Genomic DNA, 111583 nt, shown 5'->3' with positions numbered 1-111583 from the left:
CTCCGACCTGGGCCCCACAGACAGACCCCGCAACACCTGCCACGTCCCAGGAGATGCCAGACGGGACAGTGGAGGCCAAGGTCCAGGCCCAGGCCAGGTGCATGGGCAGGTACTGCTCCACTGTACACACCTCTGCAGCCGAGGCACCTGGACCTTGGAATGAGCTGTTGGGTTGGCAGCCAGTTAGGCAATTTGCTTCTGTCGGGCCCACTCCCTCCCGCAGGCTGAGACAGGGGTTTGTGTCTAATCTTCATTCTTAGGAAGGTTTAATGCACCAAGAAAGCATCTTACTGCATGCATGCCTTTTAACAAGCAGAGAAAATTGTGACTGGTCACAGGGCTATTCCTGGGGCCTGTCACTCAGGGTTTAGATAAAAATTCCCCTGTGTCAGGACTGAAGCCATGTAGTAGCAGCTTTGGCTCAGGAGAAATATATACTATTAACAAGCTATTCTGCAAGTGTCTGTTAAAAATTTTCTTACATACCCCTTTGGTAGGCAGGCACCATATTTCTAAAGAAATATAATTTTTAAACAGATTCTCATTTAGACCTCTGTGGAACTATGATGAATTACTGTCCTTGATTTCAAGTCTTCTGAAACCAGAATTTTGTACTGTGTGTACCAAGCAGTCTGGGTAACAGCACTGTGAAGGAGACATAGATAAAGATACCTCACAAGCAGCAAAACTCATTTGGATAAATTCTCCATAAATAATTTCTCTACCACAATGCACAAAGCATCCAGCAGAAAAAAAAAATGCCAGAAGCATAACCCACTACCAGGAGAAGAAAAAATTAATTATAGAGAGCACTACAACCATGTAAATTCTACTATTGGAAAACCTGTTACTCATTCTGAATTAGAGCTTGAAGAGCTAATATATTTTCACGCTTCCCTCATACTTGGTTGGTGGCAGCTAAAACAGCCCCAGCATAATTTAGCAGCAGGTTCTTCCAAGTGACAGTCCCCATCTGTGCTGGTTGTACCACCAGCCGTGGCTGAAGATGCTCCACCCTACCCACCTCTCTCCATTTATGTATGCATTTTGGGTTTCTTATAGAGAAATCAACATAAGGTTTCCTTTGCTGCTAAGGAAATCACAATATTATCGACGCAGCAGCTGTGTCAGTACCGGAACTGGCACTTCCTATACTTTCTACTGCAGTATGTCTATTTCTAAACACAGCTATAGAAGCAGCTGATTATAGAAAGCATATTTGAGAAGTGCCTTATGACCAGTAGATAAATTGGAAAGAATTGCAAACTGGTTAAAACAAGTAAATCAAAACAGGTTGCTGATTGCATCAAAAAGATTTGTCACTGTCCTGTTGTGCAGGGCCAAAAGGTTTATCTCAAAATTGATTATTCTAAGACTTCCTTTTTATCAGTAACAGAAATACAAAGGATTATTTAAATTAGTGTAATTAAACAGACTCATATTTGCATTAGTTCTTAGGCCTCTATTTGCATAATGCTGAAAAGTTCAAGGAATTACTGGGTAATTGCTGGGTAATTCCATTAAGAATTATTCTCTGTTGCCAATCTTCTGCAGAATGAAAATCCTGCTCTGAGAGCCAAATTTTTTTCTCAAGGAGTGATGCATTCATACTGCTCTAAAGGGGAAAAAAAAAAGAAAAGAAAAAGTTTCTAAACAGGATGTACCAGAAAAGACCACAAGAGCGAGAAGAGCATGCTAACAGTAACACCAGAGATCGCACTTGAAGGACTACCTCAGATTTTGGGTATATTCTTGTGATGATCTTTGTTCTTAGCAGTTCTGATAAAGCTTAGCCAAATACTAATGGAGCCAAATTCTCTTTCTCGAACTGAAAGAACAATCTGTACACTGTAAACCAAGTATTTCCCAACAGTACTTCATGGTCCTGATTCACTATTGTTTTATTTCCTGCCTTTCTTACACCTGTGTGATGTCACTGTCACATTTAAACCACCACAAGATGCCAGCACACCAGAGCGTGACTGACAGTAGGCAAGACCACGAATAATCAGTTTCTATAATCTTAAGGACTAAGTCTTCCCTGAAGTGGGTTTCTCTTAGAAAATTCAGTGAAGCTCTAGCTAATTACATCAAAGCTAGCATGATTTGTTATCATATATGTTGTTTCCTTATCTCAGAGTTAGAAGAACCCTCTCTGTTTATTGTCATCCAACCCAAATGAAATAAATCTATTTGAAAATGCCAATCATAGGATTCTGTCATTTGGCAGGTAGAAGAGACAAACCCATACCTTGTATCAACATTGTCACCTTTTACCTTTCAACTCTTAGTTGGATTAACTGTTTTAATAGGATTACAAAATTCATCCTGTAACTAAACACCTTTGAATAAAATAACACATAGCAATAGATATTTCTAGAGGAAGTATCTAAGTAGATATGAAGAAATAGTGGAGTGACACCTTTTTTTTCATGGATTTTCCCTAATAAATTCTTTTCCCTTTGGTGAATTCCCATCAGTTCTATTTGTTCATTTTTAACCAAGCACTCACAGCCAGCATATTCTAACTTCCACAGCCTCACAGTCCAATACATCACAGATTAATGGCATGCTTAGATAAATACTGTTTTCAATAGTGCCAGCTCAGGGATCTTGCAGTTGTTCTCATTTCCATGCTCCTGCAAATACTGAAGGGGAATTCTGAGATTACAGCTCTAGGAACACAGACAAAGAGTACTGTGAAGACTCAAAACCACAGTAGCCAAATAAAAACCATACTGTTTGTATGAGAGATCTTGAGATTAAAAAAAAGCCTGACTCTCATCAATCTGCAGATCCCGACTCCTCTATTATTATTTTTTTCCTGAAGCCTGGGTTCATAGAATAGCACTAGAAATATATCCTTATATATCATAGTAAAATAGCTACTGAAATCACAGAATTAAAAGGATTTTTTCTTTTAAGGCACATTGGCTAGAACACCTCATACCTGTACAGTAAACCAGCCAAATGGAAAAGTGGGATCACAACTTCTACAGAAGAGTTGGCAATTTGAATGAATTACAAGTGCTAGGGGCATGGCATGGACTTCAGAGTACAGGAGGTATAATGGCAGCGCTATGCTAAATCAATCAGAACTTGCTTATTTTCTGGGGCTGCACTATTGGTACCACTTGTGTATTGTTCACCTTCCTGAGAAGCTTGGCTCCCATGAAAGGTTAACATTACGCAACAGATTTCACCCAGCAAGAGGTATTACTTGTTCTACAACCCTTTACTAGCCAGCTCATCAACACTCTCTGGGAAACTACGCTACCCGTTCTTATCAGTTAAACTTCATTCTGCAAGACAAAAAGGCAGTTTGGAATTCTTTTTTTCAAGGCAGCATTATTTTGAACTACAGCATTATAAAAGAGACATTTTACATTTACAAATTCCAAGTGAAACGTTACAGTGATTCCCCTTCAGTCTTGCAAACACGCTTTGAAATCTGAGTTTTATATTGCTTTAAAATGGGATACAACTAGCCTTGAGGTCTCAAAATCATTGGTGAAAGAATTCATGTTTCATAGGAACGTGCCTAGTAGTGAACTCTTACCTGGTGATGACCTTTCAATCTACCAGAGGATCCCAGGGAAGGGTCAGTACATAGCTGAAAGCTACAAACCTGGATTATATTGACATCTCTGCACTGAATTGTATGTATCTAAAGAACAAGGGTTACCACAGAATAAAGGAGAAGCAGTCATATGTCAATATTTAGTATGATTAGATAAGCAGAGTAGTGTCAGCAGGATGTCTGACACACAGCATACAGCCTGGATTCTGCAGGAATCACAAACTCTTGTGAGACTGCAATGCTAAACCAACTGCAGGAGTCATTAGGTTTGTCCTTATTATCCAACAGTGTGAAAAAAATAAGTAGCATTTCTGTGGAGGGACCAGGACAGCTTTACCAGCTCCCATTACAGAATCTGGAAGAAAACAATCGTTCTGGACACTTTTCTAGATCGGTGGCCCTCAATACATCAGTCTGTTCCTTTGCTTATTGGAAATACAACTGCTAAATGTGCTTAAAGAAGCAAATTCTTTCTGAAAACATGAAAGCTCAGCACTGAGCTTGCAAACCATGTCAGCATGCTTAACACATCTCCAAAACAGGTGCTGTAGAGGCCCCTGGGATTGGCAAACGTGCTTCATTTTTCAACAATCACTACCATGATGTGGTGGGTTTAGGAATCACCCCCCAACATGAATTGGGAGAATTACCCCCAAAATAAATTACCAGACTAGCTCAGAAGGTTTTGGAAGCAAATGAAGCTATGTTTACAAGCAAACTAAAATCTAGAACTATGAAAGGCAACGAATATGTTCTCTCTATATATTTTATATATATATTTACATTTCCATATATTTACAATTCATAAATGCCACAAAACCCGCTCTGGACAAAGCCAGTGGGCTACCCAACAGCCTCCCCACTCTCCATCCCCCCTCTCCCTCCGCCCCAGGCCCTGTACAAGGGAAAAAAGAAGAAGAGGAAAAAGCAGCTTGTATAGTTTGCTTGTACTTAGCCACAACAAGGAACACAGCCAAAAACACCAGGTAGTAGAAGTGCAGAAGCAGGAAAGATGACAGAACAGTTTATGCAACTGCTATTAGCCACCCAATGGAATTATTTAGACCTGATCATTATTTTCCTTTTACATCCAATGGTAAGTTTATTTACATATTACAGTTTTTCTCTGGAATTTTCCTAGGCATCAGCCTAAAACTGACACATGGGAGGGGAGACAAGGTGCTGCAAGATAGAAAACCACAGATAGAAAACCACAGTTGCTGCTGACTGTCCTAGTTTGGGATGCAGTGGGTTATCAGACAGAATCAGGCCCTTCACTCACTTCTCTTCTACACACTTAATTAACACTGACATTTTAAAAGTTCCAATTAGCAGACAGCCAACATGAGTTTTTAAGTACTGTCACCATGCCAAGTTTAAAATCAGGATATGCTTAAAACTGTGGTGCTTTAACCTATTAAAATAATAGCTCCCAAATGACAGGTTTTAAATTTGAGACATGGTTTCCAGTCCAATATTAGTTTAGTCACTTGGAGAATATCACTTGAATGTAAAAGCATCTCGGTTTTAACTCCATCCTGAGTGTACTTTTGCACCTAACTGCAGATATCTGCAAGTAACAAAGAATGCTAACAATTTCAAAGATATTTTCTATCACACTACTGCAGACTAGCAGCATTATCACAATGGAACACCAGAACTGCTCACAGTTCATGACAGCTTTTGAACTCTTTGTGCTTTCATGAACTTGTTCCCAGTATCTGTAGCCTAGATTAATATTCACACTCTGGCTGACGTGAAAACAGGTTTTGTTCTGCTGGAAAGCATCTGAAAATAGGTTTTCTAAAGCTGACAGCTCATAATTATACTACAGAATACAGCCACAGGACGCCTTTGAGGCTAGGTAAGAACTAAACAGGACTGAAACAAGACTGAATACTCATATTGATAATCAAAACACTCAAGTACATCAGACAGGACTTTATAAGAAGATATAGAAAAGGGCATGAACTCTTACACAAAGTATAATGGTTAGGTAAGAGGTTGCCTACAGGCAAGCTCACCAAGTCTGGATTTCATACACACCAAGCTGAAGCTTCTAATATCATACACAGAAGGAGCACACAGAAGATCAGCCAAAGGCAGTTCCTATTTCATCCGAAGTATTAAATGTATGAACCTTTATGGACTTGGTTCACACAACAGTGGAATCCATTTCCATGCTTATTTCACAAAATATGACTGGGCATAAACACAAACAAGCCTGGTTTTTAGAATATTCTACCACTAAATAATATACAGGGAAATCTTTGAACATGCAGAGATTCAAGGACACCCATAGGCTATGCCCAGCGCTTGAAACCTAGTGTCTGAAGCATCTAGTAAAGAAAGAGGAAAATACTGTATTCGGAGTTAATTGTAAATAGAATTTGCAGTATTTCTTAAAGTTCTCTGAGGAATCTATTCCTAAGACAGGAAAACCATTCAAAAGTAACAGCAGATTCTTTTCAAATTCACCTATTTTTCATTTAAAACCTCTGTATCGGGTTTGGCTGAACTGGAGTTAATTTCCACCAGTGATGTGTTCTGCAGTGATGTACCTGGGTCTTGATAACACACCAGTGTTGTGGCCATTACTGAGCCAAGCACCGAGACTGTGCTGTTCCAGCATTTTCCCCTGCAACAGTAGGCTGAGGGGTGGGCAAGATCTTGGAAGGGGAGGCAGCCAGGCCAGCTGACCCAACCTGACCAAAGGAGTATTCCATGTCATATGATGTCACCTCAGGTATATAAACAACTCTCAGTTTAATGCTTAACATAGTTGTTAAGATTTCCATCAGAGTTGCTGCCAGTTATTTATACTTCTTTATGAAACAAAGATTCACCATCCCATCCCTGTGAGAAAACTCAATTCCAGTCCTCACTAAAGGGCAACTGAAGCAATAATTCAATAGTAATAGGCACCTCAAGTGTGACCTTCATCTGAGAATGACAAAAAAAGAGCACTGAGTATAACAAGATCATCTTTCCAAGACCAGTGGGTGAAGGAAATGCTTCATTAGCTTTTACAGACTGAGAAACTTACAAATAGTAAAGTTCAATGATTTAAATGAAAAGGAGTGCATGGAATCCACTTTTTTAACTCCTGCACACCACCCTCTGATGCTCCACAGAGCAAGGCTTGTACACTCTTCAACAAGGGCAAGGCTGTGTAGAGGATTAAATTCCTAAACAAGAGAAGCAGAAGGGGTGAGCTCAAAATTTGAGAGAGATGTTAAGCACTTTTTGATTGGTTCTGTTTGGTTTTGGGAGGAGGTGGTTGGTTGGTTTTGGTTGTTGGGGTGGTTTTTTTTGGTTGGTTGGTTGGCTTTTTGTTGTTGTTTGTGGGGTTGTTTTGGTTTTTTTTTCCCCTATAAATTCCTCTCAGGACATAGAAAAGGCCATTACTTAAGGGCCTGCTGTCATTTTGTTGCTTAGAAGTGAGGAAGCAAAGTTAAACATTAATAATATGGGAGATGCATTAGTTATCTCCTACTTCTAGCAACACATTACTTAACTGTGGTAAGAGATGACCCTCCCTAACTGTTCCAAATTTTCAGCTTATCTCTTTTGTAGGGAAAGCATCCATTACCAACATCTGTGAGACAAACAACAGGCAAAGGACTTGATTTGTGGCAAAGCTGCTATATCAAGTGGCAACCGCCAAGAGGCCTGATGAGTTTTCTTCCAAAGTTCAGCTGAAGCAGAGCATTAACACATAAACATTGAAGGAATAGGAAGGGGAGGATTTGAAAACCATCAAGTAACTATTTGGGGAGCAGGAATTTGTAACTATATTGCCAGATGAATCGAAAATTAAGTAACAGATCTCAAATCTGGTCCTGCATTTAAATTCGTTCATGATTTTGTCATTTCCAAAATACTTATCACAGTAATAAACATAATGATACCAAGTCCTGACTTAACCACTCAGATGGTGGTTGAGAAATGTGCAAGAATCTCTCACAGACTGGTAACACCAGCAGCTGTCAGAAACAGAAATGTTTAAGAAAGAAAAAGCAGGCAGCTCATTCCTGCAATGCCCATTATAGATATCAGCTCAAGGCTGGTAAGCTCAGCAGTATGTACTACCTTACTCTGCTCAGATGTAAAAGGAACACTATTCAGAACAGAACAGATCAATTTATTTGTATTAGTATATATTCCAGCATTCTGATGCTTTCAATTTTTAGAGAATTTGAACCATATTGCTAAAGTATTCCTCATCACATCACTGGAGACCCAACCACACACCCAAGTTTTGTGTTATGAAATTGCCAGTTCTGTGACATCTTAGGAATTTCCAAGGCCTAAATGGTTAAAGTGCCATGCAACATCACACATGCTTCACTCTGTCAGAGTGTTTTACTGGCATTTTAGCATCCTAGGCTTTTTGGCTCTAAGAGATGTTTAACATTTTTGCTGTGATGAAAAACTATAGTTCAGTTATTAAACGTACAACACAAATTCAAAATAGATTTGCTTATCCCTCTCTAGGTGATTGAAAGTAGGGGGGGAAAAGGCAGACAATTTAGTGATGAGTATACATACCTTTGTTCACAGAGAAGAGGTCCTGTCACAGTGTCAGCTAACACATACTGTGTGTATGTACTGAAATACTTGCATCTCAATGCTTCCATCTTCTCAGACACACTATTTTCTGTACTGTTTATAAAGCAAACCTTTCCCTTCTCTGTCCTTCACTTGACTTGCAAGTAAGTAATACGAGAGTATTTGAAATTCAAACAAAACCTCCTTGTCCTGAGAGTACAAGGGGCGGAGGAAGATGCAGCTAGAGCAAGAGTTTGTTCTTACTGCCTTACGCCAACCCCTTTGGCAAAATAGGAAGGGCAGAGCACTAGCAAGGCCACTCAAGGGCAACTATTGCTAGGTCACTTGTCTCCAGCTCCTTCTCCATACTTTGTTATAGAGTTTTCTGGTGAGTGGACTAAAAATGGAAAGTTATTTCAGTGTTGGTGTCTTTTTAAAGTATGATTACACTTCTCTGGGACATTTGGATGGCTATTACATTCTGATGGCTATGTCTGTTCCAACCTCTAATGTCCTGTGATACTGTGAAGGAGGCATTAACCTCATGATGAAAAATGCACCTGCCTTAACACTACTCACCTCACATGCAATGGTTAAAGTTGCTAGGCAAAGGCTGCACATATACACAACTTCCTTCCAGTCTTTTTAATGTAGCAATAGGATTTGACTCCTTGCTTATAAAATTTCTGTCAAGAATATGGTCCTCATATGCAAACTGGAAGCAGATGGGGGTTGATCATAATGCTGAATTGAAGGAGAGAATCTTGATCTCCCACTACAAGATTCAAGGAATGAAGAGCATTAACTGTGAATTTATTTCTGTGTTCCAGTATGTGAACACAGCTGTCAACACTCGTGAAAAATTGTGTTAAACTACTGAAACACTTCCAGATGATTTATCCAAAATAAACTTCCATCAGAAAGCTACCATGAACATGGTTTCATCTTAGCTCTTAAAAATGAGCAATTGCTCTGGTTTTAAAGCCCTTTCACATTCTTGAGTTGAAACTTCAGATTTGACATTATTTCAATTTAATATCACTAACTACTGTTATGTTCAACACTGCACAGATTTAGGTTTTGCCTCACTAAAACCATAGGAAAACTCCTCCCATCTTAAGAAGAGCCAGAATGTTGTAGCTTATTTATAGGGAAGGGACTGGACAAGGATGACAAGCTTGTTTTCTCTCTCCTCTTAAATTTGTAAGCATAAATAAAATTGTTTAGATAACAAAGCAATAGAGCTGTAGTGTGAGACCTAAATACATTTTGTCATTTCTTGTAGATGCAAAGGCAGCAGACGGGTGGATACAGACAGCAGAGAAGTCACAAATGGCTGTTAGAACAAAAAGGGGTGGGTGGGCTATTCATGAACAAAGATCTGATAAACAAGTGTGCTGCCGAGCAGGGAACTGGAATCATCCTGAGAAAGTCAACGTGGTGTTACTTTAGAGAGAGTGCTCACTTGCTCCCTACCAAATTGTACAAAATCAAAAGCATTTCATGCAGCAATGGCTCATGACTATATTGCATTAAGTAAGGCATTATTTTTCAGTCCTTTTACAGCAGCTCCACACTATCAGAGAGTACATGGCACAGCTCCTGTCAAGACAAGGAGATTCACGGCTGCCCTCTTGGCCTGCCCTCACCCTTGAATCCCAGCACTCTGCTGATGAACAGCAAGGGTTGTGTCTGTGCAGTTTGTTTTGCAGATGCTGGCATTTGGCAGCATTCCCAGTAAGCAGACAGTTACAGAGATATGAAGACTTGGCTGCAAGTCAGAAAGCCAAGTTCATGGATAGCATGGGAGGATCCAGAGGATGCAAAGGTGTTAAATCCTTCCAGTCCTGGAACAGCCAAATGCTGCTGTAAACTATGCTGGCTGCCAGCAGTTGCACAGAAGCTGTGCATCGCAAACTAAGCATGGCCAAATGTTTACCAGCAAACCCAGGGGATATTCCTTAGCTCTTCATCATCTTCCAGCTCATACACACTGAATTATTTGGGCTGGCCAAACACCAGCCCTCCACTTTCTTCTGGAATTGCAAGGGCTGTTTTGCTTCCATTGTTTAACAACTGTGACCCTTTAGTGTTACACCAACAGGCAGGACTGCCTTGAAGCTGCTAGCTACACTAAAGACAACCCATCTGCAAGACAGATTTCTTTCAATTCATAATGTTTAAATGCTGAGAATTCTGCATGTAAGCAGCACTCAGAGCAGAAGAGCAAGTTACTTCTCCTTCCCTCTCCATGCTTAGACATTTCCGGAACATTAGCACAAGAGCAGTTCTCAGTCAGTGAGTTTGGGCTAAACTTAAGGGAGGGACCTAGAAATATATCCAGTCCAACCCCCCTGCCAGAGGACGATCACCAATACCAGATCACACAAGAATACATCCAGATGGGTCATGAATATCTCCAGAGAGGGAGACTCCACCACCCCCCTGGGCAGCCTGCTCCAGTGTTCTGCCACCCTCACAGTGAAAAATTCTTTCTCATGTTCACATGGAACTTCTTATCCTTCATAAGAAAGGATAGTTAACAGCTTAACCTCCTTTGTATCTCAGGTAATGCTCTTGATTACACATAGGCAGTGACTCTCAAAGTGTGGTTACCACAATCAGGGAAAGGGGCTGTGAGAAGTTACTTCATGTCTTCTCAGCCAACCCTCTTTTTTTTTTTTTGGCTGCATTTAGCACATCACCTTCCCCTGGTTCATGCTATTTATGGGCTCATTCATAAAATGTAAAATTTCTCCTGGAAGTAAATGAAGAAAGTCTGTCATTACAGTGAAAAGATAAAAGTACAACCTGGCAAAGATGTTCTTTTTTACAGTACAGACACCAAATGCTAGTTCATCTGCTTGGGTTGTTTAATACACTTAAAACAGTTCTTTTAACAGTTGCTGGGCACAGAGCTAACATACCTTATTTACATTGGAGTTAGACACAGCACAGTTTCTAGTCTAGCCTTAATTTAGAGACTTAAAGTAAAGTTAGATCAGAATTCAGGATCTGAAGGCCTCCAAATGTGACCAGAGCATTGGTTTATTTTTACTGTAGCTTATGAGGCTGACTTTAAGAAGTTAATCCCAGCCTAGGCTCTAAAAGCACACCTACAGCACACAACTAACTAGTCATAAAAGTGTGTTAGTGAGAAAATCTGAACTTGTAAAAAAAATTCAGAGGGACAGATAGGGTAGACAAGGCTTTTGCATTACTATTTTGTCCCCATATTAGACATGGTTAAGAATGCACCCAAGTACTGCCATTACAGCAGAGGCACAGAGGCAACCACATCTGCTAAGGAACTAAGGACCTAATGAATTCAGTTAGGAACCCAGATCTGAGTTTCTGCCACACCAACAAAGTAGCTTTCAGTCACTCTCTGGGAACACCCAGTACAGCAGCCTTTCACCAGCTAATTATTAAGGAGCCATTAATTGCCATGTATCCGAGCACTAGAGCATTTCAGTTCCCTCTGCTCCGACACAAGTATTGTTGTTCTTGATAAACCAGAACTGTAGCTAATCTTCTGGCTTCATGCCCGACTGTATATTTGGTTTTAGTGATGCAATCTGACCGTGCTGGATGTTTTGTAAGTAACATGCTGTTAAAAGGACAATTTGAAACTTTCTGATTTGTTTGGACAACTGAAAACTTGGCTGTCTCAGTTGTGGCCTTCTCTACCCAAACACAGCAACTCTGAGAGAGGAAAAAAAATGTACTTTGACACTATGAATTTGGCACTTTGGTTTTGTTGTGAAGATTTACCTCACAAATTAGACAGTGTGCTGTGCTTCCTCTGGTCCAGCCGTTTTCTTCAGCCCCACCTCCTTTCCCTTTTGAACTCCTCTTTCATATCCTTTCCCAACCCAAACAGGGCTTTCTACCTCACACCATCACTATCTCCTCTCGTCACTGCTGTTTCAGTCCTCCAGCTCCAACTTGGTCACTGAAACAAAACTGACAACCCAAGCTAACTCAGTCTATAGCTCCTTAAGCTATGCTCCTAGTTCCAGAAGCCAGTAAAGGCATGCCAGGACTTGTGCATGTGGACTCCAAGCCTGTCCTGTGCCACAGTTATGTCTCAGCCATTGGGACACACTTTACAGCTTGCATAAGCATAACTTTCAGACACATTTTATAGATGCCTACATTCAGAAAGCATTCCTCCCAGGATAAGCTTAAATGAACCTGACATTTTGCTTCTGGATTTTCAAGCAGAGATACAGTGGTACACAGCTTCCTTAGCTTAATTAATACTGCAGGAATTCATACTGATGCTCCCATCAGCCATTCTGTCAGTAAAACTGCACTCAGACTAAGCCTTGGTGAAAATTTCACTTCAGAATGGTACCATCCTGAGGTATTTTCAAGGTTTTATGTAAGTGATGATGATAATGCTAGATTTATATGCTAGATACACTGCCTCCAGGAAACAGAACTTTTCTGTATGTTATATTGCTGGCAAAGCAGACAACTACAAAACACATGGGAAAATAAGCAGCAGGGACTAAATGAGCTAGTTGGATTTTAGAGCTTTCTTTTTCTCTGACAGCAGGAGAGAGAACTGCAAACACTTCATAATTCAGCACTGTCTTCCTACACTGAAAGGTCAAGCTGTGCTCCTGATTTTATACTACAGGGTCACAATGGACTTGTTTGCAAACACAATCAAACTCATTGTTCCCCCCTTTCCCTATATAAATATTGCAAACAATACTGTCCTTAACTAAAGAATGGCTATTTGAAAATGAAAGTTATCAGATCAGCTGGTAGATAGCAGTAAAGAACTTAAAGAGACAGACAGAATGAACCAGTTCATTTGTGCAGTCAACAGAACAGCTGCAATTTCTGGGAAGGGACTTTCCAAACTATTTCAATGCTTTACTTCAAGTCTCCATTACCAGACAGCTTTCCAGTTTCATACTGCCTTCACCCTGGGGAAGGAGAGAGATGTACTTACTGAAACCTCAAAGGCAGCATCACTGAAGTAGCAACAGAAGGGAGACATGTCTTTATTGTTCTCTTACTCTGCTACCATCAATACTCTCCTTCAAGCCTTTTACTTCTTCATATTTCAGATACATCTAAGCTGATCTGGGTTTGGAAATGAACAGAAAATATGACTAAGCCACCCAATGCCCTGCAAGGCGTAGAGATGGTTTGTCTAGTGTAACAGCCTGAATAGTGAACAGCAAAGTATTTTCTCAAGGAAATGGGATTAACCCTTTGTATGTTCTGAGTGGGAAATACAGTCAGATAGCAATTAGGTGGGGAAGTTCAGACTGAGAATCCCGAAGCATTCAGCATTTGTTAATTGACAGACAAACATTAAGAACAGGTTTAGGACACAACCCTTAAGAACAGTGAGCCCTCACTACTCAATCACTTGGCAAAGACAAGAACACATGAAGTCATGGGGAAAGATTTTGTGTTACAGCATCATACTGTTTTCACCTAGACATAGATCTGAGTGCCCCAGTGCCTCTGCATTCCCTTTTTCTTCTGGAATGCCTCCAAAGGGTCAAGTAGCACTAATTTATACTGCTTGGGAGAGAAGGTTTGTCAAGAAAGATGTCAGAGAAACAACTTCCTCCACTATAACTCTTCAGCCTGTTCAAATGTTGAGTCTGTTCAAGGACTGTAGTAGTTGCCAGCCTTCAACAGGACATACAATAAAAAGTTTTCTGATATGCAGAGTGGGGAGACAGTTCTTGGCAAGCAAAGGTCTCTGTTGTCCATTGAGTTGCGAGACTTCCTTGATTACCTTGAACCTAAGAAAGGACTGTGAGTGGATGCTCAACATCAGTAATTAACAAATGCAATTGGTTAATTCATAAGATTATTTGGATGTGTTTGTCATTTCAGCATAATAAAACATGCATTTGATAAGAGCCACTGAAAACTGGAGTGTAGTAGCTTTGCTCTGAAGAGGCACCAGCACACTTCTGTTTAGCAATCTGTGAAGTTTTGTCAATGTTTACAAACAATTTGGAGCAAATCCAAGTCCCTGCAATATACTCTGAAAATATCTTTGCTATCAGCAATGCTATTTCTGATACTGCTTATGGGAACTTTGGAAGCACAGTATAAGGAAATCTAACCAACCATGGGTATTTAATTTATTCTTCTTTCTGAAAGTGGAATAGTTCAGGTCCTCCTCACAAAACCATTTTCAATAAATTATTACATCTAAAAGCATGGAAGGTAATTCACTTCAGTAAGTCACACTCTCACTGCAGTGATATTAAATGTGCAGTGTAGAATCTAGAGAAGGAGCACTAACCAGCATCACAACAGGTCAGCTAGTCACTTCACCCCTGAAACTACTCTCTTTTCAACATCTCTGATGATACATACTCTGTTTTTCACTTTGTGACTGAATTTATCTTACTTCAGAATATTGCTGTACTAGACTGTCCTCTAATAGAAACATATAAGGCCCAACCTAGGATCCCATTGTATTAAGAGATGGACAGAGCAAGGCCAGTTCCTACCCCAAAACCTCCTATTTGAGTCATGGATGGTAGCTGCACTCGCAATATCAAAAAGGGGAGAAGACCACAGAGAAACTCACTACCACCAGCACACACTTCCCTGAGCCATCCCATACACACTCCAGAGTCTGGTCTTCTTAGTGTTTAGAAGGATCACTAGTAGTTCTGAGCAGGCACAGAGGGCTCCAACTGATAGGAAGGTATGATGAGATAAGTGCAGCAGTACTCTGCTGCAGCTCTTTATCTTGCCCCACAACAGCCTACTGCTATGCAGAGTGCTGAGCTGCTCATCCTGGCCTGCATCAGGAACAGTGTGGCCAGCAGGAGCAGGGAGGTCATTCTGCCCCTGTACACTGCACTGGTTAGGCCGCACCTTGAGTACTGTGTCTAGTTCTGGGCCCCTCAGTTTAGGAAGGATGTTGACTTGCTGGAGCGTGTCCAGAAAAGGGCAACAAGGTTGGTGAGGGGCTTGGAGCACAAGCCCTATGAGGAGAGATTGAGGGAGCTGGGGTTGCTTAGTCTGGAGGAGACTCAGGGGTGACCTTATTGCTCTCTACAACTACCTGAAGGGGGGTTGTAGTGAGGCGGAGGTTGGTCTCTTCTCCCAGGCAACCAGTACCAGAACAAGAGGACACAGTCTCAGGCTGCGTCAGGGGAGGTTTAGGCTGGAGGTTAGGAGGAAGTTTTACACAGAGAGAGTGATTGCCCACTGGAATGGGCTGCCTGAGGAGGTGGTGGGGTCGCCGTCGCTGGGGGTGTTCAGGGCGAGGCTTGACAGGATGCTTGGTTATATGGTTTAGTTGATTGGGTAGTGTTGGATGATAGGTTGGACATGATGATCTCGAAGGTCTCTTCCAACCTGGTTAATTCTATTCTATTCTATTCTATTCTATTCTATTCTATTCTATTCTATTCATCAAGCAGCAACTTGAAAGAGAACTACTGCAGTTTAGAGACAGCCTGGGAAAAGAAGTCAGCCTCAGTTTCAGTTTATTTTGTGTCAAACTCCAGAATACAGAATACAACAAGCTCCCAACAAGTCCTATATCAGTCTACAATATCACAGGAACTCTCACAGTAGGTCTTTTTTGTATGTTAGAGACACAATCATAACACCTAGGAGCCCTTGCAGCCATTCAGCTAATAAAGACTCAGATGACATACTAAGGCTTGGAGTGAGCTCAGCTGAGTAGTTTCAGGCAATGTAATGCACAGCAAGTCTGCTCCAGGCTGAGGATCACTCCCTTCTTGCATGTGCACTGGGAAGTGCAGAGATTCAGCCAGTGCTGCTGCATTTCTTATCACCCAGAGGAGGTTGTCCTTCCCCCTTGCTTTTGCCTCCTCACAGCTAAACAGAAGCTTTTGCATTCCCTTTGTCTCCTGCTTCTGTTATTCCTTACACTGACACAGGTGCAGCCACAGTCTGAGCTCATGTGGTGCTGCTGTAGTGAAACATTCAGGTCCCAATAAGCAGCACTTTTGCTTTACCCTAGGAACACAGCTTGGGTAATGTTGTGGTGTGAGCCTGACCCGAACGGGGTCTGGTCAGTGCTGTGACTTCTCAGCTGAGTATCTGCTCAGGGCTCAGGGCTGCAATTTCTGCAGTTCAGGGCATCTTCTCACAGACAGCGGTGGCTTCTAGCAGGGAGAGTGTTCATGGGGAGAATTAGTACCAAGGGCTGGGGTGCAGAACAAGGGCACTGCTCCATCATCTGTGCCACCTTGGCATCCAGAAAGTAATAGGCTGCAGCTGTGGGGAGCAGGGGACAGGACAGGTGACCCAGAGGACAAGGGAAGGCCAACAGATGTCATCTGCCTGGACTTCTGTAAAGCCTTTGCAACAGATCCCCAGAATATCCTTCTCCTTAAGTTGCAGAGAGATGGATTTGATGGGTGCCCTGTCCAGTGAGTAAGGAATTGGCTGGGTGATCATATACAAAGAGTAGCGGCCAACAGCTCCATGTCCAGATGGAGATGGCTGGTGAGTGGTGTCCCTCAAGGGTCTGTACTGGCACCAGTGCTGTTCAAGATCTTCATCAGTGATAGAGACAGCAAGACTGAGGCACCCTCAGCAAGTCTGCAGACGATACCAAGCCGAGTGATGCGCTTGCTAAGACTGAAGGATGGGACAGGTGCCATTCAGAGGGACAGGCTGCAGAGGTAAGCTGAGGAGAATCTCGTGAGCTTCCATAAGGCAAAGAGCAAGGTCCTGCACCTAGGTCGGGGCAACCCTCCATATCAATAGAGACTGGGGGATGATGACATTGAGATCAGCCCTGCAGAAAGGGACTTGAGGGTACTGGTGGACAAGAAGCTGGCCAGGAGCCAACAATGCACACTTGCAGCCCAGAAGGTCAATGGCATCCTGGGCTGCATCGTAAGAAGTGTGGCCAGCAGGTTGAGAGAGGTGATTCTGCCACTTTACTCCACCCTGCTGAGACTAGAATTGAAGAAGGATAGACATCTGTCCTACTGTGCCAGATCCTTACACATCACTAGCTTCCTGCCCTCAAACAGATCCACACCCCAGCCCATGGCCTCCAAAGCTGTCCCACAGCCCTTTCCAAGTATCTATCCCCCATGTAAGGCTGGCATAGACTCGGAGGCAGTTGATTGCCATGGGAAAAGGCTGTGCCCACCGTCCCTGCCCGTATCCAGGGGAGGTGCAGAGCATAGGTACTGTTGCCATGGTGCTCGTAGCAACCAGTGGGGCTGAAGACAACACTGGGCTCAGACCCTTGGTCAGTGGGACGTGGTGAGGTGAGGGCAAGGGAGGGGGACAAGCTGGCACTGGGCTGTCAAGGGATGAGTGGACATCACAGCTTGGGGCACTGGGCATCTGCTGCAGGCCCACCTGTGTTCTGCTTCTCCCTCAGAGTCAGTGGAGAAGTGCACGACAGAGAATCCTCAGCACAACCTGCAGCACCCATTGGTGGTGTGCAGCACGGGAGAGAGATAGAACAATCCTGAAGCCATGGAGCAGGGTGAGAGCAAAGCTCCCCTCCTGAAGCCTGGCAGAGGGGTTGTTGGGGTGGTAAGAGTGGGGCTGAGAGTGGTGGTAGGGGCAGGTAGCATCTCCCCAGTCGCACCAGGCAGGGCCCCTCCTTTCCTCAGCAAGTGGGGCCCAGGTGGTATAGTGGGTACCTGCTGGGCCACCCCTGCCTGCCATGCCCCCTTCCCCTCCCAGGCCCCCAGTCCTGCCCACCACACAGCCAGGAAAGGGCCCATCAAGCTCTCTGGGGGCAACCCCTCAGGCAGGCTTCCCCCAGCCCCATAGAGGTGCTCATTCCTGCTGCCATTCGCTCACTCTCCTCCAGCATGCCAGCTGTGCCGCCGGGCAAGTGCAGACCAGGACATCTATGGGCCTTGGCAGCAGCACCGAGATGTCTGCTTCCACGCTTGCTGCGTGGTGAGTTCCTCAGGGGCTCCCTCCTGCTCCCCCTCAGGCTGTCCCTGCCACACTCTCCTCATCAGTTCCTTCTCTGCCCGCTCTGCAGCGCTTTGCCAGCGGCCTGACTCCAGCGGTATTCAGAGGGGACACCCCAGGCTTTCGCCTCTCTGCTATCAGACATGCCATCCAGCTGTCAGCAGAGAAGGTGAGGACCTGACAAGAACAGAGAGATTTGTGCCAGGAGAGGTTTTCAGGAGCTTAGCTGACACCCTGAGAAAGAAATCCCTGCCCTTCCAACCAGCTCTGGGAGAAAGGTCGTGATCCCAGCAGCTCCACACAGGCTCCTGCACAGGAGTCTCATCTGCCAGGCTGATCTGTGGGGTGTCAGCCAGCAGTGGGCACATCCTGCACCCTGCCTGGGGCCGTGGGGCTAGCTGTGGAGGTGCTGAAGCTGCCGCTGATGGAGGCTGCTGTGCTCTTTCCAGTTCTGCGTTGTCTGTGGTGAGAGCGGGGCCTCCATCACCTGCGAGGAGATGGGCTGTGAACGCTGCTTCCATCTGCCCTGTGCCACCAGGGGCAGATGTGTCACGCAGTACTTTGAGCAGTACAGGTAAGGGCAGGCGACCCTCACGGGGGGAGGCTCCTCTCCTTCAGTCCCCTTCCTGCCAGCCTCAGGCACACCAGAAATGAAGCCGCTGGGACACTTCCCAGCGGCCAGGCACAGGCAGAGCCAGAGCTGAGTCAGCCCAAGGGCTCCTTCAGGCCTCCTCTCCCATCCACCTGAGCACCAGCGACAGACCCGGCCCTTCCCACCGCACCCATCACTGTCCTCCTCACACAGGGCCTTCTGCTCCGACCACTGCCCACAGCAGGCAGTGCAGAGGGACCCGGAGCCCGACACCGACTGCCTGCTCTGTCTGGAGAATGTGGGGGTCAGAAAGTCCTTCACAACCATGGTGTGCCCCGTGTGCCAGCACGCCTGGTTCCACAGGGACTGCATCCAGGTAGCAGCTGTTCCCTCAGCCCAGGGGCATGGCAGCTACTCAGCAGCACTACAGCCTCACTCCTCCTGCTTCTCCTGCAGGGCCATGCTCTCCAGGCTGGCACCTCTGCATTTCAGTGCCTGCTCTGCAGGGACAAAGACCGGTTCCAGCAGGAAATGCTGAGGATGGGGATCCGAATCCCCAGGAGGTTGGTTTCTTTTCTTCCCAGCACACAAGACAGGAAGGTGCAAATGCTGTGTGCCAGGCCAGGGGTTGTCCCTTCAGTCCTGGTCCTCCACTCCCCCCTGAGGCTGGACTTCAGCCACACAGGGGAGTGGGAAAGAGGGCAGGGGAGAATGCACGGACAGCCTGCATGTGCCTCAGCCTAGGGCACCTAGGACTCACAAATGTCCCTTTCTCCATCAGGCCACCAGAATGGGAGACGGCCCAGGAATTTGCAGACCTGATGGAGAGGCACAGCCAGTGCGATGCCCAGCACTGCCTGTGCCCAGGGGGCAGAAGGCAGGCAGAGGAAGAGGGGTGAGTTCCCAAAGCTGCCCCCTGGGGCACTTGAAGGGAGACCCGTCTAGCCAAGAGCTTGAAGAGCAAAGACAGAATGAGAGCTCTGCTGGACAACAGCCTGCTGCCCTCACTCTGTCCTCACAGCCATGAACCCATTTGCTTCCCCAGGCCCTGGCAGCTGCTGCTGTGCAGCTCCTGTGCTGCTGAGGGCACCCACCAGTACTGCTCCCACCTGGATGACAGCACGGCCCAGTGGGAGTGCCGTGGATGTGCTGGCCCCAGCAATGGTAAGAGGCAAAGGGTGCCCCTGGTGCCAGGCAAGTGTACCCCTGGTGCCAGACAAGACCTGGCAGTGAGTGCCCAGGCTGGGCTCATCAAAAGCCCCCTGCTCAGGAAGGCTGGGGCCCTGCTCTGGGCTGTGTTGCTGCAGGCACTGAGCTTGTGCCCTTGACCTTCCTGCTTGCCCTTGCAGCCTCCAGTGCCACCTTGGAGGAAGCTAGTCCCAGCACCCCCAGGCAGCCCACACAGCCATCCTCCAGTGCCTCTGAGGCTGGTGAGGGCTGCTCCAGCCCTTCTGGTCCCATGCGGCTGCGGGATCGCAGCCGCTTACAGCGCCGTGCCCAGAACCCCTACAGCCGCCCAGGCAGACGCTGTGAGTAGCACCAAGTGTGCCAGCGCCGAGTGCTGGGAGCAGCACCGCCAGCCAGGCAGAGCTGGGGATGGCCCTCAGCTCACTGCTGCCTTCCCCTTCCCGCTTCCCCCGACAGCCTCCAGCGCCAGCTCGGAGCTCGCTGGTCCCAGCACAGCCAGCGAGCTGCTCTCAGGGCCTTCCTCCACCGCCCCAAGCCTGGAGCGCAGCAGCCGCCAAAGCCGCCCCGGGCCCCAGCGGCTGCGGGAAAGGTCCTGCCCGCGCCGCGGGGCACAAGCACCTTACAGGCGGCCCAGCCACCGCCGCAGGAGGTGACATCGCCACCAGAGTGGTGGAGACCTGTGGCACCAGAGGTAAGTGGCCCCTGCATATCCCCCTGCTCCCCGCCAGAGTGAGTGCCCCCGACGGCTGCCCAGCTCACAGTCCCGGAGCGCTTCCTCTCCTCACCCAACTGCTGCGCAGGGCTGTGACACTCTCCTGTCCCTGCCCTCTCTCCGGCCCGTTTGGAGGTGCATCTCTCCAGCACAGGCTGCAGACTTCCTGAGGGCCATCCTGGGCAGCTCGCTGCATGGCAGAGCCACCTAAGCAAGGCCCTGTGGTACTGGGTGTTCATCTTTAGCTGGCACTCTGCAGAGGACTGCTAAATCCTCTCTTTTCCTTTTCATTCTCTGCAACCAGGTGAGGCCACCTCTGGGCAGGAAGATCACAGGCTGCTGGCCATGTGCTGCCAGAACACGTTGTCCTCTCCTTCTAAGGAGCAGGTGACAAGGGGCAGGAAGACAGCCAAGGCAGCCAAGAACATGCAGGTAGCAAGCAGACAGTGCCTGCCCAGCCCTGGCTCAGGATGCCAGCTGAGGCTGTCCTGGCAGTCCCCATAATGCTGGGGCTGTCCCTGCATTATTCCTTTCTCCATCAGGCCACCAGAATGGGAGATGGCCCAGGAATTTGCAGACCTGATGGAGAGGCACAGCCAGTGTGATGCCCAGCACTGCCTGTGCCCAGGGGGCAGGAGGCAGGCAGAGGAAGAGAGGTGAGTTCCCAAAGCTGCCCCCTGGGGCACTTGAAGGGAGCCCTGTCTAGCCAAGGGCTTGAAGAGCAAAGACTGAGAATGAGAGCTCTGCTGGACAATAGCCTGCTGCCCACACTCTGTCCTCACAGCCATGAACCCATTTGCTTCCCCAGGCCCTGTCAGCTGCTGCTGTGCAGCTCTTGTGCTGCTCCCACCTGGATGACAGCACGGCCCAGTGGGAGTGCCGTGGATGTGCTGGCCCCAGCAATGGTAAGAGGCAAAGGGTGCCCCAGGTGCCAGGTCAGGCCTGGCAGTGAGTGCCCAGGCTGGGCTCATCAAAAGCCCCCTGCTCAGGAAGGCTGGGGCCCTGCTCTGGGCTGTGTTGCTGCAGGCACTGAGCTTGTGCCCTTGACCTTCCTGCTTACCCTTGCAGCCTCCAGTGCTACCTTGGAGGAGGCTAGTCTCAGCACAGCCAGTAAGCTGCCCTCAGGGCCTTCTTCCACCTCCCCAAGCCTGCAGAGCAGCACCTAGGACCCAGGGGCTGCAGGGAAGATCCTGCCCAGGCTGTGGGGCACAAGCACCTTACAGGTGACCCATCCACCGCCGCAGGAAGAGGTGACATCTCCACCAGACTGCTGGAGACCTGTGGCACCAGAGCAGAGGTAAGTGGCCCCTGCATATCCCCCTGCTCCCCGCCAGAGTGAGTGCCCCCCACAGCTGCCCAGCTCACAGTCCCGGAGCGCTTCCTCTCTTCACCCAACTGATCCTGATACTTGTTGTAGCCATGGCCACAGAGGAGGTGCCTCAGGCTGATGCGATCTGCCAGCTGTGCAAGTTGCTCAACACCCCAGACCCTGGGGCCCTGGTGGAGGGAGACCCACCATCTCACAGGCAAGTGGCTCCAAAACATTGGGGTGGGGGCCCAGCTCCTGGACTCCTGCACATCCCCCTGCTCCCCTCCAGAGTCTCTGTCTGTCTCCGGAGCAAACAGTCCAGGATAGCTCTTGTTAGCAAGTGAGAGAAGAGAGAAGACTGCCCTCCAGGCACACTGCAGGAGACCCTGGTGGGGGGTGGGGGGTGGGGGGTGAGTGCTTTGGTCAGAACACACCTTTGGTGCCTAAGCAAACACTCTGAGGGAGACACTTCCACAGGGGTTTGGCCGTGTCAGATGCAAACAGCTATGTCTGGATATGAGGCAGGCTCAGGCAGGGTGGGAGGGGTGAGGTTTGGAGATGGATCTGGCCTTGGACCCAAGGGAGCAGTCACTGCTCCTGCGCTGAGTGCCGCTGCCTGGGCCCTGACAGAGGAGGCAAGGGTGCACATAGCGTTTCTTTCTCCTCTTCTTCCCTTCAGGTACCACAAATCATGAGCACCTTTCACAGCTGCTTGCAGCAGAGCACCCTCAGGCCCTTCCTGCTCCATGCTGTGTTTCTCCTTGCTCTCTTTCAACGGGAGTCCTGCTCAGCAGTTTCCTCCAGAAAGGGCTGCCTGTGGACAGCTCCATGCACTGTCTGCTTCCCACCGGAGTCACAGAGTCTGCAGCTTGCTTGCCCTGGGGGGTGCCATGGAGAAGCAGAGCTTTTCTTTCTGCCTGAAGGCTCCTGTGTAGCCAGACTGCCTGCTTGTGCCTGTGCCCTGAGCAGGCTGTTGAAAGTCCCTCTGCAGATGAGGAGAAGGTCTGAGGGCACTGCAGGACTACAAGGGACTGAAAGAGGGGTAATGGTTTTCAAACTGGAAGAGGCAAGTTGGAGATTAAGATGGAAGGAAGCAATTCTTCACTGTGAGAGTGTTGAGACACTGGCACCAGGTACCCTGAGATGTTTAGGAAGTCTCATGCCTGGAAGTGTTCAAGGCCTACTTGAGTGGGGCTTGGAGTACCTGGGCAGGTGGAAGGTGTCCCTGCTCATGGGAAGGTGGGTGGAAGGAGATGATCATTAAGGTCCTTTTGAACCCAAAGCACTCTCTGGTTCTATGATATGAGCTCAGCAGTGCACATCTCTTCCCTTGCAGTGATGGTGGAGCTGTGGTAGAGCCTGGGGAGAAGCATCCTTGGTGTTCCTATCCTGAGGTGTTTGGCAGAGAAACTCAGCTGAGCGGGAAACAGCCACCTGAGGCCTGGCTACTCCACATGTGAACAGCACAAGTGTCAGCCTGCCCTGGAGACTCTGCTGTGGGTACCTTCAGTGGCAGATATATTTCTGCAGCTCTGCATCTGCTTCTTACAACTTCTGTGGTGCCAGGGGGTCAAGTGCCCTCTGTGGGAGCCCATGGAGACTGCCAGGGTACAGGACTGGGCTGGCTTTAAGGGGTGTGGGAAGCTGGGGCAGTTCTGTGCTGCTGAGCCACGAGGCCATGGCTGAAGTGGCAGAAACTGCAGATGGTGACTCTGCCCCAGGCAGGCCCCTGGGGAAACCAGGCTGGAAGGAAAAGACTTTGTTTGAACAGGGGGTTCTTGGTCATGTTTCCCTGCAGAGCAGGTATGTCATCTCCCAGGTGTTTGTCCTGAGGAGCATGGAGGAGCTCAGGCTTCTGCTTCCCCTCCACCTTCCCAGCCTCCTGAAGTGGGTCTGTGAAATGCTGGGCATGGAGGAGGTGCTTCCCCTGTGAGCAACTGCAGACAACTCTTCCTTGAAGGCCAGCTCCTTGAAGAGAAGCCATGCAGGCAAGTGCCATGAAGCTGATCAGGGGCTGGAGCCACCTCTCCTAGGAGAACCACTCTCTTGAGCTGGGATTGTTCATCCTGGAGAAGTCTCCTAGGAGACCTTAAAGCAGCTCTTCAATAATGAAATTGGGCTTACATGGCAGAAGAGGGCAAGACAGGACAAGCAGTGATGGTTTTCAACTAAAGGAGGGAGATTTAGATGAGAGGTAACAGAGAAATTCTTCCCTGTGAGAGTGCTGAGCCACTGGACCAGGTGGCCCAGAGAAGTGGGGAGTGTCTCCTCCCTGGAAGTGTTTGAGACTAGGTTGGACAGGGCTTGGAGGCATCAGTTCAGGGGTGTTTAGCTCTGCTAAAGAGAAGTATTTCCCTGCCCTGCTGTGGCTGGAGATTTCTTTGGGTTGGGATCTTGGTGAGTTCTGTCTGACCGCGTTTGGATTTGTTTGTCTGTGTGTCTTTTGCCAGGGTTGCCCTCTCAGCTCTAGACCTGGAGCTGGACAAGTGCATAGAGTAGAAATGGATGTGGCTGCTCATGAAGTGGGCAGCCTGGGCTGACCTGGAAAACTCCCTGGTTCGTTCTGAGGGGATGCATCTCCTGTGCAGGTAAGAGCCCCAAGGGACACTTCCAGCCAGCTCCTGTTGGGGTTGTGGCCAGGGTAATGGCTGACAGGACCTTTCTGGCTGCCTGGGAGGCCTTGTGAGCTGCAGAAGAGGGTCTGCATCAGCACAAGTGAAGTTTGGATAGCAGACTTCTGAGGTAACTGTGTCTCCCCTTCTTGTGTCTGCTGCACAGTGTCCTGCTCCAGGCTGGGCTCCTCTCCTGTCTCCCAATGCCAGCTGAAATCAGCCTTGCCAGGGCAGCTGAGAATCTGGAGGCCAAGAGCAGACCAAGCAGGCAGCCATGTTCTGAGCAGCTCTCCATGCCAGCCAACTACACCCATCACAGAGCCTCTGCATCATGCAGCTCATCCTGACTGTAACCAGCAGACCATTAAGACATGATCCAAGGTCAGCAGCCTGGTAGGAAGGACCTTGTTACACAGTCTGGGACTCAAAACCAGGCTTTGGCACATCAGCCTCATTGACCTGGGTGCCAAAAGCTCTCGAGAGGCCATTAGCAAAGCTCAAACGTGAGCACACCTCCTTCTGCCAGCAAATCCAATGGGCCACCAACCAAACCAGCTTTTTAGAAGACTTCAGTGGTAGACCATCTGGCTCTATCCCAGCTAGGTATGGAGCTACAGAGCCCAGGCAAGGGCTGAGAAGCCCCACCAGCCCATTCCCTCCAGTGCCTGCACTCAGCAGGACATTCTGTGGTGGAGAGTGTCCCTTTGGGTAGATCAGCTCAGCTCTCCTGGCTGTGCTCACTCCCAGCTTCCTGTGCTCCTGCACACCAGCAAAATGTGGGCAGTTAAAAAGTCCTGGATTCCTTAGCAGCATCTAAACCCATCAGCATCTTCTCAGCACTCATCTCAACCTGAACCCAAACATGGCACCATTCCAGCCCTGTGAGCTACAGAGGGGTCAGGAAAATAAGCTGTGTCCCTGCCCGTGCCAGGGCAAGGGGAACAAGCAGCTGTAGACAGCATCCTGCTCATGAGGACTTTGTTTTGCAGTGCTGCTCTTTCTCACACTACTGGTAGATTTTGATAGCCCAGTTTAAAGCTGTTCCTTCAAAAGGGCTTCCTGATCCCTTGTCTTGGTCTGTACTGCCAAGAGCGCTCCTAAAGCAGTTGGCCCATGCCAGTGAACCGGAGCAAGACATGAGCTAGGACTGTGGGGGCAACTGGTCTGTCTAAGCCAAGAGAAACAGACTGCCCTGGGCAGCAGTGAGAGGGAAGGACTTTTACTGCTCCCCTAGGCTAGAGCCACTGTCACTTAGAGTGACGTGTACATGGATGGAGCTGCCCATGGGCCAGAAAAACAGGGTGGAGAATGAAACTTCTTGCTTGGCAGTGTGAACCTGCTGAGCTCCTCACATGGAGAACAGTGAGAGTGTGGGGGGAAAAATGGTCAGAGGGGCAAAACTGGGAAGGCTTCAGCTCAGCTGGAGCTGACTGAGGGCTGGCAAGAGGAACCAGGAAGGGTCCTGCAGAAGTGTATGCTTGTGCCACAAGGAACTCCTTGGCCTTCCTGGGTCCACTGGTGGCTGGGGAGAGAGCTTCACGATGGACACTGTGGAATAAGGTGAAGAACCTGAGGACAGTGAAGTTTGTGGTGTGGGGCCTGCCTGGTCCTGCCCACCCACACCTGGGCACCTAGCACCCTGGGTTTTGGGAAGCCCCCCCCAGGGAAGGGAGCTATGCAGAGCAGGGAGCTGGCACCCAGATGGGGAGAGGCTTCGGTCTTTTTTTGCCTCAGTCTTTACTGGTAAGCACTCGAGCCACACCTCGCAAGACACAGAGGGCAATGGCTGCATCTGGGAGAGTGAAGAACCACCCACAGTAGGATCTGCTCAAGTCTGGGAACACCAAGGGAATCTGAAGGTGCAGAGGTCCGTGGGACCTGATGAGATACAGCCACGGGTCCTGAAGGAGCTGGTGGCTGAGGCTGCTAGGCCACTAGCCATCATACTGGAGAAGCCAGGCAGTCTGGAGAAGTTCCCACAGACTGGAAAAGGGGAAACATAACCTGCATTGTTAAAAAGGGGAGCAAAGAAAGACCAAGGAACTACAGCCCAGTCAGTCTCACCTCTGTGCCAGGCACTGTCATGGGGCAGATCCTCCTGGTAACTGCTGAGACCCACAGAAAATAATGACAGCCAGGACGGCTTCACAAAGGGCAAATTGTACCTGACAAATCTGGTAGCTTCCTACGACAGAGCTACAGCTCTGGGATAGATAGGGAAAGAGCAACTGACGTCATCTGCCTGGGCCTATGCAAGGCATCTGACACTGTCCCACATGGCAGCCTTGGAGAGACATGAACTTGATGGATGGAGCACCCCGTGGATAAGATGGCTGCACTCAAAGAGTTGTGACCAATGGCTCAAGGTGCAGGTAGCAACCAGTAACAAGGAGTTCCTCAGGGATCTCTTCTGGTTCCAGAGGAGGGCCACAAGCATGATCCAAGGAATGGAGAACCTCCACTATGAGGACAGGCTGAGGGAGCAGGGGTTGTTCAGTCTGGAGAAGACTTTGGGAAGACCTAATATCTGCCTTCCAGTGTTCCAGGGGATCCCACTGGAAAGCTGGAGAGGGACTTTTCATCAGGGTGTCTAGCAGCAGAACAAGGGGGAAATGGTTTGAAGCTGAGGGAGGGCAGCTTTAGACTGGATCTTTAGACTGGAACTCAGTACAAGGGTGCTGAGACTCTGGAACAGGTTGCCCAGAGTGGTTGTGGATGCCTCGTCCCTGGAGATGTTCAAGGCCAGGTTGGATGAGGCCTTGAGCAACCTGGTACAGTTGAGAGGCATCCCTGCCCATGGCAGGGAGGTTGAAGGAGGTGACCTCTGAGGTCTCTTCAAATCTAAGCCATTCTGTGATTCAGACAGGGGTCTCCTCCAGCCCTCCATCATGTTCCAGATGACACCATGGGTTGGCTTAAGTTTGCTTCCTGGGAGTTGCACAGAGCTGCTGCCTTCAGGGGGCTCAAGCACTCCCAGAACACTTAGGTTCTCCAGCCTACCTCATGCCTCAGTTTCCCCTGCAAGGTCACATCTCCATGACCCTCAGTGTTTCTGAACTGGGGTCTATGGGGCCTGTCCAGGCTCAACCCCACCAGCTGTACTGGGGCTGTTTGCCCCCCAGCCCCTAAATGCTCAGTGGGATTTGGAGCTGGATACCCCACAGGCCCAGTTCACGTCCCAGCTCCTCCCTGGGGGACCAAAAGAGGACCTTAGAACCCTGCCCCCACTCCTTCTCTGGGTCTCTGGCAGCAGGCAGCTGCCACCACCCATCCCTGCTCCTCTGCTGCCCTCCCAGATTTTCCCTGCTGGGGAGAAAAATGTTGCTAGATAGAAATCAAATGCATTTCACTCTGCAGGGGAAAATCACTTGCTAGGAATGTGCAGTGACCTCTGAAGATGATCTTAGCCCCAAAACACAGCTTCCTATGGGTGGGAGAATTCAGCTGCTCTTGGCTGGGCTCTTTCCCATTTTAGGTAGCTGTAGAGAGCAATGAGGTCTCCCCTCAGCCTCCTCTTTTTCAAATTAACCAGCCCCAGCTCCTTCAGTCACTCTTCATAAGATTTCTTCTCCAGGCCCTTCCCAGCTTCCTTGCCCTCCTCTGCACTTGCTCCAGCACCTCCACAACTCTCTTGTATTGAGGTGCCCAAAACTGGACACAATACTCAAGGTGTGGCCTCACCAGAGCTGAGTACAAGGGGACATCACCTCCCTACTCCTGCTCGACACAGCACTTCTAATATAAGCCAGGATGCCATTGGCTTTCTTGGCCACCTGGGCACACTGATGGCTCATATTCAGTTGCTTGTCAATTAGAACCCCCAGGTCCCTTTCTGCCAGACAGCTTTCCAGCCACATTTCCCCAAGCCTGTAGTGCTGCTTGGGGTTGTTGTGAACCAAGTGCAGGACCTGCCAGCTGGGGAGGGGATGAATGTAGGGGATCCTCTCTTCTGCAAGATGTTACTAGCTTGTAGCCTGTTACAATAAATTAAAATTAGACACCATGCACTGGGTCTCATTCACTGGTTTACAGCAAGGCTAAGTTCTGACTCCAAGCAAAACCAGACAGTTGATTTCCTTAATTAGCTTTGAATAGCCTTTAGATAAATCAGCTAAGATCACAGTGCCACATACCAGGATGCTTGTCCCTTTAAACCACATAATCTGTGCAGACCAAACAGTGGAATGACTCAGTGAATTCTACTCAGTTGCTGCATGCTTTTTTCATAGACATCTGAGGAGAAATAACCTCCACAAGCCAGTTCAGTAGGCTGCTGCTGTCTCACACGTACTAATTGGTGGTCATTGAATAAAGATTTCATTTGAATCAGAGTCTCTGAAGTCTTTGTTTTTAAAAAGAAAACACTTCCTGGAGGGAAGTGCAGAAACAACCAAATTGCTACAGAATAATTCTGTGAGAAGCCAGATGAATAATTAATAATTATTTTCTCCAATCAGAGTATTTTTTTTTAAACAATACCTTCATAATCACAGACTCACAGAACATTAGAGGTTGGAAGGGACCTCAGGGGATTATTGGGTCCAACCCCCTTGCCAAAGCAGGATCACCTAGGGTAGTGTGCACAAGAATGCATCCAGGCAGGTTTTGAATGTGTCCAGAGAAGGAGACTCCACAACCTCTCTGGGCTGCCTGTTCCAGGGCTCTGTCACCCTCACTGTAAAGAAGTTTCTCCTCATGTCGAGGTGAAACCTATATCCCTGTTTGTACCTGCTGTTCCTTGTCTTATTATCGCACACTATCAAAAAGAGCTTGGCCCCCTCCACTTGACACTCACCCCTCAGCTATTGATAGACATTGATCAGATCCCCTCTCAGTTTCCTCAACACTAAACAGCCCCAGGTGTCTCAGTCTCTCTTTGTAAGGGAGATGCTCAAGTCCCCTAATCATCCTCATGGCTCTCCCTTGGACTCTCTCCAGCAGGTCTCTGTCTCTCTTGAACTGGGAAGCCCAAAACTGGACACAGTATTCCAGGTGTGGTCTCACCAGGGCAGAATAGAGGGGGAGAAGAACCTCCCTAGACCTGCTGGACACACTTTTCTTTAATTCAGAATTTAGACACTTAAGAGACCATGAAAAGCTACCACAGGTTTGTAGCAGGAACGCCTTGCTTTCCAAGAAAAGCATGGCAGTCTAGTTTCCTCTGCACTCCTTGTCAGTGGAATAAATATGTTTCAAGCACAGAACAGAAAGCTCTTTAGTCTCTGCTGTGGCAGGGTGTGGTTACTATCTTTAGTCCTACAGACTGTTGTGAATTATCTTAGCATCTATTGAGACTAGGATACTACTGGTCTCTCCACATATTGGTGCAAAACAGTCTTTAAGGAAGAGAGCTTATGCAAATAAAAGCATGGGTGAGAGAAATATATTCTTATTTCAGATTACATAATTAAGGGACAAATCTCCAATGAAATTCAGGTGTGCAATACTTATTAAACTCTTAACAGGAGCCTGTCTAAACCCTTTTATTCACCTTGGCCTGCATGCTCCAGGTCACACAGGCTGTCACAGAGTTAGGAGCTGAACCCACACTATCCAAATCCTTCTGCAGAACATTAAAACACACAGAATCATCCTTGTGTTTGCATATCTAATCTCAATCATTTCATTGCCATGAGAGGAGGATATAGGATGTGTCAAGTCCATTCCTGGAACCTTTCAAATTTCAAACCAATGTTACATTTTCTAAGTGTAGAACTTCCTGTTGAATTCAGAGCTGTAAGATCATTTGGTGCCATAGATGCTTCACCTGCAATGAAGAATTGCTTGTGACTTGAATTTCTTCCATCTACAGTTAGTCACAAACCTGCAGCATGTGTTCCTAGATGATGGCAACAACAGCTGGTGCCAGGGGAGTGCACACATTGTCCTGCTGGCATACCTTTGATTTCCAATTTTTATGCCCTGATTATGTGCAAGGCCTTCTTCATTTTGCAGAGAACACAGGTATATGAGTAATTGTCCAAACCCTGTGAAAAATTCAAGCCTAGATGACTAATTAGGACTATGTTAGTTGGATTTGATTGATTACTATTTCTAAGCCACTGAAGATAAGGCTATAGTCTGACAATAAACTTTGAAAACCGTTGAAGCTAGAGCTATGGCTAGTAGCAAAGGAGCCTATACTCCTGTCTGTCGCCATCAAGTGGAGTTAAAGGCACTGTTACTGCAGCCCAGAGCCTGTCAAAAACCCCAGCCTGGTAAATACATGGCTAAAAACCCCTGCAACAAGCTACATTAGCTGTCAGAGTACCAACACAGGTCCAAGTGCCTGTCTTACTTCTAGAACTGAATGATACAAACACCACTGCTGAACACATCTTCACTGCATCGGCTGGTTAAGAGGAGGGTGAGGGGGAAGATCAGGCAGCTGGTCTGAGTGGTTTTCAGCATCTTCCTAAAGGCAAGTGACAGTTCCACAGATTCTCAGATTGAGTTGAGTTGGAAGGGACCCTCAAAGGTCATTTTGTCCAATCCCCCTGCAGTTAGCAAGTGCACCTGCAACTAGATCAGGCTGCCCAGGGCCACATTGAATCTGATCTTGAATGTCTCCAGGGACAGGGCTTCAACCAAATCCCTGGGCAACCTGTTCCAGTATTTTACCACTCTCATTGTAAATAACTTCTTGATTATGTCCAACCTAAATCTGCCCTGCTCCAGTTTCAAACCATTGCCCCTCATCCTATTGCTATAAGCTCTTCTAGACAGACCCTCCCCAGCCTTCCTGTAAGTCTCCTTCAGATATTGAAATGTAGCAACAAGCTCTCCCTGGAGCCCTCTATTTCTCTAGGCTGAAGAGCCCAAATTCTTTCAGCCTGTTTTCATAGGAGAGGTGCTCTCAGTCTTCTGCTCATCTTTGTGGCCCTTCTCTGGACCCACTCCAGCAGGTCCATGTCTTTCTTGTGCTGGGGGTCCCTTTTTGCTTCCCTGGTGTCAGGAAGACTCTAGGCAGCTACCGTAGAGCTGAGCAGGATTCCTTTGCAAGCTTTTGGGTACCCTCCCACTTCTTGGGACACACCTCACCTCTGCTCAGCTGGTCAACAGCATTCATCACTGTGGTAGCAGCAGTAATGCATTTCTCTTACTGCTGCTGCCTTTTAAAGTGGTTCAGTGCATAAGGTGAGGAAGAGAAAAATGAGGAATTTTTAGAGTGTCAATCATTCATATTTGCAAGAAAACCCAACCGTCACATAATGAAGGCTATGCAGCTGGACCTGGTTAAGATCACCTTCAGAAAGGCATTCCAGGATCCTTTGCTGAATCCTAAATGTACTTTAATCATATGCATTCTATCGTAGTGTTCTCTGGATAGACACTCAAGAACTAGCTATTACTACTGCTGTATTTTTCCCAAGGCTGGCGGTTTTTTCAGCCAGACTGTAGGTGGCAGTAGCTCTACATTTTTGTCCTTTCTTGTGTAATAGGTGGTGGGACAGAATCAAGAGGAGGTGGGGAAAAGCGGAACTCCCCCTCTGTCAAAATTCTAGGATGCAAAATGTTCTCATTTCCAACGACTCCCCCCTCCCCAGGAACTAGGTCAGGTTCTGGGCCGAAGGGAGCAGAGTTAACGCTCTTCAGGGCGTGCTGGTGGGAGGGAAGGAAGATGTGTTGTAATTCCTTCAGAAATGACATAGGCTTATGCTGATGGCTAGAAGGAATACTGTACAGTTTTCCTTTAAAAGTGTAACATTCTACTCTGTTGTTTGTTTTAGGGTTGGTTGGGGATTTTCATTTGTCTTGATTTGGGTTTGTGGGTTTTTTAAAATACTGGACACAAGCAGCAAGAGTTAGATTTAAATTTGTTAAAAAGGAAAATCACATAGAATAGAATAGAATAGAATAGAATAGAATAGAATAGAATAGAATAGAATAGAATAGCATAAACCAGGTTGGAAAAGACCTTCAAGATCATCATGTCCAACCTATCATCCAACACCACACAACCAACTAAACCATGCAGCCAAGCACCCTATCAAGTCTCCTGAACACCTCCAGTGATGGTGACTCCACCAGGGTGAAGACTGGGAAACCCAGATTAGTGCTAAAACCTGGATGGTATGCACTGGTGAGGACACTACAGACAGCAGGGTTGATCCTCTGCTGAGTTGCCCAGGTTTAGCCTGGTTGCCACAGGGTTGGAGCTCATAAGACCAGAATAAACTTAAATGACATAATTTCTAAGTTTTTCACTGAGTTTAATACAGATAAAGTGCAAATTTTTTAATACGTATTTATCTGTATATGTATAACATTATGGTTGTGATAACAGAGACCCACAAGAATGTCAGCATCCAGGTAGGCTGTACACCTTTATATCACCTACTAACATTTGTATCACAGTATCACTCAGGTTGGAAGAGACCTCAAGGATCATCGAGTCCAACCTGTCACCACAGACCTCATGACTAGAATATGGCACCAAGTGCCACGTCCAATCCCCCCTTGAACACCTCTAGGGGTGGTGACTCCACCACCTCCCTGGGCAGCCCATTCCAATGACAAACAACTCTCTCAGTGAAGAACTTTCTCCTCACCTCAAGCCTAAACTTCCCCTGGCACAGCTTGAGACTGTGTCCCCTTGTTCTGGTGCTGGTTGCTAGAGAGAAGAGACCAACCCCTTCCTGGCTACAACCACCTTTCAGGTAGTTTAGAGAGCAATGAGGTCACCCCTGAGCCTCCTCTTCTCCAGGCTAAACAATCCCAGCTCCCTCAGCCTCTCCTCATAGGGCTTGTGCTCAAGGCCTCTCCCCAGCCTTGTTGCCCTTCTCTGGACACGTTCAAGTGTCTCAATGTCCTTCCTAAACTGAGGGGCCCAGAACTGGACACAGGACTCAAGGTGCGGCCTAACCAATGCAGAGTACAGAGGCACAATGACCTCCCTGCTCCTGCTGGCCACACTGTTCCTAATGCAGGCCAGGATGCTGTTGGTCTTCTTGGCCACCTGGGCACACTGCTGGCTCATGTTTAGGCAGCTGTCAATCAGAAAGTGTGTAGTCCTTACACACTGTGTACTTACACACTCGGACTACCTCTATCTACAGGACATCATCTTTTATCCCTGCCCCTTCCAAACCACTAGGCAGTGATCTCTTGTTCTATTTTCCTTGCTCTGCATGTGTTCCTGTATCTTGTTCAGCAAGACCTTTTAAAGTTTGGGCTGGAGGCAGTGTTGAGAAGAAAAGGAAAAAAAAGAAATAGAAAAGGGGAAGAAGGGAAAAAAAAAAAAGAGAGTCATGGGCAAATCATCTGTGTTACTCACCCCTCCAGTAAATAAACCCACAAATACTAACATTATTAGCCATAACCTCACAATCACTTTTGGAGCTGCTCCTCCCCTGTCAAGCAGAGGATGAGGTCAAAGCACGGCAACGTTGACAGTTCCAGCCTAGCTATACATAGCTGTAATAATACAGCAGCTATCTCTTCTTTCCTTCCCACACATGCCCTTAACTAAATATCTTATGCTGCTTTGTAAGTACCAGTTAGGCTTGGAATTGGAACTAATCTTGAGAACAAAGCCTTTTGCTGTTAAAACTACTTCTATATTTAAATGTAAGGAAAAACAATGCAGCAAACAAAGTAACCTGCCCTTGCCACAAATGGAACAGTCACCAATGCTGGACACGTGCATCTATACTGCCAAAAGTGAAATAGTTTGTATCAAATTCCAGTGAACCCACTGCTGCATTCACCACTGAAGTGAAATCTCCTACATGTAAAAAAGAAATGGTGCATATGCAGCAGGGAAAGGAATCTCTCAACACCAGTTTTATCTGTATGGGGTATTTCCTACTATGGGAGCTACTCATTATACAATGAATCCAACCAGTGGATAGCAGATCTCATAAACCTATTGCACTTCATGTTCTGTAAATACTAATACTGTGGAGAAATTTAAAGTCTCTTAAGAGTATTATCTTCATTTGATGATAAATATCCATTTCAGATCAATTTAAAAAAGGGGTGAACTTACTCAGAAGAGCTATAAAGGAATAACTCTGTGGCCTTCATCTTCTTAAAGTAAGACATTAGGGGGTCTCTCTGTATAACCTTATGAAAGAAACACACTAGTACAACTGGCTACAGCCCAGTTTGTGGAGAGTGGACAACATCCTACAGTGTCCTGACCCCATGCAAATGAAAGATCAAAATCTTAGCTTCTGGCACATTGGTTTCCATAGCAAGGAAGACTATGTGCAGATCTTCAGATTGTGACCGTTTGATGCTGTGCCTTTAAGGAAGGGGCACACTGGCTAAATCACACAGACGAAACAATTGGAGGACCAGGATCCTTAGGCATGGTGTGATGTGCACTCGATGTAACCTCTCACATTTTTGCATGGCCACTCCCCAAAGACATTCAATCTTTCCTCCTGACATCATTTTCTCAGCTGGATACTGAAGCCCTGTGCAAACCTGACTGGCATTGCATGCAGTATTAAGCACATTTCAGACAATGACGTATGGGGGTTCTGCTTTCTGGGTTTCTAGATCACAAGCTAAATTTGACTGCAGAACCTCCCTGGGTCTCTGTTATCCATTCTATCACGAGAGTCAGTTCCCCTCTAGCATTTCTCAAAAGCCTGTCTATATAGTTGGAAAAGAGTCACACACATAGAGCCACCACCCCCGCCCCTCCCCAGCTTTCCACCCTACACACAACTCATAATAAAGTCTTTTACAGACTCTGAAAGTCAGTTATCTCTTTGCCTCAATAAGCAAACTATCACATCAGTCTGCAGCACATTGCTCCTGCTGTTACCAAATATCCTGGTAGGTTCAATTGCTCAACTCATTTACTAGGCTGAGGCTTTCCCTGGACACAAGCCTTCTGTGCTTGTCAGTTCCTCATTTCTGATGAGTCCTGTTGAGATACATACAGCCTAAAAATATTGACAGGGAAGAGACAATCTCTTCCAGACCCAAGCTCTCTCCACAGAGCCTAGCCCTAAATCCCTCAGGAGCTTAAACACATTCCTTCCAACAGAATCACAAAGTACATGAGTTCTTCAGAAACAGAAAGGCTTTGCAAAAGATTTCTCAACACATTTTTTTTCTCTGCAAAAAAAGTAATTTACAGCTCTTGAGGTTAAAAAAAAACAATAAAAAATAGAAGGCACCGCCCCTAAACCCATGTACCTTTACTCAGAGTCACTCTGATGTTAGGTGTCTCAGAGATTACATATATTAAAAAAAAAAAGAAGTTATTACTGTTTTCCTGATAAACCACCCACTGGAGCAGCTAGAGGAAACTATCTTTTCAGCTCCTGTTGGAACTTTTCAGGTTCTCTGTCATATAACTGAAGTAGCTTCTTATCATGTGATGAAATGGCTGTTGGTGAGGGGTCTGGAGCACAAGACTTATGAGGAGAAGCTAAGGGAGCTAGATTTTTTTCAGCCTGGAGAAGAAGATGCTCAGGGAAGACCTTATTGCTCTCTACAACTGCCTGAAAGGAGATGGTAGCCAGGTGGGGGTCAGCCTGTTCTCCCAGGCACCCAGTGACAGAACAAGAGGACACAGTCTCAAGCTGCAGCAGGGGAGCTTTAGCCTGCCTGTTAGGAAGAAATTCGTCCCAGAAAAAGTGACTGGCCATTGGAATGGGCTGCCTGGGGAGGTGGGGAGTAGTTATCCCTGGAAGTGTTTTTAAAAAGACTGGCTGAGGAACTTGGTGCCACGGCTCAGTTGATTAGATGGTGTTGGGTGAGAGGTTGGACTTGATGATCTTGAAGGTCTTTTCCAACCTGGTTAATTCTGTAATTCTGTGAGATCTTCATCAAGTGGCCTGAGTGCCAGTATGCCTTTACTGGCATCCTTAAGGATGCCATTTCTTCTCTGTGGCAATTCTATTTAATGTTTAGAAAGCTGCTTTGTAAGTAATTTCCCTTGTTCTATGACCTTCTGTTTGTACTACAGTTCTTTGGCATTTAGTTCTGCTGTGGAAAGCCTTCAAGCAGTGGCAAGCAGAGTACTGTACCCATTTGTCTGTGGGGGTTAGCGTCTAATGCCATGGATTAAATGGAAATCCACTAGGGCTTTTTTAGTTTATTCTGCATCAAGTTTGTCTCCTTTCTTGTGTGGCCAAGGCAGACACTGATAAATACTGATTCCACTTACTCAGAATTTCCTCCATACTTCTTCCCTCTGATCTTCGTTAAACCAGTTTAGAATGGTGTAGGAAGTCTGACATGCTGTCTAGGATTTTTAGATCTATTTTAGCAAGTCTGGAGATTCCAGAATGGCTATTCACAGCCTAACAAATGTCTGACATAAGGATACTACTATATCTGGACATTTTGGAGATTGTTCAAACTGTCAAATGCCTTTTAAGTTGGATTTTTAAAACACATTACATCTATTTCTATGGATTTCCATGGAAGGAATCAATTTTGGGTGGTCTCCATTAATTAGATGTCTGTATTCGTCACTCATATTTTATTTCCATCAGGTATGCTCTTTAATGCCTCTTTCAAATGATTCCATGCAAGCCAAAGCAGAAAAGATTTAGAAGTCAAAAATCAATGGGGAGCTTTCCTTTCCAGAAATGGCCAGTGAGAACTTGGCAAAGTATTGTTGACTGTACATTTTCCAAACAGAATCTAGCTCAGGCCCTTGTAGCAGACTTGGCATAGAAGCACATGCAGGAGTTAAAAAGAGTCAGAACTGATTTTTAATTCTTTTTGTCATGATGATATGGCTTTGATATATGCATGGAAAAAGAGGCACTTTGCATAGCTATTAAGAGAACTTAATAACAAACATCATAAATCTCAATAGCTGTTGTTTTTTTCTGTTAAGGGGTAAGGTGACGGAACAGAAACACTTGTGGTTGGTTTTGGCCCCTGGGTAAAGAACTGCCAACAGGTTTGGACATGTACTCTGTGTGATCAGGCTTCTCTGACCTGTTCTGTTAAACACATGAATCACAGTCTGAGAAACACTGCTGGAATTCTCAGAAAACCATGAGGCTCCTGACAGTTTGAGCTGACAGTGTCCTCATTTGAGGTGCTACGTGATCATTTCATGACTTCACAGTATTTTATAACAGGTAAGAAGCAGTTATGCAAATACTTCAGGTTGTGGGGAGAGACCATCAATGACTTCAGAAACCTTTTTCTCCTAAAAAGGGTGAGTATGAGGAGAATTCTCCAGTTTCAGTAACATCAAAGAACAAATGCCTGAGATGCAATGGGGCCTGACAGTTTCAGGTCACATTGGATGAAACTTAGTGGGGGTGGATTTTTATGTAGGCCATTCTGATAAAAGGCATCAAGAGTTTTATAGCGCAGTAGTCCAGTTTTTAGGTATATCTTCCTGCACAGCATTTCTCTTTCCACTTGTGCTGTTCCTAAACAGAGCATCTTCTGGAGAAGGAATCACTAGCACCCTTTGCAGGGAGCCAGTATTTTCCAGTTAGAGATGATGCTGTGACTTTGTCACACAAAACACTGATGAAGAGTGGAGGATGAGTTATACATACTCGGATTCAACCTGGCCCTGTCGCTTCCAATTTCAAGACTATTCCAAGACTCCAATTTCAAGACTCTTTCAAGGGTTTAGTGATGCTCATTTAAAGGCAAATCTTCTAAAAACTACTGGTAGATCAGAAGACTGACTTGTAGCAGCTATTCAGTTTTAATGCTTCACACCACAAGTGTTTCATGCAACCAGAAAAATTACAGTACTGCATGTTAGTGGAGGACTGAAATAAGACTAAACTGGTTTGCTGTCCAAGCCAGCAAAACAAGGATTTGGAGATCAGTTTGCTTGACTGCTCATGTTTGCAAGGTGGAAAACAGTTTAAGAGTTACACACAATAGTAAACAAGAATCAGTCACTTTTCTGTCTTCCCACTCTTACTCCAGCCTTTAACATAAACGGTGTTTCTCTTCCATGAAGTTACACAGGAAGAAAACATAGAACCCAGACTCTGAGACTTTTGCTTTAAGCACAAGTTTGGTTTTATATAATGAATGGGGCTAAGAATATTACTAGCACTAATAATGTATTGATGAGAACTTCTTATTAAGAGCAGGCTGTTTTCCAGTTTATAAACTCCAGCAACATTTCTTTGCTTTGTATGAAAGTTGCCACTTGAGGGAAATTGTCTCAAGCAGAGTTGTTCAGATAGGGCTGCTCTAGAGATGAGCTGCATGTTAAAGAGACTGCTTTCCCATAGGGTCTCAGCACAAGGTGAGAGGATTACAGCAAACAAGCAGGTAACTGTTGGAAGAGACAGGATTACATCTTGAATCCTGACCAAGTGAGCTGTAATGTCTCCTCTGTGCCAGAGCTCCTGGGTGATGCTAGGCCACATCATTTAAACCAAACTTTTCACAGGTAGTCAGTGTTCCTCATTTTTTAGGTGCTCAACTTGGACACTGAAGTCTGATTGCAGAAGCACTAAAAACACATCTACAACTGAAGTCAATGGGAGTAAATGTTTTGAAAATAGCAAGCACTGTACCAGTGTGTCCAACTTTTCATGTCAGGAAGGTCCTGTAGTATTATCCAATGATAGAGTTTCTTCTAATGGCACAACCACTTCCTCCAAGTATTCCTATGGGATGAAGCAAGACACAGTGGGTTCCAGGGCCATTTGAATTGTCCAAGTGTGGCACAAACAGACTGCAAGTGATAGTGTGATCATATTAATCTATCTAGTGGTAAGAACTGTGGGGAAAGTGAAATTGTGTTTTAAATTCATCCTAATGTTCATATTTTCAATCTTCATTTATGGGGGGCTTTTGTTCTCCATATAGTAGGATAAGAATAGCATTCTTGTCACAAGAACATTATTCTGACCTGTCTAGACCATTGTTAGAACTCCTGCAGACTCAGCTCGACCTACCCAGAAGCATTCATAAAGTCACCATGACACCCCTCTTACCTTATGGCAGACCAATGCACAGCTTGCAAAGCTAAGTCTTACTTCAAGAAAATAGTTCAATGGTTTTGCAGATGCTACCCAGCCTTACTACCTACAAACACAGGAGCCCATCGTCAGAACACTTTCCAAGTCTGTAGAGGAGGCAGGAATTCTCCCTCAGCTGCCAGCCCTGCACCCAGGTAGGTCAACAAGAGTTTGCTGTTGATCTGAATACAAGCAACACTGAGTTCTCACTATGTTATCTAAGGGAGTGTCTTTGGGTGCAGCCAATTGTTGGCAGCACAATGCTTGAAGCTGGGAAGAGCTTTTATAAATACACCCAAGGGCTTAACCAGTAGTCTCATATTCTGATTTGGACGTCTAGGTAAACAGCAACATTTGAAAACTTTGCAATTCCATTTCCCTACCCTCAGGTGAGAAGAGTCACATGCACTTTCAAGTCAGGTCTCAGTAGTGCAGAGACCCTGAGCCTGTACAAGTAGCAGCACTGTGTGGAGATCCTTAGCCTTGAAAGCAAGGCAGACCACATAAGCATGAAAGCCCTCAAGACAATGCGCTGAGGAACTGCAACAGAATTGCATGGTCATACCAGTTCTGGCTTCAGTGCTTGGATGCTTAGTTATAGCTTAAAAGCCTCTGCACCATGGGCAGAACAAGAATATAAGATTGTTCTATTATCACCCAGGCTTCATCTTCCAAGCAGCAAAGCAAGAGGGGAACTGAGAAAGAAACTAGAGTAAGGAGAACACGGCTTCCTCCACTATTGTTGCTCACTGCTTTTCTTATGTACAGTAGAATACAGAGCAGGAGCTCTGTCACAGGGCTCTCCTTGTTACAGCATACACTTCTGCTTTTCATCAGCCTGTTATGTCTTATCAAAATCTCAGACAGCACCTCTATTCTTTCTGATGCTGCAGTTTTAAGTACAGTCTACTTTCATAAAAACAGTTGCCAACCCTCACAGATCTGGAGCAAAGGTTGAAAACCCAAGCTTTCCATGAAACCAAATCCTTTCAATTTGCCTTTCACAGTGCCCTCCAAACACATTTTTATAATCTTCTATTTTTAGAAGGCCTGATCCATTACACTGGTGATTTGTCTTGGCTCACCAGTCACTGTTGTTACAAAATGATAAATAAAGTTCCCTAAACCTACAGGATTTGCCTAAAGAGAAACACATCCATTTTGTCCCTGTCCATGGCAGGGAGGCTGGAGCAGATGATCTCAGAGGTCTCTTCCAACCTAAGCCATTCTATGATTCCATGATTTAAAAGGTACCTATTGAAAGCTGATACTTTGGGGGTTTCTTAAATATAAGCTTTAAGCATTCATCCAAACCAGGGAGAAAACTAGCCACATATCCAGAGACTCCAGGACTGGCAGTTTAAGAAGAATATTACAAGTTATAGTAAAGGCTTAAAACTTGAAAGTGAAATAGTTCAGGAAATCAGAACTTTTACCTCCAGTTAGGCAGAATACTTTAAACATGTCACTGCATGAGTTCAAAGAGCAAAAAAAGTACCACTTCATGCTTCCATAATCTATTTTCCATTATGTATTTAGATATTTGAAAGTTCTGTGGCAAATGAGATCTCTTCCGTATACATTTGGACTGTGACTATCTGTCTGGAACTTCTTTCCTCTACTGGGCTCTTAAAGAGCTGCTACAGAATAAAATAGCAGCAATATAAAATCAAGTTAGCAGAATTCTGCTGCCTCTACAATGTTAACATTGGTCCTATTCAGCACCCCTGACTCAAAATCAACTCATGAATTGAACTCAGCAAATATAATGAAAATGACTAGTCATGAAACAGTGACAAAGGCAACAAGAATCAAACAGTTCTGTTGTTTGTATTAGCTTACTGGATGAGGCTCTAAAACTGCAGTCATGAAGTGGGAAGAATTTGTGTCTCTTGGGAAAACACTTGGGCCCCTGCACTGGGGTCTGTGGGGTATAATCAGACACAAGTTGCAAGTGCAGAGCATTCAGATACGCAAAAGACTATGAAGATAAATCAGCCCACTTATGTAGGAAACACTGACCATAGAGCAAGAAACTGCTGTCACTGAACTCAAATGGCAAAAACCTATCCCTTTGCATTCAGTGGCTGGCCAAGGTGTTAGGTAGCTGAGCAACAGAAGAGTGAATGACTCAGAGTCTGTACTAGGTCCAGATTCCTAAGAACTGACTGGCAAATTATTAGATTTATTACCAGAGAGGACAGCTCTCAACTGTGACTCTACTTGTAGCGATTTGCTTTTGGCTTTAAGGTGCATGTCCTTCACACTGTTGCAGTGCTACATATGTGCTGCACATGTTGGTGTTAATGGTCCTACAAATAGTCTCTATCAACATAGCCATTTACATTCTGACAACACTACTGCAAACTATTGTACACTACTACACAGCTCAACCTCCAAACCTGGACTGCTAAGTAGGACCAGCCTAGGTATAGAGAGGTATGAATCTTTTGCATGAAGCAGCTTCAAGACCCAGAGTCAGCTAAAAACTTCACACCGTGCTCTCAGTAGCTCTCCATCGAAAGCAGCTTGCAGCAAGTTCATACAGAATACACAAGCCACCATTTTCAGGGTAACTGAGAGGTTTGCTGTGAAGTGCTCCTTGCTATCTGCCAGTGTGAAAGGAAGGAAGGAAGGAGGCCTGGCATTGCACAGCCAAATGGAAGAGAGGTTAGGCTAACCATTCCAAAAATTACATACACAAAATTGGCTTCTCTGCTACTTTCTTTCCACATCTTAAGTGATACCTTATAGTGCATCACAGCTGTAAATGTAGAACAGTCATACATAAAACCAAAGCAGATGATGTCAGAGCTACAGCAGTTATCATAATGCCTAGTGTGAGTGGTCATGCCTATGTTTATTTTCTAAACTGGCAGGCCTACTTCATGGAAGAGATGAAAGTAGACTTATATCTATCAGCTATTAGTGCAAGAAAACTATAGGCCTCTGGAACAGAAAAATATGGAAAAGACAATCTAAAAACTCCCTCCCATCCATTCACATCTTCTCCCCACTTGAAACACAGGACTGAGCTAATCTGTATGTGTATCTCGTGCACAGAAGTCAGCTATCACATTGAAATACAGGTTTCGCTCACACCATGTTCAGATGAGTGCTCAGCCTTAGTCATGTCCTATTCCAGGCTTCACTTCTGCATTTTCTTTTAATAATTATTTCATTTTCCTTTTCTTGTTTACTTCTGGATTTCTCCAAAGCTTCCCCTTTCTCTCTTAGCTATACATATCAGCCATGTCCACAGCCTCATGGCTCACTTACTTAAGGCTACTAAACCTATTTATTTCCACCCCCAACAGGCATTCACTACTGAAATCTTCTGCTTCAGCTCTGGCACTTTTACCCAATCCAGTAGAAACTTAGACTTTTAGCACAGTTACAGGTCTGGACCACTTTAGGGGCAGATTTGGTATTCTGTAGGAAGCAAGTGAAAGGTACATTTGGGATACAACCTGTGTAACTACAGGAGACACTGCACTGCTCTGGGTTTTGTTGGATGTGGTTATATTCCTTTCACTGCTGATGAAACATAACAAATTGAAGCCAGGTTATGACAATGTGTCAGAAAATGGCAATGATAACAGAACCTTTTTCTCATGGGTGCTGCAACATGGAGATTCAGCATCATCACTTGTCTACCTGGACTTTAGCATTTACCACATCCTGTGATCCTGTGAACAGAGTCCAGTCCAGCTGGTAGCCAGTCACAAGTGGTGTTCCCCAGGACTAAGTGTTGGGAGTAATTCTCTTCAATATCTTTTATCAATGATCCAGACAAGGGGATCAAGGACACTCTCTGTAAGTTTGTGGATGATGTCATGTTGGGCAGGATTGTTGATCTGCTTTAGGGTAGGAAGGCTTTGCAGAGGTATCTAGATAGGCTGGATCAATAGAAGGAGGCCAATTGTATAAGGTTCAACAAGGCCAAGTGCTGGGTCTTGCACCTGGGTCACAACAACTCCATGAATGCTACAGGATTTGGTAAGTGTGGCTGAAAAGCTTCCCAGCAGAAGACGACCTGGGGGTGCTGGTTGACAGTCAGCTAAACATGAACCAGCAGTATGCCCAGGTGGCCAAGAAGGCTAACAGCATCCTGGCGTGTATCAGAAATAGTCACCAGCAGGACTAGGAAAAGGATTGTCCCCCTGTTCTCAGCACTGGTGAGGCCACACATTGAATACTGTGCTCAGTTTTGGGCCCCTCACTACAAGAAGGACATTAAGATGCTGGAGAGCGTCCAGAGAAAGGCAGCGGAGCTGGTGGAGGGTCTAGAGAACAAGTCCTATGAGGAGCAGCTGACCTAACTTGGATCATTCAGCCTAGAGAAAAGGAGGGTGAGGGGAGACCTTGTTCCTTACAACTACCTAGGAGTTTGTAGCAAGGAGAGGATGGTGGTGTCAGTCTCTTGTTCCAAGTAACAAGGGACAGGACAAAAGAAAACAGCCTCAAGTTGCACCAGAGAAGGTGTGGGTTGGGTATTGGGAATATTTCCTCAGAGAAAGGGTTGTCAAGCACTGGAAAAGGCTGTCCAGGGAAGTGGTTAATTTATCATCCCTGGAGGAATTTACAAGATGTGTAGATGTGGCGCTGAAGGACATGGTTTAGTGGTGAGTGGGTAGGGCTAGGTCAACAGCTGGGGACATGATTTACTGGTGACTTGGTAGTGCTAGGTTAACAGCTGGACTTGATAATCTTAAAGGTCTCTTCAAACCAAAACAATACTACAGTTATTGAAATCTAGACCCTGCTCTAGCTGCAGTTCAAACTGGCTGCCTTTGCACATGTACATTGGCAGTTCAGAGATTTTTTTAAACACAGTTTCTATTGTATGCTTCCTTAGTGCTCACTATATATATATAGTCTCTGAATAATGGTACAATCTTAAAAATAATATTATCTTATGTTCCTGATGAATCCAAGTTACAGGAGATAATGGCAATGCCGACAGCAAATGTTGGCTAAACACTGACAACCTCTGTGAGAACTGGAGTGTGTGCAAGACAACCACTGGCTACTGTCCAAGGCAGATCAGTTTGTAAGTTAGAACTTCTGGATTGTAAGGAAATAATGGATTAACTAGAAAGATACCTGGATAGTATGGCCTGGCAGGCCAATGAAGACTGGCAGCTGAAAGCTGTAAAAGGAAGTATCTATTCTCAGTAGCTATTTTAGACTTTCCCTTATCTCTTCCTGTTTTAGTATCAAAGCTACTACGTCAAGGGGACTGAAAAGAGCCTTTCCTGATTCCAATAAATGCCTATGAAACAGGAAAAATACATCAAGTAGGAAACGCCAAGGATTTGTTTTTCCAAGTTGGGCATACCAATTAAAGTGAAGAACATTTCTTTTAAAAATCTCTTCCAGTCTGACATGTTTAGCTGTTTTCAGACATCCCTGGAGGAACAAGCTTAATTCTCAGAAACAGCATTGTGCTCCCGAGGAGAAACTCCATCAGTTAGAGGAGCAAAACATACCGAGGCCAAAGATTTCTGACCTTGGAAAGGGATCTGTGCTCCTAGAGCAAGCCTAGCAGAGAACAAACACAGCTCCTAGACTACATTTGCATATCAGGGAATTTAAAGGTGCACAACCTTACTAAGGAGAAACAGCCTGGGAAAGCTTACACCTAGGAAGCTTTTCCTCCACAGCATCTTTCCAGCTACCAGAGACTGTAGCACAGCTAGAAACATTTCACAATGTCTTCATCAACACCACAATAGCAGCGTTTGTTCCTTTGGGTTCAGCTTCAATCACCTGCTCTTTATTTGTGAGCTGATGTTGTCCAGGTACTGAAATATCTTGATAGTAATAGTGCAAACCTGTGTTATCCAGGAAAAAGGCACCACTTTGTCACTGCAAACCACTCACACCTGAGTCAACATTATCTGCCTGATTTCCCTAGTGATTTAAAACAGGATTAGAGAAATAATTGCTCCATTGGCTCTTCAGAAGCCAGTTCTTTAATTTCTCTGGAGTATTTTTATGAAGATAGTTTTACCAAACCATGGGTTTACAGCCTGGAACTACTGTGGGTTTCAGCAGAAATAACATTTCTGCCAGGGTGTTATGAGAAAGACAAATTTATGCTTTATCTGTAACTGCAAAAACAATTTTATTTTAAAACCTAGGTGTTTGTGGAAGCTGATTAAGATTTCACAAGGAAAGCTAAGCCTGAGTCCTTGATAATGTGTCCTTTTGGAATAAATATACCGGGTAAGTCTCCTTGAATTTTGGAACTTTTCCACTTTGTCTAATTTCCTGGTACTTGTTCATACAGGTTTTGCCCTGTGAGCATGCCTTTGACTAGCTGTGACATGGCATCTTTCCTTTCAAATTAATCTTATTTTGAAACATCTCACATTTTAAATCCATCTAAACTTCCTTCTTAAAGGACTTTGGGGCCTGATTTTCTTCTCACTTCACTTACTTCAGTGCACTTGCTTTACAAAAGAGATTAATACTGGGTCTCGAGTGTTCAGAATGCATCTCCATTTTCATGTGGAAATGCTGAGTCATCCTCAGTTCCCAATTTGGACTGGGAAGAGGGGAATGCATTTTTAACACTGCACCACTGAGCACGAGTGGCACTCCAAATAAAGGAAATGCCTGTCTCCTCATACATATGCATGTGTAACCTGTATGAGATTTCAGTTCTCTTACTGAGACAAAGAAAATCCTCTGCATTTCCAAGCTCTCTTTCCCAGCCTCAGCAGTAATTTTAAATTACTGTGTTCCAAGCCCGAGATGGGGCACAAAGCCTATCTGAATCAACTCTCTTTCCAGGAGTGAATCAGCTACCATCTGGATACACTGGAAGTGTTCAGCAGCAGTCTCTATGACATGACAGGACTAAAAATAAGGCTGCAATAGGTCACTGTTAAAAATACTACTTTCCTCTTGTTCCAGTCAACAGGTGGCTTATGATTTGATCCTAATTCTTTTGAATCAATTTTTGCTGTTCTTTGCTCCAATATAAGAAGCATTCTTGATATCATTTCATTCATAGACTTTCATTTTTAATCCTCCTTCTAAATTATGATTTTTTCTTAGTCTCATTCCACTCAGATAATTAGTACAGTTCCACCTCGTGTGGCTTTAGCGTAACAAACTCTGCCACAGGTACACTGCTCACTTCCCTGGACTAATGCACATCAGGTGAGCCATGCTGGCTGCTCATTTGAGACCTCTTCTCTCTTATCAAACCAGGAGTTTAATAGCAGTTTGAACTTAAATGTTTCACATATTTGTGTAAATTAAATGTGGCACTAGCTGACTTCTTCAGCCCTTTCTATGTCTGAAACTACAGACTTGGCCTTCAGTATTAAGATCAGTGTATGGCTGGCGCTATTTAACGTAAGTTAACGAACCTGTAAGTCTGCTCTGACAGAAGCTGTGTTAAGTCCGCTTGAAATTGGTGCTGTGCTACTTTCTGCTCCCTACTCAGCGCTGTTTTGAGGCCGCAGCTGGTAGTCAGTCGATAAACCTTCTATGAAGCGCCTGTGAAAGGCAGTCAGATGCTGCCTAAGGAGGTGCACTGCCTCCCTTCCCTCCAAAACTTTCTAGGGGGGAACCAACAAGCAGCGCTTGGCTGCCACCACAGGTCGCGCCTGACCCCACAGAAGCGCCGAGAACGTCGCAGTGGGCCAAGCAAAGCGGCCAAGGACGGGACTGTTCTTGTGGCGGTTGTAGTTCCCCCGAGACAAAACGGCTTCCTCCAGGCGGGAGGGCCTGTCCCTGGGAGAGCGATTTCGTCGCCAGCAGGGTGGGTGGCAGGCAGACATTTGCTGGGCTTCGCGCTGCCCCCCGCGCTCCGCCGTAGGCTCTCCTCTCCCACCTGGGGTGGGCTTGTCCTCAGCCGTGCTGCTCGGAGCTGTACCGGGCCGCCTCTTCCCGCTCGCTCTGTGCCCCGTGCAGCCTCTCGAGCTGCCGGAGCGTCAGCGGGAATTTCCAGCCAGGAAGTGCGGCGGGCCGAGGGCAGGGGCGGGCGGGGGCGGAGGCTACGCAGGCGGCGGCCGTGCAGGCCGGTGCCTCTCGGCTGCCCTCGCCAGCGGGCCCGCGGTGGGGCGGGAGGAGGGAGGAAGGGGGAAAGTCCGCGCGGAGCCAGGGCGCGGGCGGCGCCGGCGGCGTCACGCCGGTTACATGGCGCGGCGCTGAGGGACGCGCGGCCGGGACCTGCCAGCGGCAGACGACGACGACAACGACGACAACAACGAGGAGGCGCTGTGAACTGTGCCCTGCCCCAGGTGAGCCCCAGGCAGCCCCTGACCCGCCGCTCGCTGTCTTCTTTCTTCCCTGCCCTCGGCGCCCGTTTGCCGCTGGCTGTGTTTCCTACGTCCCGCACCGCTGCGGCTCCGTGTGGGGCGAGACCGGAGCTTGAGCGGGAAGCTTGGGCTGAGCTGAGCTGGGCCGGGCCGAGGGGAAAGCGCAGTAGTGAGCGCGGACAGGTTTGCTGACGGCAAGCGTGTCCCCCGGACCAGCCCCACGCGTGTGACCTCGGCCCGGGCGTCACCTTCCCGCCGAAACGCCAGAGTCAGTTGCTGCGGGGTTTGCCTGCGGTCGCCGGATCGGCTGCAGCGAGCAAGGGAAGAAGGCGAGCGACCGGTGCCGTGTGGGGGGGCCGTGGGCCTTGGCGGTGCCTGCCTTGCCGGCGGGGGTGACCCGGGGAGGCGGGAACTCCCTCCTCCCCGCTGCGGAGTTTCTGAAAAGGGCGATTGCCGGCTCGATTCTCTTGCTGGTGCGGGGCTGAAAAAGTGCGGTGTGTTAGTGCACGAACCGCCTCGCGCTTCTGCGATTTATCTGGGGTTTAAGCAGGCTTCTTTGCCGTTGTATTCCAAGAGTCTGCCTGGCTAGGGAGGGGTGTCAGTGCCGGACCATCAAGCCAAGTGGAAAAAACCCAAACCAAAACAACAAACCAACTTGGTAGCCCAGCTTCTGCCGACTGCGTAGTAGGTGCTTGTAGGCAAAGGAGGTGCTGCTTTGTACACTTTTGGTTTCAGAGGTGACATGTGTGTTTACGCTGTGCAGTCGCCGGCTGGCCTGGAAAAGACTGGCGGTTACCCTGCAAATAAAGGTTTGCTGGTGGCAGCTTGCGGTGCCCTTGTCTTCAGTGGGGCTTGTTGGGTGTCACAAATGGCATAAATGAAGCCTTCTTTCACAGATAGTAAATAGCAGGTTTTCTAAAAGCAGTTTAGTAGTAAGTGATGGAACCGAAAAGGTCTCACCTTGACAAGAAGTATTACTATAATGACTGATTGTTTGGGTACATTTGATCTTAAAAACAGGAATATTCAGCTTTTCACCATCACTTTTATTAATTTTTTCACCTTTTGACATGTCTCTGGTAGCTTTGATAAAGAAGCAATGTGGACTTCTTTATGTAAAGATAAAACGGGGTTTTGTTTCTGAACTGTAATGTAGGTGGCCGTTATCATAATGCAATGTACTGCTCTGTAATTTCATTCAAATGAGTAAATATGAGTGCCTGTAAGCATTTGCAGGCTAAGGCTTTGTAGGCAAGGGATCATCTATTGCATTTCAACTTCCTGTTTTGAAATGCTCGAAAAATCTTCGTTAAAGAATAACATTTTAAAGGAAATAGAGATTCATATATTTTAAAAATTATTTTGAAGTGCTGGTCACATTTGACATGCTTTGCACTTCAGAAGTCCTCTCTTCATTTATAGTACTAAACTTCTTTGTGAGCACGAAGTGTGTGAATTCTCTGCCATACCACCTTGTGCCTCTGCCGTATCACAGCCTTGTGCTGTGAAGGGCTACACTGTCACTGTGAAGCTGACAAAACCAGGGTTAAAGATCTATCACTCTAGGTTTATTGACATCCAGAGTCTCTGTACTATGTGCTGTGAAGTGTCAACTTTTGAAATAGTATTTTAGTCAAAGCATTTTTCATATTGTAAAAGAGAATATAGGAAATTCCTGTTCTAGGAAAGCATTAGCCAGGACGTCATTCTAAGACGTCATCCTGTCTAGTGTTTTGTAATCTGCAGAAATTACTACAGTTTAATTGAGAAAATGAAAGAGGAAAAAAGCAGTCTGTAATCTCCAGAGGCACATCCTCTGTTTTGTAAACTTCCCTGGCTCAAGAGTTTAACTGACAGTTATGCTGAAATATTATTGTCAGGATCTGCTGCAGAATGTGGAGATTTCAAAGAACCTTAGTGCTGCAATAGCACAAGATCTATTAAATAATCTGAAATATTAAACAGAAGGGGGGAGAAGCCTTTTTTTTCCTGCCCATTGTCTCTTTTTTTAAGGACAGAAATGTCAATCAGTGGTAGACTCTGCTAAAAATCAGGTTATTTTCTCATAGAAGTAATAAATACACTTTGAGTAGAGTTAAGGTTGTAAGGCAGAATGGGTTTGGATCACTTTGTGTCATGTGTGCTTCTTAATAATAATGTTGTAGCAGGTAAATTTCATACCTGTATTCACTTAGTTCACTCAGCACCTTGGTAATGTTTTTGTAGTGTGTATTTTGAAATCAGGAAAGTTTGTTGGAGTAAAAGAGTGTGCTGGGAGAAACACTAAGGAAATCTTGGGAGAGAGTGAGGTGGAAAGCAGAACAATGATTGATTGAAAACCAGCAGTTTTTCCTCTGTTGCTATGTGTTTGACTCTTTAAATTAGTTTTAATAATACTGAAATGTACTTTTTTTGCATTGGGGTGGCACAATGTGAATTCAGTAATGGATACTTGCAAACAAATATCACTCTGGTAAATTTGCTGGATTGATTATTTTTTGTATGTATATATATATTAGTTTTCATGAAAACAATTCTCCTTCCTTTCATCCTCACCTTTTCCCAAAATCTTTCCATGACACTGTCTCATAAATGAACTCCTGAAATAAATGCTGTTAAGAGTTCATGTTACTGTGCTTATCATTGGTGAGTCTGGAAGGACAGGAACCAAGTTAGAAGGCATATGAGTCTTCACTATCAAGGATGTCCAACATTGACTAGAAAGTACAAGTCTCTCTCAGCAGTTAAATGCTTGCAAAGCTATTGTTTTGTAGTTGGAACGATATGATGGAAGACAATATATGTTTGGGTTTTTTTTACCAACTTAGAGGTGACTTTGTGGTGTGGCTAGTGATGAGAAAATTCTGCAGCCTGTGGAGAGTCTGGTCAATTACTCTGTGTTTTTATAGATTGCTTCAAAATGTACTTGTTAAAATTTCAGCTTTTGGTGCTGTAAATATATACCAACTCTAAATTCAGAAGTGTTAGTCTTCAGGAAAATTGCTACTCATTTCCCTAAGCAAGTAATGCAAACTCTTAAGTTTAAAGTGTTTTGGTTTTTTTCCAACATGTTGGTAGCTTTTCTTTGGTTTTTGGACACAAAATAACACAACTTCTATAAAACAGAGGAGAGGATGTTTCAGGCAAGTAATTAAAAAGACATTCCTGGTCTTGGTCACTTTTAGTTCTGACACAGGTATTTTAGAAGTGGAAGTTGTTATTTGATGTCCTTTAATATTTTATGAAGGTCTACACTGATAAGATCATCATTATGGCCATCATTAACTGTGCCCTTAAGTCAGTCAGGCACTAAGTTTGCATCTAATTTTGAGCATAGAAATAATTCAATGAGTCTTCATCAGGGCTTCCATTTAAACAGATGTATTTTATTGAACCTTGTGGACTGTTTCAGAAGTAAAGCCTTAAAAGATTTTTCAAATTATTCTAGCCTTAAGTTAAAATCCTTTGTTTTGGTGGAACTGACAAACTCTGACTGGGAAGGAAGCTGCTATTGCTACTACAAGGCTTTTTCCCCCTCCTGCTTTTCAACTTCTTTGTTATTTTGAAAAGCAGTGCCAGATATTTATTTTGTTGGGTTTTTTTCCCTTCATCTTTGTTCAAAATACAGCATTAGCTAAGCTGGAATATCTCTGTATTTGATTGCATTCTCCAAGCAAACTAGAATGGTATCAATCCAATCAAGAGCAGAGTAGGTCTTGAGTTGTGTGGTGCTGGGGCTTGTGGTGGTTTTGTTTCTCTTAAAGATCATGTTTCTCTCCATTTAAACATGGACAGATTTTACACACAAATGAACTAAACCCAAAGAGATCAGCTGCTGTTTGGGTCTCATTAGTTTAGTCTAGGTGGGTTTTGTTGTGTCATAGCTTATTGTAAAAAAAAAAAGTCTTGATAACCACTTTGCACTTTCAGATTTTAAACCTAGGTGCTGTACTCAGTTCTACCTGCTTGGTTCCATGTACTGGTGTTATTTAACTGACTGTTCTGTCATGTTACATTTTCAGTGGCTGTTGGAAACCAAAAGGACAATGAGAATTCCATAGCTCACTTCTGTGATGGCAGTGGCAAGAGCCCTTGCTGTTTTCTGAGCCCTCTTCTGGCACTGTTGCTCATGAAATGAGGGATAATGTCTTCAGTAAGATGCCAGAACCTAGATGAAAGTATTTGGTGATAGAGCAAAAAATTTACATGAACTGGACTTGTGAAATCTTGGGTTTGCTTGTGATTTGGCCTCTTAGAAATGCTTTCTTTCCCTTGCTTTCCTAAAAGGAAAGAAAGGGTTTGTTGTTTAATACTGGCAATTCATTTCACTTAAGGCTTACCAAATGGATATCCATGGCTTTTTAAGCTTAGAATTTTACTCTGATGAACAGCTTTGTATGAACTAGAAACGTTTCTAAAGAACATTTGGCAATTCTTCCTTATCTTCAGGAAAAAAGTAACAGTGTTTTGAGAGGATACTCAGCCTAGTTCAAGTAAAATATTCTACCCCAGGTGGCTGAATACCGTGTAGTTACTATAGTTGTTTTTGCTGTGTTGAACCTCGGTCATTTTACATATCCTTAGCATTACACACACACCAGAGTATGTTTGCCATGTATTTGAATGCTGTTTGGTACTTTGGTTTAAGTTGCTTTGAGTGTGTTTTAACAAAAACATTCTGACTTTTTTTTTTCTAACACTACCCTGGCGAACCAGTTTGCATGTTTATGGCATCTTAGTGTTTCCTCTTGTCATATTCATTCACTATTTTGACATTTGAGAAAAGAATAAAAGAAAAATTCTGTTTATGAAGACACCAAGGAAAGCAGGTAGTCCAGCTGCTCATCACCAAGTGAGTTTCCTCATGTTATGAATTTTTCTTCAGATGTGGCTGTTAGCTGGTGTAATAAGTTTTGAGTCCAGATTTCCTGCACACAGCAATTCCAATTCAGAGCATCACACTTATGAAATAGCTTTAATATCTGTGAGATTGGTTTAATGTCCTAAGTGCTTTGTAGTTTGTACACTGTTGTGCAACAATACATCTGCTCATGGCTGAAAATATGAGAAAACTTTAGCTTAAAACAGTTGTGTTGGGTTTTTATTTAATTAAAAAAGTACACAGCCAAATCTCCCGGGTCCCATCCAACAGGAAATAATAAGCAGACTTAATTAATAACAAGAGGAGGCAATTTGTGTTGTTACATTAGAAAAACAAACAGTGTCATTTGGGTTTATGTAGAGTTGGTGCAGCTGCAGCAGTCCACGGGTAAGACCTTTTCTCACTTGTACACTGAGAAACTATACTCAGCTCTTTATTCAGAGATTACATGTCTTTGTAGTGGCTGAAGGAAAGTAAAAATACATTTTCCATATGCTGCTTTTCTGGAAATTGAACATGATTGAGTTTTACATGGAGAATGCAGTTTCCTTAAAACAAGCCCAAGGTACTGTAGTCATGAACGGGAGAAGAAATCATAGTAGCCACTTTGAAATTTGCCTTTCAATGTTAAACTTTCGGTTTGTTTCATGACTGAGTTAAAACCCTTTAAAAAAAAAAAAGCCTCTAGTTGATGGGGCTCCTTGTCAATTTGAGCGACTTGGTAATCACGTGGCTTTTAAAATGCTTGTTCTTTTCCTGTTTGTGCTAAAGAGATCTCTGCCAATAATGTGAGTGGAAGAGTGCATGATCTTTCCTTGATGTTTTGGATCTGTTTACTTTGTAGTTGTTTATCACCTCTTATTTTAGCTGTCAGTAGCACTTGCTTTTCTTTTCAAATAGGAAAAGAAAAGTATGTGTGTAAGTGTATATATAGCTTGTGTTTTCCCAGTTTTTCCAAAGTCTCCATTAAGACAGTGTCCATCCAAATGATAAATATTTGGTCCAGTCTTAACCTTTGCCTTTGGACTGCAGAAACAGTACAATTTATTAAAATGGATGCAATCAAAATGAGCAGTTGAGAACAATGTAAATAAAATAACCATTGATAAAAACCTTTTCTGTGTTAAGATTTTGCATGTTTAGTATTTGGCAGGGGTGTGTGTCTCTCTTTCCCCCTTCCCTCTCCAGAAAAGTTTCTTCTGTAGCACCTTCCTTAATGACAGCAGCATTGGAAGTACAAGGTAGCTAACAGCTGTTAAAGAGTTTAATTGTGTAGACCTGCTTCAAGCAGGTTTGGACAATATGCCTTCAAAATGCCAGCAACTGTTTGGAATCCTGCCTGTACAATGTTTCCACTGTTGTTACATTTCTTTTAGCCAAACTGAGGTTTGTTCTTCTTGAGTATCCTTTAATTAATAAGAAATTAAAGTAGTTAGAAGGACATGCACAGCTTAAACTAAGGGTTGCCCATGTAACTGCTACAGGTTCATGACCCAACTTGTGTGTGTCCTGTGAAGCATCAGAAGACCTGAGCTTGTGTACATGTATCACCTGCTGTTTTGTGCAGAGGTAGAAAATGGAAGTTCTCAGACTTCCTCCCTACCCCCTCTCCCCCCTCCCCAGCCTCTCTAAGAATATGTTCTGTAACAAAGATTTATTTTTTTTGCTCTGGGCCTGTGCTCCTGGTGCTTTGGGAAAAATAAATAGGTTACAAGGGAAATGGAGGGCTGGATGAAGTTAAGAGAAGGTGGCCAAATATAAGGTGAAAAGGCCAGGCATTAAAAAGGATGAGCAGCACCTTGACTTTGAAGGCACTCCAGTGATAAAGGCTTGAGAGTAAACATCTTGGACAAGTATCTTATCTTCTGTCAGAGCAGCCCTCTGTCCTCTAGCCAAAATTTCAGCAGCTCTTGTCCTGCTTCCAGCCCTGACCTAGTAACTCAGAGCATCTATTGCACAATACATTTCCCAGCATCTCCATTTGGGAAATGCTGATCTCTAAAACAATTGTCTCTGTATGGATACAATTTATGTTCTGCAAAGGATGGAAGGGTGAGGCTCAAGGATAGATAGTTGCCATGAAAAGTAGTAAACAATACCAAGTAAAACACATTATAGAGTGTAGAGTACAGCAGTTATTGTTCCTCTGTCAGTATTTCATTGCTGCTACCGGATTTAGGAGCGCTTGATGTCATTCCTAAAAGCATAGTTCTGTGTAATCATATAGCAAAAATATACTGAAATAAAACACAAACATCTTTGCTCCTCTTTCATCCTTATGCTTCTCTATTTTAATAAGCAAAATGAACAGACTAAGAGAATAATCACAGTGAATGGCATTACTTTCATTCTGTGTCCAGTTACAGAAGTTTGTTTTTAATAGGTGAATTCCACTGAAAGCCAAGTTAAAAAGTAAAACACACTCCACTAGAAAACTTACATGAAGAACTGTGCTTTCAGTATATCAAGTTAGCTGAACTATAGTAGTGTAGTAGTGGAGTTTCTTATCTTGAAGCTTGCTTTCTGAATCCCAGCCTTGAAAGATGAGAACAGGTTGATATAAAATGTCTCATAAAGACAGAGCTGCATGTTCTTCAGCACAGAATCTAATTTAAACCATCAGACTAATTCCAGTTCACTCTGGGTAATAAAGATATTGTCAGTATACCTTTTACAGGATATGGCTTAATTTCCATCCTGTTAAACTGATCTGAGACCTGGGGGTGCTGGTTGATGGTAGACTGAACATGAGCCTGCAGTGCGCCCAGGCAGCCAGGAGGGCCAGTGGCATCCTGGCCTGCATCAGGAACAGTGTGGCCAGCAGGAGCAGGGAGGTCATTCTGCCCCTGTACACTGCACTGGTTAGGCCGCACCTTGAGTACTGTGTCCAGTTCTGGGCCCCTCAGTTTAGGAAGGATGTTGACTTGCTGGAGCGTGTCCAGAAAAGGGTAACAAGGTTGGTGAGGGGCTTGGAGCACAAGCCCTATGAGGAGAGATTGAGGGAGCTGGGGTTGCTTAGTCTGGAGAAGAGGAGACTCAGGGGTGACCTTATTGCTCTCTACAACTACCTGAAGGGGGGTTGTAGACAGGCAGAGGTTGGTCTCTTCTCCCAGGCAACCAGTACCAGAACAAGAGGACACAGTCTCAGGCTGCGTCAGGGGAGGTTTAGGCTGGAGGTTAGGAGGAAGTTTTACACAGAGAGAGTGATTGCCCATTGGAATGGGCTGCCTGAGGAGGTGGTGGGGTCGCCGACGCTGGGGGTGTTCAGGGCGAGGCTTGACAGGATGCTTGGTTGTATGGTTTAGTTGATTGGGTAGTGTCAGATGATAGGTTGGACACGATGATCTCGAAGGTCTCTTCCAACCTGGTTAATTCTATTCTATTCTATTCTATAAGCAAACTTTCCATCAAATATTAATCTGTGCTTAACTCAGACTTCTTACTGAACTAATTAAAAAAGAGCAGACAAATTTTAGAAAATGAGTAGATTCTCTGTACTTTGAAGCACAATAATCTGCAGATAACCTGATGCTAGTCTTTTGCATTCATTTTCTGAGGCTATTATGTGCATCTTGTCATGTCAATTTTCTGCTTTTATTTTATTCAGTTGGCTCAAGGTACAGAAAGAGACGAGTAACTGATAGGAGTTTCCACCTGGCATCACTCTCGTTTGCTATGAGGTAGAGCTTTGTGGGATAGCAAAGTTAGTGATACTTCTCCTAATTGACTTTTTTTTTTTTTTTAAAGCATTTAAAATCAAAGAATGTAGATTAAAAGTAGAACCCTGCTTACCATGTCTCTCTTTGAAGGTCTGGGAAAGGAAGTCTATGGCATGTTTCTTTTTTTTTCCCTCTCTCTAGTCCTATATGAAATGTTAACTTAATCAGTAAGCACACTGGAGCATTTAAAAGCATAATTAAATAGACTTGAGGTACTGAAGATCAATTTTTTTTGGTGGTGTTGTGGGGAGGGTGGGGATGAAATTGTCCAACTACTCAGGCTAGTATTCACATTGTTTTATTTCCTGCTTGGAGGAGTAAGAAATCTGCCTAGTTTATTAGTATGTATGCTCTTCAGATTCTTTCTTAGGCCAGTGTGAGAATAAATCTAGAAAGAAGGAAATGGAAGTCTCTTTTAAAAAGGCCTGCAGCTGCTGGATGAGAGTGCTGTCAGAAGTGACTGGATTATTAGTGTCAGAATAAAACATTAAAGCTGTGATTCCTCCTAGGTGACAACATTTGTGTTGAGTTATTGCTTGTCTGTAGAAGGATAACAAGAGGTCCCATTGCTGTTTGTAGGTATTGGCTTGGATACTGCTATCAAAAAGGAAAATGGTTTATATTATTTTTAGAATTCCATCTGACAAGTTGAAGAACAACAACAGAAGTAAAGATCTGGACTCAGAAAAAAAAATCAAGGGACTGAAAAAAAAATGCTTGAAGAAACCTTTCTTTGTTTTCAGAAGGTATTTAAGTACAGTGGATAGTAGAGAACAGCAGGACAGAGATCTGAAATCAAAGGATCAAGATAACAAGAAATCAGGATTCTTGTTCCAGGATGAGAGCATTCCTACATTAATTATGTTGTTTTCATTTAAAAACCCTCATTTAGAGGGTTTGAAACAATTCCTTACTCAGAACACAATAAGTGAACTCGGGTTCTCCCAGCTGTGTCTACTTGTACCTGGTATTTGGTTATTAAGGAGTAGTGCAGTAACTGCCATTATGTTTGCTTGGTTGGCTGGTGCAGCCCCATCATCTTCCATATATGTGTGTGTGTCTGTACCTTCCTAGATTATTTTTTTCCCCCTCCTTTTTAAAACCTTTTTCACAGTGGCAACTGACCCTGTGGAGAGAGAAGGGAATGCTACATGTGTACACGTAAGCACACACCAGCACACTTGTAGTCTTTCAGCTGGCATGGCTGTGTGGTTTTGGACAAGTTTAAGTGGATGTGATGTTTTCCTGTTGTGCTATTAACTAAAAGACATTCCTTCACTTTTAAATTTTCACACTAAAAAAACCACTGAAAGCTAAAATACTTGTTTCCTGTGCCCCATTTTCTTAAAGACTCGAGACATCTCCAGTGTGGAGACTCTCATGGATGATTGTGACCTGGGCTTGGAGGGGGGACTTTTTTTTATTGTTGATGCAAGTCTGCAGTACAGTTTGTGGGAATCAGAGGTTATGTGGGAAGCAGGCATGTGTGGTAACACAAACTTCCATAAAACACTAATAATTCCAGTCATCCTCAATTGAGAGAGACGTGGCTTTGACTTGACTTCTCTAAGATGCATACAGCAGGAAATACAGCTTGGACAAAACCAGTATCTGCCCCAAAATATGACTCATGTAAGGAGAGAATGAACAAAGCTACTCGTGGTAGATGCTAATCTTACCACTTAATGCATGTAGAAAAGGTGCTTAGAAACTCAAGCAATAAGGGAAGAGGCCAATTAAAAGTAATACAATTAATGCCAGGGTCTTGTTTTACGCAAGTGTCTTTCTGATGTTTTAATTGTGTTACTGACTCCCTGGTTTTGTCCCGGTTTTCTTGTAAGAGGAGGGTGCTTGGGGATTTGTTAACTAAATAAATGCTAAGGAAACAGTTTTGCAGGAAGGGCTCCTGGTTTGTCATTGGTTTGGCTTTGAAACAGAACAAAACATATAGTGAAAGGGAGTGTGTTTTCAGTCTGGGTTAATTTTTGTCTAGCCTCTGAACAGGTAATCAAGTGTCAGTTTACATACACAAAGCATATGTTTGCACATCTAAAGCATCATGTGTTTGTAATGAACTGGCTTGGCACTCCAGACAGAAAGAGTGCTTTTAACCTCTCCCACAAATACTGCAGGTGACTGTAGAACACAAAAGATCTCAAGTAAGAGACGTCTGTACTGGTGTGAGAGAGATGGTGTTTAGTACCTGGTTAGAAATTCATTAGTACAGACCCACAGCAACTGGTTGGTATGTGGGTAATAAGCTTGCTTCTGAGTGTAACATTCATCTTCAGTGACTCCTGGTTTGATCTTGTGACATTGTTCATCGCATCGGCCAAAAAGCCAGAAGTGACCAGTTTGATTACATGAAATCAAAGGGCTGATTCAGAGATACATAGGTTTTATTTCTGTAGAGGTTCTAATTTTTGTACTTTGTACTCATTTTGGTACTTTAATTGAAAAGTTTTCAGTAATTCTGCCTCTGTGGTATTTTTCCACTTGGTTGAAGTCATAGATTGTAGAACTGCAAATATGTCCCAAGATGTGTGACACGTGCCCTTCTTCCATAGAGCTCTGCTGGAGTGAGGGTGATGCAGTCTGAGAAACTAGAGTAGGGAAAGATGATAGAACATGCTGCTGAACCTATCCCCTTGAGCTTACGGAAAAAGCTGTGAGATGCTTTGTCTGAAAGTTTTGCAAAGAATACATCTAGCTAAGAGGCAGCTGGGCAGATGCAATTCAGAAGCTTTTTTTTTTTGTTATTCTGAACAAGTTTTTTTTCCAAACAAGGGTGAACTTTGTCCAGAAGGTTGGACTAAATGTTCTCCCTTCCAGCTCCTGCCATTCTGTGATACACCATATTATCTGGGTACTTCAGGAGTTTTAGAACACAGTTTTGTGTATGGCTCATGAAATAGCAAGTGATGAAATACGAGAGATATCAGAAAATGAGGCTTTTATGAGCAGGTTTTGCTCTGTTTATGCAGAAGTCTGGCATTTTGCACTCACAGTTACCTAATTGGTGTGCATCAGCAGGGTGGGTGTATTTTCTGACACTTCTTACAAGATGTTGGCTGTTGAGATCTTCAGATTCTTTTCTGTAATATCTCACCTTTAGCTGGGAAGTGTTTGCCAAAATCTGAATTACCGTGATTCCAGTAACTTGTCAATTGGTTATATTCTTCCTATGGATTTGAATGTCAAATAGAAACATCTTGGTCAAGTTTATTATGTGCTGAAGGTTTTGTTACACCTTGTATGTTGACTTTTTTCCCCTCATAAAGATCGATAATAACAATAACGTTGTTGAAAATAATGCTTTGCAGAATGTGCCTGTGAGATAATGTCATTGACTGGCACTTTTGATATTGTTGACATCCCAATGTGTTAGTAATGAAGTGCAGCATGGGTGACTGTGGCTGCTTGTTACATCTGTTACTCAATTTGGGCCAAAATGCTATGACTAGGTATTTGATATTTGCTTAAATACTACAAACAAATATTGTCCAGTAAACATTTCTCTCTAAAATGGAATTGCAAACAGGTGACTACTTCTACTTTCTACTTTTAAAAATGCTTTTATCAACATGGGCCTCTTTTTTCTGGAAATGATCTGTCTGAAGGGTCTCATTCCACCATTTCAAATTTTCTTTCATTTTATGTTTGTCTGGGATGGATGGCTATTGTGCTGTCTTTGGAGCTTGTTAACAAGATGAGTTGAGCCTTCGTCAAAGTGAAGTGCCCAAGTACTTCCAAATTTTAAGTATTCCAGGTTTTGGGGTTTTTTTTATATTTGCCTTTCTTGTTCCTGTAGAAACTCCACAGTGACTCAGTTTTCCTTTACTGGTTTACTGTTTGCCTGTCACTCTTTTATTGGGCAGTAGGTTTTCACAAGTCACTTTGCTGGGAAACGTGGCTCATCTTTATTGTGGTGGCATGTGAGGGCCAGTGACATGTTTCTGTCTATTTTTAGTTATCAGCCATGTTTAAAGGGTCTGCTTGCATGCAGACATGAGTCTCTTGAAATAGTCACTGTAGTTATTTTCCCTTGGAGAGCCTTTTTTTAGTAAGGTCAACATAAGCAAAATTGCAATGCTTTCAATAACATCCAGATGAAAGGAAATCAGGCCAGATTTTTACAACAGTCCAAATAAATTCCTAAGAAAATTTCCAGGCTCTGCTACTGACTCCAGGAAAACTAAGCCAGGATCAACTTTCCTATTGTTGAACGTTACATATAGACATGTGAGTGAAGATTAGGTATGTTCTACATCCATAATTGCTGTTATCAGCAGTGAGTCGCTGTGGGTAGCAACCATTTGTGGACCTCTGGAAGTAAAGTTGTCCAGACTTACTCAATGTTTGACTCCTGGTTTTATGTAAATAAAAACTATGGCTTTTTCATGCTTGGACATCTTTATCTTGCATTTAGCAATACTTCACAAAAAAGCCATTAGGGTTCATTCATGAATGCTCAGAAGTCTTTTTACTGTATAAAAATGCGGTGCTCTGTGCATGCAAAACTTTGACAATTGTTTTGTCTAAACTCTTAACAGCAGAATAGTCAGAACAAAGGCAGGAACAAATTAATTGCTGATTTTAATAAATTATAACATCAAGACTTTGAATGCAGCTTTTGGTTGTTTGGGAGCAGACACTAAAAAAGAAATCTGAGCTGTAGCCTGTCCTGTCCTTATCTTACCCCTTAGAAATACTAAGGAATTTTAAGAGTGTTTTAGAAAGCATTATTATGAGTAAAATAAGAGTGGTCTAAGATGGTCTTGTAACTTAAATATCTTTCAAGTTTTCTTTTGCTGTACATTTTTTAAAAAAAAAGAGTTTTGATCATATTTTTGTGTTTCAGGACTTAAAATGGCAGGAGAAGACTCCTATATTATGGGTGTGCCTGATCCCCAAGTAAGTGGATTTGTGTATTTTCAGTATCCCGGTATTCTCTCTTAGCTCTCTGTTTTGACTTCCTCTCATACTGGCCTCTCACTTTATAGGCTTAGCAACATGGGGATGTAAAAGCGTTCTAGATATTGGCAGAAAGTCAGGTTTGGGAAAATCTAGGGTGTTCTTTTTTTCTCTAAGATGTTTCTTATGTGATCTGCAAAGTGCCTTGCCACTGGTGAAATGGCAGAGAAGAAAGGAATCTAGGCCTGAAGAAAGAAGCCATTGGAAAGAATCCTAATTTTTATGCCATCTACCCCTGACGCTTGTTCCAAAATGTCTGATGGACACTGGACTTTATCTCCAGGCAGAGCCCCTTATGCCCTAAAAGGCCCCTTTGTATTACCTTTTGTGAAATTTACATTGACGTTGATGACTAAAATATTCCTTTACTCACAGAGGTCAATCGGCCCAGCTCTTCAGAAGCTCTTCCTGACCTCATTAGGCTATTGCACAATTCATTTGAATTGTGAGAATGATGCATGAGTGAAGAACAGATCATTTCTACTCATCTTAATCTCTTTTCTCCTTCATCCTTACCCAACTTTGGAAGCAGATAGGTTTATACCTGACAACAATTACAGGGAGTAAAAACATGTCAGTATTCAAAAAAACCCCGAAGAATTAAACTTTAACCTGGGTACACTGTTTTCTTGCATTAAAGCTTGTAAGTGTATTTACATAAAGAATGTAGTCTGGTGAGGTTTTAATCACAGAAGTGGAAACGAAAACTCACAGGTTCTCAGCAAGGCCTTGGGCCTTACTAGGGGTCAGATTTTGAGAATTTACTCTAAGCTCCTTTCAATATATAGCTGTTAGTGCATGTGAGCAAAGTGTGTACTTAGAAACTGTGCTGAGCTCCTGATACTGCTGGAACTTGGTCAGTACTTTGGGCTTTGCCTTTACTTTTTGCCAGCAAAATTACAGTAATTATCAAATGTTTGCATACTGCAGCAAAGTGTTTGTAGTCCCAATATTTGCAGAGAATTTTCACATTCTTTGCTGATAGATGTTTTATGAAGTAATGCCTATATGTAGTAATGAAGTGTGTGTTTTCTTTCAATATAGATGTTTGCAATGGATCAGCTCATAGGAATGAACACATTATTTAATAACACAAGTTACATCCCTTCAGACATACCACTACGAACAGGTAGGAGGCATTGCTGCTTGGTTGTGCTCTTGTCCTGCTCTTTCTTCCCCTTTGTGTTTTTGTGAAGTTCATTTTGTTTGCACTCTTTCATTTCACAATACTAGATTCCAAAGCTGTCAACTAGACTTTTTATTACACCCTTAGGCATATCTTTATTACCTTCATGAAACTTTCAGCTGTGAGGTGGATCTGATTTTTCTTTCGGCTTGTACAGAAATGCATTTTCAATTAGTTAAGTGGCTTCAAGGACTGAAGAGTTCTGAGTGACCCCTTCTTAGAAACTAGTTTGTATTTTTTTCTAAATTTACATCTTCAGGGACCTTCATGTTTCTATTGCCAGTTTGCAGAGTGCAGTATGTACTCTTTCTTTGTTTTTATTTCTCTTGAGTGGTGTTTCATTTGTGGTAGTAATTCTTAGGGTGCTTGGTTTTCAGTAATAAAATGTAGAGTATATTCAACTTCCTGTGTCATTCAAATCTGGTTTTCCTTTTTGGTGACTTCTCTGTTTCCTGTAAAGTGTCAGTCTGGTATTAGAAGTATTGGACGTGTTCAGGAGGAGACTCGATGGGGTGCTTGGTGCCATGGTTTAGTTGTTTAGGTGGGTTGGATTGGTTGATAGGTTAGACGCGATGCTCTTGAAGGTCTCTTCCAACCTGGTTTATTCTATTCTATTTCTAAGTACCTGACAATTTCCTTAATAGTAACACTAGTTTGGAAGTTGAGAGTCAAATTTTGCAGCCAACTGCTGAAATTAGGCAAATGGTATTCTGCAAATGCCTGATAGGCAGTTCTTCCAGTCTGGCTCTAAAAGAGGAGTGCCAAACAGAAGTGTGTTGAATCTCAGCCAGTATTAGCTACTCCATCAACCTTGATCTGGTTTTGCTTATCAGATTTCTTGATAAGTGTTCATTCTTCCTTGAATTTAGAATACTATTTCTCCTGCTTTGTTTATTAAAAGAGCTGCTATGAAAGGAGAAAGGAAATAAAAATGTGTGTAGCTGTAGAGGATTTTTTTCTCAATATATATCTCAAATACTATTTCTTCACTGTAGCTATTAATGTTTTTTAACATGACAACTTTGTTGATCTGTTTTGAGTATTGTACCAGGATGGAGCTGATATCTTCTGTACTGTGATTGCTTGCTTTTGTTGAAAAAGGAAATCACTTTTATTTGCAATATGTGATACACTTGACAGCAGCGAGAGTGTGAAGGGTAAAATGAAGTAAGTGATTAGCTTTTTACTTCATAGGTAAAATTCCAGCCTAAAGTAACAACAAATGCTGGTTGAAAAAATGAAAATTAAATCATGCTTATTGTTTCAGCTTTTACTGGTTTAAAACACAACCTCAGTTTTCTTGACTGAATGAATAGTAGCAAGGAAGGATACAGACAGACGTATGGTGCCGATAATTTTGTTTCAAGATAAAATGTTCTGGTGAGCAAAGTTCTTGACAAATATGGAGAAGCATCCAACAAAGTAATGTAATTATTTGTTTGCAGTGTGTTTTTATTAAGGCAGATAGAATTGTTCAGTAAGATTCATCTGTGGAGGCTTAAAAGGCTTCTGCATTGTGTACCAACAGGTTTTTGGCTTTTTTTCTTTCCATTGTTCCTACAGAATTTCTGTGGCCCAAGTAAGGTTCATGGAATTTTAATGTCCCCATTCTCTCTCTTACGTGTATCTTTTAAGCTTACTCTGTACTCCTTATGCCAGATTCATTCCATACAAATTATTCAAACATATAAACTTGATTTTCAGATATCTATATCCTGTCTAAACTAGAAAATGGCTGCTTTTAAAACCACGTGGGGGGGGGGTCAAGAATTCACTAAGTTCTGCAGTCACAAAAACCCCTCACTCAGATAAGCTGAGCTCTATCTTTAATTTGCAGGTGTGCTTAGGAAAGGCCTCTGGTTTAGTGGCACTGCTCTTGTCTGCTGCTCCACTTGCAGGTGGCAAGTTCTCTGTGTACAAAATGGGACTTAATAAAGGACCATGGATTTGAGGTTATCACAGAGTCTGATGATGCCATAGTGATTTTTTTTTCTTGATCAGTATAATGCTGGCTTAAACAGAAAGAATCAAAGACTTAAGTTGTTCTAGGTGATTTGATGTGGTGCGTACATCTTTCGCACCACATTCTGCATTCATAAATGCACAATGTCAGACTTACTATGTTGGTAGGCAGGTTTAATATGTAACCTTGGATTGCCATATCATGCCAGAATAGCTGAGTCAACAAATAGCTGGGGAATTTGGGGACTTTCTGGTGATAGATGTCCTGCTGTTCTGTTAATATTTACAGTAATAGTAGAAAACCTTTTGAGATGTCAGGGAAAGGATTTTTCTCAGGGAGGTTGTCAGTGCTCAAGTAGCTTTGCTTGCTTTTTCTTTCTCATGTATGTCAGGTGTAAGTAAACTTGGTTATTTTCTCTCTGAAGCTGTAGTAGATGGTTATGTGGTTCAATTTTTATGTTCACATCTAAATGTAGAAAGAGAAGTAGTTTCTGTGTGCCTTTGCTGAGAAAAGGTTGTATCTATAGCAAGTTCCATAACAGTGCAATCTGCAGGACTGAGCTGTGTGTTTAGAACACCAGCAGCAGCAAAGGAAGTATGTCACAAAGTCAGCCTCGTCTTTGGGAAGTTTCCTGCCTTTGAGAGTTAGGTACTGATCCTCAATGGCATTGGAGGTGGAGGAAGCATTATCCATGGCACATATTTAGGCGGTTTAAAATCAGATGCGTGTCAGTGCTATGTCCTTTGGGTAGTAGAGGGACAAAGTGATGCCTTAAATTGGAGAGGAAATGGGCAGAACTCTGAGCTAAGCATTTTATAATTTTGTGTGTGTTTCTTACTTCCTCCTGACTACAGAAGGCCATGTAACTTAACAATCTGTGTTCCACTTAGAGGTGGTTTGGGGAACTGGTTAATTGGTTTGGGTTTTAGGGGCTCTGGTCTAACTAGCTGTTGTCATTAAGGTGGTGTGTTTTTAAGTCTGTGAAGCTGAAGCAGGGCCATCAGCAGCTGAATAATATTACCTGGAGACTGCTAAAATTCCAGATTTCTCATGTTTCTTTAACCTCTGCCTAACTCTGATGCTTGTTGTTGAGAAATGAGAAGGGCATAGAGGGAAGAAGGCCCTTATAAAAAACTTTTATTTCTTGCTTTGTTTCCAGAGAAAGTGTTAGAGATCAAGAAAGCCTGACCATCACCAAAAATTAGTTGAGTATTTATTTTCCCTGTCCCATAGCAGTGACCCTAATCCTCAGAAGCATAATCAGCCTTGCATACTGCTTATAGGGGTTTCTCTACATCTTCTGTGTTTGTATTTTGAAGAGTGAACCAAGGGAAGAGAGAGGTTATGCACAGCCCATGTGCTGCCGCCTTTGAACACTGCAGGAGATAAGGTGCTAGAAAGTGTTCTGTGCAGGTGAATCTCTGAAGGTGGGGGGGACATACAAATGCCCCTTTGGGGAAGGATACTGGATCTAAAGTTTGAGTGTTTAGCAAGGTACCACTGCCAGGATAAAAATAAGGGTTGGTGTTGGATTTGGCAACCAAAACCTGGAGCATGTGGATGTTTTCTTTCACATCCACAGGGAAAACTAGCACACAGTGAAAAGGGTAAGATGCCTGTTCTGGGGACCCCCTAACAGGAGGCAAGGCAAGGACTTCACCACAGCTGGTGTCCGGTTAAATTGAATGGTTTCAGGTACTATGAAAGCTCTTAAAGCACCCTTCTAGTCCTATGGTGCCACCAAGCTTAAAGGGATATCCCACCAACCTCACAAACCTTCTTTTTTTTCTTGACTTTGTTTTAATGGAAAGAAGGAACCATGAGGGAGCCTAAGATGGGTGCTTTGTTATGTGTGTGCAGGGTAAGGCCTGTCAAGAGGAAGAAAGTATCTGAGTGGTGGGAGTGTCAAGATGCGGGAGGGCCTCTGACTCAGGCAGGAAGGAAAATGAAGAAATGTAGCAGTTGAAGAAGATGGGGGAAGTGGGACTGTGACTCAGGCTGGAGGGGAGGCAGTGGGATGCAAGTTGGCCTGTGGCAAGCAAGGCAAGAAGGCATAAAAGGAAGCACTGAAGCATACTCAGGATGTGGCAGTCTGCTTCAAACCCCCTCCAGGCTGGAGGACTGCATATTTTAGTTACAGTCTTGCCCTTCTGACTGCAGCAGTGCCACACAAACTGCAAGGAGTGCTTGTGTCAGAACTTGGCTCTTGGCAGCCATGAGAGTCATCCTGTGTAGCTGTCAGCTCCATGGCTGTCTACTGCTCCAGCCTCTCTGTAGGGCAGAAATAAAAGCAAAGCTATACGTCCAGCAGCGTTCCTTCTTGAGGTTGTTTAATGCTTAAAAGGGTTGCTCTTTAAACAAGAACTTGAAGCATGCAGCTTCCCAGCCTAGAAGAGAGGTGCAAAAGATCACAAATCTCATCATTGTTAGTTCCTCTTACAAGGTGCACTCCTTAAGGTTCCTGCAGTAAATATTAACAAAGCTTCCCTATGCAGAACACTAAACATCTTTTCTGCATGGGAAAGGATGAGGGAGAAATAAGGAACCACTCGTAGCCAGTGTTAGGCTGTCTGTCTAATGCACTTCAGGAAAGCATTCAGTTTAGTGAAGAGAGCTGTGTGAGACCTTTCACTAAGTAAAATCTTTCTTATAATCACTATAATATGGCCTTTATGCTTGGAGGTTATCTTGAGTATTGCTGCTTTATTTTAAAATAGCATTTCAGAGGCAATTAAGTGCCTTCTCTGCACTGTTATTTGGATCTGGTTTAGATGCTGTACCAGAGAATGAGTTAGTCATGCTAAAAGGGAAAAAATGTGTAGTCACAAAACACAAAGGTTGAATTAAGACTTGGTTTAAATATGTTGGATATGATTTATATAATCTGGATTAAGGATAACTGACATACAATTTGCTTTTGTACACTTACATTGCATGGTTTTTGTACTTTTCCTAGTACTAGTGTGTAAGGCACTTTGTTGGTGTGGTTTGGCTTGGGTTTTCTTTGTCTGTATATTTATATGCTTTTATAAGCTTATTCAAAGGGGGCATAAGAACCACAGTCCTAAATGTTCCATTTTCCTGAGTTTTCACAAGTACCATGCAAGGTGAAACCATTTCATCTTTCCAAAGAATTCCCCTTGAGCTTTGCAGTATTGCAGTCTAGTGTATATCGCTCTCTCAGGAGCTTGAATTTCCTAATGCTGAGGGGAAAGTTGGACTCTGGATTCGGCTGCATCCTGGGGGTCAGCTGTTAGATAAAAGACTACTTCCTTTTCTGACTGTTGAAGAGCAGGCATAGGATTTTGTGCCCTTACTGACCTAACATAGGTGCTTTGAAAATGAATTCCTAAGGGGAGCAGCCTAAGAACAATTACTTGGCAGGTCCTGCCCTGGAGGCTTGGTTTAAAGTTGAACTACATAACTTTAAGGTATTTTAGGTGCATTGTTTCTGCCAGTGCCCAGAAGATGCAAAGCCTCTGGACTATAAAAGTATAACATTTTAGATGCCTAAAGCTTGAAGAGGTCTTTGAACAGAGGTCTTAAATTTAAGTGCTGATAAAATGCTTAAACACAACTCATCTTAACTCTGTGTTACAGACGAAAAATGAAGCATAAAACCACACCAAAGATAAATCTGACTTAGTTTCTGAAGTCCAAACTTTGTTTCATGCTTTCTAATGTAGGAAGCTGTGTATGTGGTCAGGAGGCAGTTGTTTTGCATGATGTTAAGATTTTTGACTGACTTCAAGATTTTAATTGGAGCACTGTTTACTTTTTCACAGGAAGAGTGTCAGACTTGAGAAACAAATGATCTTTCTATGTGAAATTGTTGTGACTGACATTTGAAATGTAACTTTGGCAATATAACTGAAGCTAATGCAGTTGCTGAGTCATAATTTTAACAGCAAAATTGTAATGCCATCTATAAGCATATTTATCAACATTTCCATTTGGAGACAAGCTTCTTGAGTTAAGACCTATGCTGAGTAAAGACATCAAAGTCTGTTTTATTACAGTGAAGTTGTATTGAGGAGCTGAGAAGAATGCATGTAGCCATACTACAAACTAGAAATTAATTAATTTTTAATTGTCAGTGAACATTGGGTCTATTGGCAAATTAAAGTTGGTGCAAGTACATAGCTCCCTGCTGAAGCCAAGTACTACCTTGCAGCAACTGGATGGCATGGTACATGCAGGTGATGCAGTTATTCAGGGGCAGATCCCAGCTGGATCTTGGCAGGGCATGACATGCTTTATATGCTTGCAGGCTCTGCCACATAGCTGTGGCTTTTCTGCTGTGGAGGTTTCACGTGTCCCAGTGAGCTTGCTTGGTTCCTTAGCATTACCACCGTCCATAGGGTATACGTGATGGTGAATAATTCCATCAGGAATATAGCTGGCAAAGTATTGTGTGGATATTCACAGCAAAGCTATAGTTTGGGATCTGCTTTGCTAACAGTTGAATTTTTAGCTTTGAAATCTGAGTCCTCTCTGCTTCACAAGAGGCAGGGAAGAAATAATGGCTGACAGAAGTGTTGTTTCCACACTCAGGAGCAGCTTGCATTTTAAGAAGCATTTCATAGTCATCCACCTGGAGAACTTTCCTTCTCAATATAAATAGAGCTGGAGCTAAGCTTTGATCAGATGATGAATTGTCAGTTCTGTGGCACTGAGTTCTTACTGGACTTAGAGTCTACCTAAAAGCTCTTTAAACTGGAGCCATTTGAATGAGGTTTGTAGTATGGCATTAGTCACTGTTCAGGGAGCGATGGAAGTTTTTTAAGGAGGCCTGCTTTGAAAGGATCACATTTTACTAAAATTGTATTGGCATCATGGTCAAAGATGGATCTCAGTATAGAGTCTGCAACTGTAGTCAAACAGAGCACGTTCAGTGTTTTTAGAGGCAGAGTATTTCAAAGTGTATCTGAAATTATTAAAAGAATGTAAATTGTTCAGCATGTATTGAGAAATACCAGGGGTTTTTTAAAAAGCAGTTCTGACTGTTAAGGCATGTTGAGACAACTTAAATTCCTCCTATATTCCCAAATCTGAGAGCTTCCCATTGGCTGTCTCTAGACTTTCAAAAGCACCTATTCAGTAGGAAGCCTTAGGGGCAAAAGCTTGTGAGTACAGTCTTTAGAGCCCGAGGGGTTTAAATACAAAAGCTTACCTTAGCTCAGGAAGGCCAGGCTGCTTGTCAGTGGCAAGGGGAGGATCTTGTTCTTACTCTTGCCAGTGCTGAGAGATCAGAGTTGCCCATTCAGGCCCTCTGAGCTAAAATTAACTTCTTCTTTTTTTTGAGTTACTCCTTCCCTTCTTACCCTGCTGGTCTTAGGGAATGTTGGAAATGACAACCAGCCAAGTGATTAAATCAGTTATTTTAGTTCTGAGGATGCTTAGGGGCTTTAAAAAACTTTCTCTCAAGACATTCAAGGACATCCATTTTACCCCTGCAATTTATATGTCATAGTAGTAGTAATCTAATTTCTACTGACTTCTCTTTCTTTTATATTAGCAGATGGACCATATCTTCAAATCATAGAGCAGCCAAAACAGGTAAGAACACTACATTTTGAAACTCTTAAAGGGAGCTATGTTGCTGTGTTTAGCTTTGACTAAAATGGTGGCTTGGGATCAGGAAAAAACTGCTATTGAAGACTTTGAACTTTCATAACAAACCTGGCACTTAACCAGGAGCAGTTTTCCCTCTCACTTTTGTAGTTAAATCGTTTCCTGTTTTGTACTATTCATCTTTGTCTCTCTGGAAGTGTCATAAGACAGAAAACCCCTGAGAGTTTGGGTTTCATTTAAAAAAGTCTAGACTCTTCATCTTAGAAGTGAGTCTCCGAGTACCTCAGTGTTTTGAAACAAATGATTAGACCATACATGGAGTATTTTAGAATTTGTTTCATCTTCCATGAAGCATATGAAAGAGAAAGCAAACCCAAACCATTTCATTTTGTTTCCCAAGCTGCAGAAACCTTTGACTTGTGCTTTGCCATCCTAAAGAAATTCTGTTGTCCTTAGAGATTGCTGTCATGGTGGTTGGCTTGGGTTGAATAACCCAAGAGAAACAAAGATAAATCCTCGCATGTAACGTTTTTTTGTGACTGTGCAGCAAACACTCACTTAGGATCTTCTGGTGGTGCTGAAAGTCATCCCAATGCACTGGTTAATTTTCATACAACTGATGTACCAAATGGTTGCTGGGTGAAGATTGTCTTGAGGTATGCCAGGGTACAGCTTCCCTTTAGTTGGTGGTATCAGCAATTACAAATACTCTTCCTAAAGCTACCACAATATGAAGTGCTCTTTCCTGCCTTTCCCAATCAGTTGCATAAAATCCTACCCTATGGAGCTGTTAAGTAGAGAGAGGAAGTGAGTGATTGAAACCTGTCCCATCCTCTTCTTGGTCTTCTGCAGAAGCCTGCTGCAATCCAACATTTATGCTAGCAGTTGGTAGAGAGCACTTGTTTCAGCTGCACACCAAAGATGTTTTTGTGCTTGAGCCTGTTTTCAGGAACAGGAACACTTCATGGTTGTAGGTGAAACAGCAGTGTAGTGTGAACTCTTGGAAGAATACACAGCCTCTTCCTTGTTGTTTTGGTTCATCCCAGATCAGGCTGTGTCTTTGCCTTGTGGAGCCTACAGTGTGTAGTACATAAGGAGAAGCTATTGCTTCCACATAGGACTTACCAACAAGCATCAGTAGGCTTGCTCATGATCTCTTTACTGGAAGATCTTTTAAACATGTCTCAAATGATGTCTGCATCATTTCACTTTGCAAATATTTAACCACTACCTGCAAAGGAAAAATAAACTTCCTGAGTCAAATAGGGATGGAAACTCTAACCAGCCCTCCTAGTTGACAGCTGGGAGCTTGCAGCTCCTGTAGTGGTGTATCCATGTGGCAAGCTGGGTAATAATTTATGACAGGGTGATGAGGATGATCTATCAGCATAGTGCTGTACTTGTGATCATTCTTAGAGCAAAAAGACAGTTGCGGGTAGTAGGACTGTGCATGTGAAAACATAGCTAGGATAGCAAGAACAAGACGACTTGGGAATGCCACACAGGTGACTGGTGGCTCTGTTGGATTGAAGGCATGGGGGTGAAGAGGGATTGAGGATACAACATTTACTGGAGCTGTTTGGACAGACACTGGGAGCTATATATGAGATGGGAATTTTGCCAGAAATTTCAAGACTGGGGAGTAGATCTGAAAGTATTTAAAGTTGGAGGCCACATGAAATACTATCATAGAATCATGGAATGGTTTGGGTTCCAACAGCCTTGCCATGGGCAGGGGCACCTTCTGCTGGACCAGGTTGCTCAAGGCCTCATCCAACCTGGCCCTGCCCAGGAGGGGGCATCCACAACTTCCCTGGGCAACCTGTTCTAGTGTAAATCCACCTTCTTCAAGCTTCAGTCCATTCCCTCTTATCCTATCACTACAAGCCCATGTGAAATGTTCCTTCCCAGCTTTCTTGTAAGCCCCCTTCAGGTACTAGTGAAGTTGAATTAGAGTTGCCAAACACATTTGCTCACAAGTTGCATCTTTTGTGCCTTATAGATTACCCTGGAAAGGAGATGCTGTTTCCTGTAAATAAAAATCAAATAAATGCACAGATGTACTCTAAGGTGGTTATTAATATTGTGCAGTTCCCTAAAGTATGTTCAGTTATATGTTTATGGGCTAAAGCCCAGCCACTTGAAGTTCCCTGAAGTTTTTGTGCTGTTACTGGACTTCATTTGAAGATGAAGCTTTCACATGTTCTTCCCAAAAGGAGGAAGCATGTTTGCTTCATTCATGTTCTGTTCTTTATGATGTTTCCTTGATTATTGGCTTCAGTTCTCTCTACCTAGCAGCACTCAGGGGAGAGAGTATCTGCTCTTGCTTTCTCTAACGTTTAATTACACTTTTAAAACAAGATAGAAATCAGGCTGGTGCATCAAAGTGCCTTCACTTAGTGAAAGAAAAAGAATCAGGTTGCTGCTGTGTGTAAGACTGAGAGTAGACATTTCTGCAGGGCTCGAATTCAGTGGTGCTTCATTAACCACCATTCAAACAGTGTTTAAGGAATGAGCAGTTGTAACTTTTCTGTTTGTGGGCTGCTGGGGCCAGTCACGTTTGTCTGTGTGTGCTGTGTTTTATTTTTTCCAGTTTTGTTTCTAAACAGCATTCAAGTCTCTTTTCCTTTATTTCCGCAGAGAGGGTTTCGCTTCCGATATGTATGCGAAGGACCTTCACATGGTGGACTTCCTGGAGCCTCTAGTGAAAAGAACAAAAAATCATACCCTCAGGTCAAAGTAAGTAGAGAAACCATAAACTGTGCCAAGTGAATGCTAGTGTCATGTGTGTGTGTGTGTATAGGACCTTGCTGTGCAGCAGCCTAAGTCGGTATGAAATTACTGAAGACTGACTGCATTTCAATCCCGGCTTTCAAAATGATTTTGAAAAGGAAGATATTTTCAGATTTGTGGAGTTGCTTTGGTGCTGTGTTCATCTGGAGCAGTTGAGCAGTAAGCTTTTCTGCATTTGCAACCTCACTGCCCTTCTGCAGACTGATAGAGCTTTTCCTTAAGGTGCCATTTTAGCATAAAGCAAGGCCTGAGCTACTCCGTTACTCTGCTCCCAGCATACTGCAAAGCACAAGATAAGTAATTTCTTCCACTGCAGGCTAAGATGGTATTTACCACGTTTTCCTTCTTTTTTCTGTTTATGTCATACTTTATTCACCATTTCTAGGATACTTAGTTCTTAAGGACTTAAAGAAATTAAGTCAACCAAAAACTCCTCATCTCCGTATGAGCAGCATTATGTTTTGATGTTCACTAAACAATTCTTTTGGGGGCTTTATTCTTCCCTGGAAAAAAATCAAAGATGTTAATCAAAGAAACATTCTGTGCTAGCACAATATGAAGATTATAACAGTGGTGATTAATCATTCTAGGATTAGAGGAGAACTGTCTTTGCCTGTTTTCCATGGAAGTGGGGAAAAGATAGGCTGTTTCTTCTCAATATTGTAAACTTAATCTTAGTATTGCATTGGCATTGTATTACCTCTTTGAACTCTTGTACTAGAGATTGTCTCATGAGGAGTGGGGTTAACATTTGAATTATGGTGTTATCTTTTCATGTATTGTAATTCTGGTTTTATCTCTTACTTGTCTCCTTCACTGGATGGGAAGAGTGGCAAGCGGTCGGCCTCTGTCTTGATGTGTGCCACTCCTTAGCGTTCTCCGCAGTATGCGTGTAGTTTTTTTGCAGTTCTTGAGAAAGGCTGGAGTTTGGAACAGTTACATCTCTTGAATGAATCAGTATGAGCATGACTCAATGGAAAACAATCAGCATTGGCTGAGATAGCCTAGGGTGTTAGTCTCACAAATTGAGAAGAGGCTGGGAAAGCTAAGACCTTACAGTCTTGTAAAACTCCTATGAAAAATTGCTAACCTAGGCAAAGCATTTACTTGCTTTTCCCCTTTGCTTTCCCTTCTTCCCTTTCTTGTGTTGGTAAAGATGAATCAATGAATGAATTTTCACTACTGGCTCTGGCCAGTCTGATCTAGTGTGGGGTGTCCCTGCCCATGGCAGGGGGGGGTGGAACTAGATGATCCCTGTGATCCCTTCCAACCCTGACTGATACTATGATACTGTGCTAAGGTATAAACCAATTTACCTCAGTGCAGCCAGATCTTTGGATTCCGATCTGTATTGGTGATAATGCCTTTATAAAGTGTGATGGTTTGCACAATAGCATGACAAAGAGATAAGCAATGAGGAGTTATACAGGAAATGGAATTTCTCCCTGAGTAAACTAGAAAGCAAAATGTTGTTTGGCTTTCCATCAAACCTTCTCTTTTCATTGATCATCAGATTTGTATTTTCATCTAAAGCTTCCCCACACACGTGTCCCCCTTCCCCTCCCTCCTTATGGTCCTACTGTGTGCATCTGGGTTTTTTCTAGTTCAGATCCTCACATGGCAACACCTGCTGGGAGAGGCTGGCAAGGGAACACAACATTAAATCCCTCAAGGCCATTGCTTGTTAGTGCCTGTTCTTGATTCAAGTGGTGCCAGTAAAGATAGAAGTGTTTCACACCTTTTCCTGTAAGCCTGTTCTGTGTTTTGTCCAAGGGTGCTCCCCTTGTCATAACTGAAATGAGCACAATTGAAGATTGCTATTTTTTTGTTGTTGTTGTTGCACTGGGTGGGTTGTTGTTGCTATTACTACTCTTCTGCCAGGGCTTTCACCATAAAACCTCCATTAGTTGATCACATTGCTGTGAAAGGACAGTAGCATGAGCTTTGGCTGTGCTGTAAAAGGTTTTGTGACAGCTCTTTAAACCTTGCCCATGGTGTGTCATCGGTGCAGCTTTCATTGGGATCTCTCTTCTGCTTTGCCAACTGTGCATAGAAAGCTGATGTAATTTACCATTAGCTACCATGGAATGTCCAGAATACAGATATCTTCAGGGCATTAAAAAAAAGAATTGCAGCCTCTCTGCTCCCTTTTCTTAGGGTTGTGGATTGAAGGTCAAATGAAAACACATTTATCTGATGTGACCTCTTGCTTAATGTGGACTCTTCAGCTTTACCCTTGTAGCTGAAGATGCATCTTCATTGAAAGGCTGGAGTGCTGAAGACTATTTTAATGTCTCTAAGCAAAATGTTTGGTAATTACGGTCAAATTCAGCTACCTCCCATGTAATGTATTAGGAGATGGTGTAGGTCAGGAGTTGGTGTAGCAGTTCTGCAATGCCAGTCTGTACACTTAAGACAAATCTGCACTGGCCAGGAAGGTATATCAGGATATCAAGTAGTGATAGGACTAGGGGGAATGGAATGAAGCTGGAGGTGGGGAGATTCAGGCTGGATGTGAGGAGGAAGTTCTTCCCCATGAGAGTGGTGAAGCCCTGGAATGGGTTGTCCAGGGAGGTGGTTGGGGCGCTGTCCCTGGAGGTGTTTAAGACCAGGCTGGACAAGGCTCTGGCCAGCCTGATCTAGTGTGGGGTGTCCCTGCCCATGGCAGGGGGGTTGGAACTAGATGATCCTTGTGGTTCCTTCCAACCCTGACTGATACTAAGATACTATGAAGGTGGAATTGATTTTAAACCTCTTGTTTTAGCAGCACAGTCATGGCTAGATAGCAGTCTATGTAACAGCACTATTTTACTGCAGTATCAAAAAATTAGCTAGATTGATGTTTATGGAATGATATTTCTTCATTTAACCCTGTCTTTGCAAACAGTAATCCTTATGTACAAAACATCTGTTTTTTTGGAGGATATAACTAGTGAGCAGTTATGGAGAGCAGAGACGTTGTAGATACCTAACATGTTGCAATGAAGTCACATTTAAGGACATTTTTCATGGTTATGGTAGAAAGCTACCTAGAAGTCTTAATTTAAAATCAATTTCTTCTGTTCAGTGTAATACAGCACAGGACAAACTTGGTGTCTAGAACAGCTGAAGTCAGCTCCTGAGCTGCTTATATCATTAGCTTTTTGTCTAGGGGAAAACCAAACCAAAGCAAATGGTCTAAGAAGAAAGAATAACTGTCTTGGATTGGCTGGTATTATCACTAGATTACTTCACTATCTTTTTGTTAATAATTTGCTTGTTTCTGTATGTTTGCCAAACTATGAGAAAACTTGTACAAAAAAATCTCCACTGGCCTTCTTACATGTTTACTGTGAGTGTCCTGATCTTACATACTGATGATCGTGTAGGCATATTCATGGTTTACTCTGAAATACTTGATCCAGTTTTAACTGTGATAAGAATTTGCTGCAAACAGTGGTGTGAAGGAAATTACCTGAATTTTCACCTCCTTGGGAGCAAATCTATGTGGGTGGCTGCAAATTCGAGTTGCCTGTTGTCTGTGAGCTGGATGTAAATGAGCTGCAGCCCGGAAAATGAGTGACCAGTTGCTCAGAGGTGTGCCCGAGCTAATGAGCAGCATCTCTTTGCTGAGGAGTTTGGATGTTGTGCGGTTCAGCTTGTGTGTGGAAGCTGCATACCATCCAGGCAGCCCTGAACCCAGACACAGGAGAAGTGCCCAGCCAGTCATGTCCTGGGGCTATCCTAAATTATACCTCAGTTCAGAGATAAGCATTCTTATTGAAATTGGGGATTTCAGCACATACCTCAAGTTCAGGAGGGGAACTTAAAGAAAATTAGTGAAGTTACTTTGTTGATGAGCCTTCTTGGTGAAGAAAGGAGCAGTTTATTTGCTCCCCTGCTACACCACCCCACCCCATAGGAATTAAATTGTAAAGTGATTACATATTACAAGTTAAAAATGCATTTAACAGATGAATTAGGGAATAAATGTGAGACAAGAATGAGCAAAGGTTTTGTTATAAATCTTTACCCATCTCAGAAAGCTGTACTGAACCAAATTCAGCCAAAGCTAAATTGGTTTTAACTGCTCTGGTTAATTTGTGTGAATATGGGCCACCAAGACCCTTTGGTTGGACTCCTAAAGCAGAGCATCTCAGTGGTTTTGGTATGAGAGTGACCTCACATTCAGAGGATCAGAAGATCGTCAGCTTCCATTGGTTTAAATCACGTTGCTTATTCTTAGACTTCTAAGTAAGCAAATTATTTGTAGCACATCTGAAATATTTTCTCTTAAACTAGCAACTGGGTGTGGGGGGGAAAGATGCTGCTCTGAAAACATACTGTTTATATAGTGAGTGATGTCTGGAACACTTCAGAACATGTTCTGAATGTACATATTTCGGATAGCACTAGCCACACTCCGAAGGTTAGGCAGGATTTGGGCTGTAGTTGCTGTAACAAAGTGGTTAGAAAGAGAAATAGGTATTGGCTTTGCAGGCTTGACATGGTCTTTTCCATCACTTCCTTTCTGTCATTGACCAGCTGGTTTCACTTCTTGCTTGTAAGAGAAACGGGGGAAAAACATCCTTGAAGTAGGAGAACGTTCTTATAAAGTTTTCATGGAGTTTGGGAAACTACAGAAAAATGGCTGGGGTCTGGCTTGCAGGAGGATGTGAAATAACTGAGAAAAACTTTCAACTTTAGTTTTGAAACTGACTCAACTTCAAGTACACAGGGTCCTTTTAATCAGACAGATCTCTCTCAAATAGGAACAGCAGATAAATGTGAGCCTGCAGCATTTTAACTTTATCAGATTAGATCAATTGAATGCCGCTTCAGTACAGGATGTAGTCAAGTTACAGCTGTGTTCTTCCCAGGAACTCCTTATTTTCTCTTTTTCTCCCTTAGGTTTAATTTGCAGTTCAGTAGTGATTTTTATTTATTTTTTCCCCAGGTCACAGCTCTCATTTTAAGCAGTACAGCACCCACATGCTATTGCCCTCTCATACTGAGTATGTTTTTGTGTCGACACCATAATCCTTAAGTTTCTATAGATATCCAGCAATGTAATGGACTGTCTACCTTTTAATGCCTTTGACAGCATCTATAAAGTTCTTTCACCAAAGTGATAAATGTTTGTGTGTCTTAGACAATGATTCAAAGACACCGACAAATAATTTCAGCATATTTAACCACTGTGGCTGTTTTGCTGGGTGCCCAGATAACCTACGTATCTCAAAATCAAGTAGGAAAGTCTTATCTGTAAGAAGTATATTCAGGGGCATTCTGTATCCTTTGCAGTTTACAACATCAGGCTGGGTGACCAAAGTAGTCCTTTCTTGCAGGATGACCTACATAAGGTATTATGTTTGAAGAACTCTTGTTTTTCCCCTGAGAGAGGCTGTAAAAATCATGCTGAGCTGAGTAACAGGGGAGATTGCAATCTGGTTACCACTGCAGTTGCATGTTCTGCTTTCAGAGGCTGGAAAGTCCTTGATGTGCTGCAGTCCTACCTACAGTTTCACTGTGGTTTCTACAGCTGATGGATTGTCTTGGACTTCCCTGATGTGATACCGGAGCATGCATGTTACTCATAATGAATATAATGCTACAGACGTGCTGGGAACTTCATAGCAGGGAAAGGCTTGTTTGATGAGGGAGAAAAAAATAAAGCCCACCCCCCCTTCCCCTTGAAAAGCTGATTGCAGTGACCTGTAGCACCAAACACAGTCACCTTTATTGTCATATGACTTTGGGAAAGCTGCAAAGGGATCCCTGCATTCTCTCACTGCCTGTGAGTGGTGGAAATGGTGAAGCTGTGATTGTTCTGCATCTCTGTACTGTTTTGATCCAGGAGGGGCTGCTATTTGCAACCTGGAGGGAAGCATGGGCAGCCCGTGGTTTGTATTTTAGCAACTGCTGCTTGTAAAACGCAGATTAATGCAGAGTTAGCCAGCAGGCACAGTGTGTGAGGAGAGGAGTTTTGCACACCTGTTGCCCCTGGAACAGCTTTTTCATAGTTGGGATTTTTTTTGCTTTTAGCAGCAAATGGGAAGATGAGGAGGGCATGGGTTGTGCCTATGCAGAGTGTTTCAGCTGTGATGGAATAGGTTCAAGGGGGGGGGGGGTTAACTGCGGTGAAGGAAGCTAGGAGGGCTTAGTAATGTGGTGAAATCATGGCAATCCCTTGGTTATCAGCATTTTATCAACAATATAACCTTAAGTATTCAGTTCATCACTAATTCATCACTTTAATGTTTATCATGAGCCTTTAATACTTTGGTTGATTAGATCTCTAAGCTGCTGGTAACACAAAGAACTTTGCTCAAGGCAAATTAGATGGAAAATTAGAGGAGGAGGGGAGAAAACCCCAACATTGATAAAAGGGTTAATTAAGTGAATTGGAAGGGAAGGTAATGTTTGCTTTTTGAAAAAGTGGGGTGATTTTATATTCAGCATAGTATGAAAGTGGTGCATAAGCCACAACTGACTTGGAGAGGATTACTGGTGAGGAAAGAAAACAAAGTTCTACCTAATCTTATGTAAGGCAAATAACGTACCAATACGTGATGTTATTAGTAGCATTAGGTTTGGTTTTGAGGCATTACTTGGCATCACAATGTTAAAAGCTATTTAAAAGTGTGTGGTGATTAGAAACTGTTAACAGGGGCAACAAAAAAGATTGGCAAAAATCTTCCAGAGTGGGCTATGCACCCAGTTTATCATAGTTCCATTCCTGCAAAACCTTAGATGGGCACTTAGCAATATCCTTGTATACACTGAAGGTAATATTTACTGGTCTGGGTAACGTGTTGATGGAGCATATTGAACTAACAAAATGCCTGTGATATATAGATATAATCCACTTTAAAATCTTTTCCTGAAAAGTCATTCTAGTGAGACCAAAATGTTTTCAAATAGTCATGATGTCTACAAATCATTTAAAGTGTTTTCAAATTGGGCAAAAATCACCCAGGGGTTTCGTTAAACACATTTTCTGTATGCTTCTCAACACATAACAATGTGTACTATGAATTGAAATTGAAGGAGATTAACTGGCCAGAATGTAAAACTGAGGTTCATTATTTGGGAAATGAAAGCTTGCTTTCCCTCAGCTTTGTTTTATTTCTTAATTTTTCTTGGTCATTGCTTGTCATGGTTTGAGAGTGGGTGCCTTTAAGAAACCACAGAGTACAGGCCTCCAGAGGCTAGGGAGGTCCAGGAGGTGGACCGGACAGTGTAATTTTTGTTACTTCATTCCCAGAATGCCTACATATCCCATTTATAAGGGGACAGCACAAGCTGTTCCTTTTCCCCCTTCCTCTCTCTCTTTCCTTTCCAATGCTGCTCCCTTATCTTTGCAGTGCAGGGGAATGTGGCCTTGGCAGGGGCCTGAAGCTGGCAAGCTGAATTTTAGCTGCACCCCACAGGTTTGATAATGGGGGTGCAGAGAGGCTTAACACAGGGGGAAGGGGAGTGACATTTGAGGCCTAGATTTTTTGGCCTGGTTTGCTGGAGGTTGGGGAAAGCTTTAGCTTAATAGGCTTCTGTGTTAAGCTCAGACTGTGGATTTGGTGTATTTTGTATGTTTTGCACCGTAGCATGTGGTTTATGAATAGCACTTCTGTTTAAACTTCCAATAGTATTCTGTATTTCTATCCAATCCTGTGTGGAGTTTTTCTTTGACTACTTTGAGAAGAGTTAGAGAGCTTTTCTTGCTCCTTAAACTGAGACACTGCTCATACCATTTGTATGTCAAGTTTAATTAAAAGAAATAAATGAAATTTGGGTTTTCCTTGTGATGATCTGGCACAGTTAGTTTGTCCTTTGTATCTCATGAGGAAACAATATACATTTCTCCTATGTAAGATGACAGAAGATACTCAACTGGCATCATTACTTGTTCCATTAAACCTCCAAACAATCTCACTTATTTTGTTCCTTTTAATGTGCTTATTTACAGATCTGCAATTATGTTGGACCTGCAAAAGTAATTGTCCAGTTAGTTACCAATGGGAAATACGTCCACTTGCACGCTCACAGCCTGGTGGGTAAATTTTGTGAAGATGGAGTATGCACAGTTAATGCAGGACCCAAAGATATGGTTGTAGGGTAAGTCTTGTTGACTGGTTTGTAAGGCTGGGCTAAGGGAGACAGAATCAAATGTAAACACTGTAAGAAGCAATACAAAAATACTACTAAGAGGCAGCTAAGTGGAGCACTGGCCTTCTTGCTCCACTCTGTGTTTTGTTTGTGTCTTAAACAGAAAGAAAAAATTAATGGAGTTTCTGTTTACCTTTGTAGAATTTGCCCTAAGCAAGCTAAAGGTTTAAGCAAATAGTTTTCACTTAGAATGTGCAGTTTCACTCTCTCGGTGCGCAGTCCAAATTTGTATAGTATGCCCATCCTTTCAAATGTGAAGAGTTTTGATCCAAGAGAAGGGAGCGTGAGTTACTGGGGGGAAAAAATTTTGTTCCCATTTTGATCAATATTTTCCTTTCGCTGGAATCTGCCGAGAGGAATCCAGTGAAGAGAGAGGCTGTAGGAAAATAGGGTTAGTGAATGTGAAATGAAGGCACGACACGTATAAACATGAAAATACTAAATGAGTCAAACTCTGAAAGTTTAAAGCGGTAAGGTTGTAGTGAAATGGTAGTTGGTCTGTTCTTGTTTAATTTAAAAGAATAATTGTTTATATCAGTAAATGGAGCTGAGGCTCCTGTCTACATTTTCAGGCTTAGATCAGGTTTCATGCTGGCTGTGAGTTTTAGTTCTGTGATCTCAAGAATGTCTTTGTTGGTGAAGAAGATGAAGTTTAAAAAGCTGAGAAGGTTGAGAGAGAGAGAGAGAGAGATTCTTTTAAACTGTAACTTTTGATGTCCAAGCCCAGTGCACTAACTTTACCAAGCACAACAATTTAAATAGCTTTATTTGAAATGCTCCTTTTCATCTTGAAAAGTTTGGCTCATTTCCCAACCTGTCTTGTTTTTCATCAGATGTTTAGAAACAGCTTTCTTATCCTCAGCTGACCCACATGAAAATTGAGTTATTGTCTTGTTTTCATACTTCCAGATCTAATTGATTTTTAAATGTGCCAGGAGATTGTTACAAAAGCACATCTTGTACTGTGGAAGTTTTCATTTAAATAGATAGCTGAAGTGCCTTGCTGAATGTTCAGAGCCTTGCTTAAAACATATCTTTGGGGAAGTGTTGCACTAGTTTTAGCTTCATAGAATAGAATAAAATAGAATTAACCAGGTTGGAAGAGACCTTTGAGATCATGAAGCCCAACCTATCATCCAGCACTATCTAATCAACTAAATCTTAGCTTGCTCTCCAAATAATTTTGAATGGACAGAGCTTATTTCTAGCAGCTGCTCTACATAACAGCCATATACAATGACATATTAAATGTCATTGCCAAGACAGAGCAAACAAAGTGTGTGAAACCAGATTTGCCAATGTTTTTTGAGTTGCTTCCACAGTGTTCATTCTGAAACCTAACAGAGTACTGAGTATGCCATGGGAAAATCCCCTGTGCCCATAGGATTGCTGCCATGTAATGGTGCACATTTTACATCGTTTGTAAGCTTGGATGGTGTTGTGTTTGGGGCTTTTTTGTTTTGTTTTGCTGGGGGTTTTGTTTGATTTGGGGTTTTTTTGTGTTTGAGGTGTTTTGGTTGTTGTGGTTGGTTGGTTTAGTTTTGTTTTGTTTTTTTCTGGAAAATTTGCTCTGCAGAATTAGTTGTGGTTAGGTCCTTCCATTGGCTACAGAATCTATAGACTGTAGAGGAGGACTGTCAAGCCCTTCCATTGATGTCTCTGGTATGAGAGAGTCTGCCTGCTGCAGGTTTAGCAGCAAGCATTAAGAAAATGTTTCCCTTGGTCAACATTTGGCAGGTTTGCAAATCTTGGAATCCTTCATGTCACGAAGAAGAAAGTGTTTGAAACTCTGGAAGCACGCATGATAGATGCTTGCAAAAGGGGATACAACCCAGGGCTCCTGGTGCATCCTGAGCTCACCTATCTGCAGGCAGATGGATGTGGAGACAGACAGCTGACTGGTACGTAGAAATGATGGCCTGGCTTTAGTAGACTTTCTACTGAAAACAGCTTTAGCTTCCAAACCCACACATTCTTAGCCAAAAAAAGGCCTTGGCTGCGTGCTTTAAGAGGTGATGTGTTGCTGCCACGCTTTAGGGAATCTGAAAGAGTCTTTGCTGTCAGCAGTCATGTGAGAATGGAGCAACTTCCTTTCATAGTTGCCTGCACTCACCTCTGCACCTGTATTTCATCTGATCTTTATTAATAAGCAATAATGAGAGCCATTTTGCAATACTGCTGCAGCACGTGATATCCTTGCGTAACTTGGGGCCCTTCTTATGAAAATTGATGCATTCAGCTTCATTTCATCCATATCCCCATAAAATCTCTGGCCCTCAGTGCTTTCAAGCACTGTATAAGAGGGGCCAGCCCTCTCTTTATCACTGTAGTAGTAGGCATTCAGAGGTCCTTAGTGTCTGCCTCTGCCCTTTCCCCAGTCTTTATAAACTGAGAGCAGAAAATAGTAATGTTTTTAAAATGTTTTTACACCTTAAATGACATCTGATGCAAAAACCTCAAGATGAATGCAGTGTTTTGTGACCAGCTGCTCCTCTCTGCTTAAAAAGAGAAAAGCCAGTGGATGCTAAATGAAAGGAGCCTCGTTTCCTTGCTGTTGGTGCCTTTTGATAGTAAGGTTTGGAGAGCGTTCTTTCAGTTTTGTTATGGGCCCCCTACCTGCTGCGTTAATTCTTCTGCCTGCTTGTGGGTTCCAGAGCGAGAGAGGGAAATCATTCGCCAGGCAGCCATACAGCAGACCAAGGAGATGGATCTCAGTGTGGTGCGCCTCATGTTCACGGCCTTCCTCCCGGACAGCAACGGCAGCTTCACGCGGAAACTCGACCCCGTCATATCAGATGCGATCTATGACAGCAGTGAGTAGATTTGCCTTCAGTTACTTCTGTAATAAGGGGCCAGCTTTTGTACATACAGAAGCGTTCTGCAGATCTTGCTGTGCACAGGCTCATCTTAGACTCAAAGTGAGGAGAAAGTTCTTCACTGAGCGAGTCGTTCGTCATTGGAATGGGCTGCCCAGGGAGTCACCGTCCCTGGAGGTGTTCAAGAGGAGATTGGACGTGGCACTTGGTGCCATGGTCTAGTCGTGAGGTCTATCGAGACAGATTGGACTTGATGATCCTTGGGGTCTCTTCCAACCTTAGTTACACTGTGATATTGTGATCTAGCCCTGCTGCTTGCCTGTTACTGGGTTAACAATTAAGTAGCCCATGGATAATTTGCCTCGTGTCTGTCAAGTACCCATGGTATGGTTCTGGTTTGTTATAGATGGTGAGATCAGCTGTAAAGGATGATACTATTTTGCTGTTACCATCTTTAATCCTGCCACTTTTATTAGGAGGGTTTTGTAAACTCTTGTTGTATTCAGGAATGCTTGAATTTTGCACCTCTCTGATGCTTTCTGTGCTTTCTACATTGGGTGTTAGGAGGAAGTTCCTCACTGAGAATGGTGAGATGCTGGAGCAGGTTGCCCAGGGAGGTGGGAGAAGTCCCATCCCTGGAGGTTTTTAAGGCCAGGCTGGATGGGACTCTGAGCAACCTGATCTAGAGTGAGGTGCCCCTGCCTAAGGCAGGGAGGTTAGAACTAGATGATCCTTGAGGTCCCTTCCAACCCTGACAGTTCTATGATTCTGTGACAAAGCCTTGTTACACTAGATGTCAGGAAAAAATTCCTTTGCTTCAGTCCTGTTGAGTCTTTCACACTTTTCAGTTTTGCTGACCAATTACTTGTTTTGGAAGACAAACAGAGCCAAGAGTTCCCAGTCTGTTTCTTTTAGACCTGTCAGTACTTTTTACAGGTCTGTTACATCCTTGTCTTTTTTTCTAAGTGGATCTTTTCATCTTTTCCCTTGTGCTTTTTGATTATGCTAACTTAGCTTACCTGAACTGTTTCTGCTGCCTGAGTTTTCCTCCCTGTAGCTGTGGATTACAGTGTTCCTGATAATCATTCTGTAATGACTCAGAAAAAGTACTTTTTCCTTTGTGTGGGCTTTTTTTTTTCTCCTTTGCACTTTTTATGGACAAAGTCTAGAAGGAAAAGTATTAAGTGCAGCTATGCTTAAATAGTCTGTGGGTCACTGTTAAATGGGAAATGTAGTGATGTGGTTCAGCCTTGCATATCTTGTGTATCTATCTTGTATGTATTCATTGAGTGAAAGAGCAGGATGTCTGCTGTTCTTATGGCACATGACCTGCATTTTCTGGGTGAGAAAACAAAATTATTTCATCCAGAGGCTGAGGTGATTTACCAAGCAGTGTCTTTAAAGACTCTTGATTTTCATTAATAACAGTTAAAGATTCCATTACTGTACCTCACCCCTGTGTAATGATTAAGAGTATTTGTAAAGGAAAGAGGAGGAGGGAGACAAAGCATCAACAGAAGCAGAGCATGTACCAAGCCATACATATAAAACCATTTGAAGCTACCCTATACTTCCAACCTATCAAAACTCCAGCCAAGGAGACAAATAGAGAGGAAATTTTGTATGCATGCTTCTTCTGATGGTTTAAGTTGCTGCTTAGATATCACAGAATCACCAAGGTATATCAGTTACTGGTTTCTGAGATCCTGCAGTGCATTCTTGTTTGTTAGTTCCAAAGGATTTTTCTTGGTCTTTGTTTTCTTTCTTTGCTTTTTGCTAATATTCTTCATTGGCACCTTTTAAAGCCTCTTGCATTGAGCAGACAGAACTTGTTGTAGCATTGTATCACAGGTGCTTTTACTTGTGAGGTGATGGCTCTGTCGTGAGGACCAATAGGTTTTGGTTTATGTTTCGACTAAGACCTGTGGAGGTCCAGTGTCTGACAGTGTAAAGTAATGTGCTGCATGCTGTGTTCAAGCAGTGAGATATGGGAAGTGTCCCACTGTCAAGAAAGCAGGGAAGAGGAAAATAAGTTGTCTTGTGATGTGCCCTTGTCATAAAGTTCGTACCAGTGCAGAGTGCTGATTGCAATTCCCTGCTGTGCTATTACTAATGTGGTGATTGTGCTGGCATGGCCAGGGCCTCGTGTTATGGCTCACGGTGCAGTAAGAGCTCAGCAAATACATGATTGTGCCCTTCCTGTGAAAACTGTAGATTTATTCCTGCTTAACACAGACAAATTTAGGTAGGTTGTACTGGAGGCTTGTTTTTCTAATGCATCTCTCTGCGTTGTGCTTGAGTTTCTTTGCAATCTAAAACTGCTGTGAAAGTGGCTTTTGTGTTCTTTCCTTTCAACAGAAGCTCCCAACGCCTCCAACCTGAAAATCGTAAGAATGGACAGAACAGCAGGGTGTGTAACAGGAGGGGAAGAGATTTACCTTCTCTGTGACAAAGTTCAGAAAGGTAAGAGTTCTGCAAGGCACACCAGGGTGTTCATCTGGAGTACACATGAAGCCTGCTGTGCTGCCTTAGTACTCTCCTGCTCTGACAGCACAGCAGGATTTGTGAGCACTGAGGCTTTTGGGAAGTCAGGCCAGCAGGCCAGAAAAAGACTAAATCAAAAGAGTCTGTTGCAAAGCAAATCCAGCTTCTGTTGCCTCTGCAGAGACAACTGCAGACAACTCTCTGATCATTTTTAGTCTCCCCAGATTTCTGCCTCTGCCTGTGGTAGGGGTTTTTGTGGGTGCTGGGTGATGTTTGACTCCATGAACTAACACCTGCCCTGAATTACTCTGAAGTTTCTGAGTAAGTCTGAGCATTCTCTATTAACCACAGATGTGAACTGAATACTGTAGCACTGCTGCTGGTAACTTCATTTTTATGTGTATGCTAATGGTGGAGATTACTTGGTGTAAACAGATAATTCTGCAGATTCATTTTGATAATTTTCACTCATGACTGAGGGTGTGTCAGGGTGGATTTGGATGCTTTGGTGTTGGACAGGAAAGTAACAGCTAGCATGGTTGGTTGCAGTATTTGGGATGAACTAAAAAGGAAAAAAATGTAAGGGAAATCTTGTGCATTTGCTAGGTAATAGCTGGGACTCCCCGGGGTAGATTAGCTGATGCCCCCATTCTTCCCTGTTTGGAATCAGACCCTGGCTGTGTCACATTTTCTGCTAATACAGTCTGTGCTTCCCCACCACTGTTTCTTGCAAATGTTCTGCTGCTTAGGAAAGAGAAAGGTCTTTAAGGAGCTTTGAAGAACCTGTTTTCCTTTGGTAGTGTAAATATACCCTCTGCTATCAGAAGGGCTGAGATGAAACATAGTTCTTGTGTATGAAATAAATAAATAAGTGTCTGACTCAGTTGAAGCCCTGAGGTGGGGTTTCCCCTCAGTCAGACTGGGGTTTCCCCTGACCTCATTGCTCTCAGAAACCTCCTGCCTGAAGGAAATTGAGCGTGCAGGACAGCAGGACTGGAAGTGGTGGTTCACAGCCTTGAGACTAGCAGGTGGTGGATCAGGGGAAGCAGTTTGCCTGCTCCAAAAGCCTGTCCTGCATCAGTCAGCCTTGTCTAGTTTTTTTTCTCACCAGGACTGCTGGGGAGGGAAATATGCTGCTGTCATCATTTCCCTGCTTCTGAAAATATAAACAAATACATACAAAGAGAATAAAAGAGAATTTGTTTAGGGGAGCAGAAGCCAAATCTTGTGTTTGTGGCCTGTGCTGCAAGTTGGGGGTGAGGGATCATTTATGACAACACTGCACACTCACAGCCTTGAGCTGCAGCTCCAAAGTGGCACTATGCCAGCAGCAAGCGGAACTTGCACTGTGGCACTTCAGGTTTTGCTACAGTTTTTTGAACTGAAACTCTTGAAAGGGAGAGGGTGGTTTCTACATTTTGGGCTGCAAGTTCTTCCCTCTCTCTGTCTTTGTTCCAAGCAAAGCTCCTCTGGTATGTTTTATAACCCTGGAGTAGGAAGAGGTGTTGAACCTAGTTCTCGTTTCACTGCTCAGTAAATAGCAACTTCAAGTGAAGTGTTCGAATTGGGCTGATCTGAAGCTGATGTAAAAAATGGGTTCTTTGTGATTTGATAATGTGGATAAAGAGAGTTCATGTATTATTCATCTGGTATCATCCAGACAAAACATAACTGTTGATTTCTATCTGAAATACTTAGCCAAAGGTTAAACAAATGCACAAACATCCCCCGGAGGTTAAACCAATGTGCAGAGTCTCAAGGTGTTTCTTTCCCTCTTTGCAGATGATATTCAAATACGTTTCTATGAGGAGGATGAGAATGGAGGCATGTGGGAAGGCTTTGGAGACTTTTCTCCTACAGATGTACATAGACAGGTAAGGAACAGCACAGTTGTCAGTTCATGATTCATTTTCTTTTCCATCTCTATAGACTACTCTAATTAGTAAATTAGGTGACAGCATCTGTATCCTGTGCTACTTGCTTCTTTTATTGGCAGCTTAGTAATAATAATACAATCTTGCCTGTTCTTGAAAGATGTACAGTAGGTAAGTAGGCAGGGTAGGAACACAGAGTGAGGAAACTGGGAGATAGACTCATTGTCTCAGCATGCACTGGTGGAAACTGGAGTAGGAAATATACAAAGCTGTTAGTGCTCCTGTGAGCATGCTGGGAAGGCCACAGAATAGATGGTAAATGATGAGGGGACAAACAGTGCAATACTAATGTATGTGGTGTGGTGATACTTTGTTTGGAAGTTCTCTCTCTCCCCAAAGGTTTTGTGATTGAACCTCAAAAGTGAACTGAAAACTAAAGTGGAAGTTTATTGTAGCAGCCTTTTGGGAAGATATTTTGCACCACCCTGCCCCGGGGTGTTGTGATCATTGCTTTGTAAATATAGCATTTTCCCTTTCTCTCCACCGGCTGAGTCGGCTGTGGCTATTTCTTCTTAGTGGGGGAGGGAAAGCTGGGCCTTTCCTTTCAACCCACCACAGGTGTGAACCATCTCCTACAAAACAACACAAGAGTAAAAGCAAAGTTATCAAAAGCCGTGCTCCATGTGCCTCTCACTGTTTCCTTCCCAGTTTGCCATCGTGTTCAAAACCCCCAAGTACCGAGATGTCAATATCACGAAGCCAGCCTCTGTGTTTGTACAGCTGCGCCGCAAATCCGATCTAGAAACCAGCGAACCAAAGCCTTTTCTCTACTATCCAGAAATCAAAGGTAATTCACCAAATGTGTGTCCTGTGTTGGAAACAGAAACTGCAGGGTCCCCAGGAATGCTTTGAATGAGATAGGACTTGTGGGATGGGGGATTATTTATTTTTTCCCCCCTAGGTGTTATTTTTAGAAATGGGACACTCACCTCCTTGTTTTGTGCAGAGCTAATGTCAAAGCACTAGCTCTGTAATGGGCTTGTAGGTTTGCTGTTGTCTGACAGGCAGGACAGCCAGGAGTGTCTTCCTCCTGATGCTTACTCCCTTCTAGGTTCTTATATACACACATGCCTGTCCATACAGCAGATGGCCTTCTCTTCCTCTGAAGAAAATACCCGAGGACATTTTACTGTCGCTACTCTCAGACGAAATCTTAAACCAGAGATAGTTGGTGACTGGTGGAGAAAGAATGTAATTTGCAGTCCTTCTCTTTTACTGTCATGCTTCACAACAGCCCTGATGGGTTTGAGTTTTCCAGTTGCCTGCACTCATTAAGTAAGCCCAGGACACTTGTAAGAGCAGGACAAGTGCTGTTTCAATCTCTTGTATTATAGTGTTTGTTAGTCACTTAGCAGAAGTAGAATAGTTGGCATGAAGACACACTTCCCAAGTCGTTAATGAAAAGAAGTTTACCTGGCAGGTCTGTGACCTTTAAATGTGGTGGATGTGAATGGCAGCAACAATCCTGGTTTTAAATATCAGTACTGTTAATGATACGGAAATCCCTTGAGGCCCAAGTCAGCATTGGTGTTTCATTGTACTAAGACGATAATCTCCCTGCTTACCAGTTACCTGCCTGTGGGTTATGTGGTTAAGTCACAATCTTAGCTGTTTTCAGTGCTTAACTTACAGCCCTGTTGAGATCAATACGCTGTTCAACTCTAACATGTGTGCATCAGTGGTAATGGCTAAGGACAGCTGAGGAGAGCAGAGTGGTGGTTGATGTCCAAGTGAATCTGCTTTATACCTGTTAGGATGAAATAGCAGAAAGCTTGAATTCACAGGAACTTCCAGAGCTGCCAGAGGATTTTGCATTGGTAATGATTTGGGGAATCTCTTGCACCACTTCTCTGGAAAGTGTGCAGCTGCAGAGTAAGATTGCCAGATCTGAAGCAAACCTCTTCTGCATGCTCTTACGAATACAGTTAATTCAATACTGTGTGCATGTTCTGATCCTAAATACCACCTAATCAGAAAACTATCAGTTAGGGACTGCCTGTTTCCCTTGTTGCAAGTGTCCATGCAAACTTAGACATGTGGATGTGGATGCTTTGTTTGTTTCTCTGACTAGATTGCTCTCTAGCTTTCTCTCCTCATCTGTGAGTACACCTGGTGCATGCATGCATACATACAGACCATGTATGCTGGAAATAATGCACTTGTACCTTCCAGTGCGCTGTTTCATGTGTTCAGCAGACTCCATAGATGCACTGCCTCATGTGCCTGTGCATGAGAATATTTTGTCATCTGGCTGTTGAAAGCTACTAGGTTGTTTAGTGAAGGAAGGGTATTTTGTTTCCTCCACAGTTCTGTTGGATCTTTAACCTCTGTAATGTTTGTCTTCCTCATTTTTTGCAGCGCTCTTCATGTCATTTTCACTTTTCCCCAGTCACTGGGATACTTCTTTTACATCTTTGCATTTTGCTTTCAAGGGGAGCTAGGAATTATTTCGTCTTTTCTACTGCTGCTCAGCATGGTTTTACAGTATTACATCCTTCCTGCAAATAAGCTCTCTCTCTTCTGGGGGCTTTTTCTAATCCTTTCAAGCCAATGTTGTTTTCACCACTCACTGCAGGTACTCTGCACTATTGGAAATCAATCTGCCTTGTGATTTGCTGGCTGCTTGATAAGGGTCCATTTCTGAAGTAGGCTTGCTTAGTAGAAGAGCCTATGCCTATATTCACCAGAGACAACTTTTCTTCAGCAAGTTTGTAGTTCAGGGCACTTGTGCTGGTTTATGACTTGTTTTAGACATAGAAGAGTTTTGGGACCACTGTCATCTGGTACATAAGATGCTTTTGAAGGAAACTCTGAGCCCCCCAAGGCATCTCTGCACATTTCCCTCCCAGTCTGAGCACCAGGTACCTTGGATAACTGAAGAGATCGTGCAGGCCCACTGGATGCTGCTGATCTGCCTGGGGACTTGGCACCAGCTTGTTTCTCAAAGCAATTCTCATTGCTCCATTACATACAAAGCTGCTTTGCTTTCTGGGGCTCTTCTGCAGCACTTTGCATTTGCCTTTATAAGCTACTAAACTTTAGTGCTTTCTGTATGCACATCCTGTTCTGTGTGTGATCACCAGCAAGAGTGACTCTCTATCCCACCTATCCCTTCCAACCCAGATAAAGAAGAAGTGCAAAGGAAACGCCAGAAGCTCATGCCCAACTTCTCTGATGGCTATGGAGGAGGCAGTGGTGCAGGAGGCGGTGGCATGTATGGAGCAGGAGGTGGTGGTGCTGGCTCTGGTAAGGCAGCAGTTCTGGGTGAAGAGGGTAAGGGGTTCTGCTCTGAGAGCAGAACAGATGTATACTTTGTTTTTTTAATATGGGATGAGGACTTCATCCCCAAGGTAGATAAAGCCTGACTTTCCTGCCTTTACATAGTGTCACCCATTTTGGTCAAGCCTCTCCTTATTTCCTAAATATTTCATTGCTTCCTTTGCCCTCCTGCTTAGATATAGGGCTCCTGGTGACTTCTTTTCTTTATAAGTCAGGGATAACCCCTCTCTGCTTGAGGGTGTCTGAGTCAGGAGTTCATCATACATTAGCTTTGTTGCTTCTTAGGACTTCAAAGGCACTGAAGTTTCATGAGGCAGCCAAGCTAAGTACCCTCTTGAGTACTTCAAACAAGTTCTTAATTCTTTCTAGGACCAGGAGTGGAATTTGACAAATTAAGCCTGTTAGTGCAAAGAACTACTATGTTCTATGTTCTCCATCTGTTGAAGGCAGAGCATATCTAAGATGTGGGATCAGAAGAGCATTGCTTTGACTCTCACAGCAGAGCATTCAAATTCTGTAGGTCAGCAAAAGTTATCTGAATCACAATACCTTTGCATCCCTTTTTTCAGAGCAGGGGAAAGAACAGCAGTCTTTTAAGTCATTGCATGTGTTGGTAGCAGCACATCTATAACACACACCACAGTACAAAACTGCTCACAAAGATCTGAAAGCATGAAGGGTAGCTTAGACAAAGCATGGTGGTACTACATTTGTGTGGTCTTAGGGATAGAATAGAATAGAATAAACCAGGTTGGAAGAGACCTTCAAGATCATCGTGTCCAACCTATCATCCAACACCACCTAATCAACTAAACCATGCAACCAAGCATCCTGTCAAGCCTCGCCCTGAACACCCCCAGCGACGGCGACCCCACCACCTCCTCGGGCAGCCCATTCCAGTGGGCAATCACTCTCTCTGTGTAAAACTTCCTCCTAACCTCCAGCCTAAACCTCCCCTGACACAGCCTGAGACTGTGTCCTCTTGTTCTGGTACTGGTTGCCTGGGAGAAGAGACCAACCTCCGCCTCACTACAACCCCCCTTCAGGTAGTTGTAGAGAGCAATAAGGTCAATAAGCAATAAGGATGTTGGGATAGAGAGTGTCACTAGCCAGGCATCCAGAATTTCTTTGGATTTATAACAGGGTTGGGGCAGAGCTCACCTTCACCCTGGAAAATTTATTCTAATTGGCTGGAATAAAGCAGAAGGTTGTGGAAAACAACATTTCAGGTCTTTTGGTTCGGTGTTCTTCCACGAGGCATCTTCATCCCTCTAGGCTATGTTCTATTTAAACCTTAATCTCTCCTTTCTTTTTAGGGTTCAGTTATCCTTCGTATGGATACTCAGCTTTTGGAGGGATGCATTTCCACCCTGGCACAACAAAGTCCAATGCTGGAATGAAACATGGTAACAGTAAAAGTGTTGTTCTTGCAACAGCTGAATTGAGTTAAGGGTCTTTACTGTACAGATGAGCTGATGTGTCACATGTCTAGCTGTGTGCTGGGGGGGGGGGGGGGGGGGGGGGCTATTTTTTCCCCCCTAAAATCAGTTTCTTCTCTACAACCTGTGGCAGCAGAGGGGTTTGTGCAGTAGATTATACTGCCCTTGCTTCTCTCTTACTCTGAGTCTACTTTAAGAGCTGTGTGCATGTCCTGAGAAGCAGTTCACCAATGCCCTTCCACGTGCTGCTGTGTACTGTGTGTGTTTCGAGCAGCAGCCCTCTTGCTTGCTTGAACATGCTGATTATGGGTGACCCAGGAACTGGACCAGAGGAAAAGGGATCTGTCTTTGGTGCCATAGGCTGGTACTAACTACACTGTGGCCCTGAGAAATAACTTAGAAGTCAGTAGAAAAGATTGATAACAATAAGGGCATTCTTGGCTTCTTAGAATAGGGAAGTAATTTCAAATCTATTTGTTGAGTACCCTGCAGTTATCTCAAAGTCTCAGGCATGAATTTGCTGCTAGAAAACCAAAATTAATCTGAATAATTGTGCTAAATTTCCTGGGAATGCTTCAGACTTGCAGTCTTGTCATATAGAAAGAGAGGTGTATCTGTTGTTGTAGGTTTCTGTTTGGAATAGAGGCTGTCAGAAGCATCACTTGAGAGCAAGTCACATTGCCATGGCTGTCCATGGGCACTGGCATCTAGAGTATTATAGTTCACGAGTGCTTAATGACAACACCTATGTCAAAGTAAATTTTTGCATTGAGTTCTTTAGGGTGAGGTCTTGACTAGTTGCACTTTATCACTTGCATAAAACACTAGTACTGGACACTAATGATACTAATTTTTGTTTGAAGGGCTATCAAATAGCACAGCTGAACAAGATGGGAAGAGCTCTAATCAACAAGGTGACAAATGCAACATGAAGCATGATGTGAAAGTGGAAACTATGGAGAGAAGGGAGTGCAGAAGCTCTGGAGATAATGAGGAGAAGGAGGATGCTGCTTCTTCATGTAAAACTGAAGTAAATGAAGCAGATTGCAGGTGGCAGAGTAAGTGAACAATTAAATGTATTCAGGGTGGATCAAACTGCAGTATGGGCCTTGAAACTCCATAAGCTTCTGCTTGCTGTCCTCAAAATAGGATGATGCCTCCTGGAGGAAACAGGAGGGATTCCATTCTAAGGTAACCCAAACCTAAGGTAACCTTCCAGCACGTAGTTTTGTAGACAGTCTTCCACCTCCACACTGCCACTGGGTAGCTGAGCTCCTGCTTACCATGCAAGAAGAGATAGCTTGGCCTGCTGGGCAGTGAAGGTACCTGGAAGACAATTCAGCAGTTGATTTGGCAGGCTTTAATGGATGAGTAAATGGATATTGGAGTGATTGGTGCAGTAGTTCTCTCCTGCATTTTTACTGTTAAGCTTTGTGCCAAGCAGCATCAAAGGTTTGCATTTGAAATGTAAATGTGCCTGTCCCATGTGGCAAACTCACAGTAAAACAACTCTGCTGGGTGGCCAAGGCTCACTCCCCAAACAAAAGGGGAGGCAGGCAGGAGCAGGCAGTAAAAATGGTTTAGCAGCAGAACATGAAGACTGCAAATCATCCTTTCCCATGCAGTAAGAGGTCTTGTTTCCTGGGCTGTTGCTTTAAAACCTGATGGTCACTTCTTTAAAGGATTTGAGTAATCCTGCTTCTTGTAAAATGTAAGAACCCCCATAGCTGGGCTAGAGAGACATGGTAATGGTAAGGAACTGAGCAGGAAGGCATTTCTGTTCTTGGCTTCTACCAAGTGCAGTGTGACCATTCTGTTGGGGTCTCAGTCAGGGAGAGGGCACATTTTCAGCCCTCTGAGACACTTGGTATTGGCTTGGGAAACCAAAGTTGTGTAGTAGATGGATTATAATTGTGAAAACCTCCAATGCTTAACTGCTTGTGATCTGAGAAACAGATACTCCTCAGTGAACTCAGGAGTACCTTGCTGCTTGCAGCTCTTGTGATAAATCGCATGACTGGTTCAGAGACTAAAATCTTCTGCTGATCTGTGAAGAAATAATGTCCACCTAGTGGTTGCCAAGGAGAGCCCTGAATTCTGAGTAAAACGGGGGAAAAAAAGCTGCTTTCTGAGTAATGAACATTGTAGGCAGGAAGTTGACTGTTCCTTTTGTTTGTCTGTTATGATGGCACAAAAAGAGGCCATCTCAAGCTCCAGATTATATGAGGAGCACAATGCAGAAGAACAGGCTCCATGTTGCTCTGGGCAACCTGATCTAGTTGAGGATGTTCCTGCTTACTGCAGAGAGGGTTGGACTAGATGACCCTTGGGGGTCATTTCCCATCCAGACCATTCTGTGAAATAGTGACTGCAGGTTAGAACATTTGGGTATTAGACTAAAAGGTGCTGTCTGGTAGCATTTTGAAGGATACCTATTCTGTGTGCTTGATAGGCAAACCAGGGGGTTCAGTCTTCAGGTTTTCTGCTCTTTGGAAATCACAGTAACTAACTAAGGTTGGAAGAGACCCCAAGGATCATCAAGTCCAACCTGTTCCAACAGACCTCACAACTAGATCATAGCACCAAGCGCCACGTCCAATCTCCCCTTGAACACCTCCAGGGACGGCGACTCCACCACCTCCCTGGGCAGCCCATTCCAATGACGAATGACTCGCTCAGTGAAGAACTTTTTCCTCACCTCGAGTCTAAACCTCCCCTGACACAACTTGAGACTGTGTCCCCTTGTTCTGGTGCTGGTTGCCTGGGAGAAGAGACCAACCCCCACCTGGCTACAACCACCCTTCAGGTAGTTGTAGAGGGCAATGAGGTCGCCTCTGATCCTTCTCTTCTCCAGGCTAAACAATCCCAGCTCCCTCAGCCTCTCCTCATAGGGCTTGTGCTCAAGGCCTCTCACCAGCCTTGTTGCCCTTCTCTGGACACGTTCAAGTGTCTCGATGTCCTTCCTAAACTGAGGGGCCCAGAACTGGACACAGTACTCAAGGTGTGGCCTAACCAATGCAGAGTACAGGGGCACAATGACCTCCCTGCTCCTGCTGGCCACACTATTCCTAATACAGGCCAGGATGCCATTGGCCTTCTTGGCCACCTGGGCACACTGCTGGCTCATGTTTAGGCGGGTGTCAATCAGCACCCCCAGGTCCCTCTCCGTTTGGCAGCTCTCCAGCCACTCTGACCCCAGCCTGTAGCTCTGCATGGGGGTTGCCGTGGCCAAAGTGCAGCACCCGGCACTTAGACTTATTAAATGCCATCCCATTGGACTCTGCCCATCTGTCCAGTCGGTCAAGGTCCCTCTGCAGAGCCTTTCTACCCTCTAACTGACTAACATCTGTTCCCAACTTGGTGTCATCTGCAAACTTGCTGATGACTGACTCAACCCCCTCATCCAGATCATCAATGAAGATGTTAAAGAGGATGGGGCCCAGCACTGATCCCTGGGGGACGCCACTGGTGACTGGCCGCCAGCCGGATGTGGCACCATTCACCACCACTCTCTGGGCTCGGCCCTCCAGCCAGTTCCTAACCCAGCACAGAGTGTTGTGGTCCAAACCACGAGCTGACAGCTTAGCCAGCAGTTTACTGTGGGGGACGGTGTCAAAGGCCTTGCTGAAGTCCAGATAGACTACATCCACAGGCCTCCCCACATCCACCAGACGGGTCACCTGATCATAGAAGGAGATCAGGTTGGAGAGGCAGGACCTGCCCTTCCTAAATCCATGTTGGCTGGACCTGAGCCCTTGGCCCTCCTTCAGGTGCGCAGTTATTGCCGCCAGGATAATCTGTCTGTGATGAGAAAAGAGTGAATTGTTTAACACCCTGTACCCTGGATATAACATCCATTCCCTGCTTTACTTAGGGTTAAGAGCTATAGCAAATACAAACACATCAGCCTGGGCATCACCACAGTGGTGGGTTGGCTAGAGCTAGAACCTTTGTGGGTAGCTGAGTGGATCTTTGGCCTATGGAGGCCACCATGGGATATCAGGGGTATGTTTCTGACCCAGCCTTCATGCCTGTTTTTTGGTGTAGCTGGAAACCCTGGGTGTTCTCTCCCTGTGTGTGCTTTAAGTTACAGCATCTGTTTCACTTTGTTTGCTCTTTCCAGTTTCTAACCTTACAAAGTTTTATAGCAACATAGAACTGTTTGGAATGCAGGCTGGTCTCAGGTGCTACTGCTTCCCAGAATGCCTGTGGTGGCTTTGAAACTTAGTGTGTTTCATTTTCACTGGTTGCTTGCTGATACAGAACCACAAAGATGCTGATAGAGCCACCAGAGTGACTTCTTTTTGCCTTTTCCCCCCCAAATGAGTTTCTTTTCTCCTCTTTCTCCCTTTTGCCTCCCCACCATGACAAGTTCTGCTTTTTGAAGTCTCAGTGATTGTACATTTTATAACAGGATGCTACAATCCTGAGCATTATAAACACTGGAATGTCTGTAACAGGTGAAGAGACTCTGTGCTGCTGTAAATCAGGAAGCCTGCACGTTATGAGTTGCAGAAGGAGCACCAAGCCCTGCCTGTATTCTATAGCTTTGCCATGAGCTTTTGTGCAAGGTCACTTAGGCTTCCTGTGCCTCAGTTTCTTCAAATCCAAACTACTCAGAACTGCATGGGAGGTACTTGTAAGTGCTCTTTGGACAAGAGTTTTTAGCTATCCTTTGTTTGGGCAAGAGTCCTTAGATGTCTTGTGTTTGTATTTAAGCAAATCCAAGGTCCTGCTCCTATGGTCTCCTTCCACACAAGTGAGCAACTTTGGTGTTACTCAAAGGCAGCTTCCAGGATTTGACTGCTCTCTGGATTCCTGCTGCCTGAATGCTCCTCAGGCAGCTACTTTTTCTTCCAAGACACTCATTCCCAGTATCCTTACCTCTCAGGAGTAGTTAGCAACCTGTCTCAGTGCGTAAGGCTTGGTGAGTCTGCACTTAGTGTTCCTTTGGCAGCACAAACACTTGTCCAAAGCAGGTGGTGTTGCAAGGAAGGCAGCTGAGCTGATGAAGGCAAAACTTTGTCTTTCAGATGGTCTGTTCCTGCAGAAGGCCATGCAGCTTGCCAAGCGCCACTGCAATGCCCTCTTTGATTATGCTGTAACTGGAGATGTGAAGATGCTGTTGGCTGTTCAGCGCCATCTCACTGTGGTCCAGGACGATAACGGAGACAAGTAAGTTGGCCTGTACTTACTGGGTTCAAAGCCACTTTTTGGGTGGCAGAGTGGTGTAGCACGCTGTGGGTGCCAAGCATGGATGCAGCACTGCTCTGACCAAATAAATACTGGTTTCCTCCATGCCATGTGGGAGAGGTACAGCTGTGATTTGGACGTTTTTGTTGCCTTTGCAGAGCAGTCACTCTTACCACCCAGTTCCTTGATCCGGTTCTTGTCAGGAAGTAGCCTGGCCAAAGAGGGACGATGAGCTTGTTTCCCTTTTTATACTTGTCTGACTGGGAAGTGCTGTGCTTGCACCATGACACACACTTGATGGGGATCCTCAGCTTTGTGCTGGAGGAGAGTGCCCCTGCTTTGTGTTCCATGCAAGTCTGTGAATCCTTACAGGAAGTTTTAAGTTACAGATTCACCAGGAGATGTAGAAATGATAGCCAGAGGGTCCATGCTGCTTTTCTCCCACTGACACCAAGCTCATCCCAGAGAGTGGTATTTTGCTCTTGCTTACATCAGTACTATGCTGTTACCTTCCAAGAGACTGCAGGGATGTTTGCAGCAGACTTGGCTGCTAACATTTACTTATCACTCATTCCATAATGTGAGCTGGAGTAGAAATCCCATCTTGTTCCTCTACAGCTATGCTGATTCTGTGGGACTCAGAGTGAAATACAATGAGGAGCTAATGATGAATAGTTATTAAAGAGCAAATGCAATGGAAGTAGCTCTTAACTCATACAAAGATCATCTCTTGGATAAGCAAGTGACATGATCAGATCCTCACTTACCAGCTCACAGGCTTTGGGCTGGCCCTGTGCAATCGCTTCCTGAAATTCACAGAATTGTCAGGGTTGGAAAGGACCTCAGAGATCATCTAGTTCCAACCTCCTTGCCATGGGCAGGGGCACCTTATACTAGAGCAGGTTGCTCAGAGCCACATCCAGCCTGGCCTTAAAAACCTCCAGGGATGAGGCTTCTACCACCTCCCTTGGGTAAACCTGTTCCAATGTCTCACCACCCTCATGGTGAACAAGATCTTCCTAACATCCAATCTGAATCTAGCCCCTTCTAGTTTTCTTCATTCCCATTAGTTCCATCACTACCTGACACCCTAAAAAGTCCCTCTCCAGCTTTCTTGTAGGCCCTCTTCAGATACTGAAAGGCCACAATAAGTTCTCCTCAGAGCCTTCTCTTCTCCAGTCTAAACAGCCCCAGCTCTCTGTCTGTCTCTGTAGGGGAGGTGCAGTCTTTTGTACAGCAGAAGCCATCCATATGAGCCTTAAGGTGTCCAGCTGGATGGACAACTACAAGCGACTGTGACATGCTGTCCCACTGTTCAATTACTCTGTGAGAGGCTATTACTTTAACTCCATTTTCACTGAAAGTAGCTCTCAGATTACTGATGAAGGACTGCAAAATCAGAGGTGGCTGCTTGCTTTGCTTTCCAATTGGCAACCTAATGTCTGCTTTGATCAAAGCAGGAATTGGAACAAGGCAGAAGCTAGCAACAAAATCTGCTAGCACTGTGGGCAAGACAGCTTCTGTGTTTAAAATAAAAACCCATGAGTGAGGAGCAGAGAAGCATTGAGCAAGTAGAACCTGCACTTAAATATCAGCAGAGTGCCCCACAGACCTGGACTTGCAGAGGATTTCAACAAGTTACAGCAGGTAGTTGTTCTCTTCCTGAGTCAAGAAGTAGCTGCAAATCTGTGAGACTCAGGCCTTTCTCCTGAGAGGGGTTTTAGTTTGTGAGCATGTAATACATCTGAATTACATTGCAGCTTTTTAACACAGTAAAGTTTTGGTGACTGTTAAAAAAGATAAATCAGTTTCCCTAATTTTCACTTCAATCATTAAAATTATATGGCAAAAGCTATACTTTTTTTGCTTAAGCCTTTCAGCATTCAAGAAATGCTGCTGTCAACAACTTTGCTCATTTTTCACCAAAGCAGTATGTAAGGAATCAAACTGCCTTGAATGGGAGTTGGTGTTGTCTTTTATGGCCTTGAGACCTGTGACTGGTGCCTGTGTCCAGTGGGCACTTGGTGACACCAGCTGGTACTGCATTTCATAGAATGGTCCAGGCCAGAAGGGACCTCCAAAGCTCATCCAGTCTGACCTCCCCAGAGTCAACAGGGACATCCCCAACTAGATCAGGTTACCCAGAGCCTCTTTGAGCCTCACCTTGAATATCTCCAGGGAAGGGGCCTCAACCACCTCCCTGGGCAACCTGTTCCCATGTTCCACCACCCTCATAGTAAAGAACTTCTTCCTGATATCCAATCTAAATCTGCTCTTCTCTAGTTTGAAGCCATTGCCTCTTGTTCTGTCATTGCAGGCCTTTGTAAACAGTCTCTCTCCATCCTTCCTGGAGGTTCCCCTCAGGTTGCTATTAGGTCTGCCCAGAGCTTTCTCTTCTCCAGGCTGAACACCCCCAGCTCCCTCAGCCTGTCCTCGTAGCAGAGGTGCTCCAACCCTCTGATCATTTTCTGTGGCACTCCTTTGGACCCTCTCCATCAGGTCCATGTGCTTCCTCTATTGAGGGCTCCAGACCTGAACACAGTACTCCAGGTGAGGTCTCCCCAGAGCAAAGTGTCAGAATCACCTCTCTGGATCTGCTGGCAATGCATCTTTTGATGCAGCCCAGGATGTGATTTGCCTTCTGGGCTGCAAGCTCACACTGCCAGCTGTGTCCAGCTTCTCATTCATCAGCACCCCCAAGTCCTTTTCCTTAGGGCTGCTTTCCAGCAGTGCCATCCCTTTCCAGAAGCCAAATGGTGTTAGGGCCCTGGACTGTGCTGAAATGCATTCTGTGATGCAGGACCGTGTATGAAATGGGACTGACTGCCCTCTCACTGACAATTGTGATGCTGAGGGTCAGAGTTTGCAGCACGCTTGGTCGTGTTCGGTTAACGGCTGGAATTGCTGCTCTTAAAGGTCTTTTCCAGCCTGAGTGATTCTGTGATTCCATGATGGACAGTCAGCATGTCTTCACAGCACCACTGGCAGGGCAAAATTAAAATAGGCACTCCAGGAAAGAGAACTAAAGGCAACAGAGGAGCAAATTTGTTTCTGAAGGTGAGATTTGGAAATGAAATGTCAGCATGAGAGTGCTTAATAAGGAGCATCTACCAGAGAGCAGAGGAACAGCTGAGTTATGTTAGTGGTGGAACTGTTTGAACAGTACAGGAGAGCTGAGGGAGGGAAAATGTCACAGTATTGCCTATGGCAGTACCCTGCCTAGGGCAGGACCTTTGAGAGTGACTTTGGTTTAGAAATGATTATTTTTTATTCCATTTTTAAAATCCTTCCTGGTTCTGAGTGTCTCAGTCTCAATTTCGGGGTGACTGTGCCACAGATGGCAAGGGACTTCGTTTGATTTTTCTGATGGAAGTGTAGATCTGAGTGCATTCAGGCATTGCTGGAGCAGCACAACAAACACACCACATGTCCTGTGTTGATGTTGTGTGTCAGCAGCACTGTGCTAAAAGGATGAGGCCAGAAGCTGGCCAGCATCTGTAAAGGGAGAGCTTGGCAAACCGGGTTCAAAACAAAGGGCATGACTTTGAAATGAGGTCTGAGGGGAACCAGGGAAATGGAGCTTTGCTGGGGCATGGTGATGAGATTAATGACCTGCATTTTCGTGGTGATGCTTGCAGTAACAGCCACTCTGGCTGGTGGGGGAGGCCCTGGCTCTGGAGAAGAGCAAGGAAAAGGCCATTGCATTAACCCAGTAGAAGCGGTGAAGTGTCTTGTTGTGCAGTTTTGTCCCAAACCAGATTTTTCCTTTGGCCACTGCTGCAGATCCTGTGGTTGTTAGTCACAGGGCCTGAGCCCTTGCACATTTTTCTGCTTGAAAATGAAGAGAAGAAGAAACCACAGCTGTGGGGAAACCCCCAAGGGAAAATCTGCTCTGGTGGCAGTGAAGCCTGTGGAAATTCTGAAAGAAAGTTTTGACAGCAAGAGGCCTTTGTGTGCCGCAAAATTCAAAGCGTGAAGAAAAGCCAACCAGCAAAGACTGTGGGGATTTCAGCCAGCTCTGAAACAATTACTTCGTGCTACAAAGTTCCTATTTATTAGACCAGCAGTTAAGTTACCCTCAGGACCCGCGAAAGCCATCCTGAGCTTGCTTTTGACTGAAGGGTGAAACACAAGTTAGCTCCTGACTACCCTTTTTTACATTGGGATTCCATTCAGGTGCTGATCTGTAGTGCTGAAATATGCCCAGCTGATATTGATTCGTTTCCAATCAGATCTACAGCAAAACCAGAACATTTTTGCAGTAAACTTAAAAATCATGTTCATTTTTTTGCTTGTTTGTTTCAGTGTCCTTCATTTAGCAATTATCCACCTTCATTCCGAGCTGGTGAAGAACCTCTTGGAAGTGATGCCCGATTTGAATTACAATGACATCATTAACATGAGAAATGACCTCTACCAGGTGCGTAGCTGTGGTGGGATAAGTGGTGTCGATTGTTCAGCCAGTAGAAAAGAAATTGCACAACTTACTCTCTGCCTCACTTCTCACTGTTTGACTGAGCCCAGATCCAGCTGTAGTGAAAGCCAGTTTAAGCACAATGAGACATTGTAAGGTGGTGGAAGGGCAAGGGCATGTTTTCACTGGTTTAGTTCATAACTGCCCTTGATGTGAACAGGTTTGCTATGGGTTAATCATTAGAACAGGATGAAAATAAGAAACTCTTCAGTTCATGGCTTCAGTGTTCGACTGCTCCCTTAGGAAATCAGCGGTGTGGATTGCAGCGTACCAACTCTGGGCTCGTTCCACCATATGGTAACTCAGGATCCTGAGTCAGTTGCTGCATCATCAGTTATCTGTCGGCCTGTGGAAGCCCTTCCTGCAGCCCAGACAGGATCTCTGCCAGTCACAGCAGCACCAAGATTTCCCTTTTGTTTCTAGACTCTCATTTTAGCAAAGCAAAACAAAAGCCCATTCCCAAGTCTTTTACCGAGTAGGAAAAGAGCTCTTGACTACCACACACAGTTCTGTCTCCTCAGCCCAACCTGTGACAGAGCTTGAGCTTTTCAAATTGTAACTCAGACAGGCTTTAAAAAGAGCTGGGGAAACCTGCCTGGAAAAAAACAACTGTCTTTTCACCTATGCACACCACTGGGCCATCCCAAAGGTAACCAGCTGGGTGTTGCAGGCAGCACTCTGGCATGGGGGTTGGTTCTATTGCTGTGAGCAGTAAAGGCAGGTTTCTAGTCTACACAAGTAGTCCCAGAGGGTTTAAATTATTGGGAGTTTGTTGTTCTTCCCTTTCAGGTTTCATTTTTCTGTTAATATAAAGCAAATTTGAAATGTAAAGGCTGCTGAAAGCAACCAGAAGGTTCTGAATTGAGTTCTGTGCCCTTCATTGACTAGAAAGAGGAAGCAAAGCTGTGTTCCATACAAGCAATAAACCTCTAAGCAGGACCTCCACAGCTGCTCCTGCCTTTGCTTAAGCTAGTGGTGGGAGGGAATGTAGGCTTGGGCTTCTCTCCAGGTATTCTGAAAGCTGACTCTTCCATAGACCTTATAGGTTCAACAATTAATTGCAAACATGTTGGCAGATTTATTGACAAGCACAAGCTCATTGTACACAGCTGGAATTAGTTTTTATAGTCCTCTGTTAATAGAAGGCTAATGAGCTAGAGATGGACCCTTGTGCCATTTTTAGGTTAAGAGTTGAAAACATGATTTCCCAACCCTTACTGGAATGCTTAGTGTTTAAATACCTTTCTGAGTGTGTTGTACGTGATGCTGTTCAGTAGGAAGCCTGGCTAAGAGTCATACACAAGCACCCTGGGGCCCCGGAGCGTCTGGGTGCTGCAGGTGGCCACACAAACCTGTGGAAGATGCAGGTAGAGTCTGCTGGCTGGAGAGACACTACCTGAGTGCACAAATGCACAGAACAGCAGGGTTCTCTTCTGTGCAGTCATTCTGAAGGAAATCCTAAGCCCAAGGCTGCAAACCTACTCGGGAGCAATGCTATAGCCAAGTCCAGTGCTAAAGGCAGATTTGAGCAAGCCCTGGGAAGTGCATGTGCTCCCTCTGTGCCATGAACTTGGTGGTGGGGCAGCTGGAATCAGCCTTGTGATGTCTGGAGGGCACAGGGATTATCTCATTCCCCGAGTCCCCTGCACTGCAACACTCAAATAGCCAGATGAGTGCCCTGGCTTAGAGAGTAGGCATATCTTTAAAGGTTCCCCCTAAAGCCTAACTACTGACACCAACAAGGCAGCTTTTATTTCCTTCCTAGTAAGCAGCAATCCTGTTTGCAGTGTGCAGGAGCAGAGAATGTGTAACACACAACCAAGCTTTTCATTTGTTAGCCTTCTTGCACTGGAAGCTCCCGTGTGTTTCAGTGATGTCTGTAGAAGAGATGTAGCTCTTGCTTATCTTCTCATAGCTTGCTCCTCTCCCTTCTAGACCCCCTTGCACCTGGCAGTGATCACAAAGCAGGCAGTGGTGGTACATGACCTGCTGAAGGCTGGAGCAGATGTCAGCCTGCTGGATCGCCACGGTAATTCTGTCTTACACTTAGCTGCTACTGAAGGAGATGACAAGATTTTGAGTCTGCTTCTCAAGCATAAGAAGATATCTCCTATGATCAACCTTTTCAATGGTGAAGGTATGGAAAGTAAATGGGTATGGTTTACTTACCTACTGGACAAGCACATCTCCATTCCTGACAATACAGTGTTCTACACAGGTAGATACACACCTTGGAAACAGCATCTTTCCCCATTTTGAATGTGCTGCCCTGGGCTTTTTTATGCCTGCAGTTCCAGATGAGGGAACACAGGTGTGTAGGTTTGCTGGTCAGACATAAAGTTCGTTACAGCCACATGACACAGTATGGATTTTTGTTCCTGCATATTGCCTTGAATCTCACAAACAGGCACTGTGCTCCTCCTGAGATACCTTATGCAACTACTGCAGAATCCCCCAGAGGAAAAATGTTTCCTCCTCTCTAGTTAATGAAACCCCCTCAAAAAGCATTTCTGGACCAGTGTTGAGGTTCATATCTGATACTTTGTGACCAAACAGAATTGGAGCCTATGAAACAGCCACACAGGTAAGATTATCCCATGTTTTAGTGGCACACAGGTCATCTGAATGTAGTGCTCTGACCTAAAAATGTCATTATGAGCTTCAAAAACCTGGGAAGTTCCTCAGGGAGGGAGGGATTTTCTGATTGGGATAGTTTTTGTCTGGTTGATTTTTTTAAATACTAGGCTTTATTGCCCTTTTGAGCTGATGCAGATATCTTTGAGGCGATGGCACAGTGTGATCTTACAGGAGGAGGATGCTAAAATACACCAACTATTCCTCAGACTGTTTCTAGAAGAGCTCTTCAGTAGCAGATGAGGCCATGCAGGGTACTAAACCTACCTGTTTAGCACCAAGATGCAGGTTTTATTTTTAAGGCTACTGCCCTTTGAGGCAAAGAGATGCTCCAGGTTAGCTCTTCAGTTCCTACCTTCCTTTGTACCTTGGAATATGCTGGTTTATTTATTTATTTGTCTTTAAATGCATTGCTGGGACTTACCATCGATGACACTGGTTCCAACCTGTGCAGAAAGAGCCCTTGTTATTAACACCAGCCCAAACGCATCACTTCTGCTCAGGAAACTACAGCAACTCTCTCATGGAACAGTTCTCATAGATGCAGCCACTTCAGAGCTCATTACTTTGACATTTTTGTGGTGTTCATGGATTAATGCACAGATGGATGGGTTGTGTTTTGTGTAGGTCTCTGTGCAGTTCACATGGTGGTGATGGCAAACAGCCTGTCCTGCCTCAAACAGCTGATCGCTGCCGGTGTTAACATCAACGCTCAGGAACAGAAATCTGGACGAACTGCATTGCATTTAGCTGTGGAACAAGAGAACATCCCTTTGGCAGGCTGCCTTTTGCTTGAGGTAAGGGCAGAATTTCTTTCTCCCAGGTCTTTCTATTTACATATTTTAAAGCATTTGAAAATCCATCAGAGGAGCAGCAGTGTAAGGGTTTTTTCCTGGTTATTGACATGATTACTTAAATTGGTATAATGACAAAGTTATTGCTGATGTTATTCATTATTACTACTTCATCACTGCTGGGGAACCTTTTGCCCAAGGTGAGGAATTTGCAGTCTGTGACCCTGACCTGACCACATGTGCTGTATTTTAATTTGCTCTGAGTAATCCCAGCAGCCAGCGAAACAACTCCTGAACAAGTTAATCACTTCATCTGTGTGCAGTAGGATGTGCATAAAGGTGTGCAGAGAGAGCGAGTTGTGTATATCTATAAATACTTGTCTCACCTCTTTAACACCTTGATCTTTGTATGCTTAACTCTACACACCCACAGCTGGCTGTAGTATCTTTCCTCTGCATTGCTGCAGGGATGTGCCAACAGCCTGCCTGCTCTCCTCCAGGGCAGCAGGGGCAGGTTCCTCTCTATGCACACCAGTTCAGGCTGCTGGCAGAACTATGGCAGGGGGTGCAGTGCAGTGTGGCTTTTACCCTCCTGACCTGTTTGGGTCTGTGTGCGTTGACACCCTCTGTTCCTGCAGCAGACAGTGGTGGTTTACTTTCCAATTCCTTCTGTTCAGACAGTGATTGGAGTTCTTATGCACAGGTGTGGAATGGTGCTTATTTGCACAGTAGCCATGTTTGTGCAGCTGTACTGCGTAGAGGAGTAGCACTTTTCTTTTTGTCATTCAATAAACAGGGTGATGCAGATGTGGACAGCACTACATATGATGGGACAACTCCACTTCACATAGCAGCTGGAAGGGGCTCTACAAAATTGGCAGCAGTTCTCAAAGCAGCAGGTACGAGAATAGATATTTGCTGGAGAGCTTTCTTTCACGGGGCTAATTCAGGTTGGAAGGCTGCAAACAGTTAGGAAGGTGCCTGTGCTCTTGTGTGGTGATCAGGGGACATCAGAGCTTGGTGTGTTGGGCCTCGGGAATGTCCCCCTCTGGTGCTCTTTAGCACCATCTACTGGCTAAGCCAGCACATGACGAGTCAAAGAAAAAGCCCTCTCTTGAGCAGTCTTTTTTGAGTATTTCTTCTGTAGTTTTTTATAGCCAAAGCAGCAGAGAGGAGACCTTGTTACATAGTTGGGATAAGTGTTGGACTGCTTTAAAAACAGATAAAGGGGAAAAAAAAACTAGGTCAGTGCCAGATGAGCTTGTTAGTGTCTCCTCTTTCCTATCATTGTGAGAGAGTCAGTTTTGAATATTTATGAGAACATTTTGTCAATGGCATTTAGATCTGGGTTTTTTTCTCCTTTGAAACAGAAATCCAAGCCTCCTATTCCTCTGGTGCTGTGCTTGGTCTTTTAATCACACCCTTGCTTTCTCTAACAATATAAAAAGAAGCAGCCCACCCTCAGTTCATCAGCTGCACGGTAGGCTGGGCGAGAGCCCAGAACAGGACTGAAGTCAGTTCATGCAGCCATAGCTCACTCCCTGGGCCCTAGCTCTCAACTTCCCCTTCTTTCCCTCTTTATACCACTGAGCAGCATTATGCAGACAAGGGACAGCATTTAACTTTTATTGATTGGAAAAAGAAGTTATTTGCTGACTTAACCATAGCTGTGAGATGTAGTTTTGCTTGAGTAGCTAAATCATCAGATTTGCCATTCAGCACTTAAATACATATGCAAATACCGGGAAAAGCAACTCGCAAAGAGTTTTTGCATGCTTGTTTCCTAGGTGCAAATCCTCACATTGAGAACTTTGAGCCATTGTTTGATCTGGATGATGTGAAAGATGATGATGAAGGGATTGTGCCTGGAACAACACCCCTGGACATGGCAGCTAACTGTGAGGTATGTAGTCTGGGGCCCTTAGAGATGGAATTGGGGTTTTACACAATACTGAGACTTGTCAAGATACTGAACACTGCGAACTGCTGACTTCAATGTCTTCTTTTAGGTGTATGACATACTCAGTGGCAAACCCTATGAGTCAACGGTGGCTGTGGAGGAGTTACTGACACAAGGTAACATCTCCAAGGACTTGGCAGTACCCCTCTAGTAACTGAGTACTGAAAGTGTAGTTGCAGGAGACATTGCCCTGCAATAGCTTGGTAACTGAGACGAGGGGGAAGAGGTTCTCTCCCACCCAGTTGCTCATAGAATGAGCACGATCCTGTTAAGAGGCAGGTCAGAAGGACACGGAGGAGTACATTTTCAGTAATGCAGCAGTAAGCACTGGCATTGATGGCCACTAACTTGCTTTTTAATTTGGCTTTGTTTCAGCTTAGAAAGGAAGTGGTGCATGATTTGGATAAACAATAAGCTAACATAACTCTCTCTTCCTCAGGACGCTTGAGAGATCTTAACGAAGGTTACAAGATGCAGCTTTACAAGCTCTTGGAATTGCCTGATCCAAACAGAAACTGGTCCACTCTGGCACAAAAACTGGGTCTTGGCATACTGAATAATGCCTTCAGCCTAAGCCCTTCCCCATCAAAAACCCTGCTAGACAACTACGAGGTAATGTGGCTGGAGCAGCTTATAAAGAATACTCAGACTGTCCTCCTGCCCAGTGAGACAGGCTTTAGCCTTTGCTTAGCCAGCATGCATGATGGTGAGCTGTCTTCTCTGGTAGGTTTCTGGTGGCACAGTTGGAGAGCTGCTGGCTGCTTTGAGACAGATGGATCACACAGAAGCCATCGAAATCCTTCAGAAAGCACTGTCCCTCTCACAAGGCCCAACTCGCCTGGAGGACAGCGCCGCAGAAGCTCTTCTCTCGTCATCACCATCGCTCACCTTTGCAAATGGAGAGACAGGTAACATTGACAGCAAAACACCAAGAGCTGCTTCATTACTTGAGACTCAACTGAAAATGTTAGATGTAATGAATTTTTGAAAAACAAAGACCTGTTTTTCACACCCTCCTCTTGGGCTGCTGATAGGTCACACTTTCCTGCACAGAGCGCCCAAGCTGCTTAGCTGTTTCAGAAGTTCTGCAGCACCACTTTCTTGTTGTAGAGGTTTGCTAGGCCTAGAGGGGGGGGGGAAATGGGCCACTTGAGGCAGTGGCCCTGTACTGCAGTATTGATTATACTGCCTCCCTTTTCTGAACCAGACATCTGCCACTGAGGGCTGCTCCCTGGCTATACTGGGGAGAAGTTTTAGAAGACCAGTGGGGTGGTGATCTCCCAGGTCTGCACAGGTGCCACTACCTTTTGACTTCCCCCCACCCCCATATCTGGATAAATAAAAATGTTTGGGGTTCATGAACTTCTGGGTTAGAGTGGGGTATTACATTTCTGTTTCCATGGTGTGGCACACCAAAATGGCTCAGGGTTCAGCAGGCAAGAGAAATGAGGGATGATTTAGGTTACAGGGGACCTCTAGCTGTCACAGGGTCCCAACTACCTCCTCAAAGCAGGACCAGTATGACCTTACCTGGGGTTGCCACTGTCCTTTCCAGTTGAGTTTTGAGTATCTTCAACAGGGATCCTACAGTAGTTTTGGGCAGGAGACCCTAGGGAAAAAACCAGAGGCTGTGAGAAGGCAGTACATTATCAGGGATGTTCAGCAAGAAAAACATTTGTGTTTTCCTGTTGTCCTGTTCAAACCCCAGTAGTGCTGCCAGCACCCTGGTGTTGGAAACTTCCAGCCTAGTGAAAATAGTGTAGATACTTTGGGGGGGGAACCACCACAGTAACTGCAGCCAGTTTAGTCTGTGTAGAAAACTGTTTAGTGACAGAGTGAGTCTTTGCACCTATCTAAATGTGCAAGTACATGTATTGCCTCTTCAGATCAATTTTGAGGGGTAAGAGAGGTGGTTCTGCTTAGCAGCACAAATGGACATCACAGCACTGATTTTTAAAATGGTTGTTTAGGAAGATGCTGATCTCCAATATTCTGGGCACTGCTTTAGTCCCACTGAACCCACATCCTGCCTTCAACCCAGATCCTGTTGTCCTGCAGTCAGGCACTGCTTTTGTGGATCTTGCACACACAACCGCTCTTGCTGACTTCTTTGTGTTTCAGACTCACTAGGGGAAAGCTGTTAAAGTACTTGTCTCAAAAAGCAATCAGTAAGCCAAATGACATGAGGGTTTAGGAGCCTCATCATGGAGGTGTCTACTTGTGTAGGGCCTGAGAACCTTTTGCCCTGCCGCTGCCACACTGTCCTGACTAGTGCAGTAACAGCATTGGTGGCAGTAGATCACCAGCCTTCTCATCCCCTCCAAGCTCCAGCTGCAGTCGATCCCTGCCAGCAGTGCATCAGAAGACATTCAACACAGCTTTTCCTGTCATGATCTGTAAAGCTGGAGTTAGTTTTCTAGAGAAAAGCTTCATCCCTCAGTGTGTGTTGCTTAGGCATTTCTGACAGCAGCATTGCTGAGGCAACACACATAATGCATTTTCCTTTCATCTCCCCCTCAGGCAAGCTCTGCAACAGCAAATTTCAAGACAGTGACAGCGTGTGTGACAGTGGCGTGGAGACCTCCTTCCGCAAACTGAGCTTTACTTACTCAGACTCTCTGAGCAGCAAGTCAGCAGTGACACTTAGCAAAGTGACCCTGGGCTATGGACAGGAAAGCTCAGTGCAAAGCAGTTAGATAGCCAACTAGTAACACTCAATTAGCAATGTGCAGTCAGAGGAGCGAATGTGACAACTCCATCAGTGTCATCCCAACCAGAGGGAAGTGAATTCCCCGCCAAAAGCACACTGGAGGAACCACACATGGACCTGAACCAACGGCAACTCCAGCAGGAGCCTCCTAGCCATCGCTTCCTTCCGCAAGTACACTTGACTGTGTTCCTTTACAAGCCATAGCAAATAACCAGGGCTCTGCTGCTGCAGTAATAGCCAGGCCTGGATGCTGAGTGACTGATGGAGCCCTTCTGACTTGAGAGGATTTTCTCTGCTAGATGAAAGTCACTCTGTTAATGCATAATACCAGCTCACTTCATAAAACCAGGTAAGACACAGCAATCAAAGGACACTTTCTAGCTGCTCTCCATGATTTTTGCAGCACAGTTGCATGGGGGAAAAAAGTTCATAAAATAGCTGGCTAAGGAAAATGAATACTTTAATCACAAAGATGACAACTCAGAGAATCCTCAAGAAGAGAAATCTTGTATATTTCAAATAATGTATTTAAACTTCAGTGCCTCTTAGTCAAAAAATTTTTCAAGCTTGACATTTTCCTATTTGTAAATAGTGTGGGGGGGGTTAATATCTGTTCCTTAAAAGTGCTTTTTAAATGCTTATTTTTATTTTACTTTTATAATAAAAAGCCAAAATTAAATCTTGCCTCCACTTGCTGTAATTTTTACCTACCTTTCAAGCAGAGTTGTTGAAGCTTTGATAAGGAGCTGATGGTGATAAGCAGTGCCAGAGGCACGTGGATTTTTGTTCAGTTAATGCACTTGTCCAGTGTTCTCTTTACGTTCCAGCTGCAACAGAAACAGGCAAAGGGTCTCCTGTTCTGGAGGTGGAGGAGCTTTTTGAGCCCTAACAGAGCTGCTGCCTAAGTCAAACACCTGCTGCTGCAAATTCCAGCACAACTGCCAGAG

At 44.1% G+C, this 111583-nt stretch overlaps 1 protein-coding gene across 1 annotated transcript; it reads left to right on the top strand.

Annotated features, from left to right (window-relative positions):
* Positions 1-47553: 47553 nt before the first annotated feature.
* Positions 47554-110699, top strand: NFKB1 (nuclear factor kappa B subunit 1). The gene is made up of 24 exons (XM_054162970.1): positions 47554-47665; positions 61146-61198; positions 62303-62387; positions 69929-69966; positions 72622-72720; positions 80720-80868; positions 82657-82820; positions 83574-83732; positions 86094-86198; positions 88002-88093; positions 88802-88940; positions 91277-91399; positions 92749-92838; positions 93735-93929; positions 97905-98046; positions 102370-102484; positions 104474-104675; positions 105800-105969; positions 106763-106865; positions 107754-107869; positions 107976-108042; positions 108366-108538; positions 108654-108834; positions 110447-110699. The coding sequence occupies exons 2-24, from the start codon at positions 61154-61156 to the stop codon at positions 110620-110622; spliced, it is 2928 nt and encodes a 975-aa protein (XP_054018945.1). The 5' UTR covers positions 47554-47665; positions 61146-61153; the 3' UTR covers positions 110623-110699.
* Positions 110700-111583: the final 884 nt, after the last annotated feature.

The sequence above is a fragment of the Dryobates pubescens genome, chromosome 1 (genome assembly GCF_014839835.1).
Source record: "Dryobates pubescens isolate bDryPub1 chromosome 1, bDryPub1.pri, whole genome shotgun sequence".
NCBI classification, from domain to species: Eukaryota; Metazoa; Chordata; class Aves; order Piciformes; family Picidae; genus Dryobates; species Dryobates pubescens.
This window is presented reverse-complemented; position numbering and strand designations above follow the sequence as displayed.

What these genes read in the sequence shown, in the direction of transcription:
- NFKB1 (XM_054162970.1), top strand. Translation starts at nt 61,154, where the DNA reads ATGGCAGGAGAAGACTCCTATATTATGGGTGTGCCTGATCCCCAA. An exon ending in CTGTGACAAAGTTCAGAAAG is followed by an intron (nt 86,199 to 88,001) that starts GTAAGAGTTCTG and finishes CCCTCTTTGCAG; the next exon opens with ATGATATTCAAATACGTTTC. An exon ending in AGCAGATTGCAGGTGGCAGA is followed by an intron (nt 93,930 to 97,904) that starts GTAAGTGAACAA and finishes TTTGTCTTTCAG; the next exon opens with ATGGTCTGTTCCTGCAGAAG.